Source organism: Cupressus sempervirens, chromosome 3 (assembly GCF_028749045.1).
Source record: "Cupressus sempervirens isolate cs-2001-9-10 chromosome 3, ASM2874904v1, whole genome shotgun sequence".
NCBI classification, from domain to species: Eukaryota; Viridiplantae; Streptophyta; class Pinopsida; order Cupressales; family Cupressaceae; genus Cupressus; species Cupressus sempervirens.
In genome coordinates, this window is record NC_143120.1 from 1,010,145,481 (window position 1) to 1,010,289,659 (window position 144,179).

Sequence of the window (144,179 nt, forward strand, 5' to 3'; positions counted from 1 at the left end):
CAAAATTAGGATCCTCAGGGTACAGATTCTTGAGTTCATCAAACTCAACTACTTCAACTTGCATTATTGTTAGCAACAACTACCTCCTACTTAGTGCATCTACAACCCTGTTAGATTTTCCACTTCTATGTTTCAACACAAAAGTATCGCTCTGCAAGAACTCTACCCACTTCATATGCCTCTAATTCAATTTACCTTATCTATTTAGGTATTGTAATCCCTGATGATTAGTATACAAAACAAATTATTTTGGCAATAAATAATGCCTGTAATGCCCCACCAAGGGATCCAAAGAATTTTGCTAAGTTTGTCAAACAAATTTTTTTTTTAAACATGAAAGTAAAACCATTCACAACATTTGCGGAAGCAATAGTAACATCCAAATACAAGTAAATATAACATACATAATAGTTACATTCTTTAAAGATCCCTTAACGTTGTATTACACCTAAACTAACTAACATACATAAATCCATCTAGTACAACATCCACATGAATAATAATGATAAGTCCAATGTTCATACATTACATTTCCAAATGCTCAATCATCCATTGTACATGTCACAGGGTATGAAGGCTTAAAAGAATATACATATGTGAAATAAGGTACATCATCCTATTCTAATTCATGATATATCAAAGTATAGATAATCACATGATACACATGATACATCATCATAGAAGTCATATACATCTATCATAAACAAAATAAACTAAGTGCACGGTTCCTCCCAACCGTTAATAGCATCATTAGACCATCGTGGATCCTAGCCATCCCTCCGTGCATAACATCCCAAAGCATCAAAGAGATCATCGGCTATAACATAGTAAGAATGTCACTCCTAAAACTTCCTACTAACATGCAAAGTAAAGCATAGGATACCATCGTCTAACATATGAAAATCATCAATATAAGAACATACCAGTAAATACATCCATCATAAGGTATATCATCTATCATAATGCTCCAAAAACATAATGAAGATAAATACCAACCAAGAATGCTCCAGCCACAGTGTCTCCGACGGATCTCAAATGATAAGAGTGAAAAAATTACTACCACCCGACCGCGTGGAACCTAAGTGGTCCACTCCCACCGTGCTGAGGAGATAGTCTCAAGTCCCAAACAGGCTAACAAAATCACATAGCACAAATCTCTAAAGTCCAGGAATCCTAAAAGTATACTAACTCAAAGGTTCCAATCACAAAATAGACATCTACTTCCCAGAGGCACAACAATGACATGTAGGAAACCTACTCTACAAGCGGGAAAGTGTCATCGCATTTATCTCGTACAAGTTACCCTGGCAGTTAGCTAAACTCCACGGGTCCATACAGATCTCATGCGGCCGCTAGTATCCTCTCATACTGACAAGGCATACTATGGAATGCAAGGTCGCAACCATGTGTTCTCACTACTCCCATCCTAGCCTATACAAGTGCTCAAGGCATGGGCGAGAACATCAAAACAATTATCTTTTTAGCTTTATTTAATCTCTATTTAGTGTGTAAATGTTATCACTTATTAACCAAACTTACAATGAGTTACCCTAGCAGCCACTTAGGGCCCCGGCCCCCATTGCAAGCCACTTTCCGATACTACAAATAGATTACCTACCCTAATGCTCATGGAATCATAAATCACCACAGTCCTGTACAAGCGACTGTAAATAAAATTCATAAAAAAAAAAATCATCAAATATCCATGATAAAAGCATCGAATATCCATAATAAGAATCATCAAATCTCCATGAGCATCCGAAAAGCATCCATAGAAAATTATGATCACAACAGTTCTCTATTGGCAACTGAAGGCATCACTGATAATCATAAGTATCCATTGGTTCTCAATAACCAAAATATATCATCACAATCCATTGGTTCTCAATAAGCAACCAATAATATCTTAAAATCATACTGATCGAAGACTCCAAAATGGTTGAGTCAAACATGTCACAATATGACATCATCAAGAAATAAATCAACACTTTAGTCCCATCATGGTGACTACAAAGCAATCAAAAGATAACTGATCGATGACTCAAAAATGATTAGCTCAAGTGTTTCATACATATACATCTCAGCTTCACACATGAAGACTGATGAATAATAACAAACATTTTATAGAGCATACGATCACATAACCATGGTTGGGTTTATAAAGATCGGGATCAAATAAGATCAACATGCCATCACATCTCATAACCCCCGAGCCTCTGGTCACAACTTAGGACTGGTCAACGCTAGTCAACCCAAAACCCAAAACAAGAAGCATATAGAATACACGATGCAAACACATGTTTTGGTTTTGCTATCTTACATAGTTGAATCAGTGTAGAGGTTTCTAGTTTTCTATTTGCAAGTATATTTTCAAGTGTCTTAAGTTTCATCATTTGACCTACAAGTCAACCAGTTTGTTCCCCGATAGCATTATCCTTCCATTACTAAGAATTACATTCTAAGAATAACTTAAGGATAAGTATTTACTTATTGGTCTTTAATTAAATTGTTCTCTTTATTTAACTATGATCCACATTCTGATTAATTAACCTTTTAACTTTTCTAGGATCATTATTCGTTATATTATAAGAGGATCAATTATCATTCTTCGAATAACAGATTATAATTTTATTAGAATGATCAATTAATATCGGTTCACAATCCTTGACCTTTAATCGTTCTAATAATTCTCAATTATATATTACTAAGTCTTCACCATTAAAATATCTAAAGTCGTTATTCAAGTCATAAGAATAAGACCTATCAACTTCAATATAGATATTCTACAATCTCGTTAAAAGAATTATATCAAATAAATCTCTATTACATAACTTAATTATTAATTAAATCTCATTAATTGATTTAATTAATAATTATATAACCATAGCAACGTTTTAATTAACATCAGTTGACTAATAACTAACTAGAATTCTGTAAGTTAAAAGTCAACTATAATTCAATACTCAAATGATCATATTAATAATTCAATAATAATAACTTGTTAATATTTAATGACAAGCTATATTGGGAATCTTATTAATAGATCACATTCATCATTCTGCAACAATGTTCTCATTTATATTTTTATAATAACAAGTTATAATAAATTTTCAATACCAAGTATTATTATCTCAAATAAGTTTTCCCTATGTACGTTGATTCAGTTAACTGATAATTCTCCAAATTATTAACCAATTCAATTTGATTAATATCTTTTACAGTACTTCAATCATTAACTAATCTCCTTTAGAGTAACTCTGTTTGTATTAGTTGATAACTATTTAAACTATTTATACTATTATTTATTAATAGTTTGTTAGACCCAAAAAACATTAATAAATAATAAACTTATCACAACTATAAATAATCAATCTAGAGAACTTTTACATAGAACTTCATTAGCTAACTCTTAATACCATTAAGGTATTCAAACGTATTAACCAATAACATAATAATTCAATCTTAATCCAATATCATTTAGAGTTTCTAAATTTAAATCAACATAATATAAATTATCATCTTACAATTATTTAATCAATATTAAAATCAACCATTAGACTCCATTTTCTGATTGTTCTAATAATGTTTTGTCTATATAAAAGTTGTTTTGAAAAAGATCCCTATCAAACTAATAAAACTCATTGTAGATTTTAACATGAATAATTTTCAAATTCTTAACATTATCATCTTCATTAAACAACTCTAAAATTGTTTAATAGTATTCAATATACATTATAAAAAGTTCACTATATAAACTATATTAAAATCTCTTTTCTTTTAATCCATTTAGTTAGATTGACTAATAATTAATTACACTTCTTATTAACTAATCTTAATTAAATTTAATTTAATTAGATTAGATAATAGACCATATAAAACTAATTCATATTAATAAGATTCTAATAAAGGAAGATTGCAATAATATCTTTAATTCATTAAATAATCTCCACTAGATTATCTCTAATCAGATTTGTTGATAACTATTTAAACTATTATTTATTAATAGTTTGTTAGCCCCAACAAACATTAATAAATAATAAACTCATCAAACTATATTTTCATAAGTCTCATTAGTTATTATTTAACTAACCTTTAAGGCATATCAATAATTCAAATCGTAGCTATGTTATAACAATGTTATAATGTAACTATGACTCCTTGTCAATATAATAATTCTTATTTAAATCTAAATCCAATATCATTAAAATTTGAGTCTCTTAATAATCATCATTAAACACTTTTATAAATTACCACCTCTTAACTATATATATTAAATAGTATTTAATATTGAAAGTCATCTATTTTCTATTAATTCAATATCTCTATCCATCGACTCCATCCACAACTTTCCATTAAAAATCTCCATTAACTCATTTAGAACATTCTTATTATGATATGAATATCAGGATTTAACTGTGTGATTTTGAGTCAAACTCGATGACCCATGTTTCATGAGTAGTGATTCAACATGAATCCATCTCTCATGAGAATAAATGGAACACTTAGCACTCATTGGATCTAGGTGATGCTCACAGGGGTGAAGCACCGGGACTTTCCAGGAGGTCACCCATGCCAATACTACTCCAGCCTGAGCGCGCTTAACTACAGAGTTTCCTCCATAGTTAAACCCAAAGCTTGCAACCCCATTTAGTCTTTAGACTAATTAAATAATTATTAAATTCCGATTATATTACTTTGATATATTATTTTTGTGAAGTTTAAGCATAAAGAACTCTTGGTTATGGAAGATGAAGAGACATCTATTCTTGAATAAAACAGTCCCAGTACGACGGCCATATCTCCCTAATGAACCGTTGGATCAAGCTAAAATTTAAATATGTTAGAGAGGGCCAAGTTGTGCCAATTTTGACCGAAGCGATCGAATAAATTCGATCTCGATAAAAAGTTATGAATGAGTGAATTCGGGTCTATCCAAGAGGCAGCGACAGGACAATTTGTGATGAATTAAGAATTTCCTGTTAAAATAATTGTTCTCTAAATTTAACCATAAAAGGGTTTGTTCATATGCATCTAAAAATATAATTGATAGAAAGATTACATCTAATCATTCGAATTTTCACCATAAAATTTCTATTTTAATTCCAAATCTTGTCTTTCTAATTTAATATAAATTTGAACCCAAACCCGATTAAGATCTAATTATTTCTCTTTAATTGGATTTAGAATTTTTCTATTGTTTTCTTCTCATCCAAATAAAATATCTAGATTCCAATTTCAAATAGTAGATTCAATCACAGAGAGTATTCAGACACATAAAACAAATATGATGAAGATAGGAAGAGAAAGAGTGTAAAGGGAATATGAGAATATCACGAGTGCACTTGGACACTGATGCTAATTTGCCATGCTTCAGAAGTCCATAGAAAATTCTTTCCTTCTCCATCATTCGCAATTCTTCCAAGAATCCAAGCCGATCGAATCCTCCAAGTGATTAGAGGTGCTAGAAGGAGCATAGAAGTAAGTAGAAAATATATGAACATATGAATCTTCTCCCATGCATGTAAGCTTTGAAACTTCTATCTTTGTTTGTAACTCGTGGCTTCCATTAATCTTGTAGCTTCCCTTCCCCTTGTAGCTTCTATTAAGCTTTTCTTTTAAGCTTTTATGAATGCTTGAATATCAAGAGCTCTCAAGAAATCTTTGGAATGCTTTTTGAAACCGCTGAAAGGTGTCACCAACTAAGCATGGGTCTTTTCCAATTCTTTTTGATGAGTCATAAAATTGTAGACACCTTGTGCTTAATTGATGCACTAACCTTCGTGTTGTTGACACATGTTAATTCTCATGCAAGCTTATAACTCCAATTTTACTTTACTCTTTTCAATTTAATTTATTTATTTATTAAGTCTCATGCACTAACTTTAATAGCTCCACTTTTCAATATATTTATATTTTAATCATATGAGATTTAGAATTTTTTAATAATTTAAAATATATTTTCTACTTTTAAATTTTATTTTCTAAAACTTTATTGCTAAAATATTTATTAGCTTTAATAATATTATTATTAAGTCATTTATTTAAAAATGAGCTCCAAATATATTATTATTAAAATAAATATTGTTATATTCCAAATTTAATATTATAACTTTTATCTTCCAATTTAATTATTTTATTTATTTTATTTCTCAATTAATTAAATAAAATAAATAATAAAATACCATATTAATTTTGCATTTAATTAAACCATTAATTAAATCTTTTAATTAGGTTTAATTAATAGAAAATATTCTAAAAACTCACAAAGATAAAAATACGAAAAATCCATCATAGCCAAAATACATACAAATCAAACCAAGGGGTTTATATCATGAATTACATCATCTGATGCATTCGAAGGGTACTCAACTTAGATACTTGTCCTAATTTTTCAATTAGAACAAATGGCTTAAAGGGTTGGGATTTGGACTTGAGAATTTATCTCCCCTCTCTTATCATTGAGATAATGTGATAGGGTATGCTCATCCTGACAATTCAGGGAAGTCGATACTCAGTACCTACAACCTGCATAAAAACCATGCATGTACAAGCACAATATATACTAAATTAAATAGGCAATGGCAGGAAGTGGTGCATCGTGTAGATCCCAACTAGCAGGTGACTACGACTCCCTTCCTTAACCACATCAGACACGCCATACAAAAGCAAACACACAAAGAAAACATGCACACCATACACATGCAAGTATGGGGTAAGTATCCATAAGAAAACACATATGATAATAAATCATCTTATTAATCATCATTAATAACTGAAAGCAATGTAATCATCATCATCAATAATTGCGAATACTAAAAATAATCATCATACATACATAAAATGTAGAGTCTAAGTAATCTCATCACATATCAATTGAATCCATAGCACAATATCTGATAATCTCAAAACAATACTGCTAACCAACAACATAAAACTAGCTCTAAAAGAGTTCAGCAATGATAAAAAAATATGAACTAAGGGCAGGCACTACATCCACCCCCCCTAGAATTAGGCTTACTCCTGGAAGGCTACAAGAATGAAAAGCTAAGATACTCACTATGCGGGTCCCATTGAACCCTTTTCCTTTGTAGGGAGGCATGATTCCACTGAAGATATTACAACACCTTTAGAGCAATATGATTCTGGTTTAATGGTAAATCGAAAATCATATCAATCCAACATCATTCCTTTAACAACTACTAAAATATATCTCTTAATACATTCTAAACAAGAGCAACTTAATGTTTGCAAAGATAAACAAAGGTATACTACCTTGAAACTTAGATAAAAGATACATGTTTTGCAATTAGATTAAGTTTTCAATTTTCAATTTTGTCTTTGTTTAAGTTTTCAGTAAAATTTTCAATTTTGAAAGCTAAGTGTTGAAGTATGAAAAATATGCAAGTAACAGTTTCAAGTTTGGTTTCAGTTCACCTAGTTTTCAAACTTTCAGTTTGAAAGAGATACATATAATAATTCAAAGTTTTCGTTTTGATCAACTAGTTAACAACTAGTGACATTCCAATATACCCAGAGCTCCCAATGTTGAAACTCAGGCTCTGATACCAAATGTAATGGCCCGCCAAGGGATCCAAAAAAATTGGCTAAGTTTGTCAAACAAAATTTTTTTTTAAACATGAAAGTAAAACCATTCACAACATTTGCGGAAGCAATAGGAACATCCAACTGCAAGTAAATATAACATACATAACAGTTACATTCTTTAAAGATCTCTTAACGTTGTATTACACCTAAACTAACTAACATACATAAATCCATCTAGTACAACATCCACATGAATAATAATGATAAGTCCAATGTTCATACATTACATTTTCAAATACTCAATCATCCACTGCACATGTCACAGGGTATGAAGGCTTAAAAGAATATACATATGTGAAATAAGGTACATCATCCTATTCTAATTCATGATATATCAAAGTATAGATAATCACATGATACACATGATACATCATCATAGAAGTCATATACATCTATCATAAACAAAATAAACTAAGTGCACGGTTCCTCCCAACCATTAATAGCATCATTAGACCATCATGGATCCTAGCCATCCCTCCGTGCGTAACATCCCAAAGCATCAAAGAGATCATCGGCTATAACATAGTAGGAATGTCACTCCTAAAACATCCTACTAACATGCAAAGTAAAGCATAGGATACCATCGTCTAACATATGCAAATCATCAATATAAGAACATACCAGTAAATACATCTATCATAAGGTATATCATCTATCATAATGCTCCAAGAACATAATGAAGATAAATACCAACCAAGAAGGCTCCAGCCACGGTGTCTCCGACGGATCTCAAATGATAAGAGTGGAAAAATTACTACCACCCGACCGCGTGGAACCTAAGTGGTCCACTCCCACCGTGTTGAGGAGATAGTCTCAAGTCCCAAACAGGCTAACAAAATCACATAGCACAAATTTCTAAAGTCCAAGAATCCTAAAAGTATACTAACTCAAAGGTTCCAATCACAAAACAGATATCTACTTCCCAGAAGCACAACAATGACATGTAGGAAACTTACTCTGCAAGCGGGAAAGTGTCATCGCATTTATCTCGTACAAGTTACCCTGGCAGTTAGCTAAACTCCACGGGTCCATACAGATCTCATGCGGCTGCTAGTATCCTCTCATACTGACAAAACATACTATGGAATGCAAGGTCGCAACCATGCGTTCTCACTACTCCCATCCTAGCCTATACAAGTGCTCAAGGCATGGGCGAGAACATCAAAACAATTATCTTTTTAGCTTCATTTAATCCTCATTTAGTGTGTAAATGTTATCACTTATTAACCAAACTTACAATGAGTTACCCTGGGAGCCACTTAGGGCCTCGGCCCCCATTGCAAGCCACTTTCCGACACTACAAGTAGATTACCTACCCTAATGCTCATGGAATCATAAATCACCACAGTCCTGTACAAGCGACTGTAAAAAAAATTCACAAAAAAAAATCATCAAATATCCATGATAAAAGCATCGAATATCCATAATAAGAATCATCAAATCTTCAAGATAAGAATCATCAAATCTCCATGAGCATCCGAAAAGCATCCATAGAAAATCATGATCACAACAGTTCTCTATTGGCAACTGAAGGCATCACTGATAATCATAAGTATCCATTGGTTCTCAATAACCAAAATATATCATCACAATCCATTGGTTCTCAATAAGCAACCAATAATATCTTAAAATCATAATGATCGAAGACTCCAAAATGGTTGAGTCAAACATGTCACAATATGACATCATCAAGAAATAAATCAACACTTTAGTCCCATCATGGTGACTACAAAGCAATCTAAGGATAACTGATCGATGACTCAAAAATGATTAGCTCAAGTGTCTCATACACATACATCTCAACTTCACATATGAAGACTGATGAACAATAACAAACATTTTATAGAGCATACGATCACATAACCATGGTTGGGTTTATAAAGATCGAGACCAAATAAGATCAACATGCCATCACATCTCATAACCCCCGAGCCTCTGGTCACAACTTAGGACTGGTTAACGCTAGTCAACCCAAAACCCAAAACAAGAAGCATATAGAATACACGATGCAAACACATGTTTTGATTTTGCTATCTTACATAGTTGAATCAGTGTAGAGGTTTTCAGTTTTCTGTTTGCAAGTATATTTTCAAGTGTCTTAAGTTTCATCATTTGACCTACAAGTCAACCAGTTTGTTTCCCGATAGCATTATCCTTCCATTACTAAGAATTACATTCTAAGAATAACTTAAGAATAAGTATTTACTTATTGACCTTTAATTAAATTGTTCTCTTTATTTAACTATGATCCACATTCTAATTAATTAACCTTTCAACTTTTCTAAGATCATTATTCGTTATATTATAAGAGGATCAATTATCATTCTTCGAATAAAAGATTATAACTTTATTAAAATGATCAATTAATATCGGTTCACAATCCTTGACCTTTAATCGTTATAATAATTTTTAATTATATATTACTAAATCTTCACTATTAAAATATCTAAAGTCGTTATTCAAATCATAAGAATAAGACCTATCAACTTCAATATAGATATTCTATAATCTCGTTAAAAGAATTATATCAAATAAATCTCTATTACATAACTTAATTATTAATTAAATCTCATTAATTGATTTAATTAATAATTGTATAACCATAGCAACGTTCTAATTAACATCAGTTGACTAATAACTAACTAGAATTTTGTAAGTTAAAAGTCAACTATAATTCAATACTCAAATGATCATATTAATAATTCAATAATAATAACTTGTTAATATTTAATGACAAGCTATATTGGAAATCTTATTAATAGATCACATTCATCATTCTGCAACAATGTTCTCATTTATATTTTACTAATAACAAGTTATAATAAATTTTCAATACCAAGTATTATTATCTCAAATAAGTTTTTCCTATGTACGTTGATTCGGTTAACTGATAATCCTTCAAATTATTAACCAATTCAATTTGATTAATATCTTTTACAGTACTTCAATCATTAACTAATCTCTTTTAGAGTAACTCTGTTTGTATTAGTTGATAACTATTTAAACTATTTATACTATTATTTTTTAATAGTTTGTTAGACCCAACAAACATTAATAAATAATAAACTTATCACAACTATAAATAATCAATCTACAGAACTTTTACATAGAACTTCATTAGCTAACTCTTAATACCATTAAGGTATTCAAACGTATTAACCAATAACATAATAATTCAATCTTAATCCAATATCATTTAGAGTTTTTAAATTTAAATCAACATAATATAAATTATCATCTTACAATTATTTAATCAATATTAAAATCAACCATTAGACTTCATTTTCTGATTGTTCTAATAATGTTTTGTCTATATAAAAGTTGTTTTGAAAAAGATCCCTATCAAACCAATAAAACTCATTGTAGATTTTAACATGAATAATTTTCAAATTCTTAACATTATCATCTTCATTAAACAACTCTAAAATTGTTTAATAGTATTCAATATACATTATAAAAAGTCTACTATATAAACTATATTAAAATCTCTTTTCTTTTAATCCATTTACTTAGATTGACTAATAATTAATTACATTTCTTATTAACTAATCTTAATTAAATTAAATTTAGTTAGATTAGATAATAGACCATATAAAACTAATGCATATTAATAAGATTCTAATAAAAGAAGATTGCAATAATATCTTTAATTCGTTAAATAATCTTCACTTTATTATCTCTAATCAGATTTGTTAATAACTATTTAAACTATTATTTATTAATAGTTTGTTAGCCCCAACAAACATTAATAAATAATAAACTCATCAAACTATATTTTTATAAGTCTCATTAGTTATTATTTAACTAACCTTTAATGCATATCAATAATTCAAATCGTAGCTATGTTATAGCAATATTATAATGTAACTATGACTCCTTGTCAATATAATAATTCTTATTTAAATCTAAATCCAATATCATTAAAATTTGAGTCTCTTAATAATCATCATTAAACACTTTTATAAATTACCACCTCTTAACTATATATATTAAATAGTATTTAATATTGAAAGTCATCTATTCTCTATTAATTCAATATCTCTATCCATTGGCTCCATCCACAACTTTCCATTAAAATTTTTCATTAATTTATTTAGAACATTCTTATTAGTCTTTAGACTAATTAAATAATTATTAAATTCTGATTATATTACTTTGATATATTATTTTTGTGAAGTTTAAGCATAAAGAACTCTTGGTTATGAAAGATGAAGAGACATCCGTTCTTGAATAAAACAGTCCCAGTACGACGGTCATATCTCCCTAATGAACCGTTGGATCGGACTAAAATTTAAATATGTTGGAGAGGGCCAAGTTGCGCCAATTCTGACTGAAGCGATCGAATAAATTCGATCCCGATAAAAAGTTATGAATGATTGAATTTGGGTCTATCCAAGAGGCAGCGACAAGACAATTTGTGATGAATTAAGAATTTCCTGTTAAAATAATTGTTCTCTAAATTTAATCATAAAAAGGTTTGTTCATATGCATCTAAAAATATAATTGATAGAAAGATTACATCTAATCATTCGAATTTTCACCATAAAATTTCTATTTTAATTCCAAATCTTGTCTTTCTAATTTAATATAAATTTGAACCCAAACCCAATTAAGATCTAATTATTTCTCTTTAATTGGATTTAGAATTTTTCTATTATTTTCTTCTCATCCAAATAAAATATCTAGATTCCAATTTCAAATAGTAGATTCAATCACAGAGAGTATTCGGATACATAAAACAGATATGATGAAGATAGGAAGAGAAAGAGTGCAAAGTAAATATGAGAATATCACGAGTGCACCTGGACACTGATGCTAATTTGTCATGCCTCAGAACTCCATAGAAAATTATTTCCTTCTTCATCATTCGCAATTCTTCCAAGAATCCAAGCCGATCAAATCCTCCTAGTGATTAGAGGTGCTAGAAGGAGCGTAGAAGCAAGTAGAAAATATATGAACATATGAATCTTCTCCCATGCATGTAAGCTTTGAAACTTCTATCTTTGTTTGTAACTCGTGGCTTCTATTAATCTTGTAGCTTCCCTTCCCCTTGTAGCTTCTATTAAGCTTTTCTTTTAAGCTTTTATGAATGCTTGAATATCAAAAGCTCTCAAGAAACCTTTGGAATGCTTCTTGAAACCACTAAAAGGTGTCACCAACTAAGCATTGGTCTTTTCCAATTCTTTTTTATGAGTCACAGAATTGTTAGGAAAATGAGCTCCTAGAATTAAATCTATCTGATGACTGATTTCCCTTATCGGTGGCAATCCTTCTAGAACATTATCAGAGATGATATCTCCAAAATCACCTAGTAAATTTGAAACTTCAAGTGGTATTTCACTACTACCTTCTTTTTCTTTCCTAGGGATCAAAGCATAGCACATACACTGATGTTTCATGCCATCTAAAAACTTCCTTCCATCAATAAGACAAATCCTAGCACTGCTACATACCTTTTCGGCTTCCTTTTTCATGGGCTTTAGTTTGTGAAAAATTCCATCCTTTGTTAGAGAGTATGTGTTTGCATGATCATCATGTACTGCATGCCTATCAAACTGCCACAGCCTTCCCAACAATAGATGGCAAACATCCATTGGAATAACATCACACAGAACTTCATCATGGTAACTTCCAATTTTGAATTTCACTAAACATTTTTCACTTACCAGGACCTTATGATCATCTTTCACCCAAGTGATCCGATAGGACTAGGGGTCTTTCTCCCTCTTGAGCTTTAGCTTAGAGACCATCTCTTCTGATATCAAGTTATCAGTGCTACTACCATTAATTATCACATCACAACATTTATCCTCACACTTGCACATGATACAGAATAAACTCCTCCTTTGTCCTAGTTCAATATCACCACTTAGTAGGACCCTTTCATTTACTAAAGTCTCTCCTCTTTCTGCATCTTCTGAATATGATGATTGTGCATCCTCATCCACATGAGCAACCCTAGCTTGACCTTCAGCTCTCCTATATATCCTTCCTTGTCATTGAGGGCATTCAAAGGCACGATGACTTTCTCCATTGCAATGGAAATAGGTACCACAGAAGCCTCCTCTTCCTTGTCCACATCCTCTACCTCTTCCTCTCTGATTTCCAAAGTCTTGATCATGAGAGTGGTTGAAACCCTCGTTCCTCTGGTTCTTTCTAGTACCCACATCTTCATTTTTCTTTTGGGTTTCATTTTGGCCTCCAGATGACCTACCACTACCCCTTCCTCCTTGACCGTGCCCTCTTTGTCTCCCTTCAAACCTCTTATTTAGCTTTTCTTCAACTCGTAGGGAAAACTGGTATGCCTCTTCAATGCTGGGCATTCTTATCAGAAGTTGATAAAACTCCTTTGTATATTCCTGGACTGATCTTCCTGCTTGCTTTAACTCATGCATCTTCTTAAACAAATCAAGTTCGTAGTAAATAGGAATGAACTGCCTCTTCAATTTATCCACCATATGATCCCACTTGTGATCTTCTCCTTTTCTCTTCTGTTTCTTTCCAATTGAACCTCTTGCCACCAAATTTTGACATGGCCTTTGCAAACTTAATCCTATCTAGATCTCTCATATCCTCATACTCAAAGTACTCTTCCAGTTCATTGATCCAGTTGATCAACTCATCTGGTTTCAGATTCCTGAAAATACACCCACATCAATTGTAGGTCTTTTTCCAAACTTATTAATGGCCCTAAAAGGCCTTTCCTATGCTTGATTCAAAACTTCCCCATCAAATTCCCCTTCTGGTCCAATTCTTCTTTTTCATTATCGTCCTCACGTTCGTCGCCTGCGGCAACATTTGTTCTTTATGGAGCTCCTCTTGCGATGCTTGTACCTACCTTTGGAGGGCTCTAACCTCCTCAAGATTAATAGCTCTAGCCCTTCCACCATGCTCTCTTCATGGAGGCATCTTCTTAACTCGAACCCACAACCACATAGTCCTGGTGCAAACTGCCTCACAGTCGGCGCTCTGTCTACACACTCAAGAAAACCAGCTCTGATACCACTTGATGGGGACACCACCCAAGCACAAAATGGACACAATAGGAAAGAGAAATTTTATTAACTTTGTAAATAAGCTAGTACATTCAGTACAGAGAAAATAGACTTCAAAACATGCCCTATGGGCTTACAATAGCATAAATCTTGAGATAATTTCTCCTTTCAGTACCTCCTCTCAAACTCCATTCCGAACTGCCTTTTACAATGCCAAAAATGTTCTTAAATAGATCTTGAAGGGTTAAGGATTAGGAATACATTCTAGAAAGTGCTATTAGGCACCCACCGACCAAATAGAAGGCTCTAGAAGTCGCATTAGAAGTCGGCACAAAATTAGAAGAATCCAAAAATGATAATCGAACTTCCGGGAGGCATAACTTTTGAATCGTAGCTCCGATTGACGAACCGTTTACATTTTTAGAAAGCTCTCGAAGCACTCTATAGCCCTATGGAGGAGATTTTCTTCTCTCCCATTTTTTGGCCCCATTTGAAGTCATTTAATGCTCCTAACCTAACTTTTAAGCATTCTTAGGATGTCTCCAGAAACTGAAAAACTGCGATAACTTTCAAACTGTGGGGCCTTTTGACCTGATTCTTTTTCTGGAATGCTCTAAATTACAATTACAATCATCCAACCCATTTACACCTTCTAGTTCACCAAAATGATGGCTCAATTACATACTCCTATTTTTTTGGCATTTACACGTATCCCAAGGTGTTCAAATACTCTATCCTAGAACACTGATAGTGGAACTGTGAGAGTTGGAACCTTTATTTGACCCAAATTGGTATCCAGAAATGAAAACACATGAAATAGAAACTAAGTATAAGTACATTTTTTTGGTTGACACAGGATTGCCCTTATACCTCTGGATGCTCCTGCATCAGTTTTAATGCTCATGGCTTGGACTTATCAAATTGCTTATCAATGGCCAATTCCTAAAACATTACTTCAAGGCATAAAAGCAAAAAATATTTCCAAAAAAAATCCCTTTCTGCAAGTGTTTTTATTTTTAGAAAGTGTGTTTATTTTTAGCAAGTGTGTTTGCTTTCAGTTGTGCATTTAATTTTAGTTGTGTGTTTTCTTTTAAAGTCGTGTCAGTCCAAGAGTTAGGTGCACTCAAGACTCATTTTTGACACATTTCATAACTCACTTCTTGTGGTTTCAATTTTTAGGAAGAGGTATTTCTTTGACAAAGCATTCAAATAATTTTGTTTCTTGTACCAACTAGGGAATAGATGTTACTTTTAGTCAAAAAGGACTTTTAGTTTTCAAATCAGAATTGTAGGTCAATAGCTCTCAACCACTTTGTAAATTTAAAGAATGACTATCTCGGTGTTTTCAAATCAAGGTTGATGGCAACAAGGGATAGTATGAAACTTTTTGGTTTAGAAAAAAGGTCTTTTCAAAGAATTTCTAATGGTCACTATTTGGCACAAGAGTTTCCAAAAGTTCTTAAAAGGAATGTATAGGTTATCAGCTTACTAAAAGAATTTGAGAAAGCAACACCAGTGCTTTGGCCACATAGTCTAATCATGGTCAGGTTACAGAAAAAGAACAAAAAAACAAAGGTGGTGTTAAGAATGAAAGATTCCAAAAGGTCTGAGAAAGGTAATCTAACAATAGGGATAGGCCCTCCAAAATGGCTATCCACTATATATATATATACATCACTTCATAGAAGAGACAAATGGCAACACGCGAGCTCTGTGAAGCTGGATCCAAAAGATTACTTAGGACCCGAAATACAAATATGATAACTCATCAAGAGCCCTCTGAATAGATTCTCTCACCTGGTTAGAAATTGATTGATACACATGATCTATGAGGATTCTTGATGAATGGACCAGTGCAAGGGAACATTATTTCCAAGTTGCTACATACTCATGATAGATTGCATTTTGAAACATCAAAGGAAATGAATACATTTTTCACACATTGAGCTTGAAGATTCAAGATTTTGAAATTTTGACTATCAAGGAACTTGAAAGCTATTTGAAGTGTTTGAGATTTAGTTATTATTTGACACATGTTAGAAGAATGCTTTCTAGTGAAAAAATGTCTTTTGTCATTTCTTCCTTTGTGTTGGCACTATTTGTTGTGGTTTCACAATGCAAGTCCCATTTCTCCTCGAAATGGGGACCCCCTAGTAAATTTTTGTCTCCCAAACCCCTAGTTTGGGGCCTAGGTCATTTTGAAACTCCCCCTAGAGTTTGGGTCTAGCCTTTGTCTCTAACTAAGAAGTCTCGTAGTGTTAGAACTAGGAAAATTTGGAAGAAAAGAGTTTTTTTTTGCAAAAAGAAGCACACTAGTACACTTTGTGCACCTATCTTAGGTGCACAAATGCGCTAAATGCATAAGTGCACACTCTTTTCCCTTTGGAGATGCACACATGTGCATTTGCACATCTCCAAAGGGTGTGCACATAGGGCCTAGACCTATATAAGCCTGGGACCCCTCCCCCTTACCCCATTTCCTCTTAGAACTTTCAATTCAACTACACCTTTGTGCCTTCTAAGGTGTGCTTGACCCTGCATAAGAAACACAAAGCATCAAGTGTTAGACATCAAAGGTGGGCACCTTTATTCACATTTTGAAACCTAATAGACCTAGATCCTAAGAAAAATTAACTTAAGAACATCTAAGAAAGGTGTGCACATATGCACCTCTCAAAGGTGTGCATGTGCACACCTTTCAACCTAAAACTAAAGAAAAACACCTAAGGAAAGGTGTGCATATGCGCACCTCCACATGGTGTGCACATGCGTACCTTTCAAAGAAACTTAGACATAACATAATGGTGTGCATGTGTGCAGCCCATCAAGGTATGCATGTACACACCCTTGATACATTCAAAAGCTAAGTTAATTGTCCCCTTATGCACTTGCCAAGCGCATGTTTGTAGTTGTACACATGCACATGTGCACACCTCACCAAGGTGCACACATGTACAACTACACTAAAATTATCATAAGATGGTTTTTTAGCACACTTTTAAGGATGTGTTAGCTGTGATATTTTTTATATCTAGACTATTGGGGGGGTTAACTAGTTTTTCACTATTTTTGTCATTTTTGTTGTATTTTGGTAGATTAGGGTTTGTGTTTAGTTTAGATTTTTAGATCTTTGGACTAATGTCTATTATTTTATGCAAATAAAATGGCATCATAGTCATCATCCTCAATGGTAGAAATGATTTCTCTTAAGCTTTTTGTCTTCAAATACCAAGGTGCACTAAAGAAATCCTACTTTTAGGAGGAACATGCAAAAATTAGAAACATTGAGCTCAAACATATTTACTAGAATGCATTCCTTGCCATTTGCAAAAAGTCTAAAGAAAAATCTATAATGGTCTGAGATATGATTAGGTTAGGCTAGTAAATGCAACATCACATCTAACTCCTATACAATTCTCTAAGTTGATCATGACCTTGGTAGAATATAATGTTCCTGAAGAAAAGATTTCCAAGAGTGTCACAAGGGAGATAGTCTTGGATCTTAGACCAAGGAATATTGAGAAGATGTTTCATCTCCCAAGGGTCGATCAATATGTAAGTATGACCTATGACTGGGCATAAAGATGGTATAGGGAGAATGAAAAGGAAGCCAAAGAAATAATTCAATCTTCCTTCCTAATAGATAGAACACTAGTAAGTCATAGAGTTGAGAAAGTAGTTATGACATGAGGGTACATGAAGGATGATATTGGCTACACAATTGTACTTTTGAGTAGAGCCATGGGACACCCTATAGTGGGACACCTTCATATTTTGATGGTGCATTTTATAGAGACCATCATGATGACAAAAATGCCAATAGAATGGGTTAGTATCCTCAATGATAATCTACATGAGTAGGTGATAGACATAAAAGTTGATCCAAGATTTTACATGACATCATACATGGTGTACTTACTAGTGGCTAGATCAACTGACTATCCATGACTTTACAAAAAGGGTAGCATGCAAGATGTTAATGCATGGCCCTATGTGGTATATCCTTAGCTAGTGAAGAAGAAGATTTCAAATAAAAACAAAGAATACAAGATAGTGAATAATAGTTTTATATCCGCAATCATCTAATTCATAGAGGGTGATTATGATAAATGGATGTTAGTAGAGGTAGCATCCAAAATCATAAAGATTGGCGCTTACTACATCTAGTTTAAAACATTCACATACCTCAAGGTATTCAACACACCAGTAAACCCAATTAAGCTCCCAAGATATCCTTTTGATAAGCTCCTTTTGTTGGAGATTTTTAGACAACTCACATCTACATATGACAGAGTGAGGAAATAACACAAGAAGACATGGGTGTGGCCAATCACCATCAGTGCATTTGAGGTCAAACAAAAGCAAGAAATTATGACCTATGATTCAGAATGGGCTCAGTATACCTTAGAAGAGTACAACTCCCCTCACCCATACTTTGATAATATTGGGATGGTGCAGCATCCAGGAAAGAAGCAGTTTGTACACAAGGATGCACTAGAAGACCACTAGATGAATGCAATAGATGACTATGATATCCAAATAAGGTATTATTGTAGGGTGACTCTACTCTATATCTAGTAGAAAATTCCCTCAAAATGAAGATCCCATTACAGGTTGTCAAGAAAGACACATAAGATGTCTTAGATCCAATGTATAACAGGGATAAAATTTATCACAGGTTGATAATGAATGTGGAGATTAGCAAAGATGAGAATGTGGATATTAATAATAGAGGTAGGCACATAGTCCAACTAACAAGGGAATGGACCAAGAAACCCTTCAAACTTGATCTAGTTCCTCAAACTATTCCTCTTCAAGCCATAACATGTCCAACTAGAGGTAAAGGTACAAAAGTCACAATACCAACCTTCCCTACTCAATCCCTAGTGAGGCCAGAAATAGTACATCAACATGAGAGGGGGGTTGAGTAAATTAGGGTAGATAAGAGAAAAAATAAAAGAAGAAAATGTCTAAGCAAGCTAAACGTGAAGCTCCAGAGCCCCAAGACGACCTAGAAGCTCAAGTCCAAGAGACTAGGCAAGTGCCTCCACTAGGAGAACAGGAGCAAGAGGAAGAAGAATAGAGGGTGTCACTCGCATGTCAAGAGGAAAAAGTCTCCCACTAAATTTCCAAGAAGGAAAGGGTTGAGTCCATTGTGGGAGGGTCACATAGGGGAAAATTGAAGAAAAAGGATACTCCTCCACAAGTGCCAAAAACTATTACTGAAGTTGAAGTGGAAGAAGAGGAAGGGGAGAAAATTGAATATGTACCCTTGAGTCGGAGGACTCACTTGGAAAAGGACATGGAAGAGGAAGGAAGAAGCTTCACCATGATGTCATCATCCATTTGAAAATAACCTATTTAGGTTACTACTTTAGAGGATGAGTAGCAATAGTGGGTTGCAGACATGCAAGGTCAAGAGATAGATGTCTTTGACCTCTCAAATTTTCATTTCATGCCTGTGGGAACCAAGATGGTGGGGGAGAAGATATGAGATACTCCAATGAGTCAATCCTTAGGAGAGGATTGGAACCAATTACCACCTCTACCTCAAGGACCTCTGGACCTACCACCACTACCATCTCAGGACTTGTCACTCCTGGACAAGGCTAGGCAACACCACTTCCTCCTATAATAGACTCTGAAGAACATGCAGTGGAGGAAGAAGAGCCCCAAAAAATGCAAGTTGGTGAATTATTGAAGGAGGGGAAAATATATGAGGAACCTCAACAAACTCCTCACAATACCAAGGCTGGGCCTTTTGCCCAAGCAAAAATAGAGACTCGGACTATTATTCTTGCTTAACAACAAAAGACTCCAGAGAGGACTGATAAAGGAAAGGGACTTATAGTGAAAACACCATCTTTAGTCAAACATATGTCTCCAATGGGCACTAAACCCATTTGGCTGAAGAGGGAGGTCATGGTTCAACAGAAGAGGTAGTTGAATGTAATTGTTGAGGATGGAATGGATGAGCTAGTAAAATCCATCAAGAAGCCTGAGCCACCTATAGGAGATGCACAACCACTAGCCTTCATTATGAAGAACCAAGATTAGGAATTTCTTGCACACATATTTTAGCATGTATATTGATGCTATGGGGGAGTATTGTAGAACATTGTTATGATGTATTTATAAATATGTTTCTCATTGATGACAACCTAGTAATAAGTTTGTGAAAGACTAACAGAGTAGTAGATTGTGATTTTTTTATTGAGGACAATACATTATGTATGTGCTTATGTGCAGTTACCAACATATACTAAAACATGTATGGGACATGTGGGCAAGTGCACAAAACTTGATTCGACAGTGTATAGAGGTTATTAATGATTTATAGAGAACCATAGGGAAATAAAGCATTGGAAAAATAGTTTTTTTTATATGATCAATTTAGAGAATTGTATCTATAATAAAGGGTTGTGCAGTTAACTAGAGGTAGTACATTGACTATTGATGATGTCAGCAAGTGCGCAAGTATGGAAGTCTCACATGTGAAAGATTGGGTATAACTGTGAGTCAACAAGACTAATTAAATATGTTTTTCATTTAATTAGCATATGGTAAAGTATGAAGCCAACTCAAAGATTTAATATTGAGTATGGTATAAAGGAAAGATGTTTTCTAAGTTTCACATATGATGATTGAGATTAAAGAGCAGATAAGAGTTGTGAATTGAGAAGCAGTATAGCAAAGTGATTTCCTAATGCCTGTAAGTGACCTCAAGGGTTACTATTGATGGATACAGAGTTCTAGATCTAATTGAATGATCTAAAGGGAAAGAAGTCTGACATATTGGACAGAGGAAGAAGTGAAAGATTGTTGCACATCTATTATTCTAAAAGGAATAGTACTAAGATCAATTGGACGATGGGTTAGTTGATCTGATCCTAAAGCTATTTAGATAGTGGGTTTAGCTGCCTTCTACAACTCCTAATAGGGTTAGAATCTCCTAACAGGGATTCAAAGTCTCCTAACAAGGACTCTTTGTACTAAGTGTTGTAACAGACTCCTAACAAGGTCCATCCTCTAACAAGGAATATCCAAATTAGTACATTATTTTGTGGGCATCATTCCCACTGGGGACTATTGCTTACTTGGTTGAATATTTAAAAATTGCTCAAGATTACTATATAAAAAATTTATAATGTATTATTTCTAACAATTGGTATCAGAGCTTCAGGTCCTTAAAGGGAAGTTCAATAGCTTTGGGAGATCCATAGGGAATTTGTTCAGAAAGGAAAGTCCTAGATTCAATGGCACAAACTATGATAGCTGGAAGGATAAAATGAAAACTCATCTCTTGTGCATGAGTCTAGGATACCGGCTTGTAACCAAGACATCAAAAAATATTGCAAAAGAAAACAATCTTGAAACCTGTACTGAGGAATAGATAGAATTGTTTATGTGCAACATAAGGGAAAGAGAAGCAATACTGTCAGCATTACCTAAAAGTGAGTGCAGTCAGGTAAAATTAGTTTTAAAAAAAACTCATGAAATATGGAAAACATTAGAGGCTAATTATAGGGTGATACACATGCAAAAAGGGTTAGATTGTAAAATTTGTATTGCACTTTCCAAGATGCTAGAATGATGGAAGATGAATTTAATATGCTAACTTGGGAGAATATCTTAAATTTTTGTAGGAATCACATCTCTTGATGGAAAGAAATCTGATGATGAAGTGATATGGAAGATTTTGAAAAGTTTGACACCACCTTTCAAAATAGTAGCACAAATGATTCAGCTAATAATACCTTGTACTACTAATTTCACCAAAGAGACATTACTTGGTAGATTAGAGGCTATAGAATTTGATCTAAAATAGTTTGGAGAATTAGCAAAAGTTGAGACAGCATTCAATGCACTAAACATCAAACTTGGTTTACCAAGGAGCACAAAAGCACAGGGAGACATTGCTAGCAATAGCAATACCATTGAAGAAAAGATTCAAGAGGGAGTAGCTCTTCTTGTGGAAAGAGAAAAAGATAGTAAGAATATCTTCAAATGTTGGACATGTAATGAATATGATCATTATGCATCTAAGTATCCTAAAAGAGAAAAGAAATACAAGGGAAGATTCAAGTCTAGAAGACCTAGAAATTGTTTATATAGGAGGAATCTAATCAAAACATGAGTGAAGATGAATTAGGATTCATAGCTATAAAGGATGATGATCTTGACAAAGAAATCAGAGAAGAAAGTGTGCTAATCTTACAAGTTGAAAAGAAAGATTGGATCATTGATAGTGGTTGTTCACATCACATGATTGGTGATATGAGCAAGTTTGTCAAATTCAAAAGCCATGATGGAGGAATTGTTAGAGTAGGGAATAATGCAGCTTATCATATTATAGGAATTGCATCTATCACACTTGACGGTAAAACATACACTGATGATGTTTACTTTGTTGATGGACTAAAGCATAACCTACTAAGCATTGGGCAGCTTATGGACAAGGGTTACCAACTACAATTTGGTAATAACACATGAACTATCAAAAACAAGGAAGGAAAACTTCTTGGTACTGGCATAAGAACCAAAGGTAATGTATTTCAATTAAACTCCATTGAAATAACATGTTTGGTAGCAAAGATTGAAAATAGTTGGCTATGGCATAGAAGATTTTGTCACATTAACTTTGATAACATTGTGAAGGCTAGTAATACACTTGTTGTAAGAGATTTACCTAAGATCACTAAGCCCACTAATACTATTTGTAAGGAATGTATTTTTTCTAAGTAGAAGAGAGTCTCATTTCCTAGCAAGTAGTTTTATACTACACAAAAGTTGGAACTGATTCATATAGATCTGAGTGGTCTTGCAAGAATAAGAGGATACTATGGAGAAAGGTACCTTATGATTTTTGTTGATGATTTCACTAGAATGATGTGGGTAGCTTTTCTTAAATAAAAATTAGAAGCATTTGAGAAATTCAAGATATTTAAGAACAAAGTTGAGAATGAATCTAGAGTCAAAATCAAGAGCTTAAGGTCAGATAGAGAAGGAGAATTCACCTGTAGAGAATTCAATATCTATTATGAAGAGCATGGTATTAGGAGACAACTATCTTCACTCCGTACACCCGAGCAAGATGGGATTGTTGAAAGAAGAAACAAATTAATTATTGAAGTAGCAAGGGCTATGTTGTTTGAGAATGATGTACCAAAGACCTTCTAGAGAGAAGTAGTCAATACTATAGTATATACAGTGAACAGAGTATAGATTAGGAAAGGTATGGAAAAAACACCTTATGAGTTATGGTTTGGTCACTCACCATTAGTCAAGCACTTCAGGATATTTGGAAGCAAATGTTACATCAAAAGAGATGACGATATCATTAAGTTTGATCCAAGGAGTGATGAAGTTATGTTTCTTGGCTATTCATTAAAAAGTAAAGCTTACAGATGTTTCAACTATAGAACAAAAACTATAGTAGAGAGTGCAAATTTTAAAATTGATGAAAAATTTGGCACCGAGGAAAGAATAATAGATTATAACTCTGATGGAGATGATTAGTCTGGAATGAGTAAGAAAAGTAATGAATTATTTCTCAAGACTAACAACAACTTGCAGAATAATGTGCAAATTGAAGATTTAAGAGAAGAACAGAGCACATTGCCTGAAATAAGAGTTGAAGTAGCAAATATGACTCCAAATAGAAACGTGATAAGACATCATTCTACTGACCAAATAATAGGAAGTGAAGATAAAGGAGTAATGACAAGGAGAAAAATTAATGAAGAACTATGTTTGATATCTCAAGTAGAACCAAGAAGAGTAGATGAAGAAATCAAAGATGATCATTGGATAAGAGCAATGGAGGAAGAACTCAAGTAGATGATTAAAAATGACACATAGTAATTAGTTCCTAGACCTAAGAACAAAAATGTGATTGGCACAAAGTGGGTATTCAGCAATAAAATGAATGAACAAGGAGAAGTAATAAGAAATAAAGCAAGACTTGTATGCAAAGGCTACTCTCAATAAGAAGGAATTGATTATGAGGAAATACATGCACTTGTAGAAAGGATGGAATTAGTCAGAATGTTAGTAGCATATGCAGAAAACAATAATTTCAAGGTATATCAGATGGATGTTAAATCAGCATTCTTGAATGGAGAACTTGAAGAAGTTTACATTGAACAACTAGAGGGTTTTCCTTTAACAAAAGAGAAGGTTATGGTTTGCAGACTAAAGAAAGCATTTAAGAAAGCACCAAGAACCTAGTATGTAAGGTTGGACAAATACTTAATAAATCTTGGATTTGCTAAAGGAACAGTAGATAATAACTTGTACTTGAAGAAAATAGGAGATGATTTGTTGATAATCATTATATTTATTGATGACATCATTTTTGGTGGAAATGATGAAGCCAGTAACAAATTCTCAAAATACATGAAGAATGAGTTTGAGATGAGCATTATAGGAGAAATGAAATTCTTCTTAGAATTGCAGATTGTTCAGAACAAGGAAGGTATCTTTATCTCTCAGACCAAGTACTAAAAAGATTTGTTGAAAAGATTTGGTCTAGAAAATTGTAAACCTATTGGAACTCCTATGGTAACTAGTCACAAGTTATCAAGAAAGGATGATACAACTACTATTGAATAAAAGAAGTATAGATCTATGATTAGAAAATTACAATATCTAACTCATAGTAGAAGCCAATGCAATCAAAATTGTAGCCAAATTTCAAGTTGATCCTAAAGAATATCACTATGCAACAATAAAAAGGATATTTAGATATCTAAAAGGAACATTATATTACAACATTTGGTATGACAGAAGCAATGTCTTTGCTCTTTGTATTTATGTAGATGTTGATTGGGTTGGAGATAGGGATGATAGAAAAATCACTAGTGGAGGAGCATTTTTCCTCAGAGGAAGACTAGTTTCATGGCTTAGCAAGAAGCAAAATTGTACCTCACAAAGTACTGTAGAGGCAGAATATGTTGCAGCAGCAAAGAACTATAATCAAGTCATATGGATGAACCAGATGATGAAGGATATTGGAATTACATTTACAGAACCTGTTATCATTTACTATGATAACACAAGTACTGTCAACATGTCTAAGAATCTTATTTTGCATTCTAAGACTAAACACATTGCCATAAAATATCATGTGTTGAGAGAGGAAGTTGTTGAGAAAGAAATCAGAGTAGAGTACATTAATACTAAGGAATAGACTGTAGACATTTTCACAAAGGCCTTGCCAAAGGATATATTTGAGTACCTGAGAGGTATGCTTGGGGTTATGCCCCTACCTAGCTCAGAATAGAAGATGCAAAAAGTGCACCAATCTAGGGTATACAACACCATTATTAGAATGGATTGTATGTTGATGCTTCCTCAATGGTTGAGTATCTATGATGAACAAAGTCAATCAAGGACTCTTTGAAATAGGTAATTGGTGTGCAATAGTGTCTTTAGACACTTGTGTTGTTTATAGAACTATATGCAAAAGTTGTAAAGCAATAGACCAGCTTGTGGTTGTGCTGATAAATTGTTGTATGTTCAATTTTTGTACAATCTTTGACATTGTTTTCAAAGGGGGAGAGAGTGACATGAAAAACATTAGAGAAATTTTGTACTATGGGGGAGAAGTGTTGCAATGAAAGATTTGCATGAAGAAAGTTGAGTGATGAAGAAACTTCTTGGTATTCTTGGAACTAAATGTTTTTCATCTATGTTACCATCAATGCCAAAGGGGGAGATTGTTGGCATGTATGTTGATGCTATGGGGGAGTATTGTAGAACATTGTTATGATGTATTTATAACAGTGTTTGTCATTGGTGACAACATAGTAATAAGTTTTTGAAAGACTAACAGAGTAGGAGACTATGATTTTTGTATTGAGGATAATACATTGTGTATCTGCTAATGCACAGTTACCAACATATACTACAGCATGTATTGACATGTGGGAAAGTGTGCAAAACCTGAATCGATAGTGTACAGAAGTTATTAATGATTTACAAAGAACTGCAGGGAAACAAAGCATTGGAAAAATAGTTTTTGCTATATGATCAATATAGAGCATTATATGTGGAATAAAGGGTTGCATAGTTAACTAGAGGTAGTACATTGACTATTGATGATATTAATGAGTATGTAGGTACAAAAGTCTCACGTGTGAAAGATTGGGTATAACTGTGAGCCAACAAGATTAATTAAATATGTTTTTCATTTAATTAACATATGGTAAAGTGTGAAGCCAACTCAAGGATTTAATATTGAGTATGGTATAAAGGAAAGATGTTTTTTGAGTTTCACATATGGTGATTGAGATTGAAGAGTAGAGAAGAGTTGTGAATTCAAAAGCAGCAAAGCAGAATGATTTTCTAATGTGTGTAAGTAACCTCAAGGGTTACTATTGATGGATACAGAGTTCTAGATCTAATTGCATGATATGAAGGGGAATAAGTCTAATGTACTAGACAGAGGAAGAAGTGAAAGATTATTATAGTACATCTATTATTCTAAAAGGAATAGTACCGAGATCAATTGAATAGTGGGTTTGTTGATCTAATCCTAAAGTTGTTTGGACAGTGGGTTCAATTGCCTTCTACAACTCCTAACAAGGTTGGAATCTCCTAATAGAGATTCAAAGTCTCCTAGCAGGGACTCGTTATACTAAGTATCATAATAGACTCCTAACATGATCCATCCTCTAACAAGGAATATTTAGATTAGTACATTATTTTGTGGGCATCATCCCCATTGGAGTTTTCCCTTTGATCAAGGGTTTCCCTAGTCAACATATCTGGTGTTATTGTACATGCACATTTCTTTATGATTTTTGCTTACTTGGTTGAATATTTGAGAATTTCTCAAGATTAATTTATCACTGATTCACCCCCCCTCTCAATTATATTGGTGATGTATTATTTCTAACAACATAGTCATCCCTCCTCCACATGCTAACACTAAGGATTTGACTCCTAATGATTACCAAATCAAGGAGGTCCTATTAGGAAGGCCAATGGTAGACACTACCAAAGTATTGATTACTACAACCATAAAAGAAGTGTTCAAGCATATGGATGGAAATGAGTGAGAACTATTGGTAATGTGGAAACAAAGTGAGATTATGAGAGGTTATCTATATGGAATAGTGGGCCCAATAGACCCAGATCATTTGGAGATCACTCTTGCTATGGTATTAGAGAGAAAGAAAAAGGGGACAGTATAAATGGATCCATTTTTGGGGGCATCTAAGCAATGGCATGAAAATTTTGAGGAGAAGGTTGTACAAATATTATAGGGTAATTTGAACCTATTGCACTACATTCAGTCAAGTGCAGATAAACTGGTGTCCATATTGAACTAGGATTTTGGGTTAAGGGATGAGGTAAATACTTGGGTGAAAGACTTACAAATTTTGACATTAATAAAAGGTTAAGGTATTGTGCACTCATGGAGGTATATACAGTTGAAGAGCTTGATAAGTTCAAGGATTAGATTGAGAAGATAGTTGTCGGCAATAATGTCATGGAAGAACTTCATGAGAATATTGAAAGGTTAAGAGACCAGACTCAAGAGCAGATTTTAGAAGCAGAAAAGTACTATGATGTTGTTGTCCTTGATATTTTTGAAGATGAGTAAAAAATAAAGCTCAAGTTAGTGCAATTAGCTGTCCAACAATTTTGAATAACTTTTGATGATTCTTCATTTGATGAAGATATTAGGTAAGCATTTAAGACTAAAGAGGTATTGTTGGAATCAGACACTAAATTGGAAGATTTTGTAGAAACTTGTGTGGAGGTTAGTAACTACCAAAAAATAGTTAAAGATTAATATGTAGCTTTGGATTTTTTGGAAGCTTCCCAAATAGTGGAGATTATAGAGAAATTCAAGAGCGAACATCTAGAAATCTCTTTGGGATAAGGAAGGAAAAAACCCAGATGCTAGAAATTCAATTTTGATACTTGGGAAAATTTTGGATTATTAGAACCTATTATTAAGGTGTGCAAGTGTGCAGGTGCACTATTCACAGAGGTGCGGTGACAATTTTGAAGGAGTAACAGTGTACCTATAGTTAACTACCATTTTTTAATTTAGAGCTTTCCATGCATCGAAAATGCATTCTGACGACAGTTCAACTCCTAGAAATGCCCAAAGAAGGTCAAACATCCATTTTTTAGAGCTTCTAGTGACTCTCATATCCTTTTGTGGCTTCCTTCTTCTTATCTACTTCTTTCTTTTCTTTAAATTCATGTAAAGGCTCATGTGCCTATTAGTATATCTAAACAAGGGTGGAGACCTACTTGGCACCATTTAGAGGAGTTTGTATGTAATTATTTTATTTTGTTTTTTAGTTTTTAGCATGTGTTTTCATTTTAAGAGATCTTACTCTCAACACAAAAGTGAAGATGATTTCTTATAAATACAAGGATATAATATGTACTCTTGGTCATTATTTTGATGCAATAATATATGTTATTGGTGCTCTCATTCTTAGTGTAATTATTCTTGTTGGAGTGTTTTGTTTTTGTGAATGCATGTTCATGAATAATAATGGAATCAATGGTTTTGTTAGGTTGATTTGATTGGGTGATCTTTTAGTTCTAGTGTTTTCCTTGTGTTAACAAATTTTGTTGACACACCAGTAAATTTAGATCTAATGTTCAACAAGGATTTGTTGCAATTTTGACACCGCTATGTCAACAAAATGACAAACCCTATCATTGATCTTTTTTCATCAAGCTTATGACACCCAAAATGTTTGTCAAATTTACAACATTAATATTGTAAATAAATTGACAGAACTATTGTCAAGATATATGCCTCAACCCACAAGCACTATAACCATCCTCATCAAAATATTGTGCTCTTTTTCATCAAAATTGTGATGAATATGTGTTGAAACTCATTTGCACATATAGCATTATCATCAAAATGCTATACTTTTTCCTGTCGACATTGCGACAAATGCACGTCGAAACTCACATCGAAGGTATAGCATCCTTGTCGAAATGTTGTGGTCCCTTTTGTCAAAATTTTGATGTCCAATTCTATTATATACATATATATATGTAATGCTATTAAGCATGACTATTGCAGAGTCCTTCAAGCTCTAGAATGGCAGCCTCTATAGGCAAGTCTAGAGTGTTTGTGCTGGAAGGACAAGATCCTTCTACTCTCACGCATCACTATTGTAGAGTCCTTCAAGGTCTGCAATGGCAGTCTCCATAAGCAAGTGTCGAGTGTTTGCCACTTTTTTTTAGTACTAACAATTTTTTTTATAAAAACCCCTCGATAAGGAAAATCTCTCTAGTTTCTTGGTTGTATGACATGCGGTTTATAGAGATAAGGAAGGCAATGGCACGGATGATGGGAATCAGTTGTAAGTGCCTACAAGAAGTGGAGCTAAGGGAATCATTGGGAGAGTAGTTGCAGTGCATCTTCAACAAAGCTAATGAAAGGGAGAGGGCGACCATGATTGCACTTCTGGGGGTGGATTACTAGTTTGGCCATCATGTTCATGATGGAAATCTTATTCATGACCTTTTCGTGCCCATCATTCAAGTTATAGGCCACCCAACACTTGTCAATAGTATGGTTAGAAGAATGCTTGCAGATGAACTCTTTCACTAAGTGATTGTGGCCTTAGACCTGATGGATGCTAATCTCTTAGGTGGGATGCTAAAGGCATTGTTTGCTTCAAAAGATAAGGAAAAGAAAAAGATTATAAAAAAATCCTGGACGATCTTCAAGAATTATATTTCTCAAGTCAATGATATGGAAAAAAAATTGTCATTCTACCAAGTTAATGACAAGCCTTTTTTGGAGGATGTTGTAGCTAGGTTGGCTTCAATCGGTGAGGGTATTGGATACCTTTATCATTGAGGATGTATTTTCAGTTTAGTATTGGAGGACCTTCTCCATAACATATGTATCTATTTTTTGGTGATCAATATAATGGGTACCATGCCCTATGCAAGCAAACAAAGAATGAAATGCATTAATGCCAACATATGACTGAGTAGGTCGATACTAGCGAAAATGTACAAATATCCTTAGCATGATATTAGATGATCTAAAATGAAAAAAATTTAAGATAGTTTGCATACTTTTTTGAATCAATGACAATTTAAAAGAACAAAATGAAAATGGTGTAGACTTTAAATCCATTGAATGACATCTCATTTAGCTGCAAAAATTAACTATACTAGCTAATTAGTTAGCAAGTAATATACCTTTTCTCAGAAGACTCCTTGAAGCATGCAAGCATTTGCACTAAATCCTCAATAGTCAACTGCCCAATATAGATCTTCTAAAAATAAGAATTTGACTCTTCATCAATATCAGTAGCAAATACTTTGGATGGTGACTGCTCTACAGCACCAACACTTAATAATCAGGGTTCACACAGACCATTTTAGAATGTAACCATTTCATTTCTTCCACAAGATCTTAGGACTCCAATTAGCCAACATTAGACTGAAGCACCTAAAAGAAAATCATAGTCCTATAGCAAAGTAAGATATGTTAATTCATTCTAAATATATTAGGGAGAGAAAAATATGACCAACCTTAAAGAAGCTTGAAGTGGTATCCAAAGAAAGATTAACTATAGGTCAAGAACATTGGACTAAATTTCCTAATGCATCATTTAGCTTCAAATGATGTTCTCTCTCTCAAAAGCTTCAGTCATGCATATAGTCAATGATAAGAAAAAGTATGCACTAGTGACTAAAACATTTGATCAGTCATTATTTTCACTAGAAAGGTGAAGAGCCCTTAAAAGACATACAAGTATTCAATGTCATGAAATAGTATGCATGAATGATCATGAAATAGTTTGCATTAACGACCAAAACATTTGTTGGGTCACTTTTTTTTTACTAGAAAGGTAAAACACCTTTAAATAAAAATTTATTTTAAACAAATAAAATATATGTCACTAAAAAAAGCATACAACATTGCTCATTGTAACCAATTTGAAAGGGATAAGCATCATTCAAAACCTTTACCTAAAATAAGGTATCCCTATGAGTGCTCAAATTGTCATTTAGCCATGTTTCCAAATTCAAATACTCCTTTCTGGATGCAAAAGTTGCAAGTTTAATTGCAAAAGAAAAAGGTGTCATGTCCAACACAAGAGACAATGCCTAAAAATTGTAAGTTATGTGTTTAATAATGATGACAATAACCTAAACGTTAAACCAAAAGCAACTCTAAGATAATAAAACATAAATTACAAGGTCCATCTCTAGTTATTTCTTTTAGATTTATTAGAGGGTAAGGAAAACATGGGTTTCCCTAGCTGTCCCCAGTACACAATCCCTGAGCAACGACATGGCTAATGTTTCTAATATGACTTTTACCAATATTACCAGCAATTGCAGCACTTGGTTATTTCTTAATGGCACATGAGTGAGACATGATATGCATAAATAGTATATATTAAAATTTTGGCAAACAATATACCTTCATTCCTACATACACAACAATAAAAATATACACACATAATTGTGTTGCAATGAATTCACTGTCTTACCTTTATCTCTTGGCATGCATCTACAATTTTTGAGATACTAATAGGATCTTTTGAATGGATGTACATCTTACTCCAGAGGACAATTTGAGAATTAATATGCCAAAGTTGGATAAGTACAATGTTGCTACTAAGATCCAAGGCATGAGGGAAAAAAGAGTAGAAAACATATCACGCTGAAGCATGTTGAAGTTGGTCTGCACAAGTAGTGTTGCATTCTAATTAGTCAACATAAAGTAAGTGTCACAAACATAGAAAAAAATGAAAAAAAAGTTCCATAGGTAACCAACTTTGACTTGGGCAAAAATGACGAGCAAAATTTCTAGACAATATTAATAGGATACTCAAACATCGAGTGCACAATAGGCCCATGCCCCATCTCTATCAAATGGTATAGTACCTCTACCAAATCAATATAAAAACATGCTTGATTCATATTACCAAATGGAAGTTTATTTCCATGTGGACCTTCCAAGGGTTCCTATCAAAGTGGAATTTTTTTAATTAATCAAAAATTGAAAAATAACATAACAGCTAAGAAGGTTGTTTTAAATGTGATGGGATAAAATGTTAAATCATCGAAGCTCTCATAGTGGGGAGTTGTGTTCAAATCTTGAAAAAAACACAAATATGTTTACTCGGAATAAAAGATGAATGTTAAACTAGGTAAACCACTACATCCAATTATGAGTGTGGTGTACTCTAATGGGCAATGCTTCATGCAAGTCATGGAGAAATTGATTGAAGAGATGACTCCACTCTTAACGTTGAAAGGTAAAGGGCACTCTACCATTAGAATATCAATCAAAAAAATAGATGAACTTGTAAGCTAAGTCATCACCTGTAGCCTTCTTAAATTTGTAAATGTCAAAATTTCAGGTAATGTGGATACAACAAATCTCAAGAATAGTAGCTGGCCTTCATCATTCTTCCATATACTTCCACAAAATGTTTGAACAAGAACTGGATCCTATAGGAAATTAAAAGCCAAAACCAATTATATTCAATTCGTCATGTATGGTTAGCAAACCCTTTTTTCCCTACTTAGGGAGCATTACATAGATGCACAAAATATATAAGCATGCAAATAGGATCTGGTGATATAGAACTCTACCATGTTTACATAGAAAATTTTTGCATAGTTTGACATCAGCATTGAGAATGATTGTTGATTTGGTATATAAAACCCTTCATGATCTAAAGCCTCCATTACTTTAACCTAACTAAAGTCTGGGGCCTGCAATAACAACTAGTATCAACTTTGTCCAAAGCTCCTTAAAGCATGACATAAATAAAATATATAGCTTTGTAACAAGTTAGGTAAATTGTAGAAGACTCACCAATTCCTTAATAGAATCTAAAAGAATGTCTATATTCCAAAAGGTTAACCATGACCAGTTAGTTGTAGAACTACTAAAAAGTGAAGAATAAAATGTTCCATGCATTCCATAGGCATCAACAAGGCCTGTGTGAGTGTGAACAACAATACTAATTATCTTGGAAACAATTTTCTCTGTTAGTGGGCAAAACAATGACAAAACATCTTTGCAATGTGCAACATCAATTGTACAGCCATATCTAAGCTCCACCATTATTCTTACAACATTAGTAGCCTCTTCCAATTGAGTCAAGATAGTATCTAACACTTTCAAATTGTATGCACAAGATTGAAAACTCATGCAGTGACCAAATAGTACAAAATTGAAGTAGTGTACATATAAAACTAGCATATAACTCTAATGATTTACAACTTTCAACCTTTACCATTGCACTCTGTAAAAAAATATTTAGAAGAAGAAGAAGAAGAATATAAGGGTAATGGTGGAACTTCGAACCTTATTCCATAGGACCTTGGGGTACCAAAATAACATTTGTTATTGGCACAGTCCCACAACTCAATGAAGCTTGTGCCTATTCTCCTATACTTTCCTTTGCAATCCTACAAAGTTTCTTCCACCTTAGTGAAGCAGATCTGGTTATTGAACCAACAAAATGAAGTACAATCAGAATTGGAAAAAATCAAGCAAGATTTCTCTGAGACAGTTCAACTAAATACCTTCACAAATATAAGAGGAATCTTGAAGGTAGTTACCACTAAACTATAGCCTAATGGGATGCCAATTCTTCCAAGAAGAAAAGCCAACTATTTCTTGATAAAAAGAAAAGAGCAAGAATTATGTGAGAAAGAAATCATTACTCTTATATCCAAAAATCTAAATCAAAAAATGCAACAATCCATTCTCTTGACATGCCATGTATGTACCTAAATTTGATGAGAATGGTAATGAACTAGAAGAAAAGAGTTTAGTGTTTAATTATAAGCTATGAAGTGCATGCGTAGAAGATAATCAACATCCTTTGCCTAATAAGGCATAGATGATTATATATAGTTGGCCTTAGAAATTTGATTTCAATTTAGTTTAGTTTCAGCTTCACTTGGTTTTGAGAACAATTTAATATTCTCTACTTAACAAGGCCAACCACATCAAGGTGGAAGCTCATTCAGCCCCTCCCCCCCACCCCCTAACATCACTTTAAATTCATCATTAACATTTAATAACATTCATTCATCCAACCATTTGAAATATAACATTCAATCATTATAATCACACAATGACATTCATTAACACATAAAATTCATTAACATCTAATAACATTCATTCATTCAACCATTTTTGAAATATAACATTCAATCATTATAATCATGCTATAACATTCATTAACACATAAAATTCATTAACATCTAATAACAGTCATTCATTCAACCATTTTTGAAATATAATATGCAATCATTATAATCACATGATAGCATTCATTAACACATGAAATTAATTAACATCTAATAACATTCATTCATTCAACCATTTTTGAAATGTAACATTCAATCATTATAATCACATGATAACATTCATTACCACATAAAATTCATTAACATCTAATAACATTCATTTATTCTACCATTTTTGAAATATAACATTCAATCATTATAATCACACAATAACATTCATTAACGCATAAAATTCATTAACATCTAATAACATTCATTAACAACATTCATGAATATTTCATTAACACATAAATTTTATTAACATCATTTCATTCCCCTCATCTACTGATTCTAATGCCAACACATGTCTCCTCCTCGTCTACATCATGAGTTAAATTCAAACCGTTTATAGTAGAGAATTACATGTATTTAATTAATTAAAAGACTTATAAATCAAAAAAATTATTTAAATGAACAAAACATAGATTTTCTTAACCTAAATGTGTCACATGATGATCTACATGGTGATTAGTCTAAACATCCTCTAGCACTTGTTCAGCATGACATTTGTGTTGCCCAATCTTTTCCAACTTGGCCTTTGTTGCCTTTGACGTATCCTATAACCTATGAAAATTTGGAAATATTTTCGATGATATAGACATAAATATGCCTAATCAGTCAATTACTACATTATACTAGTAGTTAATACTATTGAATACCTTCTTCTCTCATTTGCAGGTGTAACTCCTCTTTTAACATCCATTATTTCCTTTGCATCCAAAATGAAGTCATTCCAATCCCTCACTAAAATAAATGGAGGATTCTCGTACTTTGGATTGTGGATGTGACTCCTTTTGTAAGAGTCCCTCATGGTGCTCAGATGTTTTGCAGGTTTTTCCAAAATTTTCTCCTCCTTAAAAATTCTACCAAACTCATGCTCTAAATCAGCAATGAACTGATCTTTTAATTGTTTATCTTGCAAGTTCCACCAATTAATAAAAAACTCAAAATTGTTAGATAGAAAAATTAACTAAAGTTGTGTACCTTGAACATACTAAAAGAAAAGTTGTGTACCTTATATGTATGGTGGGCCCAAATATCTTTAGTGCATGGTCATAAAGTGTCTTATAAAAGTAATTATTTTGTTCTACATTGATATTGTCGGACATGATCTTTCTTGAATGGAATGACTCGTTGGTGGAAGAAGGATGATTTATTTGCAACCTATAGATTCTATATCAAGTGTATTAAAAGAACATCCAACATTAATAATCAAGATGCATTTTGGTAGGGTGATAGTTTGATTGAAAACAATATATAAATCTATTAATATTTAACACTCATTAATATTCATAACAATATCGCTCTTCTCTGCTTATAGAACTTTCACAAACCTGTGAAAAACCCAGGACAAAAACATTTGCAAAGAAAAAAGAAGAGGTTTCCAAGGAATTCATGTGATTATGAAAGCTAGAGATACTCTTTTACAGATCAAAGGTAGTTCCATAGGGATTCTCTAGGAAAATACGATGCTAGATTCACAGTTACAATGGCCAATAGATTCACAGTATTTGAAGAATCCAAAGGAGAGTCTTTCAGTCAACAATAGATTGGAGGGCATCAACTCCATCAAAATGGAAATATTGGAAGGGAAGCCATTTCGAAAGCCCCTCCCACATTCACACGTGTAACTATAATCCCCCCTCATCACCCTTTTTTCACAATTGAGCACTTAGATAATCAAATTTGGATTTTTAATCTTACTAAATATGTGAATCTAGATTTCTATAAGCCATCATCCTTCCCAGTATGTAGTTCTCCCATGGAAACACCCCATTTAGGTAGGCCTTCATCTAAACCAAATCCTTTGTCTTCTTATATCTCGCTACATCGCCGAAAAACTAACAAATCTCCACCATCGAACCCTAAAATTTCCACTAGCTTGTCTACGCTTAAAATTTATGCTAAGCCTATTAAGATTTTAGATGTAGTAGTTGAGGACACCTAGTGTAAATGTCTTAAGGGAGGAGTTTTTACAATCTGGAATGGTCCCATGAAAGATCTCCCTCTTTTATCCGTCTGGTTGGAGGAAAACTGTGAGGACCAGGTAAGTATTTTCCATTATTCGAATAGTATTTTGTTTATAAAATGTGAAGAAGAGTCTATCAAAAAAGAGTTTATTGTAGTCTCTGAATGTTTTTTAAGGGTCACTGTGTCAAATTCATAGAATGGTCACATGACTTTCATGTAGAAAAGGTAGATTGCATGATTCCCTCATGGTTCATTATGCCTGCTCTCCCTCCAGAGTTGTGTCAAGTAGACATTATTAATACCATAGGATCTATTGTTGGTGAAGTTAGAGGCATTGATGCTTCTTTCTATAGTTGTAATAGTGTTAAAGTGCTCATTAATACTAATTTTAATCATCCTATGGAATTTCAAAAGAAAATTATCACTAAAAAGGCATCATATGATATTAACTTCCATATCTATAAAGGGAAAATTATTGATATCTTAAAATTTGATGACCTTCACAAAATCAAACCCAAGATCCTTCCTCTCACTTTTCATTTTAGAAGAAAATTTCCTTGGATGAGAATAATGAAAAACAAAAGGATCTTGGATCACAGAGGGTAGAGATCCCCAACTATGAATTAGAAAAATCATGAGCTGCTTCATATCGAAGATACAATTAGTAAAATTTTGGAAGAATTTTTAATTGATGAAGGAAAGCTTAAATTAGTATTAGTAACAGATTCCAAAGGTAAAATTATTGATATCTTAAAATTTGATGACCTTCACAAAATCAAACCCAAGATCCTTCCTCTCACTTTTGATTTTAGAAGCAAATTTCCTTGGATGAGAATAATGAAAAACAAAAGGATCCAGGATCACAGAGGGTAGAGATCCCCAACTATGAATTAGGAAAATCATGAGCTGCTTCATATCGAAGATACAATTAGTAAAATTTTGGAAGAATGTTTAATTGATGAAGGAAGGCTTAAATTAGTATTAGTAATAGATTCCAAAGGTAAAACAAAGTTAGATGAGAGTGGCATGATCCATAAAAAACATATGGGAAAGAAGGGAAAGGAAGAAAATAAGGCTAGCAAGGATACAAGCAAAAATGGATTTGGTGGTACTATACAGCAACATCAAATAGATCAAGATAGAGTAATTGAAGGCTTAGAGACACTTTCCTCTCTGATACTAGATCATGCAACAAAGGTGCAGAGCAAGTGAATATATCAAAAGTTTTTCAAATTGAACTCAATATGGAGAGTAAAGAAAAGGTTAATGAGGATATGGAGAACCATTTAATAATTGATCCTGAAATAGATACCACTGAGGGTTTCCTACCATAAATGAAGCAGAATGAGACAACAAGTTATACCAAGGGAGATATAATAGATGCCCCCTCTAACATATCTCAAATAGGAGATATGGTCTGAAATATGGAGATATTTAGTGAGGGAGTAGTAGAGACTTTGTATGAGAAGAGCCCAGAAAGCTCTGAACATCCAACAAGTGAAGATATTCACCTGAAAGAATTCTCCACCCTTGAGCGAGTAGGATGCTTAAAGGATAATCAAGTTAGACATTTAGAGGAGCTTGAAAACCTCATGTTGTTCACTTTATGTAGGGCAAGTAGTGAAAAAGAACATCAAAAGGACCCAAGCTCTCCACCTTCAATTCTGCCTCTGGTGAAAGACAATATGGTGAAGTCCCTTGTCAAATTCCTATAAATTTTGGCAAACTCCAGTTGCCACCAGTAGTTCACCTTTTACTCCTAGCAGTAGGAGCCAGCAAGTAGACAAAGACAATACACAAATAGTTAATCTACTAGTTAAAGAGCTTCAAGAATTTTTGAATAAGGAATGCTACATAGATCCTTCAAATGTTGAAATAGATATGGTAGAGATTGAAAGAGTAAAGATTGAATAGCTTGTTGAGGAGTTGGTCCAACTCTTCTGTCCAGACAATATTGACAAGACCTCGATAACCCAGAAGGAGGAACTTGTTTAGAAGATCCTCCAATTAGGAGGGGAGAACTATTCATGTGAAGATCTTAGACGAGATATATTTAACATTCAAATGGAAGACTTGGCATCAGCTTTCACCAAACAATCTGATCTTTCTAATCAGATTATTATAGAAATTGACTCAGAGAATCAGGATCAATTTCTATCAAGAAAAATTGACATAGTTCAGACAACAGATGTCAATATGGAGCAGCTAGGTATCTACATGTCTCAAGAAGGGCCTAAGTCCACATGTTGTGACAAGACAAAAGGAAAAAGAGGTAGGAAGTCTCTAAAGGAACTTAGAGAATCAAAGGGTCTTAGTAGGGATCAATAGAAGATAGATCAATTTTTTTACAATGGGAAGGGGAAGTTCCTTCCCAACTAGGTATGAAGCTCACCACTTGGAATGCTAGGGGCCTCAATGCCCCTAGCAAAAAGAGTTTATTAACACATAACCTCAAATCATTTAATTCTGATGTTATTCTAATTCAAGAATCTAAATTAAATTCATTACAAATAGATAAATTTAGTAGGATGCTTGGAGTATGGTGTTCTATGTTTCAGGAATCCTCAAGGGCACTTGGGGTTTGGGCATCCTTTGGGATCCAAGGAAAGTCAATATTAGAATTCTCAATAGTTTAAAAAACTGGATAAGTGGTAAGGTTCAAACTTTAAAATCAGATCTTAACTTTACAGTCATAAATATGTACGGTCCAATTAATAATATTGATAAAAAAAAGTAGTTTGGAATGAAATTGGTCAATTTTTGGATAATCTAGAAAACAAATTGTGTATATTAGGAGGTGACTTTAACACTATCTTAGATATTAATGACAAGTTAGGAGGCACTCAGGTGTTATCACAAGCATCTAGAGACTTTAAAGAATGGTGTGCTTTACATAATTTAATTGATACTCCTACTAATAATGGTACTTATATGTGGACCACTAGGAGAAAGGACTTTGCTCACATTGTAGAAAAACTTGATAGATTTATGATAAAAGGTGAATTGGACATCAACAATCTAAATATTCAGTCTTCTATTTTACCCATAGCTAGGTCTGATCACTTCCCTATTAGATTCGAATTCTCTGAGCCCCTCAGACCAGATAGAAACCCTTTCAAGTGTGAGAAGTTGTCTTTCCTTGACCCAAACTTTCTTAATAACATCAAACTTTGGTGGGCTCAAGATAGTTGCGAAGGGTCCAAAATGTTTGTCTTCATTAATAAATTAAAAATGCTTAAGGAATGTATCCTTAGGTGGAATAGAGAGCAATTTAACAACATCTTCAAAGAAAAGTTGGACATAGAAAACAAACTTAAAGAATTAAACTCAGAAGTTATCTGCAAGGGTATGGATAATAGAAGCTATAATCTCAAAAAGATACTGCTAGCTAAGCAAGAAATAATACTCTCCAAAGAAGAAATTTTCTGGAGACAGAAATTGAGAGAAAGATGGTTGGCAAAAGGTGATCGTAATATGAAATTTTTTCACAATTCCACCCTATATAACAGAGCTAATAAGAAAATCATGTGCATAAAAAACCAGCAAAGTAATTTTACTAAAAAACTAGGAGAAATAGTAGACACCTTTGTTAAATATTTTCAAGATATTTTGAATAACCAGAAATGCTCAAATTATACCGCATAATCCAGTCTTCTAAAAGTTATCCCTAAAGTTGTTACTCAACAAGATAACAAACTCCTAACTAGACCCATCACTTTAGAAGAAGTTAAGAAAGTGGTCTTTGACATGAATCTGGATAAATCTTTGGGACCTGACAGATTCTAGGCTTTCTTCTTCCAAAAGTGTTGGGACATTATAGGTATTGACCTTTGGAAAGCTATCGTAGCCTCTAGAAATGGAGGCTCTCTTCTTGCCAAAATAAACCACTCCTTTATCACATTGATTCCAAAGAAGTCTGATCCTGAATCGTAGGAGATTATAGATCGATAGCCTTGTGCAATATAGTTTATAAAATATTCTCCAAAGTTCTAGCAAATAGGTTGAAAGAGTTCCTCCCCAAGATCATCTCTAAGGAACAAACTGGACTCATGATAGGTAGATCCATTCTTGATGGCATCATTACCATTCAAGAGACTATTCATTATGCTTGTCTTAATAAGGAAGCTTGTATGCTCATGAAACTAGATATCCAAAAATCATATGATATGTTTGATTACAGGTTTGTATGCAAGATACTAGAAGCTTTTGGATTCTCTCATCAATGGATTAATCTAATTTTCAAATTTATCTCAACACCTAAAATCTCAGTTCTCATCAAAGGTACGCCAGAAGGATTTTTTGATATATCAAGGGGCATCTAGCAAGGGGACCGTTTGTTCCCTTCTCTTTTCATCATCATGACAGAAGCCTTTGGGAGAGCTGTGACAGATGCATATAGTAATTAGAGAATTTCAAGCATTATTGTCACTAAAAATCTGCCTAATATAACCCACCAATAGTTTGTTGATGACACTATTCTTCTTGGTAAGAGTATGGTCTCAAAAGATTTCTCTCTCAAAAACATCATAAATACATATATGGAAGCCTTAGGATAGAAGGTTAATGATCTTAAGTCTGAAATTTTCTTCATAAACACTAAGCCAGAAATGGAACAGCAAATTTGTAGGATTATGGGTTTTAAGAAAGGATCATTTCCTTGCAAATATCTTGGTATAGCTCTAGAGAAAGGTTTAAAATTAGGAAAGTTTTGGGACAACACCCTAGAAAAATTGGACTCTAAGTTATCTTCTTGGAAGGATAGGTGGCTCACAAAGGCTGGGAAATGCACTAAGATCCATGTAGTCCTCTCAGCCATTCCGACTTACCCTCTCTCATGCCTTCCTCTATCTAAGCAGAATCTTTAAAAAAATTGAATCCAAAATAAGTAATTTTCTTTGGAATGATCGGGACAATGACAATAAATTGGCTCTCATCAAGTGGGAGAGCATCTGTAAACCAAAGGCTTTAAAAGGTTTAGGGATTGAAAACTTATTGTGGCAAAATGAAACCCTAGGGGCAAAGCTCATTTGGTGACTATACCATGAAATTAATCATAAATGGGCTAAGATTCTCTATAATAAATACCTAATTGTGGATGACCTAACCTCCACTTTCTTCCTACAAGGTTCCTCTGACTCTCAAAAATAGATTAACTAATCTGGGGCAACAAAGTTAGGGATTATAAAACTCTGACAAACTCAGAAGGTTCTCCAATATGGAAATGGAAATTTCTCCAAGCTTTAGGTTTTGATGATGAGTTAATTAATTATTTCGAGAAGATTTTGGAAGATAGGCAACTTAAGCAGTCTAACAAAAGAGACTTTAATTTGGGCCACATCTAATGATGGGAAATATAATGTCAAAAGTGGTTATAAGGCCATTCTAGAAGCTAATAGACTAGAATCAGTGTAAATTCCATTAAATCTCTGCTCGGATTCCTCCTACCTTCCAAAAGCTAGATTCTTTCTATGGCTTGCTATACAAAACAAGATTCTTTCTATGGCTTGCTATACAAAACAAGATTCTATCAATGGACAAATTAAACATTCTTGGCATCCAGGGCCCCTCTAGATGTAATCTTTGTTAACAAAATACTAAAAACATAGATCACCTTTTGTATATTTTCCCTTACTCCTAAAATTGTTGGGAGTGGCTCAGGCATATGTTGGGATGGTCTTCCCCCCTCCCAAACTCTTTGACTAATTTGCTTATGGGATGGCCCTCAAACATTGTCAAAGGTGTTTATAGTAAACTTTGGAATATTTCCCCTTCTACCCTAATCTAGGAAATTTGGAAGGAAAGGAACCACCATATCTTTTGCAATTTGGAACTCAAACCTGAAGATCTTATCTCCAAAATAGAAGCTAGTATTATAGAAACAACTAACTCATATTTAAGGAAGTTGTGACTAGAGGAAGGCTCATTCTCTAATTGGGATGGCCTCATGAAGAAACTCTAGTATAACTTGATCAAATCACCTTTATACTATTCAAAGGTCAATAGAGAGGCTAGGCAAAATTGCAAATGGGAGCCACCTCCTAGTGGTTGGGTTAAATTGAATTTTGATGGAGCAATCCAGGTATAGCTAGTATTGGATGCATTATTCACTATTAGGATGGGCTTTGGATTGTCAGAAAAGTAATGTCGATTCACCCTACCTCTAATAATCTAGCAGAACTTGAGGCCCTCTACCAAGGGATCAAGTTATGTCTTAAGCTTAACCTTCTTAAAGTCATTATCAAAGGAAATTCTCAAATTATTGTAAATGCTATTAGAAAAAGGTCAACTCCTAATTGGGTCCTTAACTCTCAATTAGAAGCGGTCCTCTCCCTAATAGTTAAGTTAGATGATTATAGGATTAATCATATGTATAGAGAAGGCAATCAACTCACAAATCAATTAGCAAATTTGGGAGCAGATAGAGTTAATTCTTTATTATTAAATAACAGTTACTCTCTCTTTCTCCTTGAATTTCCAATTATCCTTTATTTTAATCCTTATTAATTTAATTAGTAGTCTCTATGTTTGATTATTTCTTTTGCATCATTTCATGCACATCTTGCTTGGTCTTTCATATATCATCCCTAAATCTTATGTTCTTTAATAAGGCCCTCTTTTGGCTTATCATATAAGCATCATTTTTACAAGTTGAATGGTTTCAGTACCTTTTTCATCATTTCTACATTAGCCACATATGTTTGATTTCCAAGAGTTTCATGTAATCATGCCTTCCATTATGGTATATCATGAGCTCTGGTACTTCGTATTTAATTATTATCTGTTGTCCTATTTTTGTGATTTGGAGTCTATAGTTTATATGTTCAATTCCAAAAGTTTCCTTGTGTTATTTCTGGGTGTTATCATCTGGGTCTTATGTTTCATTGACATCATTGAGTATGGAGTCCAATGTTTCCCTTTTCTATGCCTCCAAGAATCGAACTATGGCCTTCTATGGGGTAGTGAAACCAGAAAGGTGGAACTGGATTTTATATCTGGTGGATGATATGTCTCATTTTGTGATTAACAAAGCTCTGGGTGAGGGAGTATTTTACTACCAATATACATGGAGAACAAATAGTGATATTATCGAATCATTTATTGGCTACTTGGTAAGAGCCAAAGTGCAAGTAGATGACATTGTAAGGCTTTGTCATGGCTTGTTTGTCCCCACCTGGAGGAAGGGATTAGAACAAGCAGTATATAGTATAGACAACAAATTCTAGATTCCCTTTCCTAAAAAATACATGAATCTTCCTTTGGGCCACCCAAATTTAGTCATCGCTCCTCATCACCAATCTCTGGTCATTCAAGAGAACATAGCATTCTATCGTGAATGGCCTATAATGGAGGTTAGCCTACATTTTCTTCTTCGTTGGTGGGGAATCATGGCTGAAGATAATGTGGTATGGCTCACCAATTATCTTGGCCTCTTCAATGCCTACATTTAGCCAAGGGTGGAATTCGATAACTTGGATGATCTGGATTTCTGCACCCCAAATGCATAAAAGAAAAGTAGAGGGAAATTTGACTTTGAATTCCCTCCCAATTATTAGGTGGAGTGGTTTAGTGATATCACAGATGTAATCATGGTCTACAAGAAGGAAGGCAGAGGCCTGGCTTGAATTTGATAGTCTCTTCAGATCAAATTAAGTATCTTAGGGTTTCATGGTTTATAAATATATAGTAGTTTTGTTAGTACGCTTAATGATCCTTTGTTTTAGACTCTCAGCTTGACATATATGTATAATTTCTGTAAAGCTCTATTTTAAATCTCCAAGACTTACCTTTTTGATAATGTGAACAATTTGGTATATACTTATAATATATGGCAACCAACTATGTTCTATTAAATTTATGGTTTCCGCTAGATAATGTTCCTAATTAGGATTGCTTGTTGTAGATAGTTCCTCTCGAGATGTGATCAAGTTTGGCTTTTAAGTATTTTTGGTTTTGTTTTATCTCTTAATATGGGATGTTATTTTGATTTGATCTATAGAATTTGTTTTGATATGGTTGTTGCATATGATCAATGTATGTGATTTCCTTCAATATGTTGAAACCCTTAGACTTTAAAAATATAAAAATTAAATTTTATAAATACTCTGTTTATTTATCGATAGGTTAATTTATTCTTGTTTGAGGATTTGGATGTTAGCTTGGGGCTAGTTAAGGATCGATAATACCAATGGGGAGGATTTTACAATCTCTTATAGGGCAGTTTAGTTTTTTGCTCTCAAGTATTATCTCAGCTTAATCAAATTTATTTATGGCTTTCCCTCTTTAGGAAACTTTCTATTTTTTTTGATAATGACTCAGAAGGTATCACTAAGGTTTGGAAATGTTTGGAATGGATCTGCTTAGTCAGATTGGTTATTTCTTAAGCTTGAAGGCTATTAATTACGGTTAATCCTGTTGATCTAAGATCTTTGCTTATTTCCTATTCTATTCAATGTCTGCTCAATTTTTTCATATTGGTTTCATTTGATTCAGATGTATGGTGCATGGTATTATATTAGGTCGACTTAGCTTTCTAGTATCTATGGATTTTGCTTTATATCTGCAATATATTGATGCTTGGTGTGCCTTTCTAATTAGGATTGTATATGATCGGCATGGCTTTGCTAAATTTTATGATTCATGGGTTTGGTTTGGCTCCATGGCATGGGCCTCTTATCTCGGTCCCATCTGTGAGCCTTTCCTCTATGTTTATTTTATTGCAAAGTGTCAATTAATATTTTCCTTATTAATTACTTCAACTTCATATTGGTTTTAGTGGTATTATTCATTAAGAAATGTAGATTACTTTTACTAGACATCTTCCATTGATCCACTAAGGTAATTTCAAATATGCATTACTCTATTCTAATAACATCTAGCTTTGTTCATAGAAACTTGATATTATCTAGATTGAAATTTTTATCAGTTAGGAATTAGTAAGTAGGGATAATTCCTTTTAATGTTCCTATCATTTATTATATAGTAGAGTAGGGTGTATATTATTGTACTTTTATTCTTATCCTTTTCTTTCTAGAGTTCTCTTGGTTTTCTTTCATCTCTAATCAATTTTCACAGCTTTAGTTAATTATTCACATGGAAACTATTCAAGGATGGAATCGATCATTCTAATCCCTTGGATGGATTATCATCTTTTTTTTTCTATGCTATCTAACCTTTTTAAATGATTAGCTAGTTGGAAATCTCTTCTATATGACAGATTCTTCTCTCAGAAGGCTGAATTATTGAATTTTGGCCTGATATCATATGGTAGCAGTTTTGAATAATCAAATGAAGATGTAATAATTAGGGGTATGCCCCTTTACTGATTGTATTTAAGTGTATATAATATAGGTCATCAATTCACTAGGGTATGCCCCTTTTAAAATTGTAATAATATAGGACATTTGTCCCGGGCAAGACTGAAGGTTTTCTTCTCCATTCTTTCCTACCAGTGCCCATTTGAACGGAGTAAGCTATTGCAACTTATCATTTTAATTAATAAAAATTATCATGGCCTTGGTCATTTACCGATCAAAAAAAACACTCATGGCCTTGGTCCTAGTGCGACGGTTGCTGGATGTTTTCACTTGATGCTTTGGGTTTCGGAGTATGCTTTCTTGTGATTTATTCTTTCATTACAATGCTTGGATATCATGTTTAGATGATGTTAGTTTATTTGATGCATTCCCATATTATGATATTTAGCATATGATTAGATAGTGTGAATTTCTATAGTAGCATATCTATTGCTTATTGATGTTTAGCATATGATAGGTGATGTTATCTACTGTAGGATTATCTTATGCTTTTCTACTAGCATGTTAGATTTCCTTATGCTTATATTGTTGCATGTTTTAGTAGTGATGTTCCTATTACAATAGTACTGACGATTTGGTTGGTAGCTTGGGATGTTACGTGCAAGGGATGGCTAGGACCCACAATGGTCTTATGATGCTATTGACAGTTGGGAGGAACCATGTACTTAATTTGGTTGTTTTATAATTGTGATATTATCTCTGTACATTGCGATGTTGCTTATGTTCACTGTGATGTTGCTTTCAGTATGTTCTTTTTTGCTATAGTTTTTAGATGGTTAGATGTATCTCCTTCTTGATCTTGGCATCTTGTTGATTATTCACTCAAGTATTTGCTCCTCAATTTACATTGATCCAGTACTCCCCAATGTGGAGGTTTCCATGTTTTTATGCTTTTTGTTTGCATTTTTTTGTCACCCTGGTTTGTTTTCTCGCATGGAAATGCATGTCCTCGAGCGAGACTACGCAAGTCCTCGCACAGTGCAGAGGGAATCCTCATGCGAGAATGTAAGTCCTCGCATGAGAATGAAAGCCCTCGCATGATGCTTAGAAGTCCTCGCATGAAGCTGTGCACTTTATCGCACACAGCGATGCAAGATCTCACATGAAACTCGAGACTAGTGTACTTTCTTGTGAGAGAAACAAGGGCTATCTAGGCTTGTCGGATGAAAGTTCAGAAGTTGGTTTTGGACACCCTTTTGGTTTTTACACCATACTAGTTCAAAACAAATTTTTTAGGGGTTTAAAATATATCGTTTAAGTATAAGTTGACGTATATTTACGTCAACTTATACTTAAGATATATTTTAATATATGTGATGAATATTTTGAGATAGGTTTCAAACCTCTTAGAGACAAGTTAAGGATTCTAAGAAATTTTAGGGCTTCGAAAATCCAAACTTAGCCAATTTTCAAGGCTTCAAGATTTTAGACTTAGCCAAATTTTAGGATTCTGCATTTTACCCCAGCTTGGTGTTTTGTTGATGAGTGGTCATTTCTTGAGCCCTCATCTTGTTTGTGGTGGTTGTTGGCTTTTGTTCACATGTGTCAGTTTGGTAGTGGCATTTGGAGATCTTTTGGTTGTCAAGATTGTGATGAAGTCTTCCATTGCAATCTTTATGGTCCCTGTATGATGATGTCATGTGCATTCATAGTTGTAAAAAAAAAATTCTAGCTTCTATTTCATCCTTGTTTCCAAGGATCTCTAGGCGAGGCATTACATCTAGTATTAGAGCCCATGTTCAAATATTGGGATCTCTATGTTTATGTTGCCCATGTAGTTGTTGCTACATTGGTTGAGTGCGAGTGTCTCAGTGAGAACTCATGATCCTTGTTGCTTTGGTATCTACTTGGGATGGATTTGCTTGTCCAGTAGATGTGACTAGAGCAGTATGTGGAGAAGGAAGTGAGTCTTCTTGGGTTGGTAAGTGGAATCGATGTGCCTTGTTTGGTTGGTTGCTTGTGTGACCCTTTTTGGATGGAACCACTGATTGGTGTCCATGTGTTGGCTTTGAGTGCCTCTTTTTGTTTCTCCTTGTGGAGTAGGTGCATTGTTTCCCTATTTTCTCCTAATTGTAACTAAATGAATGAATCTTATTGTGATTCTTTATTTTGTTGTTATAATGATGAAATTGTTCTTTTCATCGAAAATAAGTGTTATGGTGAATCATTCCAAAGAAGTAGGTTTGCATTATGAAATGTCCCTTTTCTGATTTTAAATGATATCTCAAGTCTCTAATTAGATCTTTAAAATCAAACAACCAATATTTCAAAGATCCACCAATTTCTCAATAAACCCCAAATCGAGTATGCCCGAAATAGTGCCAAAAACTTCACAGCTTCACATATTATTAGTAAATCTGAAAGTGGAAATTTTTATAGAAATTTCAGCAACATAACAGCCTACAAAATTAAATTTCCAGATCTGTATGACATTTACACAACAGCTCCCAAACGGAGGATAAAAACAATGCTCATTGGGCTCCCAAAAACAACACAAAATAGCCCGGAAACACCACAAAAACACTAATAATCTATCACAGAAGTATAATCATGACCAAATACATATATTCAGCTCTATTTTAACATCTAAAATTTTTCAATATAGAAGCAACCCAAACTGATATGAAATACTCAACCGAAAACACCAAACTCTTACAAAAAAACACACCCAAAAATCCACAAATCTGCATTGTTCAGCAAAAAGGAAAACTCTTCATGAGCATGCACATGGAATGGATTTAAAATACCATCCTTAGCCTTCCTATAAACCTACAAACTCCCATTCTTGGGTCTCCTTCTCCACAAGTTTGGCAGCCTCTGAAGAACAACAAAGAAATGAGCAAAAATCAAGTTCTGGAATGAGCCCAAAATGCCTCCAAACTCCTTAAAAGAGGGCATAAACCTAACTCACATCCAAGAGGGGTTAATAAAAAATATTTTAATAATAATTTTCATTTATTAGTCCATTAGCTTCCAAAGATTATCCCCTTTTTTCGAAACTTCACCTTTTTGGGCATGCCTGCCTTAGAAAAGATTATTATTTTTTATTATTTGAAAAGGGGACATGACAGGTCCTCCCCTTCCAAATATTGTTTTTCCTCAAACAATGGTTGAACAATAAACCAATCAATCCACCTGGATCCCAAATGTAGTCGTGAACTATACTATTGTCAATTAACATAGGCTCCTGCAATATCCTCTGCAATATAACCAAGAGGAATCCATAATCAAACTGACAATTACCGCTCAACCAAACTCCAAAGTCACAACTTCCACAGTCACAAACTCATGAGACACAAACTCTTAGAACATCAAAACCCAAGTAAAGTGGAAAAATCAAACTACCAATACAGTAAATACCATCAACGCATCCCACTGGCCTATACGAAATGTACAATCCAACTCTGCAAAAATGGTGAATGCTTTCGAATGAAACTGTACCCAGTATGGAGAATCCACACACTGTACAACTCCTGAAATCAACACAACTTTGCTGATCATTGGCCACTGTCTCATAACCATAACTCCCATGCACCCCTGATGGTGAAAAGCCATCACAAGATAAACAGCAAGAAATGGAACCCAAACCAAATTTGCCTGCCATCAACTCCTCAACACAAGGATCAAATGCTAACTAATATACATACTCTACAATATAATGTTGATAAAAACACCAACCTTAGTCAACAGCTCACCATGAAAAAGTGATACAACCCACTGTGATTGATCACCAGCTAATTCAGGAGATGTCATAGCCAAAGGAGTAGAATCAATAACAACACCTACTGAAGCATCACTCCAAAACTCCTACTCTAAGTCATGTATTATCAAGCTGTCAACTGCATAACCTATCGCCATGTCATTCCCATCACAACTCTCATCCTGAGGCATCAAACTATCCCATAATCATCATCTCATCAACATGGTCATCAAAGGTGAATTGATGAGCATACCTCACAATGTAATGTTGATAGAATGCACCAATCTCAGTTAGTGGCTCAGACTACAATCCAGATGTAACTAACTGCAATCGATCACTAACCAAGTTGGAACTGACTATTACCTCTGAAGACATCGCCAAGGGAGTAGTATTACTAGCAGGAACCATGCCAACTTTCGGCTCACCAACATCACACATGGTCTTTGTTACAACATCTCTAATTTTCGTGGCATTAGTACTAGAGGTCACCACCATGTTAGGTATACCACAACAATCTGTTGCAGCACCCAACTCAACTGAATTTGACTTTAGTGGGGATGAACCCGATATGCCAATGTTAGTATCAAGGATGGATGCATCCCCATCTCTACTGTCTTTGACAACCTCGACCATGAACATCCTCAGATCACCAGACACCATAGCTTGTGACTGTACAAAATTTGGTAAAGACTGTAGTTGCTCTAACTCCATGGTCACCTTAGCCAAATGAAATTGTGACTCCTTGAAAGCCAAATGTGTACTCTCAAGAATCTCAGAAGTCACCTCAAGCTGCTGAGTAAGATCACTCACCTCATCTTCCTTGGCCAACAATGCATCGTATGTTGTATTTCCCCACTCCATAAGATAATCTCTATCGGCTACCAACTACATATAATCCTGTCGTAGAATCCAAAAAGCCTCCAATAAAGAGTGGAACTCTGTCAAGGAAAGATAACTGCATCCTTGCTCATCACTAGTAGGAGAACCCCATCCATAAACGGCTAACAATTGATGAACAGCATCAAAATTTTGGCAAGCAATACCAATGTCTCACTCACTAACTCTCAACTGACTAGACACATGATGGCACTGGCTAGACTGTATCCTACAAACCTCCTCTAACACACTATCTGAAGGAGTATCCTCAAGGTTACTGGTCTCTAGAGTATTACCATCCATATCATGCGAATCAACTCCAAAGCTCATATCAACATACAGAGTATCAAAAACTGTAGCACTACTGTCCAACTCCTCTGTACCAAAAGAAACCACCAAGGAAACTAAGTCTTCAAAACTACCCACTGCATCCTCCTAGATGTCATCAATGCCAATATGATCTTGAGACTCATCTGTACACACTGCCAAATTTGAAAGATCATCAACACATTCTAGCAAAAATGGTCAACTAGATATATGAACAAAGCCCAACACTGATGTATAAAAACTAATACCAACATCGGATAAGCTCCTGGTGCAAGAAAAGACAACACCGTGCAACCTGCTAATCAAATCCATGATAGCACCCAAACAATCACTGCTACCAAAAAGTGTTAGAGATTTCCAGTCAACTGAATCCCAAATGCCAATATAACAATCTCGAGTCCATATCCATACACTATAATCAGCTGGTAACTCAAGCAAACTCCTCGCCTAAGTAATATGACCAATACCAACTAGTTCCACATACCTGTCTGACATTGTCCCTATATCTTGGATGTGAATGCAAGATGAACTTGCAACATTATCAATGACTACATATGATCTACCATTCGTAAAAAGTTGAGTATCAAAAGTGAAAGATGAAACTAAACTCAATTCCATGCCATGCTTATCCCCATGTCTCTCCCAGTCTTGTAATGCCAATGGAGTATTCACCAAAGAAGCTTGAGTGTCCTCAAGCTCGTGAGAAAGCTTGTCAAATTCCTCCTCCTTCCTTCTCAAGGCATCTAAATAGTCTCAAACAAGGCTAAGAAGATGGTCATGATCTGATAGAAGATGTAAATAACTCAACTTCATCATTCCCATTCCTTCCCTAATCGCTTGTAAGTCAACACAAGAAGACTTTTCCTGAACTCCCTTATGTCTACCCTGTAACTGAATCATTCGAATGTGATCCTCTATCATATCCCACATCCTATCATGATGAGATAATGAAGTCACAATACTATCTTTGTTCACCTTCAGCTGGCTAGAAAAATCATGTGAAGTATTACCTGCCTCAACCTCATGTGATGAAGCATCTAACTGTGCCTGGTACTCTTTCTCAGAAAAGTCATCAATGCTCAATGTCGGCTCATCTCTACCAAGTATCTCACCATCATGCACAACAACATCCTCATAATCATCATCTAAACCCACTACCTCCTATGGTAGAGTAGAATCTAAGACCTCTACCTGGCTATAAGCTAGTTTCTCAAACTCCTCATGCAAGTTCTTGGTAATTGTGTCATCTTCCCTTTGAGAAAATCTGCCAAATAGAAATTCAGTCAACTTATCCACCTTAGCTAGGTCGGACAACATGTCATTCATCATACGGTGGTGCTCAACCAACTATTTAGACATGTCATGGCTTATTTTCCTAAGTTTATCTCAAATGTCTAAATAACCATCCTTTCTACTGTTCTAACTCTGGATATCAATTGTCCAAGATCGTGTCCTCTAAGACTCTGTGCTATACCTGTCCATTCTGAATAAACTAGAGTGTAACCCCAATAGGTTATAACTTCTTCAAACACCAAGAACTAACATGAAAATTATTAGAAGTAGCATGCAAGCATAAATTTTGACATGCAGTTGATTAGAAGCAACATGCAACCATAAATTATGATATGCAAGATTTGGGTAGTTGTCAAAACTGACATGCAAACTTCTACAAACCCTCAGGCTGGCAAGAACCTGGCTCTGATACCACTGAAATGTCCCTTTTCTGATTTTAAAGGATATCTCAAGCCTCTAATTAGATCTTTAAAATCAAACAACCAATATTTCAAAGATCCACCAATTTCTCAATAAACCTCAAATCGGGTATGCCCAAAATAGTGCCAAAAACTTCACAGCTTCACATATTATTAATAAATCTGAAAGTGGAAATTTTTATAGAAATGTAAACAGAATAATAGCCTAAAAAATGACATTTCCATATCTGTATGACATTTACACAACAGCTCCCAAACGAAGGATAAAAACAATGCTCATCGGGCTCCCGAAAACAACACAGAATAGCCTGTAAACACCACAAAAACACTAATAATCTATCACAAAAGTATAATCATGACCAAATACATATATTCAGCTCTATTTTAATATCTAAAAGTCTTTAATACAACAGCAACCCAAATTGATATGAAATACTCAATCGAAAACACCAAACTCTTACAAAAAAACACACCCGAAAACTCACAAATCTACACTGTTCCGCACAAAGAAAAACTCTGCATGAGTATGCACATGGAATGGCTTTAAAATCCCATCCTTACCCTTCCTAGAAACCTTCAAACTCCCATTCTTGGGTCTCCTTCTCCACAGGTTTGGCAGCCTCTGAAGAACAACAAAGAAATGAGCAAAAATCAAGTTCTGGAATGAGCCCAAAATGCCTCCAAACCCCTTAAAAGAGGGCATAAACCTAACTCACATCCAAGAGGAGTTAATAAAACATATTTTAATAATAATTTTCATTTATTAGTCCATTAGCTTCCAAATATTATCCCCTTTTTCTGAAACTTCACCTTTTTGGGCCTGCCTGCCTTAGAAAATATTATTATTTTTAATTATTTGAAAAGGGGACATGACACATTATATCCTTGGGTTAACTTAAGTCCCCAATATGATTACTTCTTAAGCTTATGGAAATTTTTATTAAATTGATGAATATTTAAAAGTTGCACTGCATGGAAATTATTGTTTTCTACATATGCATGAGGTTACTGATGGTATACTGCTTGATGTGTGTGAGTGTGTTCTCTAACATTGCTAGGATGATGTATTCCTTAGTGTTGTGTGATAATTTATCCCTCTTGTGTGATTGTACTCAGTCATCACCTATAATGTGAATTGTTTGATTCCTTATCTTATTTGGCTGGAGGTACTTTCCTTATGTTGTTGGGCTAGCATTAGTTTTTAGCATTTTCCTCTATTGGAGTAGTCGTCAAATTGTATCTATCACTCTCTTTGTGATAGTTGTCACTTTTGAATTATTGTTGAAATGAAATATTTTTGTTACTTACTATTAGAATTGACAATTTCCCCATTTGGGCTTTTTGATTATGTTTCATGATGACTATTCTGGATGTGTTTTACTGCTGCCTAGTTGTGTGTTGTGACTCTATAATGTTTATCTCGAAACTCTAGTAGTACGTTCAAGGGATCATATCATGGAGAACATGCTAGTGTGTCTTTTTTATATTTAAAGTTGTTATTATAATTGAATGGTTTAAAAGGTGATTAAACTTAATGTTAATTCTTGAAAGGTATGTACTTGTTTTATGGCGACTCTTGAAACCTTGCTTTAAAACCTTTCAATTTCATTTTGCATTAGTGCTTATGTTATGTTTAATTAATGAAATTATGAAAGATGAGTAATGATGGTTTTAGTGTGTGAATTACCTTTCATTCCATGTCTTATGTTTTTTTGGGCATGTGTGCTCTTGTGTGGATTTGGACATTTTGTCCATTGTTTGTCTTGGTGGCCAAGATTGTTGTTTTTGCCTTGGTGGTTTTGTTTTGAGTGGTGACTCAGATCATAGGTCTTAGGCCTCTCTTAGCTTCTTCATGTTGTAGTCCTTGTCGATATCTTTTCGACACTTTTCAAATGGATTCAATCCGAGTCTGAACATGAAAGCTCTGGCTTCTGGAGTTGTTGGTCGATGTTCCGAGCACCTTTTCGAGTAGAGGCCAATTTAATCATGACATATCATATTTGTGGCCATTGGTGAAGTTTAACTCTTCATTTTATTCATAATGGAAGAGTTATCTTGTCTTCATAATCTACTAGGTACTTGTTGGGGTTCGTGCTTGGGTTTTTTGTGTTTTCTATTGCACCGACCCACCCTTGTGAGGTGTAGTGTGGTTTGTGAGCATTCCTTGCTCAGGGTTGATGTTGCCTTGTCATTTGGGAGTGACTTAATTCTTTGATAAGTTTAGATTCTCCTTTTTTCATGTTGTTTTGGCACATCTATGTATTCTTTCTCTCTTGAGAGAGTAGGCTAGTGTGGTTATGCCACTAGCTCAATTAGTGTTTTTAGATGAGTAGTTGGATGGTTGGTGGAATTGTGAAGATTCCCTAATGTGTCTTGGATGTGGATTGTATCAGTCAAGTTTTCTCTTTAACCATTGACTTGAGGCTAGAGATTGAGTTTAGCAGTAGATTGGATTTAGTTTTTCTAGCATGGTGCTAGAGGGACATGGTATTGTTGGACACATGTTACCATCGTATGAGTTGGTATGCAGACATTACATGATTGTGTCCACTGACGAAAGTCTTTAAACCTTGTGAGAAGGTGATATCTTGTTTGGTTGGGTTATGTTACCCTAGTTTCTAGTGGTAGTTGAGCTTTTGTGCCTTGGAGAGGCATTGTACTCCTACACTTGGTGGTGAGTAGTCTTTTGGAGTGCATTAATTTTGTTGGTAAACTGTCATATGCTTTGTTCTAAGGGTGAGTTTATGTGGATTCCAGAATGATCATGTGTGACATGATAGTATTCTTGGGAATTTTGGGATGGTTTTTCCCCATGATTCCAACTTTTTTTGGAAGTGCATAGTGTTTTGACCTAATTTTGTGGTCACTTGATAGGTGCATGTTTTTTTGGGCACCTATAGACGAGGTAGAGGGGCTTGTTCCTTACCTTGTATTGTTGACTTTATGGCTAGATGGGTTTTTCCTAGCACATAGAAGGTTCCTTGTTGGAGGACCTTGTGTCTGTGTGACACCCATTCTCTTGTGGTTAACCTATTTGGGGGTTAACATGATGGTTTGAGAATGTTAGAGTGATTTGGGTTTGACTTGTAGAGAGTTGTTGAGTCATTCCTATTGCTCACTTTTGATTTTGTTCTTGGTGTGTTTGGTTTCTATTCTTGGATTACAGGCTTCCAAGAGTAAGCCTAATCTTTGGGGGGGATGATGTAGTGCCTCTCCCATTTGAATTTTCTAAGTCATCCTAATGGATGCAACCTTGTTGATCTTTTGTTGTGATGGGATCATGATTGTGACCCTGAGTGGTCTACACCATCGAGATGTTTAGATTTATGTTGCTGTATCAGTTGCTTTGATTATGCTTTTGACTGATCTATGAGATTATGATGTGATTTTTGGTTCACTGAGGTTTTTGCCAGTGATTACCAAGATTGATGTGGTATCATGAGGTTGTTCCGTGATTACCTTGAGATGTGTGCAGAGATTGCACTGTGTACTTTTTACCATGCTATACTGGACTAGGTTCCTGTGGCAATGATTAGTCATGTTTATGATTGTGTTTTCTTATGTGTTTTAAGTGCCTTTTTTTTATTCTTTAAAAAATCATTATTTAATGCTTAAGTAATTTAATGGGTTGTTCTTGTTGGATTCTTTGGGTATGTGTTGCAGACATTTACCTTGTTATATTTTGATCTATGAGATATCTGTTACTTATGTGATATTTTACATTTGAGGCAACCCGAGGGTCAGATGTTACACTTTGATTCTAGTATCATAGATATTAGACTACTACGATGTTCAATTAATCATATTGCATGATGATGCCATTTTGAGATAACAGTGTGTTTTATGATGATATCTGGTTATCTGGTATTTGGACATACCTCTGATTATGTTAGGTGATGGATTTAATGCTATGGTTATTTACTTCATTCCTACGTTGTTATGCTTATTGCAAACGTGAGTGATGTAAATAGATTATTTTAATATAATTAAATAAATGATTAAATTAGGTGATTTAATGCATTTATTTCTTCTGCTATGTTATTATATGCAGTTGCACTTGATTGTGTTGTTTAGTGTGCAGGATTTATATCCCTAACAGTGGCACATGGAGTTAGTGATTCAACCATTCATATTTTACCAATTTCGTACTTATGTGGTCGACGTATCCTTAATTAAATGTTTAATTTAAACCTTTCGGTGATTATTAAATCCAAACTTGTTTGCATTATGTGATTAGACCAGTAAGCGTGTCTGTGCATTTAGAGGTTCACATTGTCGCACAAGTTGTTAAGGAGATTTATGTGTTTTTGGGTTTTTGAACTTTTTAATTGATTTATTTTAATTTTTGGAAGCTTTTCCATAGATGAATTCCTATTTATAGGAATAACCTATTTTCATTTCGGTCGATTCAAGGTTTAACTAGGTTAGCTGGTTATTTGCCCTAATTGATTATTCACTCGAAAAATGAATAAATATCCAAAAATGAATTTAATTCCTCACTTTTCACTTTTCAATTAGAAAGTTGGAGAGTAAAACCCAAAATCATCTTCATAAGGATTTATTGTTTTGTTCGTTGTGGGAGCTATGGGCGTGGGATCGTCGCGAGGTTGGGCTCACTAGATCCAGCTCGGGAAAACCTTGGATTGTTGTGATTTTTAGCTACTTCTGCAAGATATTTATTTTATGGTTTAGATTCTCGTTTTGCCCTTTTGGCTGTGAGGTAGGGCTTTCTTCTTTTATTGTTTTTGCTCCGTTTCTACTTCTATTTTTCGTAGCCGTTTGTGTGGAGGCTGAGAACTAGTGTTCCCCTCTGTTTTTGTATGTTAGTTCTACCCGGTTGGGCAAATACGAACATTTACCTATTTTTCAAGATGAGGGTTTGGGGTTTTATGCCGTTATGCTGGCCATTTTTGCATACGGTGTCCAATTCCTTTTATTTTTAGATTTTGGGGTTTTTGAACCCAAAGGCCAAATGGGTTTTAATTTTGAATTTTTTCTAAATTTGGAGTTTTTACCTCGTTTTGCATGATGCCCTATTTTCTCAGGTTTTCTTGGCACAATGTGGGTCGTGGATTATCCATTTGGATATCAGTCAGACCACTATTGCACTTTTTGTTACATTGGGATGTGTGTCACATCTGTACTCCTGACTTTGTGTTCGGTTGAGTGTTTTTCATTCCTGGTGTTATTGTTTCTTTTAGACCCTTGATTTTGTTTCATGAGCGCTACGATTCATGTAGAATCCATACTCTCGAATTGAGGCCAGTTGAATAAGTTCATGATGTTTGGCCTTGTTGCATCATTGGGATTCATGTAGAATCCATACTCTCAGATTGAGGTTGGTTAAGTGATTTCATGATGTATGGTTTTATTGGCTTTGGGATTCATGTAGAATCCATCCTTCCTGTGTTGCTTTAAGTTGGGTGTTTTCTTTGCATTATGTTCTCATTCCTATCCTTGTGTTTTGATTTTCATGATGGTGGTGCGCCACACATGAGTACGTGCACATACATTTTTTGAGTGACTTGCGAGGCCTGTTCTTTCGTGGTACTTTCGAAAGTTATGATAATTAGGGTTAAGATGGGAGTATGCATGCCCATGGGCACTTGTCATAAGATGAGCATGGGTAGGGTAGGGTAGCATATGGAGGGGGCTTCTATCCTGTAGCCTAGTGATCATTGTGCCCAGAGGGTTGGCGGAGGAAGTTTTAATTAAGTGATAACTAAATGAAATGTGTGATTGGTAATAAAAAATTACGATAATAAAAAGGTTTGGGGTGCTAGAGCCTTTCCGTTGAGGGATGTTGAATCTGCACAAGTCCTAGCTTGGGCTTTTTGATGCCAAGTGACTCTCCATGATGTCAGCCCCTACTTAGTAGCCTATTGAGTGTTTGACTAGGACATGTACTCCTTACATTGTCTTAGGTTATTGGTTGCAGCCATCATACTGTCTAGTGTGAGTGTTAGCCTTAGATGTTGTGATTTATGTGTGTTTTTGGTTGGATCTTTATCTCCATCAATATGGTGGGTGTGGACCTATAGGTTCCATGTGGTTGGGAGGCATAGCTACCTTCACCACAATTAGGGACCAGTGTACAGAGATGGTCTTGTCCTAGTGCGATTGTTGTTGGATGTTTTCACTTGATGCTTTGAGTTTTAGAGTATGCTTTCTTGTGATTTATGCTTTCATTAGAATGCTTGGATATCATATTTAGATGATGTTAGTTTATTTGGCACATTCCCATATTATGATGTTTAGCATATGATTAGATGATGTGAATTGTTGTAGTAGCATATCTATTGCTTATTGATGTTTAGCATGTGATAGGTGATGTTATCTACTGTAGGATTATCTTATGTTTTTCTACTAGCATGTTAGATTTTCTTATGCTTATATTGTTGCATGTTTTAGTAGTGACGTCCCTATTACAACAGTACTGACAATTTGGTCAGTGGCTTGGGATGTTATGCACGGGGGATGGTTAGGACCCACAATGGTCTTATGATGCTATTGATGGTTGGGAGGAACCATGTACTTAATTTGGTTATTTTGTAATTGTGATATTATCTCTGTACATTGCGATGTTGCTTATGTTCACTGTGATGTTTCTTTTAGTACATTCTTTTCTGTTGTAGTTTTTAGATGGTTAGATGTATCTCCTTCTTGATCTTGGCATCTTGTTGATTATGCACTCGAGTGTTCACTCTTTGATTTACACGGATTCGGTACTCCCCAGTGTGGAGGTTTCCATGTTTTTATGCTTTTTGTTTGCATTTTGTTATCACGCTAATTTATTTTCTCATGGAAATGCATGTCCTCACATGAGACTATGCAAGTCCTCACGTGAGAATGCAAGTCCTTGCATGGTGCAAAGGGAATCCTCTCACAAGAATGTAAGTCCTCGCACGAGAATGAAAGCCCTCGCGTAATGCTCATAAGTCCTCGCGCAAAGCTGCGCATTTTCTCGCATGCAGTAGTGCAAGATCTCGCGTGAAACTCATTTAAGTTGACATATATTTAATTCTTTATACTTAAGATATATTTTAATATATGCGATGAATCTTTTGAGATAGGTTTCAAACCTCTTAGAGACAAGTTAAGGATTCTAGGAAATTTTAGGGCTTCAAAAATCCAAACTTAGCCAATTTTCAGGGCTTCAGAATTTCAGACTTAGCCAAATTTTAGAATTCTGCATTTTACCCCAGCTTGGTATTTTGTTGATGAGTGGTCGTTTCTTGAGCCCTCATCTTGTTTGTGGTGGTTGTTGGCTTTTGTTCACGTGTGTCAGTTTGGTAGTGGCATTTAGAGATCTATTGGTTGTCAGGATCATGGTGAAGTCTTCCGTTGCAATCTTTGTGATCCCTGTATGATGATATCATGTACATTCATACTTGTAAAAAAAATTCTAGCTTATATTTCATCCTTGTTTCTGTTAGGAACCTGTGTGTTCCTTCTGTTTATTTTGTTAGAGTAGTGTTGTTGGACGCATATGCTTTGTAAGTCGTCCCGTGAGTATATTTTATTATCCCACATGCATAGGTAGTATTACTTTTCTAGATCGTACCCAGTATATAAGAATAGGTTGAGGCCCTTGATGGGCACGGACGAATTTATTGTATTGAGCTTGCTCAAAGGAGGTTACCCCCTCGAAGTGGCCTGCGATCAGTAGATTCATTTTGAGTTCTGCTATCACTTTGTATTCTGTTATTTCGAGCATTCTCACGATATTGCTATAAGGAGGTTCTTCACATCTGGTATCAGAGCACTCTCTTGGGCTCGCTGGGTGGAAATTACATCAAATTTTTTTCTGTCGTGGCCTTCAGGTTCCTCTCACTTCTAATATCTCTTGTTATTGCAATAACTCTTTTCAGTTGTTCTGTCTGTGAGTGAATTTTTCTAAGTCGACTGTTCAAAAAAAAAAAAAAAAAAAGAGTAAAATTTTTTCTGTTTTTTAGTCGTAGCTTCCTTGTTTGCTTTCTGTTTCTGCTCATACTTCCGCAGAACGTCTGCAATATCATTTCGCATACTTCCTTCCTTGGCGACCCAACCCCAAATTTTACATATCAAAGCCCTAAATCCCTCATTTATCTAATTTTAGGGTTTGCCCTATCTTTTTCACCTCTCATCCAATCGCCACCAAACTGAGCCACAAGATTCAATTCCTCATTTTGCTCCCTTATCCCTCTTGGACTGTTCGCCTCATTTCGCCTCCCTACCCTTGAAACCCTCATTTTTCTTTTTCCCTTGTCCCCAGGTAGTCTCCCACCACCCGTCGAACACCCATTTCCTATATGAGTTTTACCCAAATCCAAGTTTGCCGTAACTAAAAAAGTTTTTGTTTCTCATCTTCTACCCATTCCAAAAAAAAAAAAAAAAAAAAAAAACCTTGTTTTATGGTTGTTACGCGTAGAGGAGCAAAAATCATGGAAGAGGAAATTGCATCCCTCAAAACCAAACTTCAAGATCTGGATGACAAAATTCTGGGTCTTAACTTTCAGCAGTCAGCCATGAGCCAAAACCATTCAGAAGATACTGGGTCCTCTTCTGGCAATTTCTGTGGACCAAAGCTTGATTTTCCACGCTTCGATGGATCTATAGGGCAGAGCAGTATTTCAGCTTGCATAATACTTTGGATAACCACAAAGTCCCCCTTGCATCTTTTCATTTGGAACATGAAGCTCTTCAATGGTTCCGTTGGTACATCAAGGCTAATGTAGGCCCAACGTGGAGAGAATTGTGCACCCTCATTTTGGAGTGCTTTGGCCCTAGTTCCTTTGATGATTTCACAGGAGCACTCACTAAACTGCGTCAAACAGGCACTGTAAGAGAATACCAGACAGAGTTTGAAAAATTACCTAATCACACAGAGGGCTTGTCTGATGAATTCTTCCGTAGTTGTTTTGTCAGTGGTCTGAAGGATGCACTTCGCTCAGAAGTCAAAATGTTTCGACCTACTACAATGATGGAAGCCCTTGGGTTGGCTAAGTTAGCGGAAGATAAGATTAGTGCTCTACAATGCTCCAGATCTAATTTTGTTCCATTCAGAAATACAGGTTCTCACAACCCTCCAGTCATACCAGCTCCCAGAACTACTCCGATCAAGCACTTGTCTGAAACAGAGATGCGAGTCAGGCGAGACAAAGGGCTTTGTTATAATTGTGATGAGAAATGGTCTCGGGGCCATAGATGTGTTCAGCAAAAGCTCTATCTCTTGGATGTGGATTCTCCACCGGAACTGGAAGAATATGTAGATGCTCAGGAAACAGTGGATGATGAGGTTGAGCCTCACCAGCCTGAACCTCCTTCACCAGAAGCTCCACCAGAGATATCTGTCCATGCTTTGGCAGGAGTCACTACTCCACAAACCATGCGGGTCCAGGGTTTCTTCAAGAAGATCCCTCTTACTATACTCATTGATTCTGGTAGCACTCATAACTTCATTGATCCACGAATAGCCAAACAGGCTGATTGCTTTATCCATCCCTGCTCTAGCTTTGAAGTCATGATTGCCAATGGGGGCACTTTACCTTGTAAAGGGAAATGTCGCAATGTGCGTCTCTCTATTAGAGATTATAACATGCGCTCTGACATGTTTGCCTTACCCTTAGGTGGCTGTGATGTGGTTTTGGGTGCCCAATGGTTACGCACTCTTGGCCCCATTCTCTGGGATTTTTCTGAACTTTGGATGCAGTTTTCAGCCGAGGGGCACCAACACACTTTGAAAGGCTTACAACCAGGGTCTCTCAGCATCATCAGTTCACACCGTATGGAAAAACTTCTTAAGAAGAATTCACATGGTGTCATCACTCAGCTCCATTCCATTCAGATGCAGCCATCAGCAGTCTCTAGCACTCCTACCGATCTCCAACACATTTTGGACAAGTATTCTGGTATATTTGCTGAACCTGTGGGATTACCTCCTTCTCGTCCAGAGGACCACCGTATTCAGCTCCTTCCTGGCAGTGTTCCGCCCAACATCAGGCCCTACCGCTACCCATTTCATCAGAAGACCGAAATCGAGATACTTGTCCGTGACTTACTGAAGCAAGGTATTATTTGCCCTAGTACCAGTTCCTTTTCTTCTCCAGTTCTGCTTGTTCGCAAAAAAGATGGGTCATGGCGACTTTGCATTGATTTCCGAGCACTTAATCATCTCACTATAAAGGACAAGTTTCCCATTCCAGTTGTTGATGAACTTCTTGATGAACTTCATGGGGCTCATTTTTTCTCCAAGTTAGATCTTCGTTCTGGGTATCATCAAATTCGGGTTCATGAGGAGGATATACCTAAAACTGCCTTCCGCACACATGATGGTCACTATGAATTTTTAGTCATGCCCTTTGGCCTCACGAATGCTCCTTCAACATTTCAGGCAGTGATGAATAACATATTTCGACCATACCTCCAGAAATTCATTCTAGTCTTCTTTGATGATATCCTCATATATAGAAAAACTTGGGCTGAGCATCTCCATCATCTGGAGCTTGTCTTGCAACTTCTCTCTGATCATCAACTCTGTGCAAAACTATCTAAATGTGTGTTTGGCCAGGAGGAAGTGGAGTATCTCGGGCATATTGTTGCACACCATGGAGTGCGGGTGGATCCTACAAAAATAGATGCCATGAAAACTTGGCCGCATCCTAAAACTCTCAAGAGCCTTCGGGGTTTTTTGGGGTTGACTGGCTACTACCGCAAGTTTGTCAAAGATTACGGGAAAATTGCAGCACCATTGACAGCTCTGTTAAAAAAGGATGCCTTCTCCTGGACCCCTGTTGCTGAGACTGCATTTGAACAACTGAAACAGGCTATGTGCAGTACACCTATTCTCGCGATGCCAGATTTTTCCAAACCCTTCACTATTGAGAGTGATGCTTGCGGCAATGGATTGGGTGCTGTTCTCCTGCAAGATGACCATCCTATTGCGTTCACTAGCAAAGCCCTCTCTGGTAAGAATCTAGCCCTCTCTACTTATGAAAAAGAAATGATGGCTATTTTGCATGCTGTACAGAAGTGGCGGCCATACCTCTTAGGGAGTCATTTTTGCATCAAAACCGATCACCAAAGTCTGAAATACTTCCTGGAACAACGGGTATCCTCTCCTACACAACAGAAATGGGTCAGCAAACTCATGGGGTATGATTATGAGATCACCTACAAGAAGGGTAAGGAGAATATTGTGGCAGATGCTCTTTCTCGCACATTTGATAATCAAGCTTCCCTTTCCGCTATTTCTATGCCCATTCCCAATTGGTTAGCGTCTGTTCAGCAGGGCTATGACAGTGACTCTTCTTTATCTCAAATCATTCACCAGCTAGCCAATAATCCTTCTGCAATACCACATTACTCTTGGGATGGTGCTTCTCTTCGATACAAGGGTCGGCTAGTGCTTCCTCAGAACCCAGCTCTACATCAGGCTATTTTTTATGAACTCCATGCTTCTCCTTCAGCAGGGCACTCAGGCTTCCTCAAAACTTATGAGCGAGCAAGGAGAAACTTCTTTTGGAAAGGGATGAAACAGACGATTCAACAGATGGTGGCTGAATGTGATACTTGCCAACGCCACAAGGGTGAAACGACCCTCCTTCCTGGCTTGCTCGAACCATTGCCCATCCCTACACGGATTTGGACTGATATTTCTATGGATTTCATTGAAGGGCTTCCTAAATCTGGTGGCAAGACAGTGATCTTGGTTGTGGTTGATCGTCTCTCGAAATATAGTCATTTTTGTGCCCTCAGCCACCCCTATACTGCCTCCTCTGTTGCACAAATCTTCATGGACCAGATATTTTGTCTTCATGGACTCCCTTCTTCCATTGTCTCTGATCGTGATGCAACTTTTACCAGTCATTTTTGGACTGAACTGTTTCAGAAAACTGGCACCAAACTGAAGATGAGTTCGGGCTATCACCCACAAACTGATGGTCAAACTGAAATTGTCAATAAATGCTTGGAAACTTATCTTCGTTGCTTCACTTCCGAGCAGCAACATCAGTGGGCCAAGTGACTCCCTTTAGCTGAATGGTGGTACAATACCTCTTATCACACTGCCTCTAAAATGACTCCATATGAAGCAGTCTATGGTCAGGCACCTCCAGTGCTCCTTCCCTACACTCCCAACAGCTCACCAGTCCAGGCAGTTGACATAGTTCTCCGCAGCAGGGATCAGATTCTTCGTACCTTACAGGATAATCTTCACATGGCCCGTAATCGAATGAAACAGCAAGCAGATCAACACCGTTCTGAGCGCTCATTTCAAGTTGGGGATATGGTTTTTCTTCGTCTACAGCCATACAAACAATCCTCCCTAAAGATGAAAGGGCGTCATAAGCTGGCCCCAAAATTTTATGGGCCTTATAAGGTTCTGCAGAAGATTGGTTCAGTTGCTTATAAACTGGAACTTCCTCCTTCTTCCCGCATTCATCCAGTCTTTCATGTTTCTTGTCTAAAGAAAGTTCTGGGTACCACTGTCAGAGCACAAACTACTCTCCCTGAAATGGATACAGAAGGATCCATTATCCTGGAGCCGGTGGCAATCATTGACCAGCGCACTCGCCAGCTTCGCTCTCGCTCCATCTCTGAGGTCTTGATTCAGTGGCATGGCATGCAACCAAAGGATGCTACCTGGGAACCCCTTCTTCAGATTCAACAACAATTTCCACACCTTAAGCTTTGAGGACAAAGCTTTTTTCTAAGGGAGAGGGGATGTTAGGAACCTGTGTGTTCCTTCTGTTTATTTTGTTAGAGTAGTATTGTTGGACGCATATGCTTTGTAAGTCGTCCCGTGAGTATATTTTATTATCCCACATGCATAGGTAGTATTACTTTTCTAGATCGTACCCAGTATATAAGAATAGGTTGAGGCCCTTGATGGGCACGGACGAATTTATTGTATTGAGCTTGCTCAAAGGAGGTTACCCCCTCGAAGTGGCCTGCGATCAGTAGATTCATTCTGAGTTCTGCTATCACTTTGTATTCTGTTATTTCGAGCATTCTCACGATATTGCTATAAGGAGGTTCTTCACAGTTTCCAAGGATCTCCAGGTGGGGCATTACAATGCTTGGTTTTTGAATGCATCACTGGATTCTTGGAGATGTTAATTGCACTTGTGTTATCACAAAACATAACAACAGGTTCTTTGATTTCTTGCTTCATACCTTCTAATAATTGTTTGGACCACACAATGTTTGAGCAATTTACTACTACTACAACATATTCAGCCTTTGCTGTGGATTGAGATGTACAATTTTCCTTTTTGCTTTTCCAAGAAACCAACCTTTTTCCAAGAAAGAAAGCTCCTTCACTTGTGCTCTTTCTATCATCAATATTTCTTGCCCAATCTGCATCAGTGGACACCTTTAAATCTAGATTTCCTCCAAGTTTATACCATAATCCATATTCTTCAGTTCCTTTTAAGTATCTCATGATCCTTTTGATTGCCATCATGTGATTTTCTTTTGGGTTTGCAGAGAATCTTGCTACAATTCCTACTGCAAGGGCAATGTCTGGTCTTGTGTACACTACATATTGCAACTCTCCAATCATAGATCTATATAATGTCTGATCCACTTTCTTTGATTCATCATCCTTGGTGAATTTTAATCCAGTACACATGGGAGTCCCAACTAGTTTGCAACCTTTCATACCAAACTTTTTCAGTATCTCCTTGATGTATTTAGATTGAGTGATGTAGATGCCATTCTTATTCTGTTGAATTTGAAGACCAAAAAAGAATTTGATTTCACCAAACATTGACATTTCAAATTCATTGTTCATCTATTTTGAAAATTCTTTGCAAAGATCATCATTTCCTGTGAACAAAGTATCATCTACAAATATTTTTGTCAAAACAATCTTATTATCTGGTCCGTTCTTTATGTACAAACTATTGTTGTCATTAGTTCTTTGAAAACCAATCTAAATAAGATAGTTATGCAATCTTTCATACCATGCTCTAGGGGCTTGTTTTAGACCATATAATGCTTTATGCAATTTGTAGACCATGTCCTTCTTGTCTGGATCAACAAAACCTTTAGGCTGTTCAACATAAACCTCTTCATCCAATATGCCATTGAGAAATGCTGACTTGACATCCATTTGATAAACTTTGAATCCTTTGAATGCAGCATATGCAAGTAAGGTTCTAACACCTTCCAATCTTGCAATAGGAGCAAAATTTTCTCCATAGTCTACACCTTCTTCTTGAGAGTATCCTTTGCATACCAATCTAGCTTTGTTCCTTGATACCTTACCATCTTCATTTAGTTTGTTTCTGAATACCCACTTTGTTCCAATCACATTTTTGTCTTTGGGTCTAGGTACAAGAGTCCATGTTTTTTTTTCTCTATATGTTCTATCTCTTCATTCATAGCTTCAATCCAACTTTCATTGTCTAGTGCATCTTTGACATTTCTAGGTTCAAAATCAGCAAGTAAACAAGTGCCTTTCAACTTACTTCTTGTCATTGTTCCTTCTGATTTATCCCCAATAATCTAATCTGGTGCATGATGCTTTCTAACATACTTGGTTAACATGGGCTCCTTGCCTTCTGAATGACTTGCATTGTTATCCTTCTATGTCTCAACTTCTAGTTTTGATTTTGATTACTTAGGCTCGATAGATGCTAACTCAGTAGCTTTTGTTTGCAACTCGGGTTCTTGCAGCTAGGTAGGTACTAACTTGGTTTGAACTTCTTGTGACTCAGTTAATGAAGACTCTAGAGTTGAGGATTCTTGATTAATAGGTATACTTGGTATTGTATCAGGCTCCATGTAAACAAATCTTTTGTAGTCTTCAGGTTCCTTTTTGCTTTCTTCTTCTGTTCTTTTTGCAAACTCATCAACTTTCACATGTGCACTTTCTATGAATTTGTGAGTAGATAAGTTCAAACATCTATATGCTTTTCTTTTGCAAGAGTATCCCAAGAATATTCATTCATTACTTTTTACATCAAATTTACCTTTTCTGGATTCTTTCAAAATGTAACATTTGCTTCCAAATACTTTTAGATAACTTACATTAGGTTTGTAGCCATACCACAACTCATAGGGTGTTTTGAATGAGTCCTTTTTTAGTTGTACTCAGTTCAAGGTATGAACTACAGTGCTGATAGCTTCCTTCCAGTATTTGATAGCAATGCCTTTCTCAATCATTAAGGTTCTTGCACAATCCATGATAGATATGTTCCTTCTTTCTGCTATTACATTTTGTTCAAGGGTTTCAGGTGTTGAAACCTATCTTTTGATTCCCCTTTCGATGCAAAAGTTATTGAACTCATTTGAAATGAATTCACCACCTCTGTCAGACCTTAAGCATTTCAGTCTTTTGCCTGTTTCTTTTTCTACTCTAGCCAAATAACATTTGAATTTTTCAAATGCTTCTGATTTCTCTCTTAGGTACATGACAATCATCATTCTTGAATAATCGTCAACAAACAGAATGAAGAATTTTTCACCAGTATAACTTTCAATGCCAATAGGTCCACACAAATTAGTATGCACAATTTCTAGAACTTCTTCAATCTGATAGTTCTTGCTTTTAAAACTAGTCTTTCCCATTTTACCAATTTGACAATTCTTGCATAGACCAACCTCTGGTTTCTTTATGTTAGGAATACCTCTTACTTTCCTAAATTTACTAATCTTTATCAAGTTGTCAAAGTTTACATGACATAACCTCTTATGCCATAACCAACTTTCTTCAATTTGAGCAATGAAACATGAACACTCACCAAGTTCAAGATAAAATAAGTTACCTTTTGTTCGAGTGCTTGATCCAATCAATTTTCCTTTGCCATCCAACAATCTTTCTTTTCCATGCATAAATTCTACTTTGAATCCATTATTGAGTAGCTATGCCACACTCAAAAAATTATTCTTTAGTCCTTCTACCCAATATGCATTATCACATACAAGTTCTTTGGTTAGTGAGATTCTCCCTTTTCCTCTTATACAACAAGGTTCATTGTTGTCAAATCTTACACTGCCACCATCATAGTCTTCAAAGTATTCAAAGTTAGTTTTATCACCAGTCATGTGATCAGTACAACCACTATCTATGATCCATGTATCATTTCTACTCATGAGAAATGAGTGCCATTTCTTCATCATTATTAGATTCATCTTTCACAGCAATGTAAACAATTCCATCTTCTTCTTCATCAAAATCATTAGAATCTTTAGTCATGAAACATGTTTTCTTACCTTTATCCTTGAATGATTTGAAATCTTTCTTGCCATTGTACTTGTGACCTTTCTTCTCATCTTTGTTCTGCTTATTTGGGCACCTAGCTACAATATGTCCAATTTCTTCACAAGAAAAGAAGATTAGAGGAACCTTACCTTTATATTTCCCTTTGCCTCTTGAATATTTTCTTGCTAATAGAGCTTTAACCACCTCAAGATCACTGTCTGAACTTTGTTCTGATTCTTCATCACTATCTAATTGTGGATCCTTCATCTTTTTCCCTTTTTCTTTGAGTGAAAGCTTGGCTTCAAATGTTGGTTCAATGTTCTTGACAGCTAGAACATAATTGTCATAGTTGTCTAGCTCAAATGTAGTCAATCTTCCAACTATGGCCTCTAAATTTATTTTATGATTTGCTTCACATCTTCTTTCTTGAATTGCAGACTCTGATTGCATAAATGGGAAGTAGAGTTCTAAGAACTTTACTTATAGTTGTCTCATCATTGATATCTCCTCCAAATGCTTTGATCGCACTAACACATGCTTTAACTCTTTCAACATACTTTGTAATGTTTTCATCCTCTCTCATCCTCGTTTGATCAAATTGTCCTCTCAAAATTTTTGCTTTGGCTCTTCTCACATTATCATCTCCTCCATAGATCTCTTTCAACTTGTTCCACATTTCAAAGGCAATTTTGCAATCCTTAATGTCATCAAATTCTTCATAACTCAGAGCAGATGCTATATCTATCATCATGTTGTTGTGAGTCTTCTTTTGAGCAATATCATTGATAGATAATGTACCAGAAGGTTCTTCATATTTTTCATCGAGGTACTTTAGCCCTGTATCACCAATAGAAGCCAGATGAAGCCTCATCAATCCTTGCCATGCTGAGAATTTGTCCATGTTAAGTCTTGGAATTTCCCATTTGTAAGACATTCCTAATCTTTAGCTTAGATCTTTGAAATCTTTTCTTGTAAGCACCAAAAGCTTCGATACCAATTGTTGGAATTAAAGGTAGAGTAACTAAGGGGGGGTGAATTAGTTACTTACAAAAATTCATCCATAGATCCCTTAGATGTCTTAAAGATCCAATTACTACTGATACTCGGTAAAGATAACAAAAATGTTGTAACTCAGTAAATTAAATTGTTACTTATCACTGCTACAATGGTTAGAAAGCAACAATGAATTGACCTGAACAAGATGCAACTAAATTTTTTGACTACAGTTCTCTATTCAGCATTATTAGATCCTCCTTGATCAAATATAGCTTTGCTACTCCTCAATGATCTCTGATCATCCTTCCAATTCACTTCCACAATAATCAGTCTTCATATTACATTAATTCGACACACACTTCCTCTTCACTTAGAATTCGCAACTTGACCTCTTAATTATACCATTCAGATTGTCAAGTTGGCCCATTTATATGTTACATTTACCAATAAACTATACATCAGTCAGCTGCAAATATTACTCTAAACACATAAACGTTATTTTATAAAATAATGAAATCCTTTACTGGCCGACCCTACTCGGTAAATACTACTTTCAAAAATTTCCTAAGTTAACCTTCTTGACTTGGTTAACATTGCAATATCCATAAAATCCTTTGACTACAGAGTTTACTCGGTAAGAATTGAATTCCTTCATGAGAGCTCGGTAAGAACTACTTCTGCCACATTTCTTTTGATGACCGAGTGAGCTCAGTAAGAACTGTTTACTCGGTAGATACTGTAAGTTTTCTTTACTAACCTCCTAGGCTTAGTAGATTCTGTCCTTTTGCCTTGCTGACCTTCTGAGCTTGGTAGACACTATCCTTTGCCTTGCTGACCTTCTAAGCTTGATAGACATTTTCCTTTGCCTTGTTGACTTTTTAAGCTCAGTAGACATTGTCCTTTGCCTTGCTGACCTTTTGAGCTCGATAGACACTGTCCTTTGCCTTGCTGGCCTTCTAAGCTTGGTAAACACTAACCTTTACCTTGCTGACCTTCTGAGATAACTGATATGACATTTTTGTGACATCAAAGACAACACACAATTGAACAATTGTATCCAACACTAGTTTGGTGTCACTTTGTGTGTGACTGATGTGCCCTATATAATCCACTCTAATGACTTTCAAATATTCAAAATTCTACCCATTGACAAGATTTAACTTGTCAAATCCTAAGACCAATAAATTTTTCATGGACAAGAAAACCTAATTCTATCCTTTCAACCTTCCTTGGTTATTCTGGTTTGTAATTTGGGGTAAAAATGGTGCAATAATGAATTATCAGGACTATCTAGCAAGGTTTTGATAGCACTTAGTTTGATATTGAATAGGAGGAAAATGCATGTCAATTAAAGGTATGTTGTTTTAAATTGTATATATATACTTCTAAAATGTTTACTACTGAGGCTACACATTCATTTGCATTCCAACATATGGCTTCACCTTTTGAGTAACCCATTAGATGTTGCTTTTATTTGCTAAAATGAATCATGGATATAAAGTGTAAAGCAATGATACTAGTTTTCATTTTGTATTCAGTTAGTATTGGCAAAAGAGAATTCCAGACAAGTCCTTCTGAAGTAAGGGTCCATTTGGTTTGTGGAATTTAAAAAACTCAAATTTCTACAAACCTTGGTTTAGCCAAATCAAGGTTTTGTATATCTCCATTCTGATTTTTGGGGTTTTACTGAAACTATTTATTTCACTCAGAAGATGTGTGTGAAGACACATTTTTTATGCATAAGCTTGGATTTGAAGGAAATTTTCAAAAAGTAGTCTAATCTATTGTTTTAACAGTCCTTAAAAAACAAAACTAGGTTTTGATTTTCAATTCCTACTTTTTTTAGGAAGTTGGAAAACCTGGTTTTGAGGCAAAATTGGTAGTCTCGTATGCTAATTCCATTTTGCAAATTTTGAAACAAACACACAAATTTTCAAATTCAGGTTTTGAAAAAGCCAATTCTTGTCATCTTCCAAGAATCAAACAAACCCTAAATGGAAGAAAAATAGTAGCATGGAATTCAAATTTTGCTTTGTAAGTGACTAATTCTACAACTATAATTTTCACTCTCTTATTTCTGCTAATGATCTCAATTTAGTGTAGTCTTGTACTGAATCTTCAAGACAATCTAATGGTGTCACTTCTTGATAGCAAGGGCGACACCATTTATTAAACAAGTTTTTTTTTTAAAGAACTTTGTGAGTTTTGTCTAGATATATAGGATTGAGAATATGTTCAAAATATTTGGCTCATCAAGTTAGAATATGAACTCATCTGCAAAGATTGTAACCCAAATTATTGTTGAGAAGGGCTCCTTGGAAGAACTATTTCCTCTTAAAGGTGGTCGATGTGTTCATCTAAGGTTGAGCTCCAGGAAGATGTTCAATACATTCTCACTTTCTTTGTAAGCAAGGGAACTCTTCAATAGAACCTTACATAGTTGCTCACAGCATACTTTTATTCCATTTTGCTGCTATCAATATGTATAGGCAACATTTCAAGGTCTTAACTTACTTTTTCAAATTTCTATTTTCAATAAAAAGAGGTCTTATGGAGGAAGGCTAACTCAATAGAGGAAGGTACTTCCTTTGTGAGCTTTTCATGGATCAACTAGGACTCAAATCTAAGTATAAACTTTTTAGATGATCTTACAAGTTAAATGATGTTTCTTGCATTTAGGAGAAACAAAGAGGGTGCATTGGTATAACTCTTGATGCTAAGTGGTTTGAACCAATATCGGATTCAGTTGAAGATCAAGATGTTGCTTAGAGAGCACGATATTTCAAAATTGGATGATAAATACATTCAAATAAAGAGGACTAGTAATTTATTTATAAACAATTCTTCATATTAGTTTTTCATAATCTATAAACTAGAATATGATTGTTTTTACTTTTAAACATTTGCATTTTTCAATCAAACACATTTAAAGATTTGTTATCAAAATGAAAAAAAGAATAATCCCAATATCAATTGAAAAACTCTGACATAAATTGCAACCCTTGATAAAAATATGGATAATAATTTTACATAAGCAATTTTAAACATTATCTTCTTAAGGTATCATCCATAACTCCTGCAATCAAGACCATAAGATTACCAAACCTTAACATTTTATCCACCAACCAACAACTTGCATGAGAACATTATTCTCACTTGGTTGAAGGATTTTGTGTTCATACATATTCCCTATCACAATATTAGTTGTCAATCTTCACTTGTATACACATAAAACATCATTAATGTATCATTTGAAAACTTTTTCATAGTTCATTATCTCTCTCCCTATTTACTTCTTTGCATTCATCATCCTATTTTAGGTCAATAATCCTTCACAACAAAACATGACAAATCGAATCAGGTTTTTCATGACTTAATGAGGATACTAAGTCCTTCCACAAATTCAATCTGATGAAAAGCTACACCTTTGGAATAGTTTACAAGGAATTGTGATGTGATCAGCATTTACATTGCTCATATCCCAAACTTGATAAGTTTTATTAAGATACAAGAAGTGACACCATTAGATTGATAGCAAGGTTAATGTAACCATCTACTACTAGATGGTTACGTCAGCATTTACATTGGTGTCACTTGGTAAGTAAGATACAATCTAATTTGGCCTCTCATCGAAAACTTTCATTGAAAATAGAGGTCAAATGTACCAGTGACATACCAAGTTGGAGAAAAGATCACTTATTGTTCCTATGTAGCTTCTTGTCTCACATGAGCACACTTTTTGTGGCCTTTGAATTCAATAAGAAGTGAAACATCATTTGGTTATTAATGAGCTCCCATCGACGATTGCATTAATGGAATTGAGGAGGCATTGCTCCTATTTTCATTGGTTTCCTACCTAATCTTGTTGATGATTTAACTCGCAAACGTGTTGTTACCGTGGTTTATGTCTATTAGGAATTTCCCTTTTCTTTAATTTCTAATTACCTTATCTTTGTTATTTGATTTGCTAACACTTGGTTGAATTAGGAGTTTATATAGTTGCATTGATAAACCGCATTCATCATAAAACTAAAAATACAAAAATATATCTCTTTTGTGGTTACTTTTCAAAATAGCAGATCAAAAGTCTTATCTAAAATTGGTTCAAACTAGAAAAGGCTTCCCTATGAAAAAATATATCTATCTTCAATTCAGTGGATTCTAGTAGGTTGCAAGATCGCCTGAAACCTTCGAGTTGATCCTAGATTAGCTTTTCAAGAGAGGAGTTCGAAGGAATTCATGTCGTTAAGCATCATGCAAAATGATAGCTCAACAATATAGACAGCAAGGCTAACTGTTTCTCTCCAATATTTTTGTGATATGCCTTTCTCCATCATTAGTGTTCTAGCACAATCCATAGTTGATTTTTCCTTCTTTTAGTTATCCCATTTTGAGGAAGGGTCCTTGGTGCTGACATCCATCTTTTGATTCCTCTGTTATTGAAGAATGTGTTGAACTCATGTGAGATGAATTCACCACCTTTGTCAGATCTCAAACACTTTAGACTCTTCCATTTTTCCTTTTAAACTCTGGTTAAATACCACTTAAATAATAGAAAGGCATCAAATTAATTTTAAAAAACATTACAATCATCATTCTAGAGTAGTCATCCACAAATAGAATGAAATATTGATCTTCATAGTAGCTTTTTAACACCAATGGGTCCACATAGGTTAGTATGAACATTCCAAAATATCACTAGCAATATATGTTTTACTCTTAAAACTATACTTGGTCATCTTTCCCAATTAACATTGTTTACACATGGCATTGTCAAGCTTCTTTAGTTTAGGCAATCCTCTTACTTTCTTCATCTTATTGATATTCATCAAATTGTCAAAATTCACATGACATAATCTTTTGTGCCATAACCAAACATCTTCTTGTTGTGAAAACATAGATGTCTCTTTAGATAGGTCTAGATAGAATAAGTTACCTCTTGTCTGCTCACCAATCCCAATTATTTTACCATCACCATCATGCATCTTGGCCTTCTTGTTGTGAAATTCAACTTTATCTCCTGATTTGTTTAACTGTGTAACACTCAACAAATTGTAGTTAATTCCTTCAACCCAATAAAAATTTTCACATGTTATATTGTCAATTAGTTGAATAGTGTTTTTACCTTTCATAACACATGGAGTATCATTACCAAATTTAACACATCCTCCATTTTATCGACCAATATCTTCAAAAAAAAATTATCACCAATCATATGATTAGAATAGCCACTATCAATTATCCATCCATCACTTTTGTTCACATTAGAAATCAATGCATTTTTCTCTTCTTAATCAAATTCTTCTTTCATAGCAACATAAAAAACTTCATCATCATTACTCTCAGATTCATTATTATTCTTCTCTTCAACAATATAAAAATATTTCTTATCTTTTTCATCCTTGCTTCATCTATAATATTTTTCATCTCTTATTCATTTGTACTTGATTTCCTCCTTTTCATCCTTATCTTCTCTGTCAGGAAATCTAGCAGTAATATGACCAACTTTGTTGTATGAAAAATGAATGATAGGTAATTTAACTTTGTATTTGCCTCTTCCTCTTCCAAACCTTTTTTGCAATGAGGACTTCAAGTTCATCAATCTCATCATGAGAACTATCACTTTCACTCTTCACATGTTTTCCTTTCTTCTTAGTAAGAATCAGTTGTGACTTGAAAGCAAATTCAATGGTAGCAGGTGTGTAGTTATCAAAATTAGACATCTCAAAAGAAGCCAAGTCTACCAACTACACCTTCTGAGGTTAATTTGTTACCTGGTGTGCACCTTATTTCTTGAATGGTAAAGACTCTACTAGCATAGATAAGAAGTAAAGTCCTCAATACCTTTCTTATCAGTCTTTCATCTTCAATTGTTCCATTTGGTCCTTAAATAGCATTAAAAACCTATTTAACTCTTATGCAGTATTGTGCTATGTTCTCACCTTCCATCATTCTCATATCATAAAATTTAACTTCCAGGCTTTATGCTTTGGCTCTTAGTACATTGTCATCACCTCCATATATGGTCTTCAGTATAACCCACATTTTCTTTATAGTATTGCAATCTTTTAGGTCATCAAAATCAGCATAGCTTATGGCTGAGGAAATCTCCAACATTTCTTGGTTGTGATCTAACTTATGTCTCAACTCTTTAGCAATCAGAGGAGTAGTTGTTACTATTACATATTTTTTGCTCATAAAATTTACAATAGCATCACTGATACTAGATATGTGTAGCTTCGTTAGGGTTTGTCATGCACAAGTGTTCTCCTTATTTAGCTTGGGTACATCTCTCTTATTTGTCATGATCTTTAGCTTTAAGTACCTTCAAAATTTTCTCTATAAGAACTTAACTCTGATACCAATTGTTAGAAATGTTTAGAATAACTATGGGGGGGGGGGTGAATCAGTTACTCAAGGTCTATATGTGTTGATCTTAGATTGGTTTTGACAATTGAGTGTCAATACACTTAAGAAATTTACTAAGTTCATGCTAAGCAAACAGACAGAGCCAAGGAAGTTTCAAGTGCTAAGTGAATAGTAGATGTCAAGCAAGTTCAAGTACCAAGTGAACAATAGATGCCAAGCAGTTCAAGTGGTGAGGGAACATTAGATTCCAAGCAAGTTCAAGTGCCAAGCTAGACAAAATAATAGTATGTGTCGAGAATTAGTATTAACAAGTGTCGAGTAACACAGAATTGACCTAGTTGTTTGTGATGGCACAAACAACTATGTAAACTATTTTTGAGCCTTCATATGGATAGATCTTTAAGCTTTGAAGATAAGATCGAATCTATTTGGATTCCCTATGCAATAAACATGCAACCAATTAGAAAAATGGAAGGAATTAAGCGAGAAAAATGGATGAATCTCAATTGTAGGTTCATACCTAACCATAAGCCACCAATATCTTCCTAAAGGGAGACAAAGCCCCATAATTTAGAATGTGAGAGAGAGTATTAGAGAATGCGTGTGAGGAGAAGATACTAACAAAAATTTGAAGGAAGTGAAAGGGGTGAATTGATCAGTATACATTCAAGGTGACTTAGAAGAAGGACAGAATTGCAAAATTAGTTATTAGAACAGAGGATCGAGGATATAGTAATTTCATATCAAATCAAAAGGATCAAGAAGGATTGAATTGGGATCTAAAATCAGCAATATTAGATAGTAAGTATATCAAATCAAACATTCTACTATACTTTCTAACAACTGTATCAGCAAGATGAAATCCTTTGTATTGAGGTTGACTTAACAGTCATTATGAAATCCTTTAACAAGGTGATATTCCAAGTGAGTGTTCTAAAGTCCTTTAGCCAGGCACACTTTTAATAGGGTGTTAAAATCCTTTAACAAGGTGGGATCTAAAAATCCTTCATAAGCCTTTACTAGGGTAGGCCTTTCATAGGGTGGATCATGAGAATGCTGAAATCATGTAACCTTAACTTTATTGCTGCAGTAGTGAAAAATTGTGGTTGTCATCCCCACCCTAGTTTTACCTTCTCATTGGAGGGTTTATGGGTAATCATATCTGGTGTCAAGTATTTATGTGGATGCATTTACTTTACATGTTATTTCAATATGTTTATCCATGCATTGTTTTAAAATTAAAAGTTTTATTGGTTAGAGATTAGTACTTTTGATTCACCCCCCCCCCCCCCCCTCTCAGAAGGATACATTTTCCATTTGTATTTCCAACAATTGGTATCAGAGCTGAGTTCTCATCAGGTGAAGCCTTAGAGCTTGGAGAAATGATCTTGAGATGGAGGTTTATGAGTTGGGAAAGACCATTGAGAATCAAGAGATTGAGATACATCTCTTACTAAAACAACTGAACGAATCCAGAGATGCCTTGAGAAGTTCGCTAAAGAGGAGGAAAGAGATTGCTATGGCAGAAAATGACACTCAATACAAAGAGATTGACACCAAAAATTTATTTGTAGATGGTAACTCCTATGAATTTGATTTAGCAATTGCAGATCTCACGAATAAGAATAGAGCACAAGCTGAGGAAATTAGAAATCTCAAGTTGGAACAAGAATCACAAGCTATATTGCTATATGAGGTGATTGAGCAAAAGAAGAAAGCTATAGAAGACAAGGCCATGATTGAAGAAGACAAAAAAAAATTGTCAAACAAATTGGAAGAAAATTCAGTAGAACTATCCAGGATCTCAAACATGCAATTTGACACCCTAAGCCAAATGATGAATGCTCATCATGAATTGAATGTCAAGGACATTGAGATAACTGCATTGAAGTTATAGAATGAACAATTGCAGAATGACTTGAAAAGAGAAAAGGAGTTTGCTGAAAGTTTCAACAAGCCAAATGAAGCCATCAAGTACTTTGAGTAACTACTGATATCCCCTAGATCTAGTAAAGACACATCAGGATTAGGCTAAACAAGCACTGAAGAAGGAGAATCATCCAAAGCTGCTACGAAAAGAAATAATAAAGGTAAGAACTATAAACCTACTTGTCATCATTGTGGAAAGAAAGGACCTACGGCTAATATTTGTATGAGCAAGAATGCTAGTCAAAATGTTAAGCCAAAGAACATGATTCATTATTACAAGTGCAACAAACAAGGTCATCAGGCACATCAATGTAGAACCAAAACCATGCATGCACCAAAATTTGAAAGACATTGCTATAATTGTCAGAAGTTTGGACACAAAGCCTTTGAATGCTGATCTAAGTCCACATTGTCATCAAACAAGAGAAGAAGCCATGAAAATTCCTATAATTAGGATTACAATACAAGACATAGCTATCATTATTTTCAAGAGTATAGATGCCATCCCTGATAATTGCATAAGAACACATTTCAGTGGTAGTTACAATAGATGGTTGAGTCAAACTACATGCTTTAGTTGTTTGAAGACTAGTCACATTAGCAAGCACTGCCCAATAAGGAAAAGGGCACCTAACTTAGAGCTCAACAAGGGAAAAAGCAAGGTAGATGTTGAGCACATCAAAGGAGAGATGAACAAAACATGGAGGAAGAAAGATGGATGCAACACATCAAACGAAGGGATCACTTCACCTAAAAGGTCAAGTGATCACATCTCATCAAACTAAGCAAAAAGAGGTATGTGGGACTAATATTTAAATGACTCATCATACATCAATTCCAAGATAATCTAGTACTAAAAAGGATAAATTAGCATGAACAAAGATGCAAGTCAACAAGGAAAAACCAGTGTCAAACTTTTAAGTTTTCATCTTACTGTCGAGTATGAAAAGTTCTCTTCAATTGTCAAGTAATATCTGTTGAGTGAAGGAAATTCCTATTGAAGCTAAGTAAGGGTAATTCTTATAGATGTTGAGTGATGGTAAAACCAATGAAATCCAAGTGAAGTATAAATTTCATAGAAGCTGAGTTTACAGTTGTACATGCACCATGCATTAAATGTGATGTTTTGAAAGGGTATAAGGCATATTTTCGCTCATTTTTCGTCATTATGAACATAGAGCAAGAGAAAGCAGAGAAAACAAGTGATTGACAAGCATAAATTGAAGTATTTGCATGAATTTTAGCAAATATCAAGCATTATTTCATCGATCTAAATGTATTTTTTACGTGTCGAGTTATGCAGTTACGCAATTTTATATTTATTAAAACCCTAGTTTGCAAAATGGCCTCTAGCTCTAAGAATCCTAAGGATAAGGAACCATTTGAAGTTCAATTGGTCAATAATGAGGTAAAAAAACCAAATTTTAGGGCTATTCCAGAGGTTGTATACAAAAATGACCTAGCAGGCACATTATCAGTCATTCCACCCAGGGTCGTAATGGTTCAAGATGTAAGAAAGAGTTATAATTGCAAGGTTGGGGGAATGAGAGACATGGAAAATTGTTAGGCATATGATAGATTATATGAAAATGGAGTGTTTAAAGAATAATTCCAAATCATAAAGAGGAAGGGCTTAACTCATGCCCTAGATTTCCCCACTATCTTTAAGATTGAATGGATAAGAATTGTCCTGAGCAGAATCCATGATGGATGCCTATGGCTGGAAGGAGAACCTATCAGACTGTTAAAGAGTATTGTGCATAGGGTTATAGGATATCCAATCCTAGAATGGCCCAAGACCCTCAGGAGCGACTCAAAAGAAGCAATTGAGAAAAATATAGGGGCAAAGTGGAACAAGAGAGGAATGACAATAGATACTATCAAGGATCCACTTCTTGAATTTGCAGTGAGGGTCATATCTCACAAATTCTATCAATCAAGCCAATTGAATAGTGTGCCATGTATAGTACTATATATAGGATACAAGATTGTGAAGAAAGATCATACTTATGATCTAGCAGAGCTACAGTTGCAGCAAATCAATGAGAACTTAGGAGCACTTAGGAAATTTAAAAGTATTCAATGTGAATTTGGTTCCATATTGATATGCATATTCTTTTATGTTTAGAATGAGATTCCCTCTTTTAGTAAGGTACAATGGAAGACCAATAGGTCTATAGTTGTACAAATAAATGAGTACATGGAACAAATGAGAGACAATTTTGAGTCAGTGATGACTAGCTACTTTGAGGATTTCAAGCAATCCATGAAACAAAGACTAGGAATTCTAGTTTCCTTGGTGGAGAAGTACTATAATGACATTCGTTTCTTGGTAGACATTGATTACACCTTTATCTAGGCTATAGTACCCAGAGTGAGATGGCTAAGGCCCTTGGGTTATGAAATTAACATAGATGAGATGAGGCATCAGCTGCCATCACTGCACTACTTGTAGAGGAAGTTGACAAGACAACAAAAATCTTTGGCAATTATGATGTTTTCATATCCAAAGTTGAAATAGAGTTGAAAACTGCCTCAACTCTGAAGAAGAAGGATAAAATGGTAAAGAAGCTTAAAGCTAAATTTGGTGAAGGAGCTGAAGGCAATGATGATGATGATGATGATGAAGAAGAGGAAGAACAAGAGCAAAGCCAAGAACCTCTTGTCCTAACCTAAGGAATGGGTGAAGATGAAGAAGAAGAAGATACCAAGGAGGAACAAGCCAAGGAATCACCAACAAAGCAAGAGTCAAAAAAGAGAAGGGCTAATACACAGCCTGCAACTCAACCAAAGGGTAAGAATATTGTAAAACCAAGCCCTACAAAGCCTACTACTCCAGCCACAAGAGCAAACATAAGGGCCACCACTCAAAAGGCAAATACAAGAGAAGAAGAAGGCTATTGAACAACAAGGTCTAGTGTAGAAGAAAATAAGGAGAAAATATGTTGCACAACCAAAATCTGATGATAAAAGGACCAAGTCAGAAGACACAAGCCAGTTCAGAGTGGTAAATCATGCTCCCAAGTCTGATATTAAAAACATTTGTGATAATATTAGAGATAATGTTGACTTAGCTGGCATTTTGAAAAATATTGATTTAAATAAATTAAGTAGAGAAGATCAAAAAAAGGTTGAAGAATTAGTGTATGCCATGATGGAAAAATTCAAGAATACCCCACTTGTATTTGACACTACAATGCCCAAAGATTTATATTCAATTATTGAGAACAAATGGAATTATTACCTAAATATGGAGAAGGAAATAAGAGAGTCTACATTGCCACAAGTGATGCCAGAATTGTCAAAAGGGAAAATAACAAAAGCAAACAAGAAACATGGTAGCAAGTTTGCACCCAAGAACAGGGCATTCAACATTCTTCAAAACAAGGTTGAAGATGTTGTAAATAAATCAACTCAAATGTGGAAGTTGATAAATGGATTGACTACTGTCAAGGAAGGAGAAGAAGATTCCTTTAAGGGAAAGAACAATGGAGAAGATGAGGAGAATGACAAGGAAGGTGAAGCTGAGAAAGAAAAGCAAGGTAACATAGTGGTGGAGGCACCACAAAAAAATGATGAAATGGCAATAGCTGAGGAGCAACAAACAGAACAAGGTGTGCAAGACATACTATTGCCACCATTAAGCCCTCCACATGACACAAACACACCTACAGAGATAGTAAAAGTAAAAGATGTTTTTGATAGCTCAATTTAGAACATCAATCCACTAACTTCAAAGGATCTAAAGAAAATCCTTAACCAATCCACATTATAGGCAAAATTGTGTGATAATCTAGCGTTGGTCAGTATGGATGAGTTACAGAAAGTGGTATCTAACATAACTAGGGATAAATTAAATACACAAGAACCACCTTTTGCGATCCCTATAGCTACTAGTGGTCAACCTCCAGAGCAAGCATCTAGAGATACATTATCAAAGGTTAATACCACAATCAAAGTTGTTATGATTGAACAACAGACTAAGACTATAGAGGAGCCCACAAAGGAATAAATAGGACAGATAGAGGTATCTGTACCTACTGTACAAACAAAAGGTGCACCATAGATAATTATGATTGATCAAGGAGGATCAGAAGAAGACAAGGACATTCCAAGGAAAAATGAGCAGGAAGCTATTAAGACATTGGTTAATTTACCAACTGGCACTCCTACCAAAGTCCTTCAGAAGCCGAGAACTGAAGCAATGCCACTTCTAATTTTTGCACCAAGCTCAAGCTCAAAAAAGGTTGCAAGGGTACTTCACTATGGAGACCCAATACTAGATGAGGAAATTGTTATACCAAAGTATGACTATGCAACCATGAACCTAGAACAGATCAATGAGATGCAAGAGGCATTGGAAAGGAAGAAGAACCAAGAAATACTCAAAAAGGAGTATAAGCAAAGGCAAGCACTACATGAGATAAAAGACATCTTTTTAGATGCATTCAGCTTGCAAACACCTGATGAAACCAAGCCAATATTGGAACAATTGTCAGAAATTGTTGAACAGGTGACAAATGAAGACCAAGAAACGAATACAAAACTCATGGAATGGTCTGAAAAAAAATATTAAGGAAAGGTAAATTAGAAGATATCTAGTGGAATAGCACTGTCACAAGTGGAACTAGGTACAAAGATTGAAAAAGTGAAGAAGGTAGTTGAGAATATATTCTCACTATACACCAAATTGTGTGACCCCACACTCTTCACACAAGAAACAAGCCATAGGATTTTGAGTCTGGAAAGAAACCTAAAAATATCTTTTATGAAATTACCACAAAATCTAGCTCAAAGTGAGAAGCACTTTCATTCCATGCTTCACACACAAAAGGAACTAGCTGTATTAACAACAGAAGAGGCTAATAAAAGAGCCAAGCTAATCCACATTCAAGCTTCTGTAACCCCTCACATGGAAATACTACAAAAAGAACTAGCCTGTGCTAAAATAGTACTCAAGAAAGATCTTAATCTTTCAACATTGGATGTCTTAGTTCACCTTGTAGCAGAGATAGCCATCCAAATCAAATCACTAGATGTTGCAATAGACAATTGGGACGTTGCTCTCAAGATTGTAATGGAAGTAAATAAGAAATTCTTGGATAAATCCACACTTAGTGTATAGACCCTTTGACATAAGTGTCAAAAAGGGGGAGAAATATTAAAGGGGAAGATATATGCAAGGTGGAGACATGTGAAAGGGGAAGTTACAAAATAAATAGAGAGAAGAAAGGGGGAGTAAACAACAAGAAAGTAGAAACAAGGCATATCAAAACATATCAGATAAAGAGTATTAGAATGATTGAAGCCAAAGATTAGTAGAGGTAAATCTACTTAGACAGGCATATCAAAACATATTAGATAAATAGTATCAAAATGATTGGAGTCAAAGAGAAGCAACAAAGGCAAATCTACTCAGAGAGATTTTGGATCCAGAAAAGACACATTAACTCAGGGGGAGTTATAAAATTTTGAGGTATATGGTTCATTACAAAATTTTGAACAATTTTTTTAAAGTTTTATATATATGTCAAATTGGATGTATATTATATTCAAGGAGATCAGATTCATCATGAATAGTTAAGTGTTTTTGCCACTCATGTCAAAGCAGGAGATTTTTGATCTCGAATTGGTCTTGACAATTGAGTGTCAACACACTTAAGAAATTTACTAAGTTTATGCCAAGCAAATAGACAAAGCCAAGAAAGTTTCAAGTACCAAGTGAACAGTAGATGCCAAGCAAGTTCAATTGTCGAGTGAACAATAGATTCTGAGTAGTTCAAGTGCTGAGTGAATAGTAGATGCCAAGCAAGTTCAAGTGCTGAGCCAAACAGAATTATAGTATGTGCCGAGCATTAGTACTAACAAGTGCCAAGTAACACAGAATTGACCTAGTTGTTTTTCATGGCACAAACAACTATGTATACCATTTTTGAGCTGATATATGGATAGATTTCAAAGCTTTTAAGATAAGGTTGAATCTATTTGGATTCCCTATGAAATCAACATGCAACCAATCAAAATAATGGAAGGAATTGAGCGGGAAAAATGGATGAATCTCAATCATAGATTCATACCTAACCCTAAGCCACCAAAGTCTTTTTAAAGGGAGATGAAGCCCCATAATTTAGAATGTGAGAGAGAGCATTAGAGAATGCATGCAAGGAGAAGATACTAGCAAAAATTTGAAGGAAGTGAAAGGGGTGAATTGATTAGTATGCATTCAAGGTAATTTAGAAGAAGGATAGAATTGTAGAATTAGTTATCAGAACAGAGGATCGAGGATATAGAAATTTTATATCAGATCAAAAGGATCAAGAAAGACTGAATTGGGATCTAAAATCAGCAATATTAGATTTTAGGTGTATCAAATTAAACATTCTACTGTACTTTCTAACAATTGTATCAACAAGATGAAATCCTTTGTATTAAGGTTCACTTAATAGTCACTGTGAAATTCTTTAACAAGGTGACATTTCAAGTGAGTGTTCTAAAGTCCTTTAGCCAAGCACACTTTTAATAGGGTAGGATCTAACAATCCTTTGTAAGCCTTTAATAGGGTAGGCCTTTCATAGGGCAGATCATGAGAATGGTCAAATCATGTAACCTTAATAGGTGAACTTTATTGCTACAGTAGTGAAGAATTGTGGGTGTCATTCCCACCCCAGTTTTACCTTCTGATTAGAGGGTTTCTGGGTAATCATATCTGGTATCAAGTGTTTATGTGGATGCATTTACTTTACATGTTATTTCAATATCTTTATGCATGCATTATTTTTAAGTTAAAAGTTTTATTGGTTAGAGATTAGTACTTCTGATTCACTCACCACGCCCCCCCCCCCGCAACAAAAGTATACATTTCCCATTTGTATTTTCAACAATATGTACCACTTGAACTATTAAATACTAAACACATCAATGTTTTGTTGATCCAACTTAACTTCTTGCATAGCCTATACTATAAAATTGTCATAAACTTAACTTGTATTGCGTAATGAAAAACATTATCACATGTAAAACATTCATAAGACATTCATCACAGTTTGACACAAGGATTTTATGTGAAAAACCAATTTGGGAAAAATCACCAGCAACTCTTTTGAAGTGAGCTCTATTAGGAGTTGACCCTATTAAATGTTTACAATATACACTGTTAAATGTGACTTGGTTAAAGGATTTAATCACCATATTAGGAGTGGCCTTGTAAAAGGACTTTGATCATTCCATTTAAAGTGTCACTTAGTTAAAGGATTTACACAAACTATTAAGTCTTCCAATAACTGTTAGGTCAACCTCTATTAAAAGGATTTCAATACAAATTATTTACAATGATAAGAAAGAAAACAACATGTTTTTATCTACATGATTACAACTCACTTTTGTTGGTTCAGGTCTCTATTCATTCCTTATGTTGGTTCAGTGATAAGCCTTGCATTGTCATCTCTGATCTTGATCTACTTAGACACCCTTCAAGCAATCAGTCTACACTTCTCATCAACACTTAAGCCTTTTTCTCAAAATCACTTATCAATAACAACACCACATCTCCAAGCTTTCTCCTTTAGCTTCGAATTCACACTCTTGTGTGCTTCTGATCAACCTTGTTTTGTATATGAACTTTCTCTTACACATTGGTTGGGCTCAACTAGGCTTGAATGGACACGACACGAAAATTTTAGTTCAATATTCCTTTAGATAGATAATTTGTGCTTTGCTATTCTCTACATCCACCATAGATCTTAGGGTTTATGATCAACTTCAACTCGATTCAATGTATCTATACAACTTCTTGATCATCCTCTAGAAACTTCTCTATAATCCTTCTATTAGGTCTTTACCTAATCACCACCTTCAATTTAATGATCTAACTCATCAATATGATCTTCAACATGTTTTACATCTCCCAATAAATCAACTGGGTCATCTTGATCTTATGATACCTTTCAATTTGATCTTTAATTATCAGTCGGCAATCACTAAATTCTGATACTCAATTGTCACTAAAAATATTCAATTGATGTTTAAGCTTTCTAGCTTGGCATCAACTAACTTTCTCGGTTGATGGTAATACTTAGTCAACGTTGGATTTATTCCGCACTAACTGTGGCTCGGTTGACACTAGCATTACTTGACACTCCTTAGTAATTTACTCTTTTGCTTGACATGTCTTAACTTTCTTGGCATAAAGAATTACTTTTCTTTATCATAGTCTATCTAATAAAATATCCATTATAACTTCCTTTTCATAACTTCAACCTTTCCTCTAGGTGGTATAGTTATGAGTAACTCTCAAATTCTCTTCATCAATCAACTAGATATGACATTTAGATTAGGTACAATATGTCTCATCCATATATTTGACATCAATGACAAAACAACAATTGTTTCAATTGTAAGTTTCCAACAATGTGATCACTAGATGGGGAAACGTTCACCAATTAGGATGATTTAGTTATCTATATTGAATAATCAATAAGTAGAATTCCTTTTGATAGTAAAGATACATATTGTCTTATTCAAATAAACAAATGGACGAGCTAGTTCAAAGTATGAGATAAAAAGACTAATATTTTATGGAAATAGATTGTTTGGGTCTACTTCAACACACACCCTTGGCTGGACTCGAAGACTTGAAAATTTATTTGTATTGTATTTGCGCTAGATTACTCTTCTAACTTGGGCTAGAATATCCTTTAAGAATGGCCCAAATGTAGTGCCTACCCCTAGTTTACTTTTCATATTATATTGTTGAATTCTTTTAGGCTAGATTTTATGGTTATGTGTTATGATTTAGTGGTACTTGGCTACCTAATTTGATGGATGTTATTTCATACTTAGATTATATATTTGATGAGCTACTTGATACTCAGTTACTTCATGTGTTCATGTTTATTCTTTCAATGACAATGCTTTGTATATTTCATATAGTGATTTAGTTGCTTTCGTAATTATAGTTATATGGATGATTTATATGTGGTTTTATGGCTACTTACCCCATACTTGCATGTGTATGGTGTACATGTATGTTTTACTTTATATTTGACATTTCTGATGTGGTTAAGGGAGCAAAACGTAGTCATTTGCTAGTCGAGATCTACATCATGTACCACTCCCTAGAGTTGCTTGTTTAGTTTAGATATATATGCATATGTACATGTTCATTTTTTATGTAGATTGCAAGTACCAAGCATTGACTTCCCTGAATTGCCAGGATGAGTGTGCCCTATCACATTATTTCAATGGTAAAAGAGGGGAGATAGTTCTCAAGTCCAAATCCTAGACTTGAGCCAATTGTCCTAAAATATAGGATAAGTAACTGAGTTATTTACATTTTTGAATTTGTCAAGTGATGTGAATTCAATATTTTTAACCTTTAAGTTTGAATTCACACTTTGTCATTTAGATGACTTTTCTTAAGTTTTTTAAATCTGTTGTGATTTTCAGTTTTCATTAAATCAAACAAATATAAATTAAATGATTTAATTAAATAAAAAAATTATAAAGAAGAATCAAATTTTAATTATATTTAATTAATTGGAAAATTAATGAAATAGAAGAAATAAATTTAAAGATTTAATTAAAAGAGTAAATTTGGCATAATTATATTTATTCAATTTAATTATAATAAATTTAGAAGTTTCATTTAAATAATGTACAATTCTTTTTAATTAGTTAAATTAATAAATATATTTTCTAAATATGTCTTCTTTTTAATAATAACAAAGTGGAATAACTTAAATAAACTTTATTCTAATTAAAAGCCAAAAAGTGTGGACAAAGAATAAAAGAAATTAAAATAATAAAAAGAAAAGGCTTTCTGAATGTTCATAAAAACTAAAACCCTCAAAGGATAAATTTTTGTTACACATCCTTTATTTGTTGACAACACATTATTGTTTGGTACTTTACTAGTTTCAGAGGCTAAGCAGATAAACAAAACTTTAATGCAATATTTAGAAGTTTCAGGGTAGAAAATAAATCCCAAAAGTCAAAAAAAAAAATTATTTAATACAAACAAAGTTATATCAGATAAGATAGTGGAGGTTTTGAGGTTTTGTGAGGCTTTTTTATTCTCCACTTATCTTGGGATTCATTTTTTTATGGGAACTAATAAGAAAAAAATTTGGGATGGCGTCCTCTGAAGAATTAAGAGCAAAATTGTCTCCTAGAAAGTAAGATGGCTATCATTATTAGGTAGAATCTTGCTTATTAAGTCAGTTGTATCTGCAATACCAAATTATTACATGGCTATCATGCAAACACTATCTTCTATCATTTCACAAATTCAAAAACTTATTAGGGTTTTCTATGGTCTGGAAACTTGACTAATGAAAATAAGCTTCCTCTTATTTATCTCCATGACATGGCACATATTCCTGCTTTAGGAGGGGCTATAATTCATGATTTGACAAGAAGGAATAAAACTTTTGGAGGTAAGTTGGTTTGGTAGATGTATACTAAATTATAGTCAGTATGGTGTCAAATAATGCAACAGAAATATTTAGATAATAATGATCCACATAGATATTATCTATGTTGGACCTTCCTAAGAGATCTACTATTTGGGATTTCATGATTGCATCTAGAGATATTTTTTCACAAGTACATTTATTGGGAATTAAATTGTGGGGATAAGATCAACTTTTGGGGTGACTCTTGGAATGGGCAACCTACTTTTAAGTATAATGCCAAACATACAAGAAATTATTTTAGTTACAGAAGCAAAGTGGGGCAATCTTGTGATTCACTTTATGGATGCAATATGCATTTTTTCTAGGAAAGTAATATGGAAAGATCCATACCAACTTCCTTTAGACCCTCAGTGTAAACAACATCTTCAATCTATTTTTTTAGATAGATAGGCTTTTGTGTCGAAGATGGAGGATAGACTATTGTGGATTCTGGCTAAGAATGGTAATTATTCAATCAAGGAAGGTTACAAACTTCTCCAACAAGTCGAGTTGCCGAAATCTCCTTCTTGAGCCTTCATGTTTTGTTGGAACAATGTAGTGTTACCCAAGGTTGGGTGCTTTGCGTGGCTAGCAATCAAGTATAGGATTCTAACAAGTGATTGGTTGGATAGGTTAAGTATTGCTCCTCCTTTTAAATGTGTTTTATATGAAGAAGAATTTGAGATAGTTGACCATATTTTTGCTAGCTTTCATTTTCCATATCAATGTTGGATGTTTATTTTAAACAAATTAAACTACTTCACTCCATTAAAAAATACCATTTGGGACATATTTCAAGCCTAGCCAATCCTTTACCCCAATGCCCTATTTGTAGGGATTTGGAAATGTACTCCTGCATTAGTAATTTGGGCAATTTGGTGGGAGAGAAATAAGAGAATTTTTAGAAAAGAAGCATTGTCTCTAAATAAAGTGTTCCAAACCATTAAAATTTTGATTTTAGAAGCTACCAATGCAAGTGTTTCCATCCTTCCTCCTTCAGCTTTTTCCATCCTAGCTTCAATCCTATCACATCCATCGTAAGACCTCCTTCCGCATGTTATCTTCTAATTGGGGGCACTATATTCCTTGGAGATCTTGTCTTGTCCATCCTCCCTTGTCATTGGTATCTAGCTCTAGGCTATCCTCATGCAAACCCAATGTCATCTCTTTATATCCATCATAATCCTAGCTATCTACCATCCTATCCAGCCATCTCATCCTGCTCCTCTAGCTATCCTTGGTCACAAAATCTCTCATCATCATTGGATGCATCCTACCAAATCCATATCTTTCACTATCACCCCACCCTTAGCTTTCGCATCTTGCACAACATCAAATCATCTCGCTATCCTATCATCCTGAGCTTTTTCCTACTTGTAACTATCTTGGTCAGCTTCAGCTTGTAAATATCTTGGTCTGTCAGCTTGTACATCCTCTTTAGCTTAGTACCATTGTATCTATCCAGCTTTTGTGTTAGTTCCTCCTTGATCAGCATCTTGCACACATTGCACATCTTGGTTAGCTATTCCAATGCATCCTTTAGCTAGATCTCCTGTCACCAAAGTGTTATCCTTCTTAATTCAGCTTGCCAGACGCATCACTCATCCAGATCCACCAGCTTAGGTGCTCTTCGATAGATCCTTGTAAGATATAGCTTTCCTCATGTCTGATCTTGGTCTGTTAGTACCTCGTCCTACCCATCTCATTGGCAAATGTTTCTCTTTTTGATTTTCACTTTCTTTTGATTTGGAACCTTTCCTTTTGGGTCTTGAAGTATCTTTTCCAAACAATCTTTTTGTTCCCTCCTCAAATTTGCCATGATCTTCCATATCATGGTATACTGCGAATGGGGCAATCTGGGTGTAAGGTCTTGATCAAGTCTTTTATTTGTTTTTCTTTTCTACTTGTGGGTTACCCAATGTCGGTTCCACTCTGATTCTTTCAAGATTCATGTGTGATGTTGGGGCAATCCTTGCGTGTTTGTTTTGAGTCAGTTCGTCAGTCCTGTGGACAGTTGGTGAAAAGGCCTTGATGTTCTTGGTAACCTCTTCTCTTAAGCCAATCTGAGTCTTCTTGCTCATCTCGAATTCTTGTACTTTTCAAGAAGTTGTCGAGCCTCGTTTTCTCTCCCCGCCGCCTTCTTGAGGGGGCATCTTGCAGTCCATTCTCTCCTCTTCTGCTCTAGCCTTGGGCATCTTATTTTCTTATCTTTGATGCCATGCCACTTGCGGCATCACATCAAAGAGGGGCAAAATGTAGACACCTAAAAACCTTTAGAAAATAAAGTATTTTTATTTTCTGAAAAAAATTTGATGACATCATCATTTATTAATTAATTAATTATTTAATTTATTTATTTATTTTTATGCCATTAAATCCCTTTATCTTAATTAAAAATATTTAATTAAGGAATCCCTCCCAAAAATGTTTAAATCTTATTTAAACATTATTTCCTTATTTATTAATTATTTAATTAATAAATTGACCAAAAAATCCCCAATAAATAAAAAATTTATTTTTTGCCCAAAACTTGGCCAATTTCCTTAAGACCACTAACCTCTTCCAAAATCTTCTAATCTTTCTTTAATTTTGATTAAAGGCTAATCCCATAATTTCCTACCCCTAATCCCAACTCAAAATATTTAATTAAGATTAAATATTAATCCTCATGTTTATTAAAAAAGTTTTAATAAATATCTCCTCAACCCAAACCCTTGAAATAAATAAAACATTATTTATTTCCTAAAAATCTAATTTATCCTCATCCTTAAGAAGTTCTAGACTCTTCTAGAAAGTCTTCATCCTCATCCTAAGAAATTCTAGACTATTCTAGAAAGTCTTTATCCTCATCCAAAGTCTAGACTCTTCTAGAAGATGTCTTTAAACCTAATCCTAATCCCCTCCTAACCTTGTCACATTCTCTAAACATGGGTTAAGACTTACTAACCCAAGCCAAAGTTAACAAAATATCTCCTCCTTCACCCACCCTCATTAAATGCCATCCACTTGCCTATCCCTAAGCTAATCCTAAACCATCCTAATCCATCCTCTAATCATTTGCACAATCCTAAGCAAGCTTAAAGCCTTCCTAATCAAGTCCAAGTCGAAATCGCTCTCATCTCCTTCAAAATATCTCAACCATAAAACTTCATGAAGTCCACTAGGCCATAAATGACTCTTCCAAGCCCTTTTATTGCTCTTACAAGCCATTATGAGGGTCTTTATGAAGATTTTATCCCTTGAGCCTCCTTTTTTGACTCATCCTTCCCCTTTCCTCCATCCTCTCACCCTGTGACATGTGTCACTCCCTGATTGGCTGTAAGGAAGCACAATCCATGTGCTCTCTTCTCATGCAATCTGAGCCCTCCATGAGCTTTTCCCCATCCTTGCATCTTAGCCCTCAATCCCTCAAGCCTCTTGCCTATAAATTGGATCCTTCCCCTTTGCAAAATAACACAATCCATGAAGTAAAGTCATAATGCCATTTTGAGAAGCCATTTTACATCAAAACCATACACTCACACCCAAATTCGAACTCCATTTGAAGCCCTTTTTGAACCATAAAGCTTGAGCATACATCCTATCTATTTAGAAAAAGCTACTCAACAAGAGAGCTTCTCATTGAGAGAGCCCATTAATGGCTCATATTCTCAATTGAGAGCTCATCTTAGTCTATCTTGAAGTTTATGAATTTTGTTTAGTTTGTAGAAGCTTTATTTAAATTTGGTTTCTATTAGCATACTAACATTGCTCATATACAATTACTTCTTTGGATGGAGGTATCATTCAGGAATGGAAATCAATATTTATTCCATTAGGATTTGGCATATCTACAAGATTACAAACAAGTATAGATTTATCTATAGTTAAATGGCAACCTCCTATGGTGGGATTCATCAAACTCAACTTTGATGGGGCATCTAGAGGCAATCCAAGCATTTCAAGCTTGGGAGCATGCATTAGAGACTACACTGGAAAAAATTTGCCAATTACAATGGCACCCCTACTCTTGGGAACTAATAATATGGTAGAGGCTCAGTCATTGCTTTTGGGATTAATTCTTGCCAAAAAAGGGAATTTTCATCATGTACACATAGAAGGTGATTCCTAGGTTATAATCTCATCTTGTATCAAGAGAAAATCATCTTCTTGGAAACTTAAGTATGTGCTTCAGCAAATTTGGATTACAATTGATCAGTTTCATGAGGTTATATTATCACACACATATAAAGAGGGAAATAGAGTTGCTAACTATTTCTCCAATTTAGGTTGTAATGGGATCATTACTTTTATGGTGCAGCCTTTTGCATTTATTGAGCAGTATAAATATTTGTAGGAATTGGTCTCTAATGAGATTGTGGAATGCCATTAGTAGTTGTTTACTTTCCTTATTTGTAATGTTGGTGAATGCCTGGTCTTTGCTAAGTCCTAGTAATATTGTTGAGCTTCAATACCTATAGTGATCCAATACTTGTTCAGTTTCAATATTTGCATAGCTAGATAGGATGATGTATTTACCAATTCAATGGAGCATAGTGCTTACCAAGTAACTTCAGGCATAGTGCTTACCGAGTGAGCTCAGGCTTAGTGTTGACCAAGTTGTAGAACTCAAATCAGTGGTAACTGAGTGTATATCAAGTATTAAGTGGCATTGTGTTGACCAAGGTTTGTCAGGTGCTTTTCAAGCATGATAGGGTGATTCCCTTGCTGTGTTAAATTAGACATAATGTTTATTGAGTGATCTCAAGCTTATTGGTTTTTGAGTTGTTTGATAATGAGAAATTTATTGAGTGACTTGGGTCAATAATGACCAAGTGTTTTTTTGGGCACCAAGTGGTCGTAAGATTGATTGAGTTCTTGTTGGACATCAAGACTATGACTAAGGGGACAATGTTGGCTGAGTGATAGGTTGTCACCAAGTTGTATTCAAACTACCAACTCATTCTTGCATGTGTGATGTTAGAGTAAGTCTTGCTAATAATTTTTTGCAACATGCTTGCAGACGTCACCTAAGTATGATTTTACTTCAATTTGGTAGTGTGGTTTTGTACATGGTAAGATCAATATGAAAAAACTCCATTTTGGAGGCATCAGTTTGTACTTCATCCATCAAAATTGAAATTAGGTTTTGATTTTGGTGGCATTCTCATTATTAATCACATGGGAATAGGTACTTCATATCCTTCCAGCGTGTGATGAGGGATTTATCTATATGTGATAAACTAATCCTTTTTCTTAATATTTTGTCTTCCTGCTTTGTCTACCTACCATTTCACTTGGTTTCAAGATGTTGTCCCCATATGATTCTTGCATGAAATGTAATTTTTGTTACCAGTATCACCAAAACATCCTCCCCAAAAATTTCAAAATCAAGCTTCAACCAGTAGTGGAAGAAGATGCACTTTCTTCTTCCTTGGATGATGTGGCATTGGATGTCATGTTTATTATGCATTCTTACTCTATTCATCATGCAATTTGCACCATTATTAGGGAGGATTTCTTCTCTTCCTCCTCAAGACATGTGTTGTTTCCTTCAAATTTGGTTTCGATATTCTTGTCCAATGCTATGGACCTACTCCAATCAACTTCATGGCTAGAAATTATTGCTTTCAAGGTGGTCTAACTAGAATTTTGGGGTAATAATAAGTTGAAATGGGTGATGTAGAACTATGATTTGTGGGTCAGAAATGCCTTGATGGGTGGATTATTCTCAAAATCCCAACTCATGTAGAAACATGAAGTTATGGCGACATTTGAGGTGTTGCAAAAAAATTTCAAAAAGCATAACTCACAGTTCTTGACACAGACTTTACAATTCATGACATGGGTGTTGGGTCATCAACTGGTCAAGCATGTAAAGAAAATTGGGTTTGCATTGTTTGATATTTTGGGCTTACCAATATCTGATGCACATGTCTTTTTTGCTCACATGATGAAGCCTCTGGCCTCCCCAAACCAGTTTGTCTGTAAACCAGGTGGTCAGTCTACCCCGGTTGCTACAGTTTAGAGTGTGCCTTCTTCCATTGACAAATATGTTGTTGTTGCTGAAGGTTCGAGTTTGGGTTGGGTGGTTGATCCTTTATCATGTTTGGACTTTGGTTGGGGTTATTCTCTACAACCTGGTATGCCTTCCACTTCTACTGAGGGCACTTCTTGCAAGGATATGGAAGAATGTTAGTATAAAGGCTACCTTATTTTTTGTCTATTAACTTTTCCAACATCAAGTATGTTTTATAACGTTGATATTTTTGGTTGATCTTTGAGTCATCCGTGCTTGTTGTTCTACTTGGCTCTGAAAATGTAAAAAATCAAAGATTTTTGGCCTTCAGTAGGAATACTCCTACTTTTTGTAATCTTTAATTGCTCATCGATATAATATATTGTAAATATTGATGATTTTCACTTGTATATATTGCGATGATACTGGGTCTTCTTTCTGGTTCTTTTCCAGTGAAGCTCTTGAACCAGTTTATATATATATTCAGTGGCTTGTCCACTTTTGCCAAAAAAAAAAAAAAAATCTTTATTAGGAGATTAGAGTTCATTTCTCCACACATAGGTTTGGAGGAGCAATTTTTGGAAGGATTTTGGGGGACAGGAATTTTCGCATTCTTAGAGTGTTTGTCGAATTTTAACATCAGATTGAGGTAGGGATTCTATAGAGTTTATCATACTAAATCTTTTGATTTACCTCTATCTTCTTTGTGCCTATTATTTAGATCTTTGTTTATGAAAATTGTATTTTTAAAATTGAAACCCTTGTTCTTGAAACAATCATTCTTCATAATTGAATCATCTAAGAGAAAAAAAAAATTGAAACCCTCATTATAGTAATTGATTCTTGGAAACAAAATAAAGCTAGGGTTTGATTTGAGATCTAATATGGATTGAATTTACAATTTTATTTGAGAAAACGTTTTATCTTTGTTTAAAAAATAATTAGCTGGAAAATTTTGTATTCTAGGCATATACTTGCAAATGATTTTTTTCTAGAAAAAAATTATTAAAAATAATAATTATATTTTTTTATAAAATGTAATTTATAAATAATAAAAATCGAAGATGATTTAGAGGTGAGGGCCATGACCCCCCCCCCCCCACCTCCCTTTTTCCCTATTGGCAGTAGTCGAAGGTCGTGCGCTACAAGTAGCGCATGCTGCTGCACCATCACCCATGATTGCCTAGGTAGCATGTGTGGTTGTTGGCAACACATGCGGCTGCCTAGTAGCCTCCCTTTTTTAAAGGAAAAAGGCTTAGGTAAGTCTTTTTTTAAATAGTTTTATTATTATTATTAATTAAAAAAATAAAATGTTTTCTTTTATTAAGTTTTAAAAATATAATGTATATTAAAAATAGTTAATAGTTTAGTTTAGTTTTTTTTTATAGAATTAAATTGTGTTTAATTTGAATTATGTTTTTAGTTATAGTTTAATATTGCTAGATTGTCTTTTTTAGATGAAATTTAATAATGATTAAATATAATGATTATTCAATTTCAATAGTGATACTTTTAAAGCATTAGTAGATGGGTTTAAGAGGTAGAGTTCAGATGAAAGAATTCTCCATATAGATTATCATTAGACCGAACTAAATACATCATTATTGAGAAAATATAGACATATTAAGTTATAAACATGAGACATTTTATTTTGATGATTTAAACTTGGAGATCTCTATCAATTGGGATACTTTCAAAAATTGAAAACTTGAACCCTTATTGTGAATTGATTTTTATTATATTATATTGATAAACCAAATTAACTATATAACTACACTTATTTTAATTGCATGTTGAGTTGTCATGTTTTACCTTATAATGGATTTTGGGGTAAACCTAGTATTTGACCAGTTAAGTATGTTTACTAGAGGCTTAAGAAGTGATTGATTTATGATGTTGTTATGTAGGTTGTTTAATCATTATTGTTTCATTTCCAACCATTTTAATGCATTCAAGTCTTTTTTGTGGTGAATATCAATTCTATATGTAAGCTTTTGTTGTGATTTTCTTGGTGTAACTTATGAAGTTTTGATCAGTTATCTATTGGTGCATTCCAATTGATTGTATAGGACTTAAGGGAATATTGTGATTTTATGAGTTATACTTTCTATGAGCTTAGGGTAGGTTATCTATGTGTATGTTGGGAAGTGGTTTGCAATGGAGATCAGAGCCCTAAAGAGGTTGCCTAGGTAATCCATTATAAGTTATATTAATAAGTGATAATATTTCATTAATGGGGTTAAAATGAATTAACAAGAGTTAGTGTATTGCCTTTCCCATGCCTTGAGTGCTAGTACATGCTAGGATGGGAGTAGAGCGGATGCTCAATTGCAACCTTGCCTCATTAGTATGCCTTATCTATAAGAAAGGATATTGATGTTGCATAGAGTCTCTAGGGGGTCAGAGTCTAGGTGGATTGCCAAGGTAACTTTAGAGTTGACTTGTGTGTTGAAACTTGCCCACATGTATATTAGGTTTCCCACTTGTCTTTGTTGCCTCTAGGATTAGATGTTACTTGTGTACTTGGTACCTTTGAGATAGATTGCTTCCAGGATTCCTTGACCTAGATTCTTGTTATGACTTTTGGATTGTTATCCATTTGGGACTTGATTTTATATCCTTTGCATGGTGGAGTGGGCCATTTAGGTTCCACGAGGTTAGGTGATAGTATTTCTTATACCATTGAGATCTAGCAACTAGATGTATTTGTTCAGTTGTTCTATTCTTCTGATCTTGTGATTATGTTATATGGTCATATTTTGATTTATTGTACTTTGATTATTTGAGATTCTATGAGATGTTGTATCTTATCATGATGAATAATCTTTTAGCATTTCATACCATGTGACTTGTACAAAGGATGATTATGCATTTTGGCTATGCCAAGTGGCATCTTATGTACTTATATATTTTTATATGTGATTTCATACTTATAATTATTCTATGACACAGGCTTTGTTTACTTATCATATTTAATCTTAATAAAACTTATGTGTTTCATTCAACATCATGGAACCCTTGAGAGATGTAACTATTATTGTATTATGACACAGGCTTTGTTTACTTATCAAATTTAATCTTAATAAAACTTATGTGTTTCATTCAACATCATGGAACCCTTGAGAGATGTAACTATTATTGTATTACTTATGTGTGTATGTCAGTTATTGCTTCCGCTATGTTATCTCTTGGTCATTTTAATCTTTCAAGCAAAACAAAAAAAATTTAGCAAACTTAGTGACATAATAGGTTAATTTATTTTGGGTTCCCTAGCAGAGCATTACATTGAAAGCTAGATTCAAGAATCTTATTCAACCCACATTGGATAATGTGAGTGAGAGGGGTCTTCAGGGTGAAAATTAATAGTCTAGGATTAGAAGAAATAAAATTCCTGAAATGTGACCCAAGTGTCATATTTAAACATACCTTGAGCATGCTATATAGCACACATATCCTTTCCCAGTAACTCTTAATTTTCCAATCTCCAACCCCCTACATTCCCAGTTTAATCTGGCCCATTTATAGAATTTCATTTTAAATGGAACTCCTCATAGAAAAAATAAACTTAGAATTTGACTTTTGTATTCTTCAACAACTTCAAAAATGTCATCAAGGAGTTTGATTTATAGGTTCTTCCTAGATTTTCTTCTTACATAGGCTTGCCAGGGTTAACATAAGAGGCAATATTTTCCTTCTTTTTAGTAGCATAAATATGATTCACATTGTTGAGTGTTTCATTTGTATTGGATTTGAAATCTTGTGTTTGTTCATGTGAAAACCCAATTTGAAAGCTTTTCATGTTGTCATGCCATAGTCCCATCTCCCATAAACACCATTTCTCTATGAGACTCAAGCTCTTGAATTTTTTTAAAGTTTGGCTTCCAATTTTAATCGCATCATTTTAGGGAAACCACCTTCATTCTTTTCTTGGCCCATATTTTTTGCCTTCTTCAATTTGATGTATCTCTAACTAGTGTTGATAGTAAGTGAGTTATCATTTGAAGCTAGGTTCAAGTGCGGTTGGGTATTGCAAGCATTCAATGCTAAGGTTTTCAAAACTAAAAATTTTCAACTCTATAGTTTTTAGAATGATATTATTTGTTTTCTCTTTGTAGGAATTTAACTTTTTTAAGGATTATGGCTTCTAATTAATGATATGCTCAATATCTCACTATTGTGTATTTAGTAAGAACAAACATAAATTTACCTATGATGGTTGACTTGAGAGAAAAAAAATTATCCACTTTGTTCACTAGACTAGATAATGGGTTCACAAATATATCAAGTAATCTCTTGTCAAGTTGATTAGATAAGATTATTCTAACTTCCACAATACCTATTGCTAAAACCAAACAACACTAAAATATCAAACTAATAATAATCATGTAAGACTTATGTGCAAACCTTGATTACATTTTTTTCCTTTAATGATAATTTTCATGAATTAAGACCTTATAAATTTTGAAAGGTCTATTACCTCTGTGCGAAGATTTAGTACATGACTCTTTAGATTTTGATAAGGTAGTTGATTATATCTTTAACTTTTATAATTATAGGGACACATTTGAATTAAAAATAATAATATTCAAATAATGTTGAAAATCCATACATTCTTTAATGAATTTTCTTTCATATAATTATTCATCCTAAAAAAATTAATGAATTGATTGGAATTACAAGTGATGTTTTTAAAGATATTATCAATTGGTTTAAATGATTTTGTAAATTGAAATAATAATAGTGAAATTTAAATAAATAATATTGTGGAAAAAAATTCATGTCATTATAATTAGATTATTGAAACTACTGTAGTACTAGATCAGTCATTGTTTAAACACATCTTTTGGCCCTCTCAAAAGATTAGATTGTGCATAAAATTGGATAAATTTATTGATGACCCCCTTTTTAGGTGAGTGATTTCAAATCCTCAGATTGTGCCTCTCCAATAATCTAAATGTTCTACATGAATTTCTTGTACATTCACCTTTGAGGATGAGAACACATGCAATCTCTTGTTACTTTGAGACTCATTGTACTCCTCAACACACCCTTAACATTCCATCTTAGTTTTATCAATGAATCGGCCCTTGTGCTCCACATACAAAAAACTACTATGCAACACTTATATCATTAAAACAACCATCCTTCATGCACTTCATATCAAAGAAAATGACTTTATTACAAGGTAGGAAAGGATGACGATTTCTATGCAAGATGTGACATACTAGTTAGGTCATTTTATTTCCTAAGAAAATTATAGTATCATGAGTATTGTTGAGGAAGTTATTGTTGTATAAAATATATATCAAATTGTAAACACCTACAAATGGAAAATTGTACTAATGCAATGACCTTATTAACATTCCTTTTAAATTGTCAAATAATCTTTATTGTTTAATCAATTTGTGTCATTCTACTATATTCCAAGTTTAGATTCATCATTTCTCCTTATTTTTTCATAATTATGTGATTTTAAGTGTGTTGGTAAACATATTTATCACTATGAAGGTATTTTCAAATTGACCCTATTTGTCTTGAAAGCAATGATAACTATTCTAACAGTTGGATAGACTATAACTGATCATTATCAGATTACAATCTTCCTCTATATTTAAGAGGGGCAACTCCCTTGTACCATGGGTATGTTTTTGTTTTTGTGTACTTTTCACCTAAAAGTACAAAAGGTTGGAGTATGGAACTAAATAAGATGAATAATAAAAACCCAATAGGCATGCATACAAACATTGAATGGGATTCCACAATAGATAACCAGTATAAAGAGATTTCAAGAAGATAAATATAATGATGACAAAACATGAATAATATATTTTGACATACAAAAATATGTGCTAGTTTGATATATTCATAACAAGATACTATGGAATGAATACATTTGTCAAATGGGAAGACTATCATATTGCATCAATATGAAAGAGATCACTAACTCAACATACAAGAAGAAACTAATTCAATATGCAAAGAACACATTCAAGACATACGACTGAAAGAATTCTTCATTATTGTCTTGAAAATATACAAGTATAAGAACATCTAGTGCATAATGAAAATCTAAAAGTATCTTTACAAATTTCTCCAGTATTTCCCCTTCATAAAGTTCCCCCTATTACATTACAAGTTGCCTCTCTTTATAGGCTTCCTAGAACAACTACCTTCTCTATATTTTGTGCATTTTGGGAGAGGTTAATTAACATTACAATTTTGTGCAAAAATGATCAAATCCTTAACCTTTGACAAATAGTTACCAAAAGCCACCATTTGCAAAGATAATAACTCAAATCTTGGATAAGTGATCTTGATGAAAAATTTAGTGAGTCTTCTCTTGATTCAATAGCTTATGATTTTCCTAGAACCCTTTTAAGAACATCTAATGTATGGTGTTTATTGATTTCCCTTCTCTTTCATGATCATTCTATTTCCATTAAGTGATGAAGAAGAGACATCTGCATCAATGCCAATTCCAAGAATGTAGTATGCCCCCCTCACTAATCAAATTTCCATGGTCATACAACTCAAACAATTAATTAGACCAATTTGAATAAATACTTGCATATATTGGTAGTAGCTTACCCTTGAGCATTTAACTTCATAGCTAGATTCCATAACATTCTTATAATATGATAGAACTCTTTGATGATTACCCACAATTTCTTTACTCCTATAAACTCTACAGAGTAGTGCCATTAGGTGAACTCTTTTTGTATGCTTTATAGGTTGGCTGATTGGGTGTAACACATAAGAAAAAATTATTTTATTGCATCTTTCCCATCCATTGTAAAAAAAAAAAGTGCATGCCTTGGTCAAAACTTCCTTATTTAATTATACTATTATAGAGCCAAAGCACTTGAATGAACTAAAAAAAAAAGGTTTATGCTAAATTTTTTGAAGATCCCACCACTCTTTTTTCTTACTTCTACTAGATGGTTCAATTGAAAGTTTCTAATTCCCTTGATAACTATGAATACCTATGGTAGATAGATTCATGAGATTGATGTTTTGAGGCATTCAAATTTAGAAAATAACACACTCGAAAAATCAACACCCCACAACAAACATTACAACCAAGGCATATTGTGTGTGTCAGTAACTATTCCTCTACTCTTTCAAAACCTCCATGATCTATGTTGAAAATGACATGAGCATTGGATATGTGTTGCGATGGACTTCCACATCATTTGTAGCATTTTGTCAATTAACCACCAACATGTTATTATGCATTGAGTTGTTCAATTAAACATATTGCATGTGTTTCTTTTATCCATCATGGCCAACTGTATTCTTCATGAGGTATTTTTTTAGGGTGTTCATGTGCCTTGGTGTGTTCTAACATTAAGCATTTTAATCATATGGAATAAATTGCATTTTTCTTGTTCTTCTATGCAATGGGTATCATCGAGGGGTCAGTATACTCTATCTATTAACCTAGAAATGTGCATTGTAATGACCCACTCAGGAACCCAAGAGAAACTAACCTACTATGTTACAATATTTTAGTGAACTTTTTTTTAAAGTTTATACAATAGAAGATAACAATGCGGAAGCAATATACTCATACACATCAAGTACACAAAAGCAATTACAAATATAGTTTTAATTCTTTAAGGGTTCCTTCATGTTGAATCATGTTAAGAAAGTTTCATTAATTAATTTTAAGCTTAAATACAATGTCCATAGACATGATGAAAACATAAACATAATCTCACAAGAAGATACATAAGTACAACTGATACAATAGAAAACATCCAAATAACCACATCCACTACACATGTTGCAAGGTATGTAATAATAAGTACAAGTACATCAAAATACAATACATCATCTTGTAGGATCTCATCATTCAAAATATGTGAATACATAGATACAACAATTGAATAGAACGTCTCCAAGATAAGAATAAGAATGATAATGGTACAACTGCATCAATGAACATCCAACATTGGTGTCATTTTAAAGGGGACCCAAATGGTAAGAAGTCACTACCTCCCAGCCACATGGTCACCTAGTCAAGCTCTCACTCCCATCGTGCAAGGGAGATAATGTATGATCCACACACAAATAATCAAAAATACAAATCCTAGGCAAGGATCCTAAAGGCTCTCTACAACAAGTGGTACTACTCATATGAAAAGATGACCCCAGAGGCAACCCAAAAAAAAAAAATTTAATATAAATATGAATATGAATAGGAAACCTAAGATACATATAGGTAAGTTTCATCACATCAGTCAACTCTAAGGTTACCTTAGCAGTCTCTCCGAAATTTGACCCCCTAGTGACTCCATGTGACATTAAATTAGTAATCCTTTTGTATAGACAAGGAAAATAACTATGCAAGATTGCAATCAACCATCTTCTTCCACTCCCATCTCAGTATGTACTAGCACTCAATGCATGGGCAAGGAACATTTAATCTTTTAATTCATTTTAAAACCCCCCATTTAATGTGTAGTGTTATCACTTAATTAAGTTACTTACAATGAGTTAATCTGGAAGCCTCTTAGGGCCTCAACCCCCATTGCAAGCCACTTCCCCTCTATACAACTAGATAACCTACTCTAATGCTCCATTCAAGTTAATCTAAAAATACCCAAAACATTCTTATAAACCATAATCATGAAAGTAGCCAAAGTAAAATAATGGAGCATAAGAAAGAGCATCACATCCACACAAGGATTCATTATCCATCTCAAAGAATCATCCATCCCATAATCATAGTAATAATCCATAAAGTCTCATAATCATGAGAATGATGAAAAGTCAATACCAATAACAACCATCTCCATCATAGGGTGCATAACCCATAAAGATAACCATCTAGATCAAAGAATGAACATAAAGTAACACAATCCATAGATGCAACCATCCAAAATATAAGACAATATAAATGATAATACAAGGTGACAAAGTAAATCAAACTTAACAAAGTAAAGGTTGTCACCTCTTTTGGTTAAAAGACATAATGATCGAATCAAGAAGGATCACTCACACTAACACTCCAAACCATACATGGACTAATCGAGACATAGAATTTGATATATCATTTAACATAAAAATAGAATCGCATAGCCTCTAGTGGACAACACTAATTGGCCAATGACAATAACCCCCAAAACATCATAAAAGAAAATACAACAAAGTCATAAACTAAGAAATCACAATAATAATACAAGTTTAGCTTTGCAACAAAATTAATTTATATTCCAAAGTTTGATTTGACTATAAGAGTTTATGTTTAAAATATGAATGAATCCTATAGTATAAGTGTAGATAGATTGTCCATCTATATTAAGTTACCATAGTTAATCAATATTACAGTGATATTATTTCATGTGATTTATTGAATAATTTAATATTCAGCTCAAAATTAAATATTAATATCTTATCAATTTTAATTATTTCATATTATCATGCTATGAATGAATCCTATAGTATAAGTCTAAATAGATTCTCCATCTATATTAAGTTACCATAATTAATCAATATTATAGTAATATTATTTAATATAATTTATTGAATAATTTAATATTCAACTCAAAATTAAATATTAATATCTTATCAATTTTAATTATTTCATATTATCATGATATTATCAATTTAAATGATCTTAGATTATAATTAGCTTAGTTAATAATATAAGACATTATATTAAATATTAATATCAATATCATTCTTATAGTATTACTTTAACTTCTATATAAGTCTAATATTAATATTTAATTTCCATTGAATTCCTAGTTCAATTATAAAAAGCTCAACTTAAATTTTATATATTTTTCACTCATTATATCCATTAACAATAAATAGATTATTATATAGTTAACTAAGCTTGCATGCATTATTTTCTTATTGTGTGCATATTTTCTCATGCCTATTTACTCTTACACATGTAAGATTAATATATCAATATTACTAACATGCATTTATTTATTTTGCATGTATAAATATATTTATTTATATTTATTCCTTTACATATATATATATACACAAACACACATGCATATCTTTATCTACATGTTTTTAAAATATAATTTATCTTCACAATAAGTGTATTCTATTTTATTTATAAAATATGTAAACATAATTATTATTTTTTGATTGATAAGAGGCTAAACTCAAGATTAATTATTATGTATAATTATTTTATTAAGCACGGGTAGATTTGAACCCAAGACCTCTTCAATAAGAGACTCGCAATTTACCATTGTGTTGTAGGCTCTTGCCTAAATATGTAAATATAATTAACATATAATTTTTCTCAAATTTTATTTAACCTTTTTTTTCTTCTTAATACTAGATTTAACTTGTAATTTGCATTATAATGCCTAATTTATTTTTGACGTTCAATTTGTTTTAATTTTATAAATTATTTGCAAAGACATTTAATTAAACTCTAAATTGAATGAATATTCATATTTTCTATATATTTTGGATGTAAGTTTTCTCAAGAACAATCTAGGGTTTGAACATGATTTTTTTCCTATAGCATGATTTGCTAATTTTAAAACAAGGGTTTCTAGATTTAGATCTTACTAGATTTTTTTACACAAGAACGGTAAATTTTCATTCTTCTAATTTCTCTTTTAAATTTTACAAATAAAATCATTCATGAATTTACTAACCACTACAATACAATCTAACAGGCATGAAGAAAACAATCTTTCTTTTTTTAAAAGAAATATTTGCAAGGCTCTCAAACCCTACCTCAAATTTGCCAGCAGAATTTCCAAGATAACACAAGCCCAAAAATATGTAATCCAAAATCCTCACAAGCTTTTTAAGAAATTCTGTAACTTTGCTCCCAATAATTGCTCTCCCAAAACCTATCTTTCAATTTCTCAAGTTACTCCTCCAAACATCTGTATGGATAAATCAATAAAAAATTCTCTTATATAGGCCTCCCACCCAAGTTGGGTTTTCGTGTTTCTAAAACTGTCTCTCAGTTAATTAATTAGAACTTTCCTCCTCACATAGTGTTTTCTTCTAAAATGTTACTTTATTCTATAATTTCCATTTGTTTCAATTTAGCAAGATGCTTATAGAGAAATAATACCATTATTATTTTAAATAATTTTAAAATCTCATTATTTTAAAAAAAAACTTCTAAATTAATAAATATTAAATCAAATAATTATAACCATGAAAAGTTTAACTTTAACAATTTTAATTGTTATTAACTCTAAGGTTTGACTTTTAATTATGTCTTTTAATTTTAACTCTTTCATATTTTTAATTCTCTTTTTATTTTTATTTTTATTTACTAAATTCTAAATTAGACTTTTTAATTCAAATCTTATATATTTGATTAATTTCTTAATTAATTAAATATCATCATACTTTAATATTTGTTCTTTAATCGATTAATATTTAATATCATATTATTAATTCAAACATCGTAATTAAATCATATATCAAGCAAATCACATAGTCAAACCCACATAGAAGTAACATAAGAAAAGCTGACCAAGGTCAAAATCAATCAACACACACAAATAAAAAAACTCACTGGTTTAAAAAGGGTAGTCAATCACATAAATGTCCTCCTTCTCAACACAAGTAATTAGGTTTCGATTGGAATCGAACCTGAACATTATCTCTCCATCTTACCATTGAGTTATTGTGATAGGGCACGCTTATCTTGACAATTTAGGGAAGTCGGTGTCTATTATCTTTGATTTGCATAAAAGATGAGCATGTACATATGCATATATATCTAATCTAAACAAGTAATGATGGGGAGTGGTACATCATGTAGATCCTAACTTGCAGGTAACTATGACTCCCTCCCTCAACCACATCAGGCACATCAAACAAAAATGTAAAAAAAAATACACACACCATACATATACAAGTATGGGGTAAGTATAATTAATAAAGCATGACTATACATATCATCAAATCCTAACATATGCAACTCATCATTATGAAGATATGGTAAATATCAATCAAAGACATATCATATGACATCATTATGATAGTTCCATTCACTAACTAGGGAAAATAAAGTATCATCTTTGCAATTAAGTAACCATTTTTGTTTGATATAATTAATTATTCTACATAGCAAAGTTTTGCATTTCAAATATCAATTAAGGGATAACATGTCCACAAAAGAGTTAGAAAGAACTTTAACAATGAAGTCAACAATGATAATAATGGAGGGGTATTGTAGGCACCTTATGTGCTTCACATCTTATTTGAAGCGTTGGTGGAAAATATGAGATTTCATCATTTAATGATTAACCCATTTTCATCACATTCTGATGAATCTCCAAACATTTCTCAAAGCTCCTCTTGATGCATTTTGACAATTAATTAAGAGTGTTCAAGCTTGATTTATCATTAATACATACTTGGCAGCTTTCAAAAGTTTGGAGTGATTTTCCAAACACCTTGGAACCTCCTCTATTCTTTGATAACCAATCCAATGCATAAGGTTTTCATTATTGTGTGTGCTCAGGGCTTACTTTACTCCATGCAGGCATGATGCCCTTTGTCCTTGTTGATCATATATACTCCTATGAAGGTGATCATAATAGTAGCTTCAACTAATTAATTGACCTCCTTGCATTCTTTAATTTATCCTCATATATTCCATCAATACAAAATTGGCCTTGTGGTCTTGATATGCTAGTGTAAGACTCCATATACCTGAGAGTGTTTATCAACATTGTGGATATTCTCCTTATCTATAGAGGCAAAGCCTCATCACAAGCATTATATCAAATAATTCATTAATATCTCTAAATCATCCAAGCATTGTTGGAAATATAAGGTAGACAAGGTTACTGAGAGGGGATGGGTGAATCAAGAACCAATAAATCCTTATCTTACTTCACCAATTAATCCTTCATATAATATTCTGATCTAGTTGAATTCATGAAAGAATGAAATTATTTAAACATTTATAACACTTTGACACAAGATATGGTACCCCAAAAACCTTCCAATTAGAAAGTGAAACTGGGGTGGGGATGATACCCACAAGCTTTAGTACTCTAGTATAAAGTTAACCAATTAAGGCTTATGATTGACCACTTCTAGTGATCTTCCCTGTTAGGAACAATAAGGACTATGAGGTCCACCTTGTTAAAGCATTTACAAACATACAATAAAATATGCACTCAATTAAGAGATTTAGTAAAGACTATTAAGTCTACCCTACTAAAGGATTTGACTGATACACTTATTAGGATGAACCAATGGTTAATCTCTGATCTACATCTCTGATTTGCTGATTGAGATTCCTTGTAATTCAATGATCACCTAACTGTGATAGATAAATCTTTGTTTTCCCTTATATTTCTTGTAGCCTTCTTTAATTCGCACTCCTACTCATCATATTCTTCTTCACATACTTCCTTGGATATGATACAATGTATTGCATATAATACCAATCCAAATCATAACTTACTGAAGTTGACTACAATACCAATTTCATCATAATTCATGAAGTTGGCCCAACTGTTGTAACTTGAGTTTTGAAGAAAAACTCAATGATGTTTTGATACTTGACAAACACTATCAATGCTCAACAATCTTTGGCACTCAGTTGAACTTGAAGCTCGATTCATACTAATCACTTCCAAGTAGCTTGAACTCAATCAACACTAGATTCATATGTTAACACAACGAGCTTGATAAACACAATATAACTTGGTTAATGTATCATAGCTCATTTAACACTATGATATTCTTCACTTCCATTGAATAGCTTGGTAGCCTCTGCTACACTCAGTTTGGACTATGTCTTGTCTCTAAAGCTCTGTAAACACTATGTAGCTCGACAAACACTGCAAACTAATTTAAGTGCTTGGTAGACACTATATTCTAACTACTTGGCTCGGGAATAACTGAATCACTTTGTTAACACTACAAATTGACTGATAAGCTTGGTAGAAACTATAGACCTCAGTAGCAATATAACCATTTGACTAAGTGTTTGAGTCACTGATAGACAAATTGACTATAATGTTAACAATCTCCCCCTTTGGAATTAGTGACAAAAATACTTATCAAACCAAAAATTTGAACTTCAAAACTAAAAGGCCAAAAGCTTCCTCTACCATCATTCAGTCTCTTCAACTCAATTTTGACTGTCTCATATTGTTATTGGGTAACATACTATGTTTTTCTGATTTTTCAAATTTTCTTTTGTACACTTATTTGTACAATTAGCTTCATAATACTATACTATTCCCCCATACATACATCTCCTATATACATATATTTGGAGTATAGTATATCTTCTCCTTCATTGAAATATCTTCTCCCTTTTTACAATATTATATACTTCTCCCCTTTTTGACATAAATTCCAAAGGTGAATAATACTTATATGAAAAATACCAAAATTTGACAAGAAATCATAATGTACCTTCAAAATGAGTACCATTGTCTTGTCCCAATTCTCTTGTAGTACCTTGCTTGCATGCAATGCAATCTAAAATTTTGTTGATAATTCCATCATGTGATCAACTACGGAGAAGTTAGTGTCATGGATGAGAGTCTTTACATGCTCAATATTTTTCTACAATGCATCCATGTTTGGAAGAATCATGCCCTAGATTTTTGCAAGTGTGGCCTTGATCCTAGCTTCTTCCTTTGATAATTATGCTTGTAGATTTGTCAGATATCTAATCTTTTTATAATGTGAAAAATTGTAACTTGGTTCAAATGATAGCTGGTGTGCACTTGCCTTCGTGTCTTCATCTATCTTGGACAATTTCTCCTTGATTTCCTTTGTAAAGATATATGTGTCACTTGACAAATAATGAAGTAACATTATTGGCAGAGGTTTCCAGTGAAACAAGAATAGTAGCTAACTCTACCAATTCTTTGTGCAACTTATTCCAACACTCTATTTTCAAACTTTCTTTTAGCTCTGTGTATCAACTTCTCCTATCCATTCAAGTCTTCATTGAATTTGTGGACAATTTCTGCTAACTGGTCCAAAATGGGTTGAGTACTATCTGTAGACACCCAAAAATTGGCAAAGACCTAAATCACACAATTCTGATCAATCAATGTAAATTAAAGAGAAAATCAAAAGAAACACAACAGACTTTCAATTCAAAAATCACATCAAGTCATTAATCACCTATCAAATTGACAAGACCTAAATCAACTTTAAAAGAGGAGAAAAATAATTCAAATTCATAAAAATGAAATTCAAAAAAGGAGAAGGAAAAAGACAAAAGTGTTGAAAATAAATAAGACATTTATTAAATCAACAAAATCATTTATATCACAAAATTGGAAATCTCCCTTTTTCATTTTAAAAGAATTAGAAATATCCTCAATTATCCTCAAAATCAAGTCTGTTGGACTCTTCCTCCTAGTCTCTTATGAGATATTTTTAGTTTCACTTTCACCCATTAGTCAAAGGTGAAAATCCTAATTCTTACCCCAACCCCTTCTAAAACCTTATAAATAGGAGGGAAATCCAAGAGCAAAAGGACCCAAGTTTTAAGCATCTGCACTATAGGCACATTTTGATTCATCATTTTAGCATTAGCAGTTTAGCAAGTTTATAGCATTTTAGTATTTCTTTTATGTCATTTAACATCATTCATTGCATGTTAGCTTCTTGAATATCCATTTTGATAGCATATAATATGCATTATAGTCATAGATCTTGCATGCATTCTTATAGATCTGCATTTTTAGCATAATCCCATTCTAGAACTATCACTAAGATGTTGTTCTAAGAGCTATTTTAGCAATTATAGTTAGGGAAACATGAGACGCTCGTAGAGATTACATTTTGATGATGATATCTTGGGTCTAGTCTAGTTCGTCATCAGTCTATTTGTATTCTACACTAAAGTTTCATGAATACACATGCACACTGTGTACAAATTAGCACCCACTGTGGGGCTAATCTAAAAGCCTCTCTATTTTCAAGTTTTTCAGTCTAATCTTTCATTTCTAGTGTAGTTCTATGTTTCTTTCTATTCTTTTGTGTAGATATGAGTAAATATAGGTTCTACAACATTCAGGAGGCCTCATATCAGTGAGAACAATGTCCCAAATTCTTCCCCAAGTGCACAAGGGCCAAATCTGAATCTTCTAACACTTCTGTGCTATGTTTCAACACTTCCAATAGATATTTTGATGCTTATGAACTCTGTTTTAATACATTTAATCTTTCTAAGAAATTTACATATTTTTATATTGTACTTGCATCTTTCTATAGAGCTTTTGAAGAATTCTCTAATGCATCTGATCATATCTAAGGCACCTATAAAGTGTTTTACAGTGTGCTTGATTTTATTATAGTGCATTTTCCAGTTTAAATAGTGCATATGAGGCTTTCTATAATGCATATGATCATTTCTATTACACATCTGGTAAAATTTACAATTTCTTGAATCTAACTTCCAGATCTAAATCTCGTTTGCTTACAGGTCCCTTTTGAGTTAACGAAAGGCTTCCAGATTGTAGACAATGTGCAATAGGAATGAAGACCCTCCTAAAAGTGCATAGCCTTTTCTAGCTCTAAATTAGGTAAGTGGACCTCGACTCTTGTCAATACAAAGTGTGGCATTTCAAAGTTCCAAACATAGCTTAATAGAAGTGTTCAATATTGCTGATCTAAAATAGAAGTAAGCCTATGCTCTCAACTCCTTCAAGATGCCTAACCTTCTATAAAGATTGGTTACAATTGAACAAGGAAAAGAATCCACACATAGCAAAACTAGGAACCCCTCTATCTTTAGTAGTATAAGGGCTGGTGATAAAACCTTTGTGTCTGTGGTGTTTGGGGAGCCAAAACAGTAGGGATATGCTCTCACTCTTCTCAAGTGATCAGATTCCCAAACCTATTTGTGATTGTCATTTCTTACTTTTCACTAGGTAGGCTTATCTAGCCCTAGAAAGGCTACCTCCTGAGTTGCCTTAGTAGAGTTGGTGAGAGGGATTGCCTCCCAATCTTGTATTCCTAATTGAATGTAAGCCACCTGTGTTTGGAATATAGCCTTCCTTGAGTAGTCCTGCAAGGGATTGTGCCAAACCTTAGCATTGGTGGGAAGCTCTCTATCATAGGAGATGTAAATCTAAACAATGTTGGAATACTAAGACCCACTAGTCACTGGCAGAAGCCATTTTCTTCCATTTTCTAAGTGCATGTGATTTTTCATTTTGTTTTGGTCTTACTACTATTGTTCTTGGAAGTGCTTTAAAACTTAATAATGAATGCCACTGTGGATCACAACTTCCAACTGGTATTGGGAAACCAAGTCCAAGATGAAGACATTGTTGAACACTACTAAAAGTAGTGCATATACTGCATAAAATAGCACTTTTAAATATTCCCATAATGCTTCTAATCTCTATTATTATGCATATTTCTATTAAATAGCATATATGAGCCTTAAAATAGTTCATTTTCCTAGTAGAATGACGCATCTAAATCATTAAACAAAACATATAACATTTATAATAATGCATATGAGCATTGAAACAACACATATGATCAATCAAATAGTGCATTTGACCATTCCTATGACACATCTAAGAAAAAACATAAAATAGAGGCCATCTGTGTGCATAATAATCACGAACAAACAATCAATTTGGATACCCCTTTCCTTGCTAGTATTTTACAAAGTCTAAGAAATTTTGTATCTGACCAAAAACATCCTTTCGAAACAAGCAAAGCTACAAACATCATTATCAACCCAACAGTTATCATTGCTTCATTTTGTACATCAAGTTAGAAATGTTCGGAGACACACATGCATCCCTTACCTAACTTTGTGAAAGTGAAACTCATCCTATCAACATTCGTAAACACCTTGTCCAATCTAGCTTGTTACCAAAGACAAATCATAGAGAATGAGAACCCTTTCCTTTTTGAAAAATGCCTAAGAACTAAAATAATCCAACTCACATTTCATGCCACCACATAAAATCAACACAGCTACAAGACCAAAGTGATCACTTATACGAGTGAGTTCTAGAATAGCCAATAGAACCATTAATTGCACAAAACCTCTAAATCTCCTCGAGCCTACTTCAACAACCGATTGCCCACAAAACACAGTTATTCACAAGTCACCCTTGTTCAATTGAAACTCAAAATTCATGGCCACAATAGGTTCCTCTAATGTCTAGGATGAAAAAAGTATTGAAACTAAGATTGAAGATTTCCAACAAAATCCTGAGCTTGTCGACATCATGGACAAGATAATCAAAAAGCATAAGGAACGTTATATACTAGCATTAGCACAACAAGGTGCGAAATTACCATCTGATTTTGATGTGACCAACTTGAAATGAGATGAAGAAGAGTCACCCCTAGATGTTTTCACAAAAAAATTACAAGACCTAGAAGTGGAAATGGAAAGAATGAAGAGAGGAAAAACACAACCCATAGAATTTAGCCTCGAGAAGGTGTATCCTCTCCCCTTTGACAAGAACATTACCTTTATGCCTTTCCCACAAAACATGATAAATATTTTGGCACATCAAATTCACAAGATCACCTCAAAAAATTATATACCTTAAGCATGGAATTTATCAATGACACGACATACCTAATGCGATTATTTCCTAGAATCCTTGGAGGGCAAGCCATGGAGTGGTTCTCCAAGCTACCCTCCAATATCAAAACCTTTGACCAACTAGCTTCTTTGTTCATCTCCCAATATTCCTACAATATTGAAAGGGACGTTACAATGATCGACCTATGCAACACAAAATAACTCCCTAACGAGTCATTCAAAACTTTATTACATTGGTAGAGACACACTTTTGCTAAGTATCACAGAGACATACCAAATAAATAGAAGATTGAGATCTTCATTAATAGTCTCTCCAACCCAATGAATTACTAGCTTCAACTCCAGGGGCCCAAAGATTTCAAAACACCTTAGAAAATGCTACTAAGGTAGAAGAGACCTTACTGAACAATGACATCATTAAACTATCAAAAGATGGTAAGGGCTCTTTAAATAATTTTGAAAAAACTCACAATTCCTCTAATTGGGTCGTCGATAAACAAAAGTCATAGTGGAGAAACAACAACAAGAACATCGTTAATGATGGGATGGTTGAATCCAACCATGTCAAACCTCAAACCCAATCCCATCTAAACCAATCATATCCTGTTGTCAACAACAATAACCTGAATGTACCCCAACAAGACAATGTCACCCATTTTATCGATGCAATGCAGAAACCCCCTCGACGACCAATCAACAAGTTGCTTACAATCAAGCTCCTCCTCCCCGTAGATATCAATCCTATGATATACCCAAGGTATATACTCCTATTGGGGTGTCTTACGAGAATGCCTTGCAAACCCTCATGGATTATGAGCTCATTGTACTTCCTAGGGAAAAACCCTATGAACCCCAAGTCAAACCAAAATGGTGGATTGACAACCACATTTGTGCCTACCATCAAAACAAGGGGCATTTAATGAATAATTGTTTTTCTCTTATGGGGGCAATCCAAAAATTGATCAATGATGGGGTCATCAAAGTAAACAACCTTAGCAATAATTAAGACCATATGACCTTCAAGAATCCCACCATGAGTCATGAAAAGAGTGAATCCTCCTAAGCTAATTAGAATACACCCCCTCATGCTAAGGTTAATTATGCACATCATTACAACAATACCATTAACATGATTTATGGCTTTGATGACACTGTAAATGTCATCATAGTTAAAGATAAAAATAAAAACCAATCCTCAAACACTATTACCCAAGTTCAAGCCTCTAAAGTTATATTACTAGGACCTGTGAAAAATTTTGATCATGCAACTATAAGGTCCTCCTTGCCCAAGTACAACCTAGTCAACCAATTACTTAAAACTCTAGCCCATATCTCCATTTTTGAACTATTACAGATTTCCCCGTGGCATAAAGAAATACTTACCAAAGCCTTAGTATCGAATGACCTAGATGTGAGCAAATTTTAGAACTTGCCCCTCACTGCATATCTTTTTCAGCCGAAGATGATTTGTCTGTCATCTAGCCCCAAAACTCTCCTTTGCATATTGAAGTCTTTATCCATAGGAACAGGGTTAAGCAAATATTGGTCGATAGTGGAGCAGGCCTCAATATTTGTACACTCAATTTAGTAAGAGCATTGGGGTCTACAAAGGATGTTGTTGACCCAAGGAAGAAAATTACCATCAAAGCTTATGACGACAAGGAAAAATCCTCCAAAGGCATGGTTATTTTGCCAATCAGATTAGGACCAGTTGTGAAAGAGACTATTTGTCAGGTTTTAGATCTACAATTAACTTATAACATCCAGTTGGAAAGATCATGGATTCATGACATGCAAGCCATTCCCTCCACTTATCACCAGTGTCATAAATTTCCTTACATGGGTCAAGAAGTGACCATACCTGGAGACAAGCATTTTGCATAGTATTGTAATTCCCTAGTTCCTCACAATAGGGAAGAAACTAATACACCAACAGATGACATTAGCTAGTCCACAACTATAGACACTTCATGCTTTACCAACCAAAATGACAACCACTCATCAACGTCAACTAAGGGTAAAGAGAAAGTGGGTTGTTTGGGTCCTTTTGTTCCTTCACCATCATCTTCCAAAGACCTTAAACAGTCACACTATGAAGAAATGGATAGATTGATGAAAGAATTTGATAGAAAGTGTAAATTGCATTGCAAAGGCATGAGTGAGTACTCAGTTTCCTTATTTGATCCCCCGCTTTCTCCAAGATCTCATGGAAAACCGTCACCCACCAAGCCTTATCATGCACATTTTATCAAAGCAAGCAGCATGCCTCCAAACTCAGTGGTAGAAATCAGTCAAGAAAACATTGATATCTCTCCCCACCTACATGAAAAAGGTTTTAACCTAATTAAAAAGATGGGATACACAGGAGATGGTCCTTTAGGAAAAGGGATAGGCATCATTGAACCTCTAATGACACAATTCAGGTCCAACAGGTCTAAAATAGGGGTAGGATATGATGAACAAGATAGGACACAAGCCTCTTTCAAAGATTTTCCTAAGCATAGTGTTAGGATAAACCACAGACAGAAATAAAAACTACATGCAAATATAACCAATAACAGAAAATAATAGAACACACAGAAATGAACACAAGGCACCAAGATTTAACATGGTTCACCCAATCCCTAGGCTACGTCCACCAAACAACAAGTCCGATCTTATTACAATCCAATGATTACAACCTAATTACAATCTGTAATCCCTTACAGCTCAATACCGCCGCAAGAACCAATTTCGTATCACAACATTATGAAAAATACCCAACCCTGAGCCCTTTTTATACAAGTATTAAACCGCTTTAGGGTTATAACATGTTGGCCATATGTCGGCCATAATATGTCGGCTACTATTTATGAAGTATGTACAGTACTTTCCTGATCAGTCACCACAATCTAACAATCTTCCACTTGGGGACTGATCAGGTTCCACACTAAACAACAATCTCCCACCTGGAGACTGATCCTATAGCAATATCACTACCACATGGGGCTCCCACTGGATCAAACCATCCTGGACTCTACTGTTCTTTTATTCATGTTCAGTCTAAAAGACCAACGGAAGCTGAAGAGGAGTTCAGCTTCTCCCTTGTTACAACCTTTGTCAACATATCTACTGCATTGTCATTGGTATGTATCTTCTCCAACTTTAACTGTCCATCCTCCAAAACTGACTGAATGAAATGGTATTGCAACTGTATGTGTTTGGTCTTAGACTACAGAGCTGAATTCTTAGCAAGATGAATGGCACTCTGACTATCTGTGAACAAATAATTATCCTTCTGAGGATGTCCCAATTCTTCCAAGAAGAACTGAAGCCATATCATCTCTTTGGCTGCCTCTGTAGCAACAACATACTCTGCCTCTGTAGTGGAGAGAGCATTAATCTTCTGTAACCTAGAAACCCAGCTCACGGCTGCCCCACCAACAGTAAAGACATAACCTGTAGTACTCCGCCTGGTATCAATATCCCCAGCCAAATCTGAGTCAACATAGCCCTATAAATCAGTAGTAGAGCCCCCAAAGTGTAAAACACTTATTGGATGTTCCTCTCAAATATCTGAGAATCTACTTGACAGCATTCCAATGCTCAAATCCTGGATGACTCATATACCTGCTAACGACTCCCACTGCATGTGCAATATCTGGCCTAGTGCATACCATAGCATACATCAAACTTCCTACAGCTGAAGCATAGAATACCTTGGACATCTTATCCTCCTCTTCCTATGTCTTGGGACACATCTCCTTAGTCAATTTCAAATGACCAGGTAAAGGTGTGATGACAGCTTTAGCATTCTCCATATAGAAACGTTGCAACACCTTCTCAACATAATCAGCTTGAGATAGCGTCAATGTTCTGTTCTTCCTATCTCTGCAAATCTTCATACCAAGGATTTTTTTTGCTTCCCCCAAATCCTTCATAGCAAATGCATGTGCTAATTAGTGTTTCAGCCCCTTAATATGATCCATGTTAGACCCAGTTACAAGCATATCATCAACATATAAACATAAAATAATGTAGCTATCATCATCCAACCTCTTAAAATAAACACAGTAATCTGAATGACACCTATTATATCCATGCTCATGCATAAAACTGTCAAATTTCAGATACCATTGCCGAGGTGCTTGCTTCAAGCCATATAAACTTTTCTTCAATTTGCACACTAAGTTCTCCTTACCTTTGACCTCAAAACCCTATGGCTGAGCCATATATATTTCTTCATCCAAATCACCATGAAGAAAGGTTGTTTTAACATCCATCTGCTCTAAATGCAAATCTTCAGTAGCCACAAGACTTAAAACAATACAAATAGAAGTCATTTTAACAACAGGAGAAAATATCTCATCAAAATCAATTCCCTTTTTCTGTGCAAATCCTTTTACAACTAACCTGGCCTTAAATCTTTTCTTACCTCCTTCCTCTTCTTTCAACCTGTAAACCCATTTATTCTATAAAGCCTATTTACCTGCAGGCAACTTGCACAAATCCCATGTCTTATTTTTCAGCAAAGAGTCCATTTCATCTTTCATTGCAAACTCCCACTGAATCTTAGTATCCACCTGCACAGCTTCATCATAACTTTCAGGTTCACCAACATCAGTAAGTAAAATAGAATACAAAGAGGGAGAAAACCTTTGTGGAGGTCTAATTTGCCTTGTTGACCGTCTAACATTCACTAGTGTGTGTGGTATTTGTTGTTGCAGTTGTTGCACATCATGAGGAATGGCTGGAACATTAGCTTTTGGAGTATCATCCAACACTACATAATCATCTTCTTTCTTCTCATATTGCTGCAACAGATCTTTGTACAACACTTTCTCATTGAATATGACATCCCAAATTCTAATAATTTTAAGATTTTCAAAATCCCAAAGCCTATAACCAAATTCATTGATGCCATATCCAACAAAGACACATTTCTTTGATTTAGCTTCTAGCTTGGTTCTATTTTCAGAGTCTATATGAGCAAAAGCTTCACAACTGAAGGTCTTGAGAAAAGAATAACTCACCTTCTTACCAGTCCATGCTTCCTCTAGAATACCACAGCCCAAAGGAGTAGAGGGACCTCTATTAATCAAATATACTGCAGTATTGACAGCCTCCACCCACATGTGTAAGGGCAACCCAGCATGCAACCTCATGCTCCTTGCACGCTCCATTATAGTCCTGTTCATGCATTCAGCCACTCCATTTTCCTGTGGAGTCCTTGGAATAGTTTTTTGTCTACGAATACCATTAGTGGAGCAATAATCTTCAAATTCATGACTACAATACTCACCACCATTATCAGATCTAAGACATTTTAATTTCTTACCAGTCTCATTTTCAACCAAGCATTTCCATTTCTTAAAAGTTTGAAATACATCAGATTTCTATCTAAGGAAATAAACCCATACTTTTCTAGCTGCATTATCAATAAATGTAACATAATAATGAGAGCCACCAAGGGAAGATACCCGAGCCGGTCCCCATACATCTGTATGCACAAGCTCTAATTTCTCCTTTTTGTTTTCCTTCCCTGTCTTTACAAAACTCACTCTCTTTTGTTTTCCATACACACAACTTTCACAGAAATCCATATTCACACATTTCAGACTTGGTAAAACTTTCTTTGAATGAATTAATTTCATACCTTTCTCACTCATGTGCCCAAGTCTATTGTGCCACAGCGCTGTATCAGAATCTACAGCAGCTATTTGTTCTCCTTGCTCAACTGCAGCAATTGTTCCTGAACATTCATTTTTCTCTGAAACAATCAAAGTAGAAGGAACAATATGACCTGTACAAAGATATAAGGTGCCTACTTTCACACCTTTTTCTACTACAAGGGAACCTTTTGAAACCTTCCAATTTTTATCATTAAAAGTAACTACACAACCCTCATCACCGAGTTGCCCTGCTGAAATTAAATTCCTACTCAGCTTTGGAACATGTCTTACCTCATGTAGTAGCCAATGATTCCCATTCTGCAACTTAATCTTAATTTTTTCCTTTCCAACAATTTGACAGGGTTCATTATCCCCCAAATAAACAAGCCCAAAATCCCCTTGGACATAATCAATGAAATAACCTCTATGAGGTGTAGCATGAAATGAAGCACCAGAATCTAAAACCCATGAATCATCAACACTCTCTAAAGATAGAAGCAAAGCATCCTCTTCGGATTTGTTACTTACCACATTTGCCTCCTTGTGTCCATCTGATTTATCTCCTTCATTTTTCTTTCGATTCCAGCAATCTTTCTTTTTGTGCCTCGGTTTCCCACAGTACCAACAATCATTTGGTCCTCTCGATTGAGACCTCCTCCCCTTTGACTTTCCTCTTGATTTCCCACGATTTCCAGAGTTACTTCCTCTTTCAGTCGTTCTGCCCCTGCTTTGTGCATTTAAAGCACTTCCTGATGTAGATCCACCTGAGGATTTTCTACGAGTTTCCTCACTTAAAATAACACTGATCACATCATCACATTTTAGGGTACTAGATCTAGGAACAGAATTACTCACCGCCATTACCAAGCCATTCCAGCTTTCAGGCAAAGAACACAAAATCAAGAGAGCCCTAATTTCTTCATCAAAATTGATACCCGCAGAAGATAATTGACTAGTAATAGTATTAAACTCATTTAAATGATCTGCAACAGATCCACCTTCTGCCATTTTCATATTAAATAAATGCTTCATGAGAAATGCCTTGTTTGAAGCAGAGGGCTTTTCATATAGTGCCGCTAGGGTTTTCATCAAATCTTCTGTCATCTTTTCTTTTGTAATATTAAATGCCACTGATGGTGCCAAGCATAACCGAATGCTTTCGAGTGCCTTTCTATCCAAAAGATCCCATTCAGCCTCTGACATAGTTCCCTGATTCTTGGCTTTTCCTTCCAACGGCTTCCATAAATCCTTCTGATATAGATAGTCTTCCATTTGCATCTTCCATAACTGGAAGTTCTACCCATTAAACCTATCAACCCTCAGCTTACCCTCATCTGCCATCGCTCCCACTCAACCATGAGACTCCCACTTAATCGTGAGACTTTCCTGCAGAGGATAACTGAAAAACAACCTCGCTCTGATACCACTTGTTAGGATAAACCACAGACAGAAATAAAAACTACATGCAAATATAACCAATAATAGAAAATAATAGAACACACAGAAATGAACACAAGGCACCAAGATTTAACGTGGTTCACCCAATCCCTGGGCTACATCCACCAAACAGCAAGTCCGATCTTATTACAATCCAATGATTACAACCTGATTACAATCTGTAATCCCTTACAACTCAATACCGCCACAAGAACCAATTTCGTATCACAACATTATGAAAAATACCCAACCCTAAGCCCTTTTTATACAAGTATTAAACCGCTTTAGGGTTATAACATGTTGGCCATATGTTGGCCATAATATGTCGGTTACCATGTCGGCTACTACCAAAAAAAAAATTTTGGGGCGATGCCCCGAACCCCACTATTTATGAAGTATGTACAGTACTTTCTTGATCAGTCAACACAATCTAACACATAGTGATTCCTCCCTAGTGTGGTTACCCAAACAAAAGGATGATTACGGCCAAAAAATAACCGACATCATAAATATGAACCTATCCCTCTCAAGTTCATATCCCACAAAAGAACCATTTATAAACACCTCTAATAATGAAGATGACAACGATTCCACTAAATGGGAATTTGAGTCATTTCCTGAGGAGTCTCTTCATGATAAAAAATGTGATGTAGTTCACATACCCACATTTGACAGTTTGGCTACACAAGGAACAACTCATAGTCCAAGACCCACTTCGCCAAGAATCAAGATACAACAGAGCAGCTTAGAAGATGATGAACATGTTGAAGGATTTCAATTTCAAACCCTATTCCCTGACTTCTTTCTAGTAGAAGTTGAGTGTGACTACTGTGAGCCTCTCACAAGCTCTACTTTTCCCGACACTCTAGAAGAAGCTCATGTCATAGATCTAATAGATACATCATATGAGTCATCTAATGAAATCATGTCTTTAAACCCTGTCGAACTTGTTCCATGTTATGAATCATTACCCCTAGTCCATCCTGAACTCATTAACTAGCATACAACCAAGCCTCACCACATCCCTCATTTTGACACTAACCATGAAGTCTTCCTCTACTTTAACGCAGTTGAACCATCTCGTCAACAAAGAATAGAAGAAAGGCATTTAGTCGAGTCTAGTATCAATTACCTCAATCACATTAGAATAGGTCAAGCATCCCACAACCTCAATGATCACTACCAAGTTGTGGTTGACCTCAAGGAAAAAATGGAAATGAAAAAAAGTGATGCATCCCAAGGTGAAAACCCAACTGTGGCACCTGCGGATGGCGTGATTGATACTTTACCCGAACACTCCAAGGAAAGATCTTCTATTTTGATTGAACCAACAGAACCAGTCAACATCGGCACAGTGCAAGAACCAAGGGTCATTTATTTAGCACTATCCTTAAGCAAAGAGGAAATATAGGCATTCATCCACTTCTTTGAAGAAAGGTAGATAAAATTTTCATGGTCTTATACAAACATGCCTGGCTTAGACTCGAATTTAATCTTCCATTATTTCAATATTTCTCTGAAGGCCAAGCCAATAAAACAAAAGCTTAGAAAGATGCATCGCCATATAGCTCTGTTAGTCAAAGCAGAGTTAGAAAAGTTAATTAGCACCAATTTCATCTGACCCTTGGCATATGCATCATGGGTATCCAACATTGTTCCCATATCAAAGAAAAATGGCATCATACGCATTTGCATCGATTTCTGAGATTTAAACAAAGCATGTCCCAAAGATGATTCCCCTTTCCCAACATTAACACTATTGTCGATCTAACACCAGGTCATTCCATGTTTTCACTCATGGATAGTTTTTCAAGGTATAATCAGATTAGGATATCACCAAAAGATCAAGAGAAAACAACTTTTATTTGTGTGTGGGGTACATTTTGTTGGAAATGATGCCCTTTGGGCTAAAGAATGTCGGGGCTACTTATCAACAGGCTATGACCACTATCTTTCATGATATGATGCATGTCATTATGGAAGATTATGTGGATGACATTCTTGCCAAATCCCATAGCCAAGAAGAACATCTCCCCATACTAGCCAAAATATTCACTTGCCTAAAAGCATTTAAAGTTAGGCTCAATCCCAAGAAATGTAGTTTTGGTGTCAAATCAGACAAACTTTTGGGATACATTATCTCAACCAAAGGAATAGAAGTTGACCCGAAAAAGATACAAGCCATAACCAATATGCAACCTCCAAAGAACTTGAATCAATTATGCTCTCTCCAAGGCAAGCTTCAATCGGTTCGTCTATTCATTTCTCAGTTGGCAGAAAAGTGTGTGCCCTTCACCCACTTACTGCACAAAGATATCATTTTTAAATGGGATGACCAGTGTCAGAAGGCTTTTGAAATACTTAAAACCTACTTGATGAATATGCCCATGTTGGTACCTCTAGTATCACACAAACCATTACTATTGTACATTTCTCTAATGGATAAATCAATCAAAGCTCTCCTAGCACAAGAAAATGACCAAGGAAAAGAACAGGCCATCTATCACATCAGTCGTACCTTGGTCAGCTATGAGCTTAATTACTCTTTCATTGAAAAGGCTTGCCTAGCTATAGTTTTTGCTTCCCAAAAACTACATCATTATCTTCTAACACACAAATTCAAGCTCATCTCCAAAATCGACCCCCTCAAATTCCTTCTTAGAAAAACAACATTAACAAGTAGATTGGCCAAATGGGTAATGACCTTAAGTGAGTTCGACATTGAGTATGTTGATAGAAAGGCAATAAAAGGATAGGCCATTGCTGATCAATTGGCCAATGCACCTATAGAGAGTTCAAATCCTATCCTAGCTGACTTCCTAGATATGCACATTCTTCAAACAGAGCTAGTAACATGGAAATTTTGTTTTGATGGTTCCTACACACACCATGGATCAAGAGCTAGTATCTTTTTCATCATGCCACTAGGTGTTACCATCCCCAAGTCTTACAAACTACTTTTCCCCTGCACAACAACATGGCAGAATATGAGGCTTTAGTCTTGGGTCTGAAACTAGCGTTAGAATGGAAGCTAACAGCACTAGAGGTTTTTGGAGACTCCTAGTTAATCATTAATCAGGTCATCGACACTTACCAAACTAAATATAAAAAATTATTGCCTTATAAACATATGGTTGACACACTCAAGGTATGTTTTTTTCACATTACTTTTGAACAAATTTCTAGAGAGAAAAACAAAGTAGTAAATGTTATGGCCACCTTGGCCTCCTTACTTCAACTCCCAGAGTAGCACGAGCGGTATGAGTTCCTAGTAGAAGAGATGGTTCAACCCACATTTATCCAACCTAATTCCCTTATCATTTGCCACTTAGACACTCCTGATTCCCTTTGGTATAACCCCATCATCACTTACCTCTTACTCTCCTGGCCTCTTTTTGTACCTCACACAATCCTGGTTACACTCTGTATTCCAAAAAATCTCACTTATATCCTCATTCCACTCCCAAAAATCCCACAATCATCCCAAAAATGTCAAAAAAAATCCAAATATTGTCTAAAAATGTCAAAAAAATCCAAAAATCATCTAAAAATGTCAAAAAAACCCAAAAATTACCAAAAATCATCAAAAAAGTCCAAAATTTACCAAAGATTATCAAAAAAATTCAAAAGTTGTTTGAAAATATCAGAAAAAAAAAATCATCTAAAAATATCAAAACAATTCAAAAATTGCCCAAAGCATTCAAAAAGGGGTCATAATTGCCAAACATAGCCACGAAAGCTCAAAAAAATTAACAACACCCCAAAACTCCTTTCAATTCATGTCTCGCCTTAGCTCCATTAGGCTATACAACAAGACATAAAATGTTTGAAACCAACATGCCTCACTGATATTAAGAAGTAGCGTAGTAATGTCCTGAAACATTTTGCGGGACTTTGGAAAATCTAGGACCATACGAATAGCGCAAGAGGTGCCCTTGTTTCCTTCCTCTTGTCATGAGCAATAATTCCCCATAGATCATTAGTCTTATTAATGTTGCAGTGGCCATGATTAGTCTATCCCCCTTCAACAAATATATCAATGCTATCTCGAAAGGCCAAATATTTGTCAGATTCTTTCATCCTCACTCAATCGAGGGCACAAAATAAGTAAGCGTAAGCGTGAGAGCTTGGCTCCCCCTCTAGTACCTTTTTAGGCCCCTCTAGTGCCTTTCTAGGCCCAAAGCGCCTTCTTTAAGGCTCCAATGTCCTTTTTAGGACCCCTCTAGTGCCTTTTTAAGGCCTAAATGCCTTTTTAGGCCCCTCCAGCACCTTTTTAGGCCCCTCAAGTGCCTTTTTAGGCCCCTCTAGCACCTTTTTAGGCCCAAAGCACCTTTTTCTGGCCCAAAATTCCTTTTAGGCCCCCTCCAACTCCTTTTCAGGCCCCAAGTGCCTTTTTCAAGGCCTTATTTCACCTTTTTCAAGGCCCCAATGCCCCTTTTCAGGCCCCCAACATGCCTTTTGGGTCCAAACACCTTTTTCAAGGCCCTATTTTGTCTCCTCAAGACCCAAATATCCTTTTTAGGCCCCAAAAAGCCTTTTTATAGGCCTTGAGAATGTCCATCTCAGCACCAACCTAGAGGATTGTTCCAACTTTGGCCTTATAATCGTCTATAAAGGCAATTAATACGCAGAGTCATGCATTACACATCGTGTCTCCCCATATACCATGCAAGAAAATACCAAAATAGTGCATTTATTCACTCTGTATTCCTCTTTCATCACAATACCAGGTAGACATTTTGCCTACTCATGAACAGTTATCCCTACATTATGGATTATATTATCCTTGCTTTTACAAAGATTAAAACTGTTCCAATATTTTTCACAGAATGCCAAACCATTCAAATATCTATCAAAAATCCAAAAACATTTACATATTCTACAAAAAGAAAAAACATCCAAATCTATTCTGAAAATATCAAAAATACACATGACAATGCATTACCATCAACATTTGTTGTCTCTTTGATTGCCACAAAAATAAGCAAAAGCTTTTATTCTACTACAATGGCAACAACAACATTATATTTAAACAGTGTTTGGTGGATTATTTATTCTGGCCTCCCTAGGGGAGGTGACAAAATAGGGTGTCTGATCAATGGTGTCTCTTCTGACTTAGCTCCAGATGAAGAAGCCCCTAGTGCTAATCCTCCATGAACCCACATAGTATCTATGGGAATTGGAAACCTCTTGCCGCATAATTGCATGTTCAGCAGTTGTGTAAATTCCCTATCTATAAATTGCTCTCTCAACGGTCGCCATTCAAGAACGCCTAATAATAATGTTCCATCCAATAAGCTGCTTCCCGGTGTACCTTTGCCATCCGATGCATTTCCACAAACACATTCTCCACCAACTTGCTTACCCCTAGTGCAATGATTGCTTGTTGGGCCACATCTTGCTCCTGTTGCATCTGATCAATCATCATTCACTAGCACTCCACATTCGCTTTCACCTCACCCAAACGCTGCTACAATTGTTTGACCTTCTCCTCGCTTAATGCTAACCGGTCCTGCAACTTCAATGCTAAAGAGTTTGCTTTTGCAATTGCCTTCCTAAATGAGTTAGACTACGACTATAGTAACACTAGTTCATTAAAAGCACTCTCTAAACCCACTTGCACCATCTTCAGTGATTCCTACAACTGTTGAGCCTGTGACCATTTCGCCCGCATCCCCGCATCACTTCCCTCTACTCGTGCTTATTCCATGCATAGTTCCATTTATAGTGACTCATATGTGCCCACTCTGCCTGCACCACTACTTACAACCACCTCATCTCTATTTGTGCCCCATCAACCTGTGTCTTCTCCATCAATCCTAGCAGAAACATAACCTCATCTTCAGCATTCTCTACTTAGACTCTCTCTATGGCTAACATTTTTTGTAATTCCTCCACATCCCATGATGACTAACCTCCACTTCCCACCTCTAGGAGTAGCTCATCCAAAAATTTGCACCACTCATTCCCCCTTCTATTGTCCCTTGTCCCATGTCCCAAGATTAATTAACTGAGTGTCTCGCTCACTACTTCACCCCCACCACTACCTCCTGCATCCTTCAACATTTCTCCCATGGACTTTTCAAGAGATTTTATCTCCCCCACCTCCTCCTCTGCTCCTAACATCCTCTTCATCTCCCCGGGTGGACTATCCTCCACCTGCATCATCGGCTTATCATCCAATATCACCTGTAATTCCTATTGCACTGCAGTCCTTGACAACATCATTAAAGCTAACAAGGGAATTTCCTCTGCTCTAATCCCCACCTCTTTGAGTTGTAATAACCCTTGTCCCAACTGACTTGCCTCACTCAAACCTAAAATTAACACTTTGAGTTCTGACTAATCCACCCACTCCTTGGAGTTTTTTTTAATGTGCTTTGCTCTTCGCCCTTGCCTCATCCACCTTCCCTGGCTAACATCACCCTCCTACTGTGACTAATCTGGTGAGCCTGACATACTTTCACTTGCACGATTCCTACAACTTCTCAATACATCCAATAATTGTATTCTACTCTTCACTTTTCCTTGATTCATTCCCATATTATCTGCCTACTTATAGCCATCACTCACCTAAAACTTGTTCTATACTAGTCTTTCATGTATCCACTCTCTGCATCCCACCACACTAGTACTTGGTACACTTGACCCTTGGCTCTGACATTCAGTCACCCAAATCCCTACTGATGCACATTGACCATCGAATTCCATTGCTAAATCATCGCTGACAAATCCCACACCTTCTTGTTCGCCTGGTACAATAGTTTCTCCATGGTAGAACTAAACAAACTCGACACTATTAGACACAACTAGAAGCACACCTAGTTAGAAAATAATGGTTTTCTACGCTATCGTGTGCTTTTAGTACCTTGATGATGTGTTTTACTAGAGGTACCGGGATGAAGTCATGATATTTTTATTGGTTTTTCACTATTTAACTCTAGTGATCCTTTGGTTTTGCACATTATTGGTGTCCACTTATAAGTGCCTCCTCTCGTATAGAGCACCATGTGTACCTCGACCAATTTTGTGTGCTATCTTAGGTGAGGTCTTTTATCTAACATGTGACTATTTGTGTGTTTATTTTTATTATCCTATGGGTATAGCTTCTGTTTCTTAGTGGTTGTCATGTTTTCTTGAACATTGATCATCTTTGTTGGTACTTCTTGGAGTGACATAGTATTCATATCACTATAGTTGAGCTAGTGGCGGTTGTACTTAGTCACTTTTTATCACATGCTCTATGAGGACAATTAATTTGCATCTCTTTAAAAAAGTGATAGTTAGTTGCATTCATCTAGTTTGCATTTTCATCTTGGGTTCCTTGAAAACAAACGGTTGGCACATAAATCAGGATACAATTCACCAAAATTAATCAACAACTTCACGATTGGTTATCAAAAAGTGAACAACAATATCAACATTAACCTCAAGACGAGCTTCTGAGCACTCAACTATCATGGACTTTGTCTCTTCATCCCATCCACACCAGCATTACACTTCATGAATTCACCTTTCCACTCCACTCATTGCATTATATGGCTTTCGAATCTTAGGCAATTCTAGTCACTATCCCATTTCACCACTTCATCTACTACCTTGTGTGGCTTTTGAATCTCAAACAATCTCATTTGATCACTTTCCATCTCATCTACTTCATTGCATCATCTCCTCTCATACTCCATCTCCTTTCATTTTGCCATGTCATTCATTCATTTCATGGCCTTTGAATCTCAAAAGATGACACTCCACCTCATAGCCTTCGAATCTTAAACAATTTCATTTCCTTTCATTTTTCACCTTCACTCACACTTCATTTTTCTTGTCCCATTTTATCATATTTTCATTTATCTTTCCATCTCCTTTGATCCCATCCCCACACTTGGGCATTCCTTTTTATTCTCATGTTACCATCTTCCATTCCATGACACTTTGCCACATATTTGTGCATTTACATTTTTTGTGTTCTTTACCCATTTCATCTCATTCCATATTCATTATATCACATCACACCGCATTACATTGGTTTCCATCTCATTACTTCACTTCATTTCATCATATATCATTTTGTTCATTCGACATTTCATTCCATCTCATTACTTCATTTCATTCCATCTCATTACTTCATTTCATTTCATTGTATCTGATTTTGTCCATTTAGATGTTCCATCCCATTTCATTATCTCTCATTTTATCACATATCATTTCATGTCATCCCATTGCATCACCTATCATATCATTCCACTTCATTTCATTTCATTAACTATCATGTCCTTACATATCATTTCACTTCATTTCATTTCATTGCCCATTTCATTTCATTTCATTAACTATCATGTCCTTACATATCATCTCACTTCATTATATTTTCATTTCATTTCATTAACTATCATGTCCTTAATTCTCATTTCATTCCATTGCCCATTTCATTTCATTTCATTAACTATCATGTCCTTACATATCATTTCACTTCATTACATTTCATTTCCTTTCATTACCTATTTCATTTCATTTTATTCCATCACGCTATATTTCATCATATATCATATCTCTTCCACATTTCATTACATTACCACGATATTCATCTCATTATGATTCATTTTTCACAATTCAATCTATTCCGTATTACATTTTATTTCATTTCATTTCGTCACATATCTTTCCATTTCATTCCATTATCTATTTCATTTCATTTCATCACCTATTTCATTTTATTTTATTTCATCTCATTAAATCACATTGTATTTCATCATATATCATTTTTTTTTTGCTTTTCATCACACTTTTATCCCATTTCATTACATTACCATGACATTCACCTCATTACTATTCATTTTTCACAATTCATTCCATTACATTACAAATCATTTTCATTACATCATGTTACATATCATTATATTCCATTTTCTTATATCCTATTACGACCAATTCATTACATCAAATTTTCTTTTACCACATTTTTGTTCCATATCATTGCATTCATTATACCACATCACATTTTCATTACATTATTCATGCCATACCATCTATTATAAATCATGATACATCTACATTGATAACTCACACATATATACACATCCGCATCCACTGCTACCATATCCATCAATTCATACAAGCACATGCGCACATAAGTCCATGATATAACAAGTACACACATCTAAAACATTAATAAGCTCATATCTCATAAAGCAACATGGCAATCAGGCAATCCATCAAAAGGATAAAATCACATGAATATCAAATAAAATGCATCAACACGAACATCACATGATCATATAATATGAACGTACATAAATCAAGGATCATATAAGTACATCAGCATAAATATCCAATAAACATCAAGTAAATAATCATACATCAGGAGGAGTGAGACCACAATATATAACACACACTCATCCATGCAGAGGTGCTTGATTTGACAGTCCCTGCTCACTGGGGGCACCCGTATCCTCTCGAGGTGCCTACGCTATCACATCTATTGACAGTACAAGTTGTCCAATCACAACAGTCTGACTCGACAATGCCCCATCTATCCTCAGTGGTAGTGGTGGCAGTGGCGGCCCTAGTGTCATCACAATTATGAATCTCTATAAGGTACTCAACACATGCCCCATTCGAGCCTCTATGGAACTCATTTGCACCTCCAAATTAGTTGATCCCCCTGACCTCCCTGGTGATAGTTGTGCCTCTAGTAGCACTGACTGTTGTACCTATGGTTGTGCCTCTGATACCACTTGTTATTGTCCCTATGGCTATGCACCTGTGGATCTCTGATAGGACCCTGCACTCATGGCCTCTATCACCGAACAAATTGCACATCCTCTGGAAACCTAGCCCTCACCTGCTCTGCTCCATCTAGCTAACCAACCATCCCTCCTATCACCCATGCACTACCACAGTTATGGATACCTCTGACCCTCCCTGCACCCACTAGTCCCTGCACTGGGCCTTGTACCACTACCCTCTATGGTAGTACCACTGCTACTCAGCCTCACCTGCCCCATGCTCTGTCCACTCTGACTCCGGCTCATTGTCTCCCTCTGCCTCTCCCCAAACCACCCTCATCATCATCATCCTTTCCCCCACTTGACAGCTCATCAATCCTTGGAATTGACTTAGTCATGTCTATGTATCTAGGGAATAGATGATCCTGAAACCATTGTGCATAATCTCCCTCCATCCTTGCATCTGCCACCCCATCTCACAAGGCCCATGGCTATGTTGTGTCTATCATTTGTAAGAAGGCCTCCAGACAAGCCTCATACTCTAAAGTTGGCCCCCACACTGCCCTCTCTGACTATACTTGGACATAATGTGTTGTCCCCTATGGCATGCCCTATCGCTGATCGAACTGTGTCACCACTCGCCTAAAGAAAAACTACTCTATCACAAAGGGAATCCAACCAAGCAAATACCTTAGGCTGAAGAAATACACCATCTCATCATCATCCTCTACCCACAATTCTATGAACCTATAAGGTCTCCATATGACCTCATCAATATCATCTAGAATCTATCGCCAATAATCTATCTTGCCCAAATGAGGTTGCATGATCAGACTAGAATAAGTATACATATATGGCATACCCTACGACCACTGTCACACACACACACTAGATGAGTAATGGGCAAGTGCTCCCATGTCCATAGTTGTAATAGAATAACCCTTGCTGACAAAGATGATGCATCAAAATACACAACTTGATGTAAGTCATGGTATAAGTGGGCCAAAATATAGCTGCCCCATGAAAATCTCCATGGCTCATTGATCATCTCCTATATCAGCAGGCCCCACCCAACTAGACACCCCCGCCCTCGATGGTCTAGCAAAAGAAATCTGCTATCAACCTAGCCAATACTACTAGCAATGCATCATACTATAGCATATGGAACCAAGACACACTGTCATCACCAATGTTGTCATCCCCGAATAGGTCTCAAAATACAACACCATTAGTAGTTTGATCATAATAAACCAAATCCCCTATGGTTAGGATCTGAAAAATCTTGTATACATCCTTAGGAGTCACTGTCATCTCCCCCGTCAATAAATGAAACGTGTTATGGTCTGAGTGCTACTGCTCGGCCACAACTGTCAGTAATCCCCTGTTCACTCAGAACTGGGGCATCTATAACAAATACATGAAACCACATCTATCTATCACCTAGTATTTTGAGCTCGTCAAGTGGGCTACTACCTCCAAGGGCCACGAATATAGTCCTCATACTATGAGCTTTTGCCTAGGCACCTATTGTTCTTCAAACAAACAAAATGCATCAATTTTCATCACAAAGTGATCATCAGACATCAATCTCATGTTTTTATCTAGCTACCTAGCTACTGGTTCTATCTTGGACCTATTGCTCATCTTTCTCTATCTTGAGTCAGACTTGTTTGTCTTCCCTACTCTGTATCCTAAGCCAAGACATCACCTATCTATCATCAGATTGATCCTACAACATCACTTCACGAATAACTGACTCCTCTTGTTTACTAGTTATGACCATCCCTGGATGACAGACTGAGAATCTAGTCTTTTGCATTATCTTACGCTCAATAAAGGACCTACACCCTATCTTCGCACTCTGATAATCTTTTGCACTATTTCCTAAGCCCTATGCACTACTAGATCACTTGAATGTGTTATAACAAGCAAATGTGCTACTCTATCATTCGAAAGCACTATTTTATACTCATATAAACTATACAATATATATGCACTAATAGAATACTCATATGCACTGTTTTACCCATCGAAAGCGCTATTTCATTCAAATGTGCTAAAACATTGGCTATATGCACTATAGAATCTATTGTATGCACTTTTTCATTCATATACGTTATTAAATCTCCTATATGTGCTACAAGATTACTATATGTGCTAATCTGCCACATAATTAGGGTTTTGTATGTGCTAAATTGTCCTGCGCATGTGCTATAACACTACTTGAATGTGCTAAAGCAATTCATATGCGCTAAAAGACCCTTCAAATGTGCTAAACTACTAAAACTACTACATCTACCCTAAAAATCCATTCAAAACCTCAAAAACACAAGTAAACATGCAAAAACCTTAAAACTAATGGATTTGATGACTTACTAGGGCACCGTAGTCTATTGGATGCTCATATCAATGACCCCTCCCAAATCTATGCTCTCGTAAAGGGACCACCATCCTCGCTGAATCAGAGCTCCAAATCACCAAATGTAAAAGGGAAGAGTGAAATGTCAAGGGTAAAAGGTCTTTTCTTGACCTATTCAACACCCCAAGGGGCATTTATATTACCTTTTCACCCTCTTTACCCACTATTGGCATCTTTTTCCTCACTATCATGAATTGAATATTGTATCAAACCAACCTAATTATCTTTTTCTGCCAAACTCCCAACATTTCAAAAATAAAATTGGAACCTACTCAACTTTTGCACTTCCAAATTTTCTTCCAATCTCATTTTTGCGGGGGCAATATATTTGTATCAAACCGGGGCATTCAAACTAGGGCATCAATTTTTTTTGAAAAATCAAAAACGTCCTACCCCAGCCAAAAATTTCAAACATCAAGTTTGCCAAAACTAGGGTATCCAAGAAAAAATATTGCAACACCACAACCAAATCATCAAATCAATGACAATCAAAAGATCAAATCATCAATGATCAGACATCAAACCATCAACAGACAGACACCACGACAATGACAAAATGTCAAAATATCATCAAATAGACATCCAATCATCAGAAGCTGACCTAAAATTAGAAAATCAAGATAGTCTTTCAAATAATATGCTTCACATATTAGCTCAAAGAGGGGCATTTGTAGACGCCAAAAAATTGGCAAAGACCTAAATCATGCAATTCCAATCAATCAGTGCAAATTAAAGAGAAAATTACAAGAAACACAACAGACTTTCAAATCAAAAATCACATCAGGTCATTAATCACCTATCAAATCAACAAGACCTAAATCAGCTTTAAAAGAGGAGAAAAACAATTCATAAAATAAAATAAAATTCAAAAAAGGAGGAAAAAGTAAAACGTGTTGAAAAGAAATAAGACATTTATTAAATCAACAAAACCATTTATCCTCACAAAATTGGAAATCTCCCTTTTTCATTTTAAAGAATTAGAAATATCCTCAATTTTCCTCAAAATCAAGTCTATTGGACTCTTCCTCTTGGTCTCTTATGAGATATTTTTAGTTTCACTTTGGTGAAAATCTTGATTCTTACCCCAACCCCTTCTGAAATCCTATAAATAGGAGGGAAATCCAAGAGCAAAAGGACCCAAGTTTTAGGCATCTGCACTATAGGCACATTTTGATTCATCATTTTAGCACTAGCATTTTAGCAAGTTCATAGCATTTTAGTATTGCTTTAATGTCATTTAACATCATTCATTGCATGTTAGCTTAGTGCATATCCATTTTGATAGCATATAATTTGCATTATAATCATAGATCTTGCATGCATTCTTATAGATCTACATTTTTAGCATACTCTCATTCTAGAACTATCACTAAGATGCTAGTTTGAGAGCTATTTTAGTAGTTGTAGTTAGGGAAACATGAGACGCTCATAGAGATTACATTCTAATGATGATATCTTGGGTCTAGTCTAGTTTGTCATCAGTCTATTTGCATTCTACACTAAAGTTTCATGAATACGTGTTCACACCATGAACACTATCAACCTCAATACTCAGAACATCAACAAATATGCTCTTTATGTCATCAAAAACTTGATTCCTTTCTTCTTCTCTTCTCTAAGATTTTGTTGCTTAACTCTCTTCTTCAGTAGTTGACCCATTGTAGTCATTTAATAAGGGGTGAGGGTAGAGATATCCCAATTTGGAATAATTATATCCTCATCCATATCAATAGCTTCCTTTTATTTACCCCTTTCCGCAATAATGGTGAAAACAATTTGTTTACCCTTGTCAAGGACTTCAATACTCGGTTGAGACTGGTTCTCAACTATCATTGTACTAGCTATGGATACACATGGGATATAAATAATAATAGATACTAATAGACAAGCAACAAATGTGGAAATAGTACTAACAATAGAAATACCTTATTGTTGCTTGGTCAAGCCTGGTGATGGAGAGACTAGTTGCTTAACAGATGAAGTGTTGGTCACTTATGTCAATGTAACATTTAGTTGAACTAATTCATAGCTTGGTTGGGTGCTTGGTATAGCAGTCGTAGCCACAACCAACTCAATAAAAGCTTTCTCTGAGTCAAAATTTCACTAAGGTTGTATTCAGAGAGTGAGGAAATGAGGCCATGACTGCTGCTACAATTTTCTCTACAGTTGTTTCCTCAATGCCTTGAATCTTTAGAAGGCTTCCTCTAGCTTCATGTTCTTTCTCCTCATCATCCAGATTAATATCATCTTTTATTTCTATATTTTCTTCAACATCATCATCTTTGACATCCTTTTCATCAACATGCACCACAAAGTTACTAGGTTGATGCAACTAATAGATGTGTTTCCATGTAATTGTAGCTACCTTCACCATATATTCAATGTCCTTAAGTAGTATCATGCATGTGCTTGATTTGAGAGTGATTTTATTCTCATTTTGCTTCAAGGATTCTTTTACCTCCTTCTTACTAAGATTTGGCATGAGTTGCTTCAAGGTCTGCTCATGGATGTCCTTGGTAGTCTTCTATGTATTTTACCATCTAGGTTTTATTGCTTGCATAAGCTTATTAGGAATTAGCTGCTTAAGCTCATCTGGTGAATTCTTCCATTTACCTAGCTTGTTAATAACAACTTCCTCTATCTACCTTTTCTCTTCCTCATTTCTTGAGTCATACTTGAGGAATTTGAAACATACCATGCCAGTTCCTTATTTCATCTTCTTTAATCTTTCTTGAAGTGTAGGTGCAAATCTCTTGAAGATAACCTATTCAACTTCATCTTCACCTAACTTCAACTTCTTTCTCGACTTGGTTGCCCTTCTAGTGAATACAACAAGGGATGATTTGGTAGGTTTGGTTATAATAACCTTACCTTTCTTCCTTAGAGGTTCTTCTTCCTCGAATTTGTCTTCTTTATCATTCTCTTCATCATCACCTTTTCCCTCGGTAAGCACTAGAGGATAACTTGCTTGCTTGTTCCTTTTTAGTATCTTCTCTACTCTTTTCCTTCCTTGCTTACTACTTGAGATAGTTTAATTTCAAGATCAATTCTTTCCTCTACCTCATTTTAAGTTCCAAAATAGGTGGCTTTAGGATCCACGGGCTCATTCAATAGTGCCTCAATTACATCATTAGTGTCATCAATGTTAATCTTATACTCTAGAGGCTTAACCCATGCCACTCTAGGTATGACTGCTTGTATTTACCCTTTGTCACAGTCCACCATGAAAAATATATCATCCTTGTAACCTTCTACAAGTTTCTTAGGGATCCTAAATCTATTATACATCTTCTCTTTGAATGATTCAAAATATTTATCCATGATGCTATCAAAATTTTCACCCATTTCTGCTATATATTTATTTATCTGATATAAAATAGGAACATCCTTCTATTGGAAATATAAGTGGAGTAAGTGAGAGGGGAGGGGTGAATTAGTTACTACAAAAATTAATTTCATATCCCTTAGATGTCAAACAAAACAATTTTGTGAAAGTTTAATTTTGCTGATACTTAGCAAACACAAAAATATTGTAACTCAATAAATACTAAGAATGCTTGTTAAAACTTAACATGTAAATCTTAAGATGTTAACTATGATGCATATTATTTTAAATTAGTTGCAAACACATAAGAGAAATAGCATGAACATATTTGACACCAAGATTTAATGTGGAACCCCAATTTGGGAAAAATCACCAAGTGCAACTAGTTATTGATTTTCACTCTTTTGGAGTGAGCCCTATTAGGAGCTAACCCTGTTAAAGGTTACAAAACACACTATTAGGGTGTGACCTTTTTAGAAGATTAAATCATCTTTTTTAGGAGTGGCCTTGATAGAGGTCTTTATACACTTCAATAGAAATGCCACCTTGTTAGAGGATTTACAAATAGCTGTTAAGCCAACTCTGTTAAGAGATTTTGATCACTGCTACAATGGTTAGAGAGCAACAATGACATGACCTGATTTGGATGTAGATAAATTGTTGATTGCATATCTCAATTCTAGCTTGTATAGTTGATCTTTTTTTATTGAATGAATCTTTTCAGCTCCACGAGGATATTCTACTTATCCTTCTGATTTGCTTCCTCTTAGCATCATTCAATTATCTTCCATGCACATGCTTTCTAATCTTCAACTTGACCTTATACTTATATCTTTCATTTTGTCAAGTTGGCTAGAATACAACTTAGAATAATTAATATTCATCTCCTTAGTTGACTAGAACCAACAAACAAATCAATTTGAACTTAATATGCCAAAACAAGAAAATCCTTTGTTAGCTAACCTTGCTTGATAGACACTAAGAATGATTTTCCTGTAATAACCAAGTGAGCTTGGTCAACACTGCATATACACAAAGTTCCTTTGGTAACTGAGTGAGCTCAGTTAACACTGGTTCCATCCAACATTTCTTTTATTAACTAAGTGATCTCGATTAACACTCATATTTTGCAAACTTTCCTTTGGTTCTTGAGTGAACTTGGTAGAAACTATCTTCTAAACTCGGTAAACTCTGGAATGCATGATAGATACAGAAAACTGTCTACAATGCCTAAGTGAGCTCAACATACACTGACTAGTAATGATATGACATTTTGTGTAACATCAAAGACAATACATAATTAATCAATTGTATTCAACAATCTCCCTCTTTAGCATTGATGGCAACACAACATGTCATAATATTTAGAGAAAGAATAAAGTAAGGAACATATCCTTAGTTTCATTCTGATTCTCATCCATGAGAACTCCATCTATTAGTGTGAACTCATTCTACCTTTAGTTTCTCCCTCTATCAGAAAAGTTCTTCTGATAGCAAACTTCTGCCAAGTTCATTGTCACTCATTGACATCTCTTTGCAAATTTATATTTTTTTCTTTATATTTTTAAATTTTAATATTATGACAATAAACTTCTCCACAAAATTTCTATGAAATATGACAGATAACTTCTCCCCCTTGGACATCTCATGCCAAAGACAATATTCAATGAATACCAATGTACCTCAAGTACTGATTCATTTGCAATATGCCTTTGTCAATATTGCACCAACTGATTGATCTTCAACATGCTCTAGTTGATGCATCACTTAACTTCATTTAGTGAGCTTCAGATAGGGGAATGACCCCTAGCTTACCTCTTAGATATAGAAATGCATCCTTAGGTAATGGCTTGGTGAATATGTTTGCAATTTATTCTTTTGTATTTACATATTCCAATATAACTTCTTTAACTTACACAAATTCTCTCAAGAAATGATATTTTATGGTAATGTGTTTTGTTTTGGTACGCATCACTAAATTCTTTGATATATTGATTGCACTGGTGTTATCACAATATATAACTATTGGATCCTTGATTTTTATCTTCATACCTACTAATAGTTGTTTGAACCAAACAATATTAGAACAATTGACTATTGTTGCCACATATTCTGCCTCTATTGTGGATTGAGAGATACAATTATGTTTTTTGCTTGTCCAAAGTACTAATCTTTTACCAAGAAAGAATTCTCCACCACTGGTGCTTTTTCTATCATCAATACTTCCTACCCAATCACCATCTGTGAATACTTTTAAGTCCAAATTGCCTCCTATTTTGTACCATAAACCATATTCTTTAGTACCTTGCAAATATCTTTGTTGGAATTCCTTTAGAATAACTAAGAGGGGGGGTGAATCAATTATTCAAGGTCTAGATGTATAAATAAAACTTTTCTCACAATTCAGTGAACCCATAAAACATTCATAACCATGCATGAATTCATTGTGTACAACTAAAACTTATATGTTACTGTCAAATTAATTTGTAGAAATATAAAGCATGAAACACAACACACTCATCAGTACATTTGACACAATGTTTTGACATGGAAACCTAATTTGGGAAAAACCACCAATAATATGCTATTCCTTTTTCACTCTTCTGAAGTGATGCTCTGTGAAAGGCCAACCCTGTTAAAGGTTACAATACACACTATTAAATGTGACCTGGTTAATGGATTTCAATCACCTTGTTAAAAGTGAGCCTTGTTAGAGGATTTTAGGCCATTCACTTGGAATGCCACCCTGTTAAAGGATTTTCCAATGATTGCTAAGTCAACCTTACTCCAAAGGATTTACCCTAGACAAATAGAATTGTTAGAAAGTAACAATGGAGCTTTGATCTAATACAACTTACAACTTCATTTGTAGATTACAGATCTCTATTCAGTCCTCAATTCTTCTTGGCTTCCATTCTTTTCAACTCTAATAGCTTTTTCACCCTTCAAGCATTCATCTTCTTAAGCCTTCACCATTGCAGACACTTCTCTTAGGTCACTTGATGAAGCAAAACCTCTTACTCCTTCTCCTTCTTAGGTTCTTGAACCACCTCACAATAAGTGTTCCATAGTCATGCGCTAGGCCTGGCTTAGGAATAATCTATTTAAGCTAAGGACTACTTTTCCCCTACCATGAGGTGCATTTAGATTGTCAACCCAAGGACGTATACTTGAAATGGTTGGCACAGTATGTGCACTAGGTACCTTGATGAGTCATTATGCTTGTGTTGCAGGAAAGTAAAAATGCAAAGGAAGGAAACTACACTATTGATGTGGAAAGGAAAATTCTGAATCTATGAATGTTGAAAACACAATGACAAGATAATAGAGATTCCATCTTGACTCATCCACTAGTCTATTCTCGCAGATGCTGCAGGAACGTTTATGAAGTGTGATGCTATAGGAAGGAATTAACTAGCTACGTATTACTTAAAATACTGCTAATTCTAGTAAAATGAATCTATTCTATCCTAATCTAATCCACCTTCCAAGTGGGCCCCCTTGGTTGGCTTCTCTAATCTACCAACACAAGATAAAATCTAAAGAGAACTAATTCATTTCATTAATTAGTCATTACATGATTCAGAATTGTAAAACATAACTACAACAAACTATGAATCAGTGTTCTCTCTTACTCGATAAAACTTATCAAAAACCAAAAACTTCACACACAGGAGTTGATCCCGACATATATAGGGAATCTAATCTTTATTACATAATAGAAAAGTAACTGTCCTAAGTTAAGTCTGCAGGAGAGAATATAGGAGAACAAATGAAAGCAGAAAGGAAGGATAACAGAATTGAGGAGGGAGCAATGAAGTCTCAGCATCCGCTTGTTACAACGTAAATGAAGAGAAGGCAATGGCTCGTAAAAGCTCCTCCTTATTTGCTTCCATGTTTCCTGGAGTGGTTATAACTTCCTTTTCGTGGTTGTTCCTTGATGCTCGTTTCTCCTTGAATGCTGTCGGCAACCAACTTCTAGATTCCTCCACTCATCCTTTAATCCTTATCATCAGGTTAGTTATGATATAAGCAATATTTGAAAATAAACATCCATCAAACTAAATTCAAGCATAAGAATGCACATTTGGATATTTATATGAAATACTACATATTAGATATAATTTAGGCAAAAGATGACATAGTTTTTCTACCCCATAAATCATCAAAGGTTTATCAAACATAGGCTTATAAGTGTTAAAACAAGGATAAACAGAGTATCACAAAGTATCTTAAACATAATAAAATAAAGGCATTTTTTAGACTCATCAGTTCTCGCACCAAATTCTCTGACTCACTTTTGCTTCATGATCAAACATTCCTATATACATGAAATTAGAACAGTTTCCCGCCCATTATCCATCATCTAAATTAGGGTTTTGGATGGATTAAGTAGGATACAATGTATCTACCCCATATCTTGACTTCTCTAGAAACTTCTCTTAGAATAAATTTAAATTTGCCTCCACAACAGTTTACATAAGATTTTGTGCCACCAGCTCATCAATCTTATCTTCCTCTTGGTTTACAAGTTCCAAGAAAATAAACTTGTTGGCTTTTATTTGGTGAATCTTCGATCTTTGTCATAATGCAATAGCTTGACATTATCAATCTTCTAATGCTTGGCACATGCTGCATCACTCGACATCAACTATAAAATCACTCAACATCAATTGAATTTTATTGGTGCTTGGCATCAATTGAAATTTACTTGGCATCTACTATCTTGCTCAGCATCCACTAGAATTTGCTTTCACTTGGCTCCAACTGACTTTTTGTTTGGCTTGAACTAACTTTGCTCAACACCTACTATCCACGTGGTCAAGCTTGGTAGATGAACTTTGTTTAACCTATTCTTATAAACTTTCTAAATGTAGCCAGCCATTTTGTAACCTTAAGTAGTGTAAGAATTTTCCTTAGGGAAAAATTAACCCAAGATCAAAGAACTCAAACACAAGCACAACAGTAGACCAAAAAGAGTATGATCAGAATATCGATATGTATCCAATTCAACGTGAATGAAAGTACACTAAGAGTTTCTATATATAAAGGCCTCTAAGATGCATCTAGAATGCCTAAGAATTAGCAACATGATAAGTCATACAACCAGCACATGTCCACCAGATATGGGCTATCCTCCATTATGCACATAAGTAAGTGTGATGATGAGAGGATAAGCCTAAAAAGGTGTAACACACAAATTTATGTTGTAGACAACATGTGCTAAAAAGGAAGTGCGAATAACTATGTTATCAATATGACAACTCAGTTAATGATGCAAACTCTAGTGTTGTAGACACCATGTGCTAAATTAGAGTTGCTTACTTCTATGTTGTCAACATGACAACTCATGAAAGTACACAAACTCCTAAGTGTCTCACAAAAAAAATAATAAAATAATGCAAAATAATAAAAATATGTATTAACCTAAGTAAACTTAAGTAAAGTGTAAATAGAAAATATTTATTTACACCAACACCCCCCTTAAGTGCAACTTAGGGGAATGCCCTTAAGCTTATGAAAACTAGGATGAAATGCATGATGGGTCTCGACTACTAGGCCATGTTAGGTACCCATGTACATAATGAAATGCAATATCTCATAAAATGGAGAAAGATGGAAAACCTTATGGGAAAAACTCTCCCCCAAAAAGAGAGATAAAAAGATAAGATGCATGGATGGATGGAGTAATCAAGACCCCCCCATTACAACATACTTCAAGTATATACAATAGTGAAGAATGAGAAGAACAAGACCTCATAAGAGGAAAAAGTCCCCCCCCCCCCCCCCTCCCCCATAAGAAAGAAGAGGAAGAGAGACAAGGTATTCCTCCCCCTAATGAAGAATGCTGACCAGTGATTGCTGCTCCAAGAAAGAAGCTAGTCCATGAATGTTGAATGATGTTCCTCCCCTTTGGAAGAAACAATGGCAAAGGTACAATCTTGAAGATGTATGGTAGCCCTAAAACCCAATCAATTGTCCTTGTGTTGATGCTGATGGTCACTCCTTCCAACACTACTAAAAAAAATGAATGCAGATCTAGCAAGGATGTAGGTAGAACCTGTTCCAAAGAACCAATAGTCTCCTCAATTGATAAAGAGACGTCTAACAACTATTGTTCATAAGGATCCATAATCATGTCAACCTGTGAAGATCGATCATGTAGAGAATGGACATGAGGGTCAAAGTGAGCCCTCACAACAACTCTAGAAGGATCATCTTCATCAAAGAGAAGATGTAAATCATCAAGGCTATTTCCCAAATCTGCAATTTGTGACTCCACGAACAAACCTGAAATATCTGCTACGTAGTCATCACCTGTTGCTCGAGCTACAAGACAAGGTGTACCTTGTTGTGTTGGACCTATCATTATGGCAATGTATGCATGTGGACTATATTGATGTTTTGACCTCTCACTACAACTGTTGATAGAAATAAATGTATCTGAATCTGTTGAAGCACTATCGTTGGTGTCACTATCAGTTTCCACAATGTATAAGGTGGGAAGAAGATTAGAGGATAAGTTGGGTGAACTTTCCTCAAAGCGAACATCCTTCTCCACAAAGATCTCATGTGTCTCAAGATTCGTAAATATGTATGCCTTAGCACTGTCTTCGTATCCAATGAAAGTACAAGGCCTAGATGCTAGTGCCTTGTATCCTATAGAAGATATGTTTGCCCATCATGGACAACCGAAGACTCTAAAGTGACTCACAACTAGTTTTTTGCCACACCATGCCTCAAAAGGAGTCTTACCATCTAAGGCATTATGAGGAGACTTGTTTAGTATGTGAGTGGCACTGCTAATAACTTTGACTTCAAGTGTAGGATCAAGAGACTTGGCTTTAATCATGCAACTTACTATGGACTTAAGAGTTCATATCCTCAATGCTACATCTTTCTTGTGCAAACCGAATGCTAGTGAATTTTGAAGATCAATTTCCTCAAGTTTGCTAAAGTCTTTAAGTCTTCTATCCACATATCTACTTTCATTGTCCATCCGAAGAACCTTGATTGCTTTCCTTGATTTATGTTCAACATGAAACTTAAAGGCTTGAAGCTTATCAACCACTTCATTCTTGTGATGAGGAAAGTAGATCCATGTGAAGCATGAAAAGTCATCAACAAAAGTAAGGATGTAGCGGCCTTGGCTGACTGATGCCACTGCAAAAGGACCTGCTAAAACCATGTGAACTAACTAAAGAACAACTGGTGCTCTTGAAGAATTCCCTTTATCAAACTTCTTCATGAGATGCATATCCACTAAACACAATGAACACTCACCCTTAGAAAATTTGATTGATGGTAGACCTTTCACCATGTGTTTTGAGCAAAGTTGTTGAAGATAGTGAAAGGCAAGATAACCATACCACTCATGGAATACTTTAATTTTTAAATTAGATTGAGTTAAGAAGGCTTGTGAAGGAGACTTAGGCACAAAGTGGGAGAAGGAATAAAGCCTCTTGTCATGATTGAATTTCCCCACTACAACCAATGAATCATCTCTTAGACTTCACACCATTACTGAATCTAGAAGGAACTCAACAATATTGCCATCTCCAAGGTGAGTGATTTGGTAAATTGAGAGGAGATTAGAGCTTAGGTTTAGAACATAGAGAACGTCTTTAAATTCCCTATTTTCCATTTCCACATGTTCTTTCCCTTCAACTTCCATTTTAGTATTATCTCCCACAAAGATGTGTGATACCTGTAACTACTTCAATGAAGAAAAGTCTCCCTTTGAAGAACCCATATGATAGGAGGCACCTGAGTCAAGAATCCATTCTGAAGAAGAACCTAAATTTTCCATAACTGCTTGCCCTTTTCCCTTTGAAGAGTTTGGAGTTGAATCCTTAGAAGTACCTGGCACTTGAATTTTTTTCTTCCTGAATAGGTTTTCCAACTCATCGATTCTCTTAGTCTTGGAATGATGCTCATCATGATTTGGTTTCTTGCAGTATGCACAAAAATGTTTGTACTTCTTTTCATTACTTCCCTTCTTGTTGGACAAAGAATTGCCCTGTTGTGAGGAGGACTGTTGTGTCTCAGATTGTGATTTTTACTTCCACTACTTTTTCTTGTTGTTGCTAGAACTTCTTCCTCCTTGACTTGATTGTCTTGCATCACTAGCCACCAATGCTTTGGTCTTTGATGTTGTGAGAAGTCCCAAATCTATCAAGTGAGATTGTTCAATAATCAACATCTCTGCAAATGCATCAAATGTAGGCTTTTGAAAAGCACTTCCCATGGTTAACTTGTGAGTACTATAACTTCAAACAAAGGAAGCATACTCTGAAGGTAGCCTCTTCAAAATGTGATGAATCAACTTTTCATCC